Source organism: Heteronotia binoei, chromosome 21 (assembly GCF_032191835.1).
Source record: "Heteronotia binoei isolate CCM8104 ecotype False Entrance Well chromosome 21, APGP_CSIRO_Hbin_v1, whole genome shotgun sequence".
Classification (NCBI taxonomy): Eukaryota; Metazoa; Chordata; class Lepidosauria; order Squamata; family Gekkonidae; genus Heteronotia; species Heteronotia binoei.
The window spans coordinates 130,545,825-130,690,003 of NC_083243.1; positions in this window are offsets into that span (position 1 = coordinate 130,545,825).

Consider the following 144,179-nt stretch of genomic DNA (forward strand, 5'->3'; position numbering starts at 1 on the left):
TTGATATTCTGTATCTCTTAACGATCACAGACCTTATGAATTTTGGCTCAAACTATAAAAATTCTATAGAAGCCTTGTACAGAAACCCTATTGCATCTTTAAAAATTAATGACCATTCTTCTCAACCATTCAAATATAACGAGGGACCAGGCAAGGTTGTCCCTTGTCTCCTCTCCTATTCATAATGGCACTGGAACATCTAGCAAAAGCTATCAGACAGCATCCTGAAATTTCAGGAATTAAGATAGGAGACAAATGTCACAAAGTTGCTATTTATGCAGATGACCTAATGGTCCTTTTTAGCTGCACCTAGACAATCTTTAAAAGCTTTACAAGATTTATCTACCTCTTTATCCTCTATATCTGGAATCTCTTTTAACAGAGATAAATCAGAATTGTATCTCCTATCCAAATTTACCAGCAAACTTACTAAGACCTTACTATGGGTTTTACAAAATGGACAAGAAACTCTTGGAGGTTATAAAGAGTTTACATTCCAACTGATCTTTCCAATTTGCTTCATTATAACTTTGCCACTTTAACAGACTTGATAAATCACCTGAAAAAATCGGACAACCTTAAGTTTTCATGGCCAAATAGATACTTCTTGATAAAAAAATTCATATTTTCAAAATTCCTATTCATTTTCAGAGTCTTATCTATTCTCATCCCTAATTCCTCTATTATTAAATGGCAAAATATTCTCAACAAATGTTTATGGTCCAACAAACCTGCCAGAATAAAGCCCAGGACTTCGATATGTCCTGCTGCCAATTGAGGTTTGGATCACCATCCTCACTCAAGCCACCTATATTATTCAAAATAAAAGCAATGCTGACTGGGAACTAATAGAATCCTCATACCTGACTCCATTCCATAAAGTGGATGCTTTATGGAACTCAAAATGCAAAGCTCAAACAAAGATAGCTGAAAATATCTTTCTGAATTCCTTTTTTACTATTTGGCAGAGAAAGAAAAATAAGTTAGTTACTTTATATACTTCCTTTCTAAATCATACATGGTTTCCTGTAGGCCAGGAACTCCTGGAGGAAACAGGTTGCTATCGCCTGATAGATCTGCTTGCTAAAAATGTTGGGGGGAAAAGCAGACTTAAGCATTCACTGGTTTCAGTATCTGCAAATTAGGCACATGTTTCACTCTCCACTTATTCAGACAATGCATACTCACCCTCTAACTGCCTTTGAATATTTGTTAAGAAACATGAAAGATGACTCTAAAGGCCTACTATCCAAACTATATAAAGTCTTGCTCCAAACCTCTGAAACTAAACCTCTTGGATACTAGAAAAGATAAAATGACGACAGTCATAAACAAATTGATATTTTTCAATGGAATAGAATTTGGAATTCATATGGCAATAAATCCAATACTTTTAATATTAAATTTCAGTTTGTTAAAACTCTAATGAGATGGTACTGGCCTCCTGCTAGATTACACAGATTTGTCCCTAATATTGCACCTACATGCAAAAAAAAAAATGGTGAAACAGCTACTTTTATACACGGTTGGTGAAACTTGCAAATACATTCATAGTTTCTGGCAACAAATCCAAACTCAGATATGACTAATTACAAGATACCACTTGCCCTTGGAACCAGATATTTACTTATTGCATAATTGGAAAGACCTTTTGCTTAGCAAAAGGACTTCTGAATTAATTAATATACTAATTACAGCAGCCAGACTCACAATAGCTGCTAACTGGACTCCTCTTTGCCTTTATTAGAACATTAATTCCACAGATTATGGGAATTGTTTGTACTTAAAAAGGTAGTATGTAATTCATTCGACTTAACTTTAGAACATTATGAAAGATGTGTGGTAACTGGTTTCCTTTAATATCATACTTAACGGAACATGATATTGTACCTAAGAATTTATTTTACAGAAAGCTGATTTATTTTAGATTTATCTTTTGTTACTTTTATTATTTAATTTTAGAGTTTATACTTTTGTATTCAACCTTAGATTGAATTTGTCTATGTAATCTGTAAGGACACATATGGTTGTATCTGCAAACGTTCAATAAAGTTTGTAAAATTGGGAAGAAAAAAAAAGAAATAGCCTCTGACATAGAAGAATGCATGGCTTGGAACCTTCCAACATTTTGTGATTAGCTCTGGGACCCCATAGCTGCCTTTTTTATTTATTTTCATTTATTTCTTTCTGCCATTCTCACTTGGACTCAAGGCAGATTACACATAATGGGTCAATACCAGGATAGACTTCCTCAAGCAGGCCAATAAGGTGGGGCCACAACTGAAAACATATGTATACAAGCAGTTGTTGGTTTTGTTCATTTGCAGATTGGTACCTACAGAAGACCCTGCTTCAATGTTAATCTGTCATGGCAGTGTATAGGGGAAGAGGTGGTTTTGCAGATATGAAGGTTCAAAGACATGAAGGACTTTTTATGTGATAGCTAATATACCTTAAATTAAGCCTGATATCTGATGAGCAGTCAGTTATATAAAGATCACAAGTCAATCCAGACATAAAATCCTATCTTTTGTACCAGATTTAGGTAAAGAATAGGAATGTGGAAGAAAGTATCCGATTCATTGGTTTGATTAGCCATGTTGTTTGAAATGGCTGCTTCTAAACCATAAGGCAGATACTCTGCCAGCAAATATATTAAATGCCTAAACAAAGTTTTAAAGGAAATAGATTTTTTTTACATTGAAATTGATATTTTCTGAGGTTTTTTCTTGAGGTTTTAAAAAATACATTCCTTCACTAAACTTGTTTCATTTGTAAATTATTTCCCTGCTAGACATATTTCAAGGGTGATCATACCAAGTGTCCCACTGTGATCTGTAGCAGTATTGCTACAAATGTTGGCTGAGCATGTGTTCGCTGGATTAATTGCTCAGAATAGTTGACAGATGTTTTTGTAATGGGTGCTAATTGTTTATAGATAGCCATTTGGTTCTATTAAGTATCCAGGGAGATGGACGAAGTGACACTTACCAGCTGCACTGAGATGGAAGGTTCATTTCTGAGTCTGTATAAAACTATTTTCTACACAATGTCATTTGAATTAGTTCATGACATAGACAACCATTTCACAAAGCAAATATTTTTTGCTAATCAAAGGCAGTTCACAACATCTGTAACTTCTGATTAAAACACAGATAGCACCAACAAGGATTGTAGGACTAAATACCAGCAGCAGTTGTAAATTGAACTGTGTTGATTTCTAGGAAGGGAGGGAGGAAGAGAAAAAAAATATCCACTGACACTGAATGCAGAGAACAAGTGGAAAGAAAGAAAGAAAGAAAGAAAGAAAGAAAGAAAGAAAGAAAGAAAGAAAGAAAGAAAGAAAGAAAGAAAGAAAGAAAGAAAGAAAGAAAGAAAGAAAGAAAGAAGGAAAACTAAGAATAGAAGTATAACACAGTAAGAATACTGTAGCAATTTAGACTAACAAAATCTGTGGTAAGGTATGAGCTTTTGTGAGCCACTGCTCACTTTTTCAGATACAGCTAGAATGTGAGTCCATGGCTGATTACAGAATGGCACCTTGGGTCAACTCAGAGACACCTCTGAAGTTGACCCAAAAAACCCCATCCAGATGGCAACATCTGCCGCCCGCCCCTGTCCAGCACTTACCCCATCTTCAAGGACCCTCCAACCACCTCAAAAAGGCAAAATTTGGAAAGTGGTCCCTTTTCACTGGGGCAGCTCCGAGGCGGTGCCCGGCCGTCTGGAAGGCCAGAGGGCGCCTTACAAGCACCCAGGGAGCCCAAGGCCTGCCCCTTCTTCCAGCGCCATCTGGAAGCTCCAAGGCGCTCTTCTTCTGGCCGACTTTCTTCAGGGTGGCTGCAAGCTGCCCTAAACCGGCCTTCTGGTTTCAGCCCCTCTGTCCTAATACCTGGAAGAGTGGAGTGATTTCAGATGCCAAATGACATTAGCAGGCAAATTAGAATAGCAGGTGTGATTGGATTAGGTGTGGTATGCAGAGAGGTTGTATGCATTGAGAAATCAGCATTGGTAATGTGACCAGAAACCTGGTCTCAATTCAAACAAGGTGGATGCATTGTTTTGAAGTTTTTTTTATCAGTTGCAATTCAGCAATCTTTCTTTCTAATCTTCCTGTCAAATTCCTTTGTAAGATAATTGCTACTTGTAGGTCAGCAGATGAATGTCCTAGAAGGTTAAATGTTCCCTCACTTTGCTCTCATATAGATCTTAGCAACACCATCAGTGGACCCAGTAACAGCAGCCATACCATCTCAGGTTCCTACTCTTGCTCTTCCTCTGAGCAATGCCATCATCTGTCAGCAATGCCCTTCCACTCTACATTGGACAAACAGGCCAGTCCCTTTGATAAAGAATTAATGGACATAATTCTGACATCAGAAACCACAATATTCAGAAACCAGTGGGGGAACTTGTGACTAGTGAATTCTAGGGTATATAATCAATGTTCCATTTAAGCTGTGAAGTCTTGTGAGCAAAAATTCTACTTTGTGAGCTACTGGCATTAAAGTTGTGAGTGGCTGCATAAATTAGTTTGCTCTAGGGCCATTTTTTCCTGAGCTGGAGGCTAAAAAATTGTGAGCTAGCTCAAATTCACTCAATTTAGAGGGAACACTGTATATAATTTTATGTTACTACTTGTAATTCTCTTTGATTTCATTATACCACACTCGTTTTCAGAATCATAAAAGGACTAGACCAACATAAGAACTGTGCTCAAATGAGGGAGATGGTTTTAGAGAACATTTTCAATTATATTAAAAAATGTCACTATTGTATAAATTATTTGGTGGTCATATTAAAAGGGGGGGGTCAACATTGTTCGACTATTCTTAATGAAGAAAATCCTATAGTCTTAATTTGACTTCAGTGATGTCAAGACAAATTTAATGAACATTGTAATGTTGTGATACTGTGATTTTCACTATGAGAGCCTAGAATGGCCATATTGCCTTCATTCTTAATTTATCATCAATAGCATTATGACTTAGCCCAATCTAACTGTGATAGTTCCTTCATTATGTGATGGCTAATTGGCTGGGATTGATTATGTGAAAGGTTGGACAGGCTTAGGCTGTCAAGAAGTGAAATGACTTTGCTCAGCGCATCTTTAGGTGTACGAGACATGCTGGTTTAGCACTTAGTCACCATCCTAAACTGTTCAGAGATGATGTCTCTTGTACAACTAAATACAACATTTTATGTGATATATTAAAATGTAGTTGTTTACTTACTTCATCTGCAGTCTATCTTCACTAATATTTGGATACAAAAATACAGTATTTTTTGCACCATAAGACTCACTTTCCCCCCAAAAAAAATGGAGGGAAAAGTGTGTGCGTCTTAAGGAGCGAATACTGCAAAAAATTCACACAAATGCCTCTAAATTCACACAAACGGCTCTAAAAACTAGGTGCGTCTTATGTTCAGGTGCGTCTTATGGAGCGAAAAATACGGTAGTTCATAGTAGTATAATCAAATGCATTACTTCTAAGGAGAAATAGTTCACCCTATAATGCAATACATGAAAAATGACACTCATAAACACATTTGCCTACTGTTTGAATTAGAGGACATTTATGTAGCTACACAAAACTGAAAATGGCTTAATAGCTGCGTAAGCAGGAGATTCTATTTTGCATTTCCTTTAGGTTTGGCCTTGAAATACCAACAGAAGTAATAAAATGTATTCAGATATTAAAAAAGAGAAGTGGCTAACATATAAAGAACTTTTAAAGATCTAAGGAAAAAAGGTGGAATTAAAAACATCTGAAGAAATACAATGTAAGTATAATTGGTTTCAACTGCAACAAATAAAGAGCTTGCTTGAACAGAATATTAAGAACTATGGAATAAGACAAGAACAAACAGAACTGAAGAGAATGCTATTTGGAGAAAGTGAAAAGCTGATTTCAAGGACGTATAAACTATTATTGAAATGATTTACAGAAGATGAAGTAGTTAAATCACAAATGATAAAATGGGCGATAAATATAAATAAGGAAATACAGATGGAGTTATGGGAACACCTATGGAAGAACTCTTTGAAAATTTCTACATGTTATAACATTAAAGAGAATTGCTTCAAAATGTTATACAAAATGTTATACCCCCATTAAATTTTTTTAGATTGTTCTGCAAACCTTGGGAGTTTCCCAAGTTTGCAGAAGTATCTGTTTTAGTCACTATGGCCCTAATCTGCAGATTTAAGCATCCATAGATTAGGCCATACTTGACTATTTGAGTACAAACCAAGTGGAAACCTGCAAGGACTTGTTGGAAGCATCTCATTTCCTCCTCATCTACTATTTTCTCTTTCCTTTACCTAAAAGCTCGCATTGCCTCTCCCCTTTTCCTGCTTTTGTTAAGGTTGCCAATGTCCAGGTGGAACACTACAGAAAAGAACCATGGATAATTAACGAAGAAAAAAAATCTATATCTATTCACAATAGTATATTAATGGAACCTTCCCCTAATCCAGGGGATTACCATAATTTTTTCCCCCAAAAATGCTAGAGCATCCCCCCATGAGGTGCCCTGTGCAATAACATCACTTTCTGTTGACATAATCTTGCAGGGCATGTTGTGGTGTGCCAGTGCTCTTTCGGGGTGGGGCTCCTCTAACCAGCAAGTTACATGGTGGTGGGTTGGAGGTTCCAAAATTGGGGGAAATCCCACCCCCGGTTGAGGCTGAGAACCCTAGAAGAGTAGCAAGGAGCCAGGCCTAGTTGAGTGGTATCAAGTCATTAAGAAGTTGGCAACCCTAGGCCTGGTACAATGGAGATTGGTGCCAGGTCTAGGGTTGCCAACTTCCATGTGATACCTGGAAATCTCCTGGAATTACAACTGAACTTCAGACAACACAGGTCTGTTCCCCTGGAGAAAACTGCTGCTTTGAGGGTGGACTGCATGGAATTATCTCATGGTGAGACCTCTCCCCTCCAAATCCTGCCCTCCTCAAACTCTACCACAAAATCTCCAGGAATTTCCCATCCTGGAAGTGGCAACCCAGTTAGGAATGGCCACAATGAGTCCTACTTCAAAGGTGAAAATAGTCCTGGAAAGAACCCTATCCTGTCACTTTGCCGTTTTACTCACTAAAAACCAGCCTTGAAATGCTGTGGTAGCCTAGCAACAGCCACTGAGAGAATCTGTTACTTAAATTTACAGTTGCTCCAATTTTTTTAAAGATTCCAAATTTTCAGCAAATGTGGGTCTCTTTTCAGATTTGTTGAAAGGCCTGTTTCGCCTTTTCATAGCTCCAGTCACTAGATTTAAATAGCCTAAGATTTCTTTGATTTCAGTATCAGTATATAGATGACAAAATGGGACCCATGAAATTCAAAGGGGAATTCCATCCTCCCATTCCCTTTATTCACTAAGACTCAGCTCTCATGGAAACAATAGCTGCCCTCACCTTGGGCTGTGGTTCCTTACTCCCAGAGGCAAAATCATAGAGAGGTGGATGTTACTTACTCACTCATCCATTCCCCTCCCCACATTGCTTGCCTGCTGCCCTGCCTGCCTGATCTCCATTTCTTAAAGGAAAAAAAGATGGACAAGGTCACCATATACCCCACTTCTCCCCTCCCCATTGCTAAGCTCTTCTCCCTGGCACTCATGCTGGGTACTCATACTGGGATGGCTCTTCCTCCTCTCCCCATTCATTGTGAGTGTAGATTGTTTTGTGCATGCCAAGACAGCATTCCTGTCTTTGGTGGGATTTGAACATTCTCTCTCCATTGCTTGTAATTTTTCAGATATTTCTGCAAATTTGGGGAGGGGGTTCCTCATATATATATATTTTTAAAAAAACTGTTTTTGATCAACATAGCCCCATTCATGGATTTTAGTATCTACAGTTGGCATCCTGTTGACTATTAAATATAGTGATATGTTGCAAAATTATTATTTCTGCCAATCTGAGCCTTCCAGCTCTAGATTAGGCCAGAGTTCTCACTTTCTGAAAAAAGGATACTTCCATTGCTCAGTTCTTTATTTTCATATTTTAATGTTTGTTTGTACAATTCATGTAAAATTTAAGCATGGAAATCTGCATGCGTCTGGTTGTTGTGACAAATAAATTATCATTTACTTTTACTGTTTCTCTAGCTAAATTTAAGAAGACAGCTTTAGGTCATTTTGGTTGAGGACAGGACTTTTTTTGAGCAGGAATGCACAGGAATGCAGTTCTGGCTGGCTTGGCCAAGGCTCTGACTCAAAAAAGGTCTTTGGCAGAGGGAAGCACTAGGCAGCCACATGCTCCCAGTTCTTGTGCTCCATCCTCTCTGCCGCCTCCAGACTCCAACAGGTTTGAAAAAAAAGTGAGAGACATGGCGCCCCCCTTGAGCACCCCCTCCTGGGATAAACTGTGCCTGCCCTCTCTGCCGCATGTGGCTCTCTCTCTCTCTCTCCGGCCATGTTTTGGGAGAATAGAAGGTCTGTCATAGGACTGTGTCAGAACACACATCCATGAAATGCAGCTGATGGCACTGTACTGTTCTATGTCAATATGCGGAAAGTAACCCACTGGAATGGTAAAGCCAGGGGGTGTGGCCTAATATGTAAATGAGTTTGTGCTGGGCTTTTTCTACCAAAATCCCCTTTTGTTGAGGAAATGCATCAAAGGACTTGAGGGGGTGATGTGAAACACAGAATGGAGAATTTATATTCAGGGGCTTGATTTGTAGCTATTTAATTTAGGTCAACAAGGTCAGTTTCAACGTTATGTTGACATGAACCAATATTTGAGCTTAACATTCCTTCTGCCATCTAACTACATCATTCTCACTGAAACTAACAACTGAGAAGGAACTGAGATTATAGAGTTCCTGAAATACAACTGTATATACCAATATCTTTCACCAAGACAGACTATGAATCATATAGAATAGTATGCCTGAAAATACCACATCTTGCTACTAAGCTTTGTCATTTGTCATCACCCATAATTACGTCAGCTTTGGCAACAGCTTATACATTCAGGTTAATGGCATAGCTCTACAGCATACAAACATTAATGGCTAACAATTCACTCCCATACAGAATAACTCCAGTCTAAGCCTATTGAAATCAGTGGAATTAGACTGGGATAACTGTGTAAGATTATTCAGTTAGACTAACACCTTTTCATTTCCTACCCACTAACATTTATTTTTATAGCTGACTTTCACTGATGGCACTTTTATCCACTAGTCAGGCTTGTGAGCCAGGCGGCAGGTCAGGGGCCCTGAGTTGAGGGAGCCTCAAGTGAAAGTCAGAGGCAGAGCCCTCAGAGCCTCCCCCCTCCCATATCTACAGACCTGAATGAAGTTATCCGGAATGATCTCTGAAACAGTCCTTAGGTAGTAGGTCTTTCCTTTTTTAGACACCTCCATAATCTAAACAGCTTCTTACCAATGAAAATGGACCATCTAACAAAACACAAACTCAGGGACCAAACTCTGCAATAACCAAAGATACCAGGTTTGTCCCCATATACACACAATATATTATAGAATTTCATATCACCTATAATATTGTAGTCATCAGCCAGTGTAATATATGCCATCATGTATCAGCATTTCCCTTCTCCTTTCTATACAGGACAAACAAATCAGTTCCTATGTGAAAGAATGAATAGACACTGATATTAAAAATCACAAACCAGTGGAAGAAGATATTGAAGATGAAGAAGATGATATTGGATTTATATCCCGCCCTCCACTCCGAAGAGTCTCAGAGCAGCTCACAATCTCCTTTACCTTCCTCCCCCACAACAGACACCCTGTGAGGTGGGTGAGGCTGAAAGGGCTCTCACAGCAGCTGCCCTTTCAAGGACAACCTCTGCCAGGGCTATGGCTGACCCAAGGCCATGCTAGCAGGTGCAAGTGGAGGAGTGGGGAATCAAACCCGGTTCTCCCAGATAAGAGTCCACACACTTAACCACTACACCAAACTGGAAGAACATTTCACTCTACTGGAACACTCTGTTTTTGACTTGAAAGTCACAATAAAGGAACTTTAAAGGCAGATTTAAAATGAAACAGATAAAAAGGGAATTTATTCAAAAGTTTCACATTACATCTCCACCAGGGTCAAACAGAGACTTAGAATTCTTACCACATTATAACAGTGACCATCTTAACAAAACCTGACTTCCCACCCATTTCAGGAGTTAAATAGTTTGGCACAAGAGTGAATGATCTCTTTGTTTTTCCTGATAAAATTTTACATAATTATATTTCATTCTGTAATTTCTGGATTTCATGACCCCTTGATACCAGCGTTTTTCTTGAAAACTTTAACATATATTGAATACAAGCTGATGTCATCATCAGCACCAAGGGATTCCCCAAGCCTGCGAATATGGTTATACAGATAAATCAATGCATTTTCCAATTTTGCTGCAAAATATGCTGGTTCCCTGTTCTTATTCCAAATTTATCTATCATAAATATTAATTAATTAATATGTCCCTAAAGACTTGATTTTCAATTCCAAAATACAAATAGATAACATCTAGCATAGGCAGGCTCTGAGCAATAAAGAGTAAAAAATTTGCAGATGCATGGTCTGTTTTGGAGAAGGAACTTGGTCAGGCTAAATTGGAAAATGTCCCAGAATTGCCAGAAATGTTGTCTATTTGCCCTATACATTTTACAGGGGAAGAGTTGCCTCACCTTTTATCGGTATGCCCAGTAACATATGCACAGAATGAGAATAGGCAACAGGTTGTTAACTATACTGTTTTGCCCCACTCTGTTTTGAGTGAAATTCAAAAGGCTATCAGAGATATGGGCATGGGGGGAACCAATGTGCAGAGTCTTTTAGAAGGACTCTCTAATGGATACACTGTGATTCCTCAAGATTGGAAAAATATGATGAGGATGATGCTAACTCCTGGACAGTATGTGGTATGTGACAGTGAATATTGTAATTTGGCTGATGTTCAAGGATGTGGCTCACATGGGTCTTATACTGCTGAACAACTATATGGATCTGGACAGTTCAGCACTATTGAAGCACAAGCTGTGCTTTACAGGCCTTTGCCAAAGTACCTATAGAAGGGCGGTCAGCTCATAGTTTTTCAACTGTCAAAAGCCACAAGAGCCCTATTTAGACCTTATCAACTGTCTTCAGGCAGCAATGAGAAGACAGGTTGATAATCCTGATGCAGCAGGAGAATTGATGAAATTGGCCAAGGAAAATGCTAATTTGGATTCAGGAAGAGCCCCGTGGCACAGTGTTAAAGCTGCAGTATTGCAGTCTTGAGCTCTGCTTACAGCCTGAGTTTGATCCTGGCAGAAGCTGGATTCAGGTAGCTGCCTCAAGGTTACTCAGCCTTCCATTATTCTGAGGTTGGTCAAATGAGTACTCAGTTTGCTGGGGAGAAAGTGTAAAAGACACACTTTACTTTGCAGCAGCGCTCAGCACAGCAGGCTGAGATTGCTGCTAGAGCAATGGCTTTTTCAGCTCTATTTACAATGGCTTTTCAACTTAATAGTTGACACCTTATATGCATTGAATTTGATTAATTAACTTCCTGGTGCATGTATCACTCCTCAAATTGACTCTGATTTGTTGGCTGTATTTTTTTTTAACCTTGCAGTTTTTAATTTCTTGCTGTGCATTCCCCAATTTTTGTTTTGCTACTATTCCAAGCCATTCTAATCTTCCTGGTGTGATTGCTCAGGGCAATGCATGCTGATAAGGTTTAAAAAGTGCTACCTCTGTATTTACTGATCACTTTCTCAGCCATAGCAATTTTCACCTAAATGCCAAAGCACTAGACAAACAGTTCTTGCTGCTTTTGATCAGGCTCAGCACATAGTGCTAATAATCATATTCCTGATTATGCTGTTAACCTGTGTGGTTTGCAAACTAACGTAAGTACATAAGAGAAGCTGTGTTGGATCAGGCTAGTGGCCCATCCAGTCCAGCACTCTGTGTCATACCGTGACCAATATATGTGTCAGTTTGGTGTTGTGGTTAAGTGTGTGGACTGTTATCTGGGAGAGCCAGGTTTGATTCCCCACTCCTCCACTTACAACTGCTGGAGTGACCTTGGGCGATCATAACTCTCTCAGAGGTTGTTCTGGTTAAGAGCAGTTTCTGTCAGTGCTCTCTCAACCCCACCCACCTCACAGGGTGTCTGTTGTGAGGGAGGGAGATAAAGGAGATTGTGAGCTGCTCTGAGACTCTTGAGTGGAGGGCGGAATATAGATCCAATGTCTTCTTCTATGCACACACACACGTGTGTGTGTATATATATATATACACCATCAGTGGTTAACTGATGGACCTCTCCTCCATATTTTTATCCAGTCCCCTCTTGGGGCTGGCTATGCTTGTAGCTGCCACCACCTCCTGTGGCAGTGAATTCCACATGTTAATCACCCTTTGCATGAAGAAGTACTTCCTTTTATCTGTTTTAACCCGACTGCTCAGCAATTTCATTGAATGCTCACAAGTTTTTGTATTGTGTGTGTGAGAGAAAAGTATTTCTTTCTCTACTTTCTCCATCCCATGCATAATCTTGTAAACCTCTTATCATGTCACCCCGCAGTCAATGTTTCTCCAAGCTAAAAAGCCCCACGCGTTTTAACCTTTCTTCATAGGAAAAGTGTTCCCTAGCAACTTTGGCAAATGGATGTTAACCATATAGTTTCCTTGAAACCCTGGTACTGTGTCCATGTCTGCATAGACATGTACTCTGGATATCTTTGGGCTACTGTTCACTGTTGTAAAGCCACAAAACATGTCATGGCTCACCTTATTTCTGCCTTTGTGGTAATGGGTCGTCTGCAACTGTTGAAAGTAGATCAAAGTCAACAACAAAGTTTATTAAAAACAGTCATAAGACCAGCATACAAAATAATATAAGATAATACAGTGAGTGATCATTCCTACAACTGAATTCTTCTTCAGTATTGATAGAAAACAGTTAAATCAAGGAGTCATTCCCCTTCACTCCAAAGGAGAACCTGTCTGACTGACTCTTGCAGATTCAGTGACTCCAAACAACTCTGTCAGAAGCCAACTGATTGACTGTCTTACTTTCCAAAAACCAACTGGATGAAAACAAAACAAACAAAAAAAGACCATGCCCTCAGCACTCAGGCGATCATATAGTTCTCCTCACCTGGTGCTGGCCAATCAGAAGAAAGGAGGGAGGGAGGGAGCAGCCTGTTAATCAAGCTCTCAATTCCAGTGACGAGTTAACTCTTCTCATCCTAGCTCTCTGAAATTGCTGCACTAGGAAGTCTGTTGTTAAGGGCAGTCTGTCGCACAGTGTCCCATGTTTTATCATGACATTCAGTTCCAGCCTTTATACCATGTTTGAAATGACACTGGGCTGCAGCCCAGGTGTAGTCATTTCTATCCTGACAGCAATACAAAGAACCTGCCACTAGCTTCAGTCTCTGGGACGATTCTCAGAATTCAAGCACAATTCAGTTTGTATATTTTCCAGCACCATATCTTTAGCAGCTGTTGTTTTAATGCAACTGATCCTTCCTGATGAAAGATGTGGATATGAGCAGCTGCTTAACTATGGTGAAAATTAACCCATCAGTATTAGTGCCAAGTGATTTTGTGTAGTAATAACAATAAATTATTCAGTCCAGTTCCCTATTGCTATGCACCATGATCAAGTGTAATATTATGCATTAGCTTCACTTGATCTATTAGTTCAGTTTAAAGCCATTGGCTATTATGTTCCATAAAAACATTATATAGGATTTGAGGGGACCTTAAAAAAATTATTGAGGGTGGATGTTGCTAGAAGGTCTTTTTTATGTTCTAACTCAAGTTCGCTGATGACAAGCACTATATTTGTACTGCTTTATTTTAATCAGGTTCATAATAATCATAATAATTTCTTTAATTCTGTTTTAAAATACTTAGAGCTAATTTTATACACCATGTTTCAAAGGCTGTGTGATATTGTACAAAATATTGCTACAACATAATAATTTAATTTGACACATGAATTGATTCAAATTTTTAATGACATCCAAAATCAGATTAAAGAATACATCATTTTCCAAATCAGACTACATAAACTTCAAAGGCAGACACGTAAATCATTTTTGCGGAAAGTGTCATCACTGGGTACATTTAAAGTGCTCTAATATTTTTTTTCAAACAGTCTAGAAACCTCATTCCTACAACACATCTGTGAGCTTCCGACAGCCTGTGACTTACTACCACAATCTACCCTTTCCCCCAAAGTCTACAGCTGTGCTAGCGAAAAGGAAGGCTTAACACTTAGAACACATGCTTGTAACAACACCCCAGCCATCAGGAACATTTCAAATACTTCCTCATCCCTTGGATGCTGCAACCTATGATGTACTTATAAGTGGGACACAGGAATTAAGACCAATGGGAAACACTATTTCCATGTTCTCTACTAGGGAGATAGGAATTATAGGGGCTATATTTACCAAGGTTCCAGAAATCCCAGATGGTGTAATGATAGTTGTAATGGAGACAACCTTCACCAGCCCTCTGTATGATTGCTGCTGCCATTACCAGGTGAGCTTGGGTGGGAAACTGAACAACAATTACACAACTAAGATAATATGTAAATTGGGCCTGAGTAACACATTTACAGGATATGGAACAATGTTGGGACTGGAGTGGTTAAGAGAAGAAAGTTAACAGGCAGAAATATAGTTTCTACAGCTACAAGGATAAGTACCTGGTTCACACACTGGTAGCAGAAAAAGCTTAAGCCTGGCAAAGCATGCTACAGTACTCATTTGAAAGTCTATGAGGAGGCAGTAATAGCAAGAAAGTATCATTTTTTCACTACCATTGTGTCAACTGAATCATATCCAGCCCAGTTCTTTAGGGTTTTCAGATATTAACTGACTCCAAAGACAGAGTTCCAAAATGTACAGAAATGAGCTATTATTTGTGTTCTTAATGTGTGTTTGTTTGCTAATACAATTTCCATATCCACTCTAGCTGGTTCTTCCAGGACTGTCAGTTTCCTGCAGGAGGCAGAAGATATCCCTCTCCCTACTACTGTTGCCTACCACTGCTCAGGAAATATTTGGGTGAAATTAAGGGGTGCTCACCACTCCTGGCATGATGTCTGGGAAATACCAACAGTGACATCAGTGCACCAGGTGACAGGGTCATAGCAAGGATTTCAAGTTTGGTGGGGCACACTGGAGGATTTTTTGTTTAGGGAGGCCAGGTGGCCAGGATCTGAAAGGTCTACTCAGGACAGGAGCAGTGTTCCCTCTAAACTGAGTTACTGTGAACTAGCTCACAGTTTTTTAGCCTCCAGCTCACACATTTTTGTCTTAGCTCATGAAGGATGGCCCCAGAGCAAACTATTTTATGCAGTAGCTCACAACTTTAATGCCAGTAGCTCACAAAGCAGAATTTTTACGCACAAGACTCCATAGCTTCAAGGAAGCATTGCTTCAGAGTAAGCTTTCCCTGAAACTGCTGTGCTGTCTGGGTTTCTGCAAAGTCACTAGAACCTCCACAGGGAATCCACTCGCTTTTTCCAATGCCCTGCCCCTTCACTCTGCTGTTCCTGATGGCCCTGCCTAGAGTAATGGGGGAGGGGGGGCTGGGGCCAAGCACATCTTCCTGCCACTGCTTCCCAGCCCAGCAATCCAGGGCTCAGCAGCAGTAGCAGCTTCAGAGCAGTGACAGTGCCACGAGGCCATGTGTGGGCCTTCTGGCCATGGCCAGTGACTTCCCAGCAAACTCTGATCTCCACCCCCTCATGCTGCAACCCCACAACTTGGTTCAGAAGGTGTTTGGGAGTCAGGGTGAGGGAATGGGGCCACTCCCCACTCCTTCCTTGACCAGCTCTTCTGCTTGCCTCCCAGCTGCTGACATCATCGGGGATTTGAGCACAATGCAGCTCACTGCTGCCTGCTCCATTCCTCTGCCCTAGCCAGGCGCCAACACTGCACTCCTCCTTTCATGTTATGTTCCATTTCCCAGCTCTGGGCATCTTCAGAAAGTGAAGGCAAGCACAAGAAAGTGGTGGTGACTCTGGCAAGTGCAAGAAAGCAGTGCTGCCAGACATACATGGTGGGGCCAGCCGCTTTCCACTAGGGTGAAGGTGGAGAAGCCCATACCCTATGGGCTCTACTATAGTTAAGGGCCTGCTAGGTGAAGCTTTTAACATTTCCCAAAACTCTATGGGTAACCTCTGGTGCTATGATGGCACTTGCAATTAGGGTTGCCAGCATCCAGGTGGGGCCTCGAGATCTTCTGGAACTACTCCTGGAGTCTATGGCATAATACCCCTCTGAGGCTTTCCCCTTCCAAAATCCCTCCCTTCCCTATATCTCCAGGCATTTCCCTGTTCCTGTCCCAGACCCAGCAACCCTACTCTGGGTCACACCAAAAGTGGTATCATTGCACTGAGGACATTGACAATCCATTCACAAACAGGAAGCCCCTGCCTCCAGAATTCACCTGGCAACTCTACATCCCCTGTCCCCAAAAACATTGAAAGAAGCAACGATTTAAAAAAAGAATCTTCCACTAGAAAAAGAATACCTTCTTTTGCAGAAATGTCTGGGCTCTTTCAGTTTGGATGGGAAAAGGGCTCTTTTTTGCCTGCTTCACTTTGCCACTTGCCAGGACAAAACTATTTACTACTAATTACATCTGGTCTTAGACTAGTTAGGCCCTGACCAGGGTTGACTGGAGCAATTCAGGCTTTTGCTTAAGATAAGAATGTTTGGGCAAGCATCTGGAGCAGGGCATAGCCAGGATTATTGGGGCTGGGCTCTTGGTGCTGGAAGGCAGTCCTCCCCATGCCAGTTGCTCACCGCCTCACCAGCAGATAGAGGAGCAGCAGCAGGGTGGTGCCCTAACTGTGTCCAGCCCATGTCCTCCTCCATGGACCAGCTGTCTGCAACTGGAGGGTGGGAAGCCCAGCTGTGGTGGAAGTCCAGCAGCTGGGTAGGTAGAAGGAGGAGTGGCAGTAGTCCCTTTCCTCTGGGCCTGTCAGCACCAAGTAGAGTGCACCACCCTTATCCTTCTCCCTCTCTCTCTTGGCTGCAGCTAGAATTGGAAGTGAGGGGGGTGGTAAGTAGTGGGGCAGGACCCTTTTCTTGGTGAAGTAGTGGGGCCAAAACCCTGGGATCTCCACCATAGATATGGGCTTGGTCCAAAGGTATTTCTTGATGGAATAAGTTTTCCCAATCTAGCCTGTCATGAGAGAAATGGGTACATTGGCAAGAAGATTTCAGCTCAGTGAAAGAGAAGCCATCCGTGCCTTCAGAGAGCATCTGAAATACAGAGAAAAAATGTCCAAGGAACTGTTTCGGATTCACCACATTCTCAATACAGTTGTTGTTTCCTCCAGTGAGTGTGAAAGGGGATTTTCCCAGATGAACTTGATTATTACTTGAGAAAGGTCCTGCTTGAAAGTCCAAACCATAACAAATTTATTGTTTATAAGAATTGTTGAACCTCCTCTAACAGTATTTGATCCAAAAAAGTATGTGAAGATATGGCTGCTTCAAGGTCATCTATCAGCTTTGGACACAAAAAGCAAGACCCAAAAAAGAACAGAGGAGACTGGTAACAGGACTAAAATTTGGAAACTCCTAAGTTGAGGTAAGTTGTTATTCTCTCTGTGCACTCTGTTGTAGATCAAAGTATGCTATCTTTCCATGTTTGTAATGATTGGTAAATCTCCTTCATCAGATTGTGGAACCTTCTTTTACAGAGTCTCAAAGAGGTGAGAAGCGTGCAAAGATATTGCTATTTCAAGTTGTGATCATTGGATGCCCAAGCAAAGACCCCAAAGAGGAGAGTTGAAGTTGGTGACATCTCCAAGGTTTGGCACCTCCAGCTCCTTCAAAACTGAGTTAAAGTTTGAAGTCAAAATTTACTATGTTCACTCTTAACTAAAGTGATTTATGCTTTTATTTCTTTTATTCCTCTTGATCACAATGTTGGCATCAGTGTGATTCTCCCTCCTCCCCAGGCAGCAGATTACTTTTTATCCCTGTTGGTGTAAAGACTTCTGTGCTGGGTCATAGACTGCAGAACAAGAAATTCACTCAGTTAAATTTCCATAGTCACTATGCTCCTCTCTCTGTCCCCCAGGTGCTCACTGCAAAAGGTTCCCCCCAATGCCGGTGTGGATTATTTCGACCTAGCAAGTCCACCTGTGGCCACTGTTGAAAGAATATGACCAGATTCAGAGGTGGTAAGTAGTCCTATTCACATTCCATAACCACTACAGCAGTCTGACCCTGTAGCAGCAAGTGAGAAGCCCATTGCTTGTAAACTGCTAATTTCTTTGCAGGCCCAAGCCAGAAGAAGATCTGCAGCAGAAGAAGCCTGACAAGAATGTGAGGAAGAAGCAGCCTTTAACATTTGAGACTTCCTTAACATTTGGGATGCTGTTGCTAAAATTGCCTTTGTACTGAGTGCCCATCCTGAGGGGCACCGAAGATCCTGTCTCATCATCTGTGGTATTATCTGTGATATTAAGTTTTATCATTAATTTTAGAGTTGTTGATTTTATAATAAATATTTGTTATATTGAAACCATTTAACATCTTGACTGTTTACCTTGTGCTTTTAAAACAATTTTTCCCCAGGTAGGCTTGTCAGTCCTGGATTGGGGATTTTTTTTTTTTTTTTTTGCAGTGAAGCCTGTGTGGTGGGCGGTGCCTTATGGCATACTTCTGGTGATGTCAGGGGTGTGTGGAATATGCTAATGAGTTATGCTAATGAGCTCCACTACCTATTTTTCTAGAAAATGACCCCTGCCTAGAGTATTGTGTTCAGGTTTGAGCACCACCATTTAAGAAGGATATGGATAAGCAGGAACATGTCCAGAGGAGGCCAATGAAGATGGTGAGGGATCTGGAAACCAAGTCCTATGAGGACAGGTTGAAGGAGCTGGGTATGTTTAGCCTGGAGAGGAGATTATCGAGAGGTGATATAATCACCATCTTCAAGTACTTGAACAGCTATCATATAGAGGGTACTGCAGAATTGTTTTCTGTGGCCCCAGGAGGTCGGACCAGAACCATTGGGTTGAAATTAAACTGAAAGAGTTTTCTGCTAAATATTAGGAAGAATTCCCTGACAGAGTGGTTCTTCAGTAGAACAGACTTCCTCAGGAGGTATTGGACACTCCTTCTTTGAAGGTTTTCAAACAGAGGCTAGATGGTTATCTCACAGCAATGCCGATTCGGTGAATTTAGGCAGATCAGGAGAGGGAGGGAAGGTAGGGTTGCATCAGTGCTTAGTTTTTGTGGCCCCTTCTTAAATGCCCACTTTTGAATCAGGCAGCAATTGTTCTCCAGGCCAGTTTTGCCAAGGATCCTGGAGACTTCCTTCCTTCCTTCCTTCCTTCCTTCCTTCCTTCCTTCCTGGCTTGGAGCAGAGATCACTAGGTGGATATGTAGGGGGGGAGTTACTTGTGAATTTCCTGCATTGTGCAGGGGGTTGTACTAGATGACCCTGGAGGTCTCTTTCAACTCTATGATTCTATGTTAACACAAGTCAGCATATTAAGATCCTGAAACTTACAAAGGTGTTCCTTTGCTAGCAAGGAGCAAAAACATGTATTTGTGAATTTTAAAATATATTTGGGATCTTAACTCTGTGTATACCAAGGTCCAGACTCAACATTTGACCAAATGAGGTGAAATGAGCTTCTTAAACAGAAAAAAGAGTTTTATTTAATTAACAGAAAAGAATCCAAATTAAGTTATGCAATATTGTAGAGTAAAATGGAGTTTTACAGAAAAGAAAGATGCAAGGATGAAACAACCTGTGATAGGCAGTATAATGTAGGGAAAAGACTAAAAAGGGGGAAAACAAAACATATGAGCTTGATCCTTGGGAATGAAGCAATTCATTATCTCACCTGAAACAATGAAACTGACCAGGTGAGAAAGAAAGTACAACAAAGAAGGCCCATGCAGTGAAGAGGTAAGAGGCCAACCATTAAGTTGGTTGGATGAGTTCAAACTGCCTACAATATATGGGACTGCGGGGTAACTCTGTGCATTCTTTTCCCAAGAGTGAGGAAGGGTAGGGGTGCTGGCATTGGTATGCAGGAGTAATAAACATTCAGTCTTTCTGGAGGTGAGCAAGTTAAAAAGAAGTCTTTGTATTGTAGAGGAAAGTTTTCCTTGTGTGTATTAAATGTATTGAACATATTCCCTTGAGAAGGTTTGGAAGTTAGAACTATGGCTGGGTACTTGTCCTGATTAAGGAAGGGCAGGAATCTTCCTGTCTGATCATTAAGATATGGGAAAACTTGATGGGCTTGGAACATTCCTTATTGTTTTGTAGATCTAGGTTGTTAGTTAAGTTCAAATTATCTGGAAGGAGGCTCTGAGATCCTTTGGAAAATGGATCTTGATTGAAACCCTCTTAGGATGGACTTTTGCATGACTGACAAAGAGTGCAATTGTTTTTAATTTTTTATGTAATGTATCTTAATTATTTAATTATTGTTTATGTGTGCCAAATGGCCAAATTATTCTCTGTGAACACTCTTGCGGGGAGGGCGGAATACAAATCTGAAAAATAAACAAATAAATAATATTAAAAATACAGCCTTTTAAGAACTTCCCACAGAGTTTCCAACAATTCCTATAATCACCCTTTGTCTCTTCTAAGAAGTTCCAGTAAGCAAATGAGGTGTCTCTCCCCCCCCTGCCCCCCAGTTTTTCTCCTGCCAATTCCAGCAGTGGCAGGCAACAGGACCTGGGGCAGGGAATCCCCTACCACCACTATTGTATGCTGTCAAGACTAAGTAGAGGCAGTTTTAGCCACCAGCAGGATTGCTCTTAACACTGCCATGCCTCTGACAATCCATTGGGCAGGGTGCTTAGTCTAATTTTAATAAGGCTCAGATAAGTGGTTGATTAATAAAATCCAAATTAAACCAATGTTGTTTATTTTAGGGTTCAAGGGAGTCAAGTACTAAAACCACAAAGCTGAGGTCATGATGTCCCTATTAACAGGATGTGGTTCGACTCTGATTAATTTAAGCAATATATATTTTGGAAAAGTAGCAAAAATTGTTGAAGCTAAAGCAGATGCTCTCATTACTAACTTACAAAATCTATCCAGAAACATATGGACACTAATACCACAGAATTCAAGGAGGCAGTTGTCAAATATGGTATAAAATAATCATGCCAACAATAGTACCTAATACAAATTAGTTCTATTATCATGAAATAACACAGCCAGACACAAATGGCAAAGTCTCCAGATGGAGCAGTAGAAAGCTGTGATTTGCTATACACAAGTATCAAACTCAAGAGGGCAACTACAGGCAACTAAGCAAGAAGGGCAAGATAAAGGACAAGAACTAAAAATCTGCCAAAGCTCCAGCTGACATGAAAGACATTTTAGAATACATAAAAAACAGTGCTTCCCCTAAAACAGAATTTTAAGTTCAAATCAAGGAGCAAATTTTTTCAGCTTGGCAATGTGAAGACTGATTCACACATGTAAAACATTTCTTCAGAGGGAGGGGGAGTGAAAAATCCAGACAGAGAGAGATCCCCCTTTATGCATGGAAATATCACTTGCTAGAAAATAACTTTGTTACTCTGCTTAATATGTGAAATTTCCTAATACATAATGCTTGATATATCACCAGTATCAGAAATAAATGCATAGTGTCAGAAACAAATTTATACAATGTAATCTGCCCTTGTCAGTTAATCTACATAGCATATAGTATGAGGATCATTAGGACACATATCCTGGAACACAAATCTAGGATAAAAAAATAAAGTTGTGTCTCTGGCTATGTACTTTACAGAAGTCAATCATTCAGCAGATGATTTACTTTTCATTATTTATAAATGTTACTCATCAACTGGATTTATAGATTAAAAAGTGTCATGGCACATAGACTCCATCAAACTTTGGATTTTCCTAGCTTTATTTAAATTGTAACAAACATGGTTACTAGGGGTGTGCATTCGGTTCGGCTGAACCGAATCAACCGCCGAATCACCCCTGATTCGACTGTATACGGAATCGCATACAGCTGAATCCAATTGGGGCCCATTATGCGGGAGCTGAGTATGGCTCCCCGTATACTTCTGTATAGATATTCGGAAGTATACGGAATTCAATGCAAAAGGCGGGAAAGGGGCTTCTGCAGCCTCAGGGGAGCTGCTTGCCTCCTTTCCCACCTTTGGTAGCCTTTTCCCACCTCTCCCATAGCTTCCCTGGGATCAGGGGGGAGGGGGAGCCTCAGCAGCCAATCCAAAGCATGCATTTGCAAAATGCATTGCAAATGCATGCTTTGCAGGGCTGTTGTGTAGCTGATCCCCCAGCCATCAGCAACATGGTTGTTCTTTTGATCTTTTGTTGTCTGGCCAATCACAGAGCAGTGCTATTTTTTGAAACTGCTCTCTGTAGGGCCAGAGAACCTTTTTAAGGAGTCTGCCTGGCTGGACTTTTCCATTGCTGCTGTGTTGGTGTGTGTTGGTGTGTGAGAGAGATTGTGCTATGCCGGCCCTTGGCCTCAGCTGCTGCTGCTCTCTCTCAGCCTTACCTGTCACGGCTGGGGCCGGGTTAGGCAAAGTCCAGAGGCAGTCCGAGGTCTGTAGCCAGTAAGCAGGAGGGTCCGAGGCGCCAAATCCGAATCACTGTAGAAGTATCGCAGGTCTGAGGTCCAGAAGCCGAGGTCAGGGAGTCCAGAAGTCCAAAGCCAAAGTCAGGGAGTCAGGAACCAAAGTCAAGCCGGAGTGGATGCTAGAATGTCAGGGAGATGACTAGTTGCTTCCACAAAGCTTCCTCCCAAAGCCCACAGCTATATAGCCCTCTGCTGGCTGTTGCCCGTTTGGGCTAATTGCTGGCTCAGGGAGGCAGCCAGGATCCTGTTACCACTCAAGCATCCTTGCTCTCAGAAGGGCCAGAATCCTCTCAGAACTCAGGGCTCAGGGAGCGTCTTGCTTGTGAGCGTGCCGCCCTCCTCCGATCCCAGAGGTCCTGCCGGAGGCGGTCACGCACACGAGCCACCCGAGAGGGCGAGGCAGGGGGGCTGGGATCTTCTCCAGCAGGAGGCAGGGGCACTGGTGCAGGTGGCAGGGGCACAGTTTCCTCATCAGACTCAACTTCCTCTGAAGGGTCCCCAGCACCCATGACACTATCCCCCCCCCCAGGGCCCCCCTCCGTCGAGGGACCTGGAAGGTCGGGGTGGTCGTTGTGGAACTGGTGCACCAAGTCCGGGGCATGAAGATTGTCCTCGGGCTCCCAAGACCGGTCTTCTGGGCCGTATCCCTCCCAGTCCACCAGGTACTGGAGGCCTCCACGATGGTACCGGGAGTCCAGGATCTGGCGCACCTCATATTCTTCCTCGTCATCCACCAACACTGGTGGTGGCGGCGGTGGGGAAGGTGTCCGAGCTGGGTCAGGGGGTGCAGCCGGAACAAGGAGGGAGCGATGAAACACGGGGTGAATGCGGAGGTGGGGTGGCAACTGGAGCCTGAAGGCGACGGGGTTTATTTGTTCAACGACGGGGTAGGGTCCAATGAACCGTGCATCCAGCTTGTGAGACCGACCAGGCCGGCGCAGGTAGCGAGTTGAGAGCCACACCTGATCCCCCGGCTGCACTGGAGGGCCTTCTTGCCTCTTTCGGTCCGCAGCCCATTTATATGCCTCCTTGGCTTGCTGTAGCTGCTCTTGGAGCAAGTCTTGGCTGGCACGGAGTTCTTGCAGGTAGGCATCGACGGCGGGGACATTCGTGGGTGGTAGGATCGCTGGGAAGAACCGAGGGTGGTACCCGTAGGTTGCAGCAAACGGGGTCATTTGGGTGGATGAATGGACCGCGTTGTTGTATGCAAACTCCGCTAGGGGCAATAGAGTGGTCCAGTCATCCTGCTGGTAACAGGTGTAACAGCGGAGATATTGCTCTAGCGTGGCATTGGTGCGCTCTGTCTGGCCATCTGTCTGTGGGTGGTAGGCCGAGGACAGGTGCACTCGAGTACCCAGGCTGGAATGGAGGGCTTGCCAGAACCGAGAGGAGAACTGAGGGCCCCGATCGGAGATCAGATGGGCTGGGAGTCCATGCAGACGAAAGATGTGTTGCAGGTAAAGCTGGGCCGTCTCCTGAGCTGTGGGGAGTTTCAGGCACGGAACAAAGTGGGCCATCTTGGTAAATAGGTCGACGACCAACCAGATACAAGTCTGACCCTTGGAGCGTGGAAGTTCCGTGATGAAGTCCATCGAGATGGTATCCCAGGGTCCTGAAGATGTGGGCAAGGGCTGCAGCAACCCTGAGGGTTTGGCTGGGATGTCTTTGGCCCGTCGGCAGACGTCACAGGAGCTGACATAGCGGGCAACATCAGCGCGAACTCGTGGCCACCAGAATTCCCTTGTCAGCAAGTGGGTGGTCTTATGCTGTCCAAAGTGCCCGGCGGGTAACGAGTCGTGGGTCAGGCGTAGCACTTCTGCCCGCAAGGGCCCGGGCGGCACATAGAGGCGTTCGCGGTGTAGCAAGAGGCCGCCTCGAGTCGTGAACTCCCCTGTTGGGTCATCTTGGAGAGCCTGGAGGTGTTGCTGGACCCAGGGATCATTGGCCTGGCTAGCCCGAATGTCCTCCACGAGTGCTGGTGAAGTGGAGGTGGCTGCAAATACTGAGGGCGGCAGGATTGGAGCAGCGGGCGCGGTCTCAGTTGAGGCAGGGGCGTATTCCGGTTTCCGGGAGAGCGCGTCTGCTTTCCGGTTCTGGGTATGGGGGATGTAGGAGATCCGGAAGTCGAAGCGAGAGAAGAATAGGGACCACCGGATCTGGCGCTGGTTGAGACGGCGGGTGGTCTGGAGGTGTTCCAAGTTCCGGTGATCGGTGAGCACTTGAACAGGGTGGCGAGCCCCTTCGAGGTAATGTCGCCAAACCTCAAACGCCGCCTTGATCGCGAGGAACTCCCTCTCCCAGATGGTATAGTTCCTCTCTGCAGCAGTGAGCTGCCGCGAGTAATAGGCGCAGGGCTGTAGTGGCTGGGACGGCTCCTCGCGCTGGGACAGCACTGCTCCCAGGGCCACGTTGGAGGCATCAGCTTCCACCGTAAAGGGAAGCTGGGGGTCGGGGTATCTCAGGAGTGGCCCGGTGGCAAAGCGAGTCTTCAGGGTGGAGAAGGCGTTATCGGCCTCTGGGGACCAGTGGAAGGGTTCTTTGGGGCGGAGTAGTTGAGTCAGGGGTGTGGTCAGGGATGCGTAGGCCGGGATGAATTGCCGATAGTAGTTGGCAAAACCGAGGAACCGCTGCAGGTCTTTGCGATTCTGAGGAGCCTGCCAGGTCAGGACCGCTTCTACTTTTTTCGGGTCCATGAGGATCCCCTGCGGTGACACGATGTGCCCAAGGAACTCGACGGAGCGCAGGTCGAAGTCGCACTTCTCCAGCTTGGCGTAGAGACCATGGGCTCGTAGGCGCTGCAGGACCTGGCGGACGTGCTCGGCGTGCTGGGCAGGATTGCGGGAGTAAATTAGAATGTCATCCAGGTATATGATCGCGAAGCGGTCGAGCAGGTCCCGGAATATGTCATTCATGAACCTCTGGAAGACAGCGGGGGCATTGGTCAGTCCGAAGGGCATTACCAGGTGCTCGTACTGCCCGTATCGGGTCCCAAACGCGGTCTTCCATTCGTCTCCGGGCCGTATGCGCACCAAATTGTACGCTCCACGGAGGTCCAGCTTGGTGTAGATTTGGGCCCCCTTTAGGCGATCCAAGAGTTCAGGGATCAGTGGTAGAGGGTACCGGTCGCGGATGGTGATCTTGTTCAGGGCCCGGTAGTCATTGCACAGCCGGAGCTCCCCACTTTTCTTCTTCACGAAGAGCACTGGAGCAGATAGGGGAGAGGTTGAGGGTCGGATGAATCCGCGTTTCAGGTTCTTGTCCAGGAAGTCTCGCAGAGCTGCCAACTCCGGCTCCGACATTGGGTACAGACGCCCCACCGGGAGTGGTGCCCCAGGTACCAAATCAATGGCACAGTCGTAGGGCCGGTGAGGGGGAAGCTGATCAGCTCCTGTCTCTTCGAAGACATCAGCAAAGTCCACATACTTCTGAGGGAGCTGAGGACCACCACTCGGGATGCCAGCTGCTAGAGTGGTGGGAGGAGTCAGATGGGGGCATGGGTCTCGGAAGTGTAGTTCCTGCTGGGCCCAGTCCACGATGGGGTTGTGCAGCTTCAGCCAGGAAAGGCCTAGAATCAGCGGGAAGCGAGGCATGCGGGCGACATCAAACCGCAGCTGTTCTTGGTGCTGCTGGACGTGGAAGGTGATGGGACAGGTCTCCTGGGTGACGGGGCCAGAACGGAGGAGGCGCCCGTCAATAGCCTCCACCAGCGACGGAATCCCTTTTGTCTGCACAGGGATCTGGTGCTGCTTCACAAAGGCGGCATCTATAAAACAGTGGGCCGCTCCCGAGTCCAGCATGGCATACACGAACAGCCAGCGTTCGTCAGGCAGACGGAGTTTGACTGGTAGCAGGAATGGCCCTGGGGTATCAGCCCGCTGTTCGGAGGACCCAGCTAGTCGCCCCAGGCTGGGGGGTCCACTTACGCCTGGGGCTGCCCTTTTGGCGGCGGTGGCAGCGAAGGTCCAGGTATCCGATGCTTAGCAGGGCAGCCAGAGGCATAGTGGCCTGCCGTGCCGCAGTAGAGGCACAGATTCTGCGTGCGGCGTCTGGTCTTTTCCTCTGGGGTCAGGCGGGGTCGAGCAGCTCCAAGCTGCATAGGCTCATCCTTGGTGCTGGTACTAGCTGGGGACGGGCGAGGAGCCAGGTAGCACGGCGCAGGGAGCTGGCGCCCTCTGGTCTTGGCTTGGCGGCGACTTTCCAGGCGGCCATCGATGCGGAGGCAGAGGGTGATAAGTTCTTGGAGCGTGGGTGGCTGCTCCACCCTGGCCAGTTCATCCAGGACCTCCTCTGCCAACCCCTCAGTAAACTGGTCCATCTGGGCAGCCTCATTCCACGCCAAGTCCTGGGTCAGGAGCTTGAATTCAGTGGCATATTGAGCCACCGAGGAGTTGCCTTGTTTCAGTGCCCTGATCTTCCGGTTGGCTGTGGCTGCTTGGACTGGGTTTGAGAAAGCAGCAGACAGGTGGGCCTCAAACCCCTGGTAATCAGCCAGTAGGGGAGAGGACGCGACCAGTAAGGGTGTGGCCCATCTGGCCGCCTGCCCCTTTAACAGACTGATGACGAAACACACCTTGGTTTTGTCATTGAGGAAGTCCCGTGCTCTCAGTTCAAAGTACAGCCGACACTGTGCTAGGAAGGCAGGAAATTCTTCCACGGCACCCCCAAATCTGTCAGGTGGGGGAACTGGGCACTTGGCTGGAGCACTGGCCGCAGGTTGTTGCTGCAAGTGCACTACTGCCTGTGTTAGCTGCTGTACCTGGGCTTGGAGCACAGCCAGTAGTTCTGTGGTTTCACTTGCTTCAGCATCCATCCTGTGGAGTGGGTGTTTGTCGGTGGAAGCAATCTGTCACGGCTGGGGCCGGGTTAGGCAAAGTCCAGAGGCAGTCCGAGGTCTGTAGCCAGTAAGCAGGAGGGTCCGAGGCGCCAAATCCGAATCACTGTAGAAGTATCGCAGGTCTGAGGTCCAGAAGCCGAGGTCAGGGAGTCCAGAAGTCCAAAGCCAAAGTCAGGGAGTCAGGAACCAAAGTCAAGCCGGAGTGGATGCTAGAATGTCAGGGAGATGACTAGTTGCTTCCACAAAGCTTCCTCCCAAAGCCCACAGCTATATAGCCCTCTGCTGGCTGTTGCCCGTTTGGGCTAATTGCTGGCTCAGGGAGGCAGCCAGGATCCTGTTACCACTCAAGCATCCTTGCTCTCAGAAGGGCCAGAATCCTCTCAGAACTCAGGGCTCAGGGAGCGTCTTGCTTGTGAGCGTGCCGCCCTCCTCCGATCCCAGAGGTCCTGCCGGAGGCGGTCACGCACACGAGCCACCCGAGAGGGCGAGGCAGGGGGGCTGGGATCTTCTCCAGCAGGAGGCAGGGGCACTGGTGCAGGTGGCAGGGGCACAGTTTCCTCATCAGACTCAACTTCCTCTGAAGGGTCCCCAGCACCCATGACATTACCAGACTTGCCTGGAGTAGAGAAGATGTCTAAGGTAAGACAGTCTTGGGGTTCTTGTTTTTATTTTAGTTGGTAAAAGGACTTCTTAAGTCTCAGAGTCCCTTTACTTATCCAGATTTGGATGGTGGGTAGCTTATTTGGGGTTAGGGGGTTCTGCTGGGGGTGGGGGCCTGGGGTGGGGGGGGTTTCAATTTGCCCATATCTTACTTTAGTGAGAGGACTTTTAAAAGTGCAGTGTCCTTTTACTTTTCCTGATTTGAGTGGCTTGGATTTCTTGGGGTTAGGGTGAAGGGGGTTTTTTGGGGGGAGGGGTTGGTAAAGTTCCTGTATTGTTAAAAGTTAAGTTTTTTACTGTTTTAAAAGGATTCTGTGTTTGATTTGTTGCTGCTGTGTTGTGCTGCTGTTGTTCCTTTTCTCTTCTGGTTCTTGGGGGGGGGGCTGTTTGGCCTAATTTTCATTGTTTAAAAGGCCACTTTTTAAACAGTTGAGTTTCTTGGCCTTCTCCTGTTGTCCCTTTTCCTGGTTCTGGTTGGGGGGGGGAGCGGGCACCTGGGTGAGAGACCCAGAACCAGCAGGCTTGCTGTGCTTGGCCAGCTTTCCCCATGTTGTTTGGGGCAAAGCTGGAGAGCTGGCATCTGAAGATTGTGTGTTCTGTGGCAGGGAAGCTGGCACCTGGGTGAGAGACCCAGAACCAGCAGGCTTGCTGTGCTTGACCAGCTCTCCCCATGTTGTTTGGGGCAGGGCTGGAGAGCTGGCATCTGTAGATTCTGTGTTCTGTGGCAGGGAAGCTGGCACCTGGGTGAGAGACCCAGAACCAGCAGCCTTGTTGTGCTTGGCCAGCTCTCCCCGTGTTGTTTGGGGCAGGGCTGGAGAGCTGGCATCTGTAGATTGTGTGTTCTGTGGCAGGGAAGCTGGCACCTGGGTGAGAGACCCAGAACCAGCATGCTTGTTGTGCTTGGCCAGCTCTCCCCGCATTCTTTGGGGCAGGGCTGGAGAGCTGGCATCTGGGTTTGCTGCAGCCAGATCTGCAGAGCAGACCTTGAGCAGATTGTGTTTTGTGTGGCAGGGTTCATAGAGTAGATAGATGTATATAGTGCATTTGGGTCCTATAGAGATTCTCTGGTGTGAAGTTAGGTTTGGCTTTAGGTGCCCCAGGAATTGGACCCCCTGGCCCAATCTTTTTGGCCCTTGGGGGGTTTGTAGGGGAGAGTCCCCTGCAGGTCCCCTACAAATTTGGGGGCTCTCCCTCAAACCTCCTTCCTCTCCAGGTGGCTTCAAATATACCCTATTTGCCATTGATTTCAATGGCCCATAGCGTATAATGAGGCCGTATATTCGGTATAGCTGTGCATCTACCATATATGCGGCTATTCCGACTACGGAATTCAGATATATACAGGATTCCGTATTTTTCCACCCATATATTTCCGAATCCAAGTACTACCGATTTTTTTTTTTTGCACATCCTTAATGGTTACCTCAAAGCAATGTATAATGTCACTTGGCAAGCCCAAAGTTAGATCTGTGACATACAACATAATGCTTAGGCACTTGTCAGTTGGCTACTAAGTGAATTTAGTAATGTCTCTTTAAATATAATACCACAGACTCAGAAGACTGAAAACAATTTGTGTGCTTGTGAGTCTCTCTTTTCAAAAGGGCTCCAGTCAATGCATGAAGGTGTTTCACCAGGCAAGAAGTGGATTAAAGTATGCCCTCCAAATTTAAGGATCCCAATGATGAGTTCATAGAGACAACTGATATTTTGTACCTTGTGGGATTTTGTATGGAAATTGTATTGCAATCTTGATTTGCATTGTACTGTAATATTGATAGGTGACAGCCTTATATTTTTACTGAATGGGATTTATACATTTTGACTGAATCTCCACTGAAGACGTCATAACAAAATGAGAATAATCATTCACCAGGATCTCGTTGGAGTAGTTCAGTTGGCATGGAGTGTCCAGGCACTGATTAAAGTTTTTCAGAATCAAGCTAGAACTGAAGATAATGACAGTATCAGCCCTTTAAATTTGCAGGATTGAAAACATCTTTTTTCAACAGCAAGTTCCTTTTCAAGGACATTTCAAGACTGTTGGTACCAGTTGGATGTTATTTATAGAGATTTATTCTGTCATACTTTGTACATGTTGTATAGCCCTCTAAAAGTTGTATGAGGAGCAGTTACCATATTATGTGGTTTTTTTAAATGCTCTTTATAGAAGATAGTTATGCATTGTAGACTAGAGATAGTCACATTGTTATGTTTAGTAAATATAATTTATTATCACTTTAAAAACATTTCTATAGTCATTAAACAGGGGGAGCTTTATCACAACATTTATCCTTGTAGTTTAAATGACAATAGCAGCCATTGGTAATGGGAGAAGAAACCTAGGTCTCAATGCCTTCCAGGAGGATGCATTGTCTTGAGCTTCATTGCAATTCAGCAGTCTCTTTTTCTAATTTCCCTTTGGAATTCCTTTGTAAGAGAACTGCTACTTTTAGGTCAGCAACTGAATGCCCTGGAAGGAATGCCTAAAGGAAGGGAATTGAAAACAAATCAGCCAGTATCATAATGCCCCTGTATAAATCGATGGTGTGGTCTCATTTGGAATACTGTGTACAATTCTGGTCACTGCACCTCAAAAAGGATATTATAGCATTGGAAAAAGTCCAGAAAAGGGCAACTAGAATGATTGAAGGGTTGGAACACTTTCCCTATGAAGAAAGGTTAAAACGCTTGAGGCTCTTTAGCTTGGAGAAACGTCGACCGCTGGGTGGCATGATAGAGGTTTACAAGATTATGCATGGGATGGAGAATGTAGAGAAAGAAGTACTTTTCTCCCTTTCTCACAATACAAAAACTCGTGGGCATTCAATGAAATTGCTGAGCAGTCAGGTTAAAATGGATAGAAGGAAGTAATTCTTCACCCAAAGGGTGATTAACATGTGGAATTCACTGCCACAGGAGGTGGTGGTGGCTACAAGTATAGCCAGCTATATATATATATAAGCCATTGTGTGACACAGAGTGTTGGACTGAATAGGCCATTGGCCTGATCCAACATGCTTCTCTTATGTTCTTAATGTTCCCCACTTGTTTTGAATGTTGCAGTTTCTAATAGCAGTAGAAAGAGTAAGAGTCCAGTAGTACCTTAAAGACTAACAAAATTTGTGGTAGGATATGAGCTTTCATGAGTTAGTGGTCACTGCTTCAAACTTATTTCCACTTATTCTTTGCATCCTCCTGAACTTAATCCTCCTGGACCAAATTGAGACCTAGGTTTTTGGTCTCATTACAAATGCTGATATTTCCAAGCCAACTATCTTTCTGCCTATCACCCCTAATCTAATCAAGCCTGCAATTGCCATTTGGCATCTGAAATAATCTTTATAAAGTTTTTATCTCTGGTACCACATGTTATATTCTATGGCACACATGGCCCAGCCCAATGAAGTGACATTTATGTTAGCTCCAGCCAGGCCCATAGCCACAGGGGGGCCTGCGGGAGCCCTGACCCGACTTACTGTGCCTACTCATGGCCTCAACCTTCCCTCTCCCCCCCACTGCATGGGAGGGAGGGGGTGGCCCCCACCCTTTCAGCTTTCACCCCCACAACCCCTCAGGAAGTGGCAGCAGGGGGAAGAAGGGCTGTTTAAATCATGCAGGAGGGACAGCAGGAGGAGCTGCCAGCCTCCTAAATGATTTAAAGGAAGGAAGGGAAGAACAGGCACTCTATGTTGCATGCTCTGAGTCCTGGTGATGGTGGTGGGGGTGGCAGTGGCAGTGGCAGCAGGGGAGAGGTGACAACTAAGTGCCCCCGACTATTATTTATGCCCCCCAACATTTGAAATCCTGGCTACGGGCCTGTATCCTGCCCTTGCAACAAATGAGTTTGACATCTTGTTAGCCAAATTGCCCTCAGAAGAAGTATGGGGGAATTAGGTGGGCAAATATGGCAAAATATACAGGGTTGATAACCTGTGTATACAGGAGTCAGTCCTCCAAAGGAGCCCTTTTAAATAATGAGAAGATTTTATACTAAAAGTAGGTTTTTATTAGAAAAATCACTCAAGCATACAAGAAACACAACTATCAGAAATCACATAGATCTAGGAAAATAGGTAGGAAAAATTGACAGGGACATCTGAGGGAAGACAAACAGGGTTATATGTTACCTCTTGATGATGAAAGAAGGTCACACCTCCAGCGAAGACAGGAAGAGAAAGGGGAAGCAAGAGATGATCAGCATCACTTGCAATAATGGGCCCAATACTGATCAGGAATTGATGGTCGCTCCAACAGTAAGGTAGGGGTACGGTCAGAGACACACCTGACTGGCCAAAAATCTGGCCTTTTATAGCCAATTTCATATCCTGAGGCAGGGTCATGTGATAGTTAACACCCACCCAGAGATGGCTCCCAGGTGAGAAGGCAATAGAATTTTATGGAAGATGATTGTTTGCACTCGGCATATTCTAAACAAAGAAACTAGAGTGGTCAACCTAGAGCCGAATTGTTCCCTGGGTAAAACAATGAAAAGTGGATGTGTGGCAGGATGTGGCTGTTGACAGATGATCATCTTAAATGATGCTCTATTGCTTATATTGATGGGTGTCCAGAAGATTCTTTTGTTTAGTGAGATGTTTCAGCAGCTTATAGATTACTGTGATATTGAATGGTTTGCCTTGGATACGGACTGAGATCATTATGTCATTTTTGAGATTGTATCCCATTACTACTTTCCTCACTTTCTTGTTAACTATAAAGGGCACACCATTTCTTCTACGGGACTCTTGCCCACAATAATAGATGCAATGATCCTCTGAGTTAAATTCACCCATTCCTGTCCATTTTAGTTCACTGATTCCCAAGATGTCGATGTTCAGTCTTGCCATCTCTTGTTTGACTACATCCAACTTGCCTTGATTCACAGATCTTACATTCCACGTTCCAATGCAGTATTGTTTTTTGCAGCATTGGACTTTCCTTTCACCATCAGACACATCCACAGCTGAGTGTCCTTTTGTCTTTGGCCTAGCCGTTTCACTCTTTCTGTGGTTACTTGCCCTCCGCTCTTCCCCAGTAGAATATTGGGCACCTTCTAACCTGAGGGGCTCATCTTCCAGTGCCATATCTTTTAGCCTTTTGTTAATGTTCATGGGGTTTTCTTGGCAAGGATACTGGAGTTTGCCATTTCCTTCTCCAGTGGAAATGGAGTCTATGCCCCAACCACTGATGCAGAAGAGGCTGAAATGGACCAGTTCTATGAAGATCTACAACACCTTCTAGAATTAACACCAAAAAAAGATGTCATCCTCATCATAGGGGACTGGAATGCCAAAGTAGGAAGACAAAGACCCTGCTCACACAGCGTGTTGAGTCCGTGTTAAACTGACCTGGTTTTGTTCCAAATATCTTTGTTCTGGATATTATCGATCAGACTGCCATACTGCAATTTGAATCACTCTGCGGTGAAACCATCTTCTTCACATGACAGCACCATGCAGTTATTTTCTTTTGTTTCCTCCACCATTAGGCGCATAAGAGCATAATGCACATGCACACATTATGCATATATATGCATATGCACATGCACATAGGTAAAAACATTATGTGGTTATGCACATATCGCTAAGTAGTTAAAAAAAAATGGCTACCGTAAACCGGATGTCTGAGGCTCCTTTTGCTCTGGGATAGCCTTCAGACATCCAGAAGTTGGTTAATATTGCGGCAGAACTATCCAGACAGAGAAAACTATGAGGTGAAACTGGACAACTCAAAAAACACCACAAAGGAGCAGGTAACAAAATAATACGGTTTGAAGAAGGATTGGAGGGGGGCGACAATTGACTACCGGGAGGCAGATGTTGCTGTCTGATTAGCAGCAACAACTGATTAAACTATGCATCTGAACAGGCCCAAAAGGTCTGATCAGCAGTGACAACTGATTAAACTGCATCTGAACAGGCCCAAAAGGTAACTGGAACAACTGACAAGTTTGGCCTTGGAGAACAAAATGAAGCTGGGCAAAGGCCAATAGAGTTTTGTCAAGAGAACAAACTGGTCATAGCAAACACCCTCTTCCAACAACCTAAAAGATGACTCTATACATGGACATCACCTGATGGGCAACACATAAATCAGATTGACTATATACTCTGTAGTCAAAGATGGAGAAGCTCCTTACAGTCAGCAAAAACCTGGAGCTGACTGCAGCTCAGATCATGAGCTACTCATTGCAAAATTCAGGCTTAAACTGAAGAAAACTGGGAAGCCATTAAACCATTCACCTTGATCACATCCCATTTGAATATACAGAGAAGGTGAAGAATAGGTTTAAGGAACTAGATAGAGTGCCTGAAGAACTATGGACGGAGGTTCATGACATTGTACAGAAGGCAGCAATCTGCACCATCACAAAGAAAAAGAAATGCAATAAATCAAAGTGGCTGTCTGATGAGGCTTTACGAATAGCTGAAGAAAGAAGGAAAGGCAAAGGTGAAAAGAAAAAAATCACCCAATTGAATGCAGATTTTCAGAGAACAGCAAGGAGGTCTTCCTGAAGGAACAATGCAAAGCAGTAGAGAAAAATAATAGAATGGAAAGGACAAGAGATCTCTTCAAGAAAATTGGAGAAATCAAGGGAACGTTTCATGCAAAGATGGCCATGATAAAGAATACAAACGGTAGGGACCTAACAGAAGCAGAAGAGATCAAGAAGAGGTGGCAAGAATACAAAGAAGAATTATACAAGAAGGATCTCAATGTCCTGGACACCATGACAGTGAAATCGCTGACCTTGAGCCAGACATCCTGGAGTGTGAAGTCAAATGGACCTTAGAAAGCATAACTAACAACAAAGCGAGCGGAGATGATGGTATCCCAGTTGAGCTATTCAAAGTCCTAAAAGATGATGCTATTAAAGTGATGCACACATCATGTCAACAAATTTGGAAAATGCAACAATGTAGGGTAAGGATCATATCTGGTAACATTTCCCCTAGAAGAATTTTTGTGTTTGTTGGCGCTGCTAAAACATTAACAGTTCAAGAGGGTTCTCTTGAACAGGAGGGATGAACCTGGGGCTGCTGAATGTGTTTTATTTACAGATAAAGTGTCATGAGCCCTGACGAGGAGGAGCTGGAAGGGTTAACAGACTTGGAAGAGTTGCCAGCCAGTTTCTCAGCTGAACAAACAGCAGCAGGCCCATCAATCACTCTCCAGGCACCAGTATGAACTGCTGACAATCAATATCCTCCAAGCTATTCTCCTCCCATCTCAAGAGTTCGAAGCAGGCTCTGGAATGAATTTTCAGAGTGAAGACATGAGGCACGCCAATGCTTCAGATCTCTCAGCCCTGAGTTCTAGCAGAGTCACTGCCACCCAGGGAGCAGGCTGATTGAGACTCCCATATAGCTCCCACCCAGGATCTGGTAACCTTGTGGAAGCAACAAGTCTATTCTCTGGCTTGCATCCACGCTCCTTCCTGATTCCTGATCCTGATCTGCTTGATTTCCTTGGCACCCTGACCTTTTGGCTTTTGGTTGACTTCTGATTCTGGTTTGTGATTCTGCATTGGTGACTCAAATAGATCCAAGCGGGCAGCCATGTTGGTCTGAAGAAGTTGAACAAAGCAGCAGTCAAGTTGCACCTTTAAGACCAACCAATTTTTATTTAGAACGTAAGCTTTTGTGTGCTCTTAAGGACACTTTATCAGACGAGGAACCCAGCACAGTGAGATTCCTCGTCTGATGAAGTGTGCTTAAGAGCACATGAAAGCTTACGTTCTAAGTAAAAATTGGTTGGTCTTAAAGGTGAAACTTGACTCCTGCTTTGTTCAACTGCTTCAGACCAACACGGCTGCCTGCTTGGATCTATTTGACTGAGAGAGAAACAGACCCCAGGGATGTCTGCTTTTTAGGATTTGGGGATTGAGCACCTCTTTTTTTCCTAACCACTGTTTGATCTTCATGATGTTATGCTGATACCAGGCAGATGTTTATTGATTGGTCATAAATTAGCACCTTCTCCCAAAAAAGTTACAAGTACAAAGAATTTCAGGGAAAATATAAATATTTGTTATCATCCACATTAATTAGCACATCAGGAGACCTCAGAATCAATTTGAAAAGTGTCATGCATGAAAAAAAAAACCAGGAATAAAGGGCATAAGCAGATGAAAAGGTATAAAACAAGTATATTTTAGTCCACTAAATTTGTTGACATAGTTGACCTTAAAAAGGCCAAGCAAAAACATTTTAGACTCTGTGAATATAGATACACCTCAAAAGAACTGAAATCTATTTTCTGAACATAGGCAGATGCAAAGAAAACTTAAAAATTCACATGTGCATGGACCCTAATTAAAGTGAATATTGATTCCAATCTTAAGAAGAGTTAGGTGCATAAATGTGCCTAACTTTTCATAGTATTGCAACTTTAAAGGGGAAAGCTATTCTTTGAGATGTCTGATTCTGTTATACCAAACAATGTAGTTATCAAGAGGGAAAAAAACAAAGACTTCCAGGGTTGGAAAAATGGAGAGCTGACATGCTTCTTACAAGAGGAGCGGACCAGACCCCTTGTTTTGGGCATAAAAGATGACTCCAATGCCTGCTGCCTACTTTTTCCAGAAAGGGAATTGTCTAAGACATGCTTGAAGAATTTTGAGGAGGTTTACTTTGGCAGACGAGGAGCCCCAGTGGGATTCCTTTTCTGCTTTGAAGAACCTCCGGTGAAGAATTGCATTCCATCATCTACAAAGGGTCTTCGGAGTCATTAATTTGACATAAACTCATCCAAATTCCAACTTTCTATGGATTACAATAACATCTGAAAGGGAAGAGATTGGTGCACAGGAAAATAGACGTCCGTTAAGGTAAAGATTCTTATCTACCACTCCGGGACTGAAATAAAATTAAAAGATTAAGGTCTGGGACTAACTGTGAGAGCATAAAGTTAAGAAGAAAAAGAAGGAGAAGGAGAAGAAGAAGAAGAAGGGGGTAAATTTGGAATTTTTGGGACTTAAGATAGCCTGGAAAGTGCAGAAAAATAACTGATGTTTGACATACCTGTGGTTTCGAACACCCCCCCCCCGACATAACAGAATTGCTGTTCTTCAAGATGAAACAGGAAGTGATGTTTTACTATCGTGAGATTTTAAATCATTGAGAACAAGACTTCACGGCCAGAGAGTCAGGAAGTAGAAGTTGGAAGAAGGGGAATCTTCAAGCCTCCAGAGACATCCCTAGAGCCAAAAACCATAGAGAAACACCGGCAGCCATTAAAGAAAGGTCAAAGGTTTTATAGTCTTAAATAAAGAACAAGACTTTAAAAGTTTTTTAAACCAGCAGGAATCATCCTAAAAAGGAGAAACATTTTGGATTATATGAGTAAAATTAAGTTTTAAGCATTATTGAACAAAGGAAAACTTTTTAAAAGGGGGCTTGAAAAAGTTGCGGCCGCCATTTTGGATTTAATATAAACTTTAAAAATTAATATCTTGAGCTAGGAAGCTCAGAGGACAGCTATTTTGGGCTTGTTGGAAAGGGCATGCCCTAATCTATAGAACTCTGTACTTGGTTTGCTGATTGATGAGGTCAACGTAAGAGCCTATTTTATGCAATGGGAGGACAGTGATGTCTGATCAAAAGCCGGTAACACATTTGAGATCAGGCTCATTAAGGGAAGGAAAAATGGCAAAACAAGTTCAAGAGCAACTGGATGCAATGGAGGCAAGATTGGTGAAGGTGATGATGGATTTGATAACTGGAAGAACTTAACTAAAGAAATTACCTTAGTGCTGAAGAAATCAAGAAAGGAATTAAAAAAGAGATTGAGGATCTCAGGAAAGAGTTACAAGCAACAGCGCAGAAGACACAGGAGATTGAAGCTAAAGTTAAAGACCAAGATATTATTAAGAAGAAGCAGGAGAAGGCAACACTACAAGATTGGAGAATAATGGAAAACTTGATTCATTTAAGCGGTGTTCCTGAGAATGAACAAGAGGATTTAAAGAAGTACATTGCAACAATCATTGCTGAGTATATGGGAGAAGACCTTGAGTGAACGGGACATTTATATGACTATGTTTACAGGGTTAACTCTGAATTTGCTAGAAAGCGTAAGCTACCAAGAGACATGGTAGTAAAATTTACTACAAGAGATATGGTGGGAAGGATCTTAAGTCAGCAATTTGAGAAAGCAATGGTGGTGGAGGAAAGCAGAGTAAGAATAATGAAGGAGCTGCCAAGGAAAGTCATAAGTGACAGAAGACAATTTAAGAAATTGGCAGACAAGCTAAGGGTGAAGGGAATAAGATACAGATGGATTCTATCTGAAGGCCTTAGCTTTGAGTATAATAGACTGAGAATCACAATAGTAGATACTCAAGTCATGGAAAGGTTTTTTGCGGACAAGAATTTGGAGATACAGATTAATTGAAGAATCATTATGGATTACAAATTAATTTCTTGGAATGTAAATGGACTAAATTTACCACAAAAAAGAAAAGCAACATTTCATTGGATTAAAAAGCAAAAATGTAATATAATCTGTTTACAGAAAGTACATATTAAACAAATGGATTACAAATTTTTATGGAACAAATCCTTGGGGGAAGAATTCTTTTCATTGGCTAAGGAAAAGAAAAAAAAGGAGTGATTTTTTATATCAAAAAGAATTTGAGCCAAAATTTATTTTTAAGGCCAGTGAAGGCAGATACGTTGCAGTGGAGGTGTTGATGAATGAGAAAAAAAACTTTGTTGCTGGGACTATATGCCCCAAATGGGGCAAAGAATGCTTTTTAAAAAGATATTATGCAACAAGTAGACCAACTGACATATGACCAAATAATGTTAATGGGAGACTTTAATGGAACTATTAAGAACTCTTTGAATAGGTCTGGGGAAAAAAATACAGATGGCATATAAAACAAGAAGCTCTGGAAGATGTATGGAGAAAGTTCAATCCTAATGTACATGACTATACTTATTTTTCAGCAAGGCACAACTCCTTCTCAAGAATTAATATGTTATGGACTACTAAAGATTTGGGACTTATGACAAATAAAATAGAGATTCTTCCAAAAATAGGTGCAGACCATAATCCATTATTGTGGATGGCTAAAGACAGGAAAAAAGTGAGGAGATGGAGATTAAACAAGGATTTACTGCAAAATACAGAAATAGTGGCCTCTCTTGAAAAAGAAACTAAAGCAGTCTTCCAAATAAATGAAAATCAAAACGTTCAATATCAAGCCGTGTGGGATGCGTATAAAGCAGTAATGAGAGGAATTTTAATTACATTGAACAACAAAGATAGAAGGGATAAAGAAAAACAAATGGTGGACTTACAAAAAGTAATTGGCAAAAAAGAAAGAGAATTGAGAAAGGCCAGGAAAGAATTTTTTTTTGCGGGAGATTACAATATTACAGAGTCAAGTGAGACATCTATTGAATAAGGAGGTGGGATGGAACTTAAAAAGTCTGCAGCAGAAATCTTTTGAGGGTGCTAACAAACCTGGGAAATATTTGATGTGGCAAATGAAGAAAAAAAGGGAGAACAAATTTATTAATAAAATTATAGTTGGAGGTAAAGATATCATGGATCAAGCAGGAATTAAAAGGGAATTTTACAAATGCTATGTTAAACTATTTAAAGGCCAACAAGTAGATAAAGAGAAAATAGAAGCGTACCTGTAGAGAATAAAAGTAAAGCCATTAACAGAAACTATGGAAAAAACTTTAAATGAACCAATTGAAAAAGTTGAAGTAGAAGCAGCAATTACTTCATTAAAATTAGGTAAAGCACTGGGTCCTGATGGTTTTTCAGCAAAATTTTATAAAGTACTGGCAGACGTATTAGTACCAAAACTCCAAAAATTGATGAACAATATCAGACAAGATGGGAAAGTGCCAAATACATGGAAGGAAGCAGTTGTTTCATTGATACCAAAGGAAGACAGATGCCACGAGTGTTAAAAATTATAGACCGATTTCATTGCTTAACAATGACTATAAAATCTTTGCTAGGATACTTGCAGAATGACTCAAACAGCACTTAAATATCTTTATTCAAGAGGAGCAAGCAGGCTTCCTCCCCAGAAGGCAAATAAGAGATAACATCAGAACAGTAATAGACATTGTAGAGTATTACGAAAAGCATCCGGAAAAAGAAGTAGCATTGTTTTTTGCTGATGCAGAGAAAGCTTTTGACAATCTTAAGTGGGACTTTATGTTTGCTGTGATGGAGAAATTGAAATTGGGAGGTGATTTTATAAAAACGGTCAAGGCAATCTATACATAACAACAAGCGAAACTTTGTGTGAATGCAGACTTGACCAAGAAAATGATATTTAGCAAAGGAACAAGACAAGGTTGCCCTCTATCTCTGTTGCTATTCATAATGACGTTAGAGATTTTGCTGATGCAAATCAGAGGACAAAGAAATAGAGGGGCTGAAACTGAAAGGTTTTTCTTATAGATATAGGGCATTTGCAGATGATGTGATGTTCATTAATGAAAACTCATTACAAGTGATGCCCTTCCTGGCTTCCGGTTTGGCTGGAAGACAGGCTGCAGCTCCCTAACAAGGGGGATTTTATTTTCACTGTTCAGGGTATTAAAGACCTCTTTGAAGGGGGTCTATGCCCATTAATCCTAGGCAAGGGTTAATCCAAGATGACGTTTCTTTCCTTTAGCTGCTGATATCGATCTGGGGGAGCCAGGGAGCTGTCTCCTTCAGTTCTTGATGTCCGGCATTTATGGGACCTGTCAACCATTATCTGCAGTGATTCTAAAGTCATTAATTTGACTCAAGCCTAGTAGGAGGAGAGTTCAGCCTGTGAAAATTGGATGCTGTAAAATAATAGCCTTGAAAGATATTTGAAGAAAAGACACATTGTTATGGATTCCTGTGGTTTCGGTTTCTTCATGAAGCTCAAAGACTGCGAGACCTAGACACGAGAACAGAGCAAGCTGTACCAGGAAGTGAAAGTAAAAGGGGCTGGCAAATAATACAGAGCCTATAAGGATTACAAAAGCTGTGACATCCGACCTTTGAACCAGGAAGGAATTGAGACCAAGACCAAGAAAGACCAAGAAAGACCTCTCTAGACTTGAACTTTACCATAGAGAAAGAACGATTGCCATTTTAAAAGGGAGAAAAACTGTCAAAATCATTAAAATTCAATATCTTTGCTTAGGAAGATGGGAGGAAAATGAAATTAGTCTCATTTGAAAGAACTTGTTCTAAGCTATTGGACTGGGTGCTAAATTTTATTTGGTGATTTTTTTCAAGGTTTGGTGACTTTTTATATGTCAGTAGAAAGAATAACTCGTGCAAGAGCCCAATCATTTGACAAGATGCAATCCCAATTTGATGCTCTGGAGGCGAAAATGTTAAAAGCGATGGACAAATTGCAAATGGCAATGAAAAAAGATTTTAAAAAAGAAGTTGGAGAACTTAGGAAAGAGATAGAGGGTTTTAAGGAAGAGACTCAAAATAGAGTGAAGGAGGTAGAGGTGAAAGTGGATACACAGGCCTCTGCCTTGTTAAAACCTCAAGAGAAGGTCATAATACATGACTGTAAATTGATGGAAACACAAGTTCGTCTGAGAGGGGTACCTGAAAAGGAAGAGGCAGATTTAAAGGGCTATATGGTGAACATCATCACTGAATACTTAGAAGAAGACCCTGATAAATTTAAGAGTATGCTGGAGGGTGCCTATAGAGTCAACTCAGTATACGCGAAAAATAATGGCCTGCCAAGAGACATTGTCATAAGACTAAGGTCAAAAGAGGTGGCAGAGAGGATTTTGAGTAAAGGGTACCAAAAAGCCTGGGCTATAGAAGGGAGCAGAGTTAAAATAATGAAAGAGCTACCAAGACAAGTGATCAGTGATAGGAAGAAATACAAGAGGCTAACTGACCAGCTGCGTGCAGAGGGCGCAAGATATAGATGGATAATTCTTGGATTTGAACAAAATGGCAAGAGGATTACAATAAGGAGCGAACAAGAGATGCATAGCTTTTTTGAAGAAAACAAAGAATCAACATCATAATGGAGTACAAATTACTATCTTGGAATATAAATGGACTAAATTCACCACAGAAAAGAAGAAGAACATTTCATTGGATTAAAAAACAAAAATGTAATATAATCTGTCTACAGGAAGTTCATATACAATGCAAAGACAGTAAATTTTTGTGGAACAGAAATTTGGGGTTGGAATTTTTTTCATTAGCAGAGCAAAAGAAAAGAGGGATGGTCTTTTACATCAAAGAACAACTTGAGCCAAAATTAATTTTTAAAGATAAAGAAGGAAGATATATTGCTGTCGAGGTGATGGTAGAGGCGAAAAAAACGTTACTATTAGGACTATATGCACCCAATGGAGCGAAAGATAAATTTTTTAAAGACATAAATCGACAAATGGATGAAAAGACATATGATCAGGTATTGATGATGGGCGATTTTAATGGGACAATACAAAATAATCTTGACAGATCAAGTCAAAAGAAAAATGATAAAGAAGGGAAGCTACCCAATTCTTTCTTTGAATTGATTAAACAGGAAAATTTAGAAGACATTTGGAAAAAGTTCAACCCTGAAGTAAGAGACTATACATTTTTCTCAAGATGATGTATAGGTGGTATATGACTCCGAAAAAATTGGCTAAGATGAGCAAGAAAATGTCGGATAGATGTTGGAAATGTAAAAAACATGAAGGTTCTTTCTTCCATATGTGGTGGACATGTGAAAAAGCGAAAGAATACTGGAAGATGATACAACAAGAAATCTCCAAAATTTTGGGCTATGATTTTAAGAAAACTGCAGAGACGTTTTTGCTTGGATTACAATTAGAAAAATTTCCAAAGGAAGACAGGACTCTAATTTGGTACCTGCTATCAGCTGCTAGGACATTATACGCGCAGCTTTGGAAGCAAGAAAAAATACCGGAGAAATGGGACTGGACCATGAAAGTTTTATCGTGGTGTGAAATGGACAAACTAACTAGAACACTAAGAGACTATGATTTAGAGATATTCAAAAGGGAGTGGAGGAAATTTAAAGGATATATGGAGAAAGAGTGGAAAGTAAAAAGACATTGGACAATTTTTTAGTAGTAAGAACATATATATTGAATTTTGATCAGTTAGTAGTACCTTTAGTATTGAATTTTAATTTATAACCTCGGGGAAGTCAACATTGGAGGGAGGGGGGATTGAAATGTCATATGGGCTAATATTGAAATAATTAAGAAATAATTAAGTTGTGTAACCATATGCTATCAATAAATTGTTAAAACACAAGTGATGCCCTTCCTGTTAAGTAAAATCAAAGAGTATGGAGAGTGGTGGGCTTCCATATAAACAAGGAAAAATCAAAAATTCTAAGTAAGAATCTGTCATTGAGCAAACAGAAAGAACTACAGAGTATAACTGGATGTGAAATTACCTCAAAGGTAAAATATTTAGGAGTAGAGATTATGATGAAAAATATTGATTTGTACAAAAACAACTATGAAAAGCTGTGGCGTAAATTTGAAGATATGTTAAAGTGGAATAACTTGAATTTGTCTATGCTGGCTAGGATCTCTGCAATTAAAATGAATGTTCTACCAAGAATTATGTTCCTTTTTCAAACAATTCCAATAGTGAAAGACAACAAACAATTTAATCATTGGCAAAAAAAGATTTCAGAATTTGTATGGGCGAGGAAAAAGTCAAGAATTAAAATTAAAATTCTGACAGATGCGAAAGAAAGGGGTGGTTTCCAGCTGCCTGATTTTAAATTATATCATGATGCAATTTGTTTGGTATGGAAATTAACAGGAAATTATTGGCAGGAAATTATTGGCATTAGAAAGCCATGGGAATGTTTTTGGTTGGCATGCTTATATGTATTATGGGAAGGAGAAGATGGATGGACTTTTCTCACACCATTATATAAGAAGAAATCTGTTGAATACTTGGAAAAAATATACTAAATATGGTGAAGAGAGAAAGTCATTATGGATTATGCCAACTGAAGTCATAAAGTTGTCCTTAGATCCACTGGAAGACAAATGGTTATCATATAAACAACTGCTAAAATTACAGGGAGGTAAGGTGGAATTAAAACTGGCAGAAGAATTGCAGGATAAACTTAATTAGTACCAATTACAACAAATTAAAAGTTTGGTGGAGGAAGATATTAGAAATACAGGAATAAGACAAGAGCAAACAGAACTGGAAAAAGTGCTGTTGGGTGAGAATGAAAAATTGATATCAAAGGTTTATAAGTTATTATTGAAATGGTCTACAGAAGATGAAATAGTGAAAACTCAAATGATAAAATGGGCAATAAATATGAACAAAGAAATACAAATGGAGACATGGGAACACCTATGGAAGAACTCTATGAAATTATCAACGTGTTACAACATAGGAGAACTGTTTCAAAATATTGTATAGATGGTATATGACACCTGAGAAATTGGCAAAAATGAATAATCAAATATCAGATAGGTGTTGGAAATGTAAAAAAACACAAAGGTTCTTTCTACCATATGTGCAATAAAGCAAAAAACTTTTGGCAAATGATTCAACAAGAGATCTCTAAAATCTTGGGTTATGACATCAAGAGAGCACCAGATATCTTTCTGGTGGGATTACAAATGGAAAGTTTTCTGAAGCAAGATAGGACATTGTTGTGGTACTTGCTTTCAGCTGCAAGGACATTATATGTGCAAATTTGGAAGCAAGATAAAATGCCAGAGAAATGGGACTGGATCTTAAAAGTGTTACACTGGAGTGAAATGGATAAACTTACTAGAATCTTAAAAGACTGCAATTCAGAAAAAATTAAGGATGATTGGAAGAAATTTCAAAAATACGCTGAAAAGCAATGGAAAGTCAAGAGACACTTAGTGGTTTTTGACAATATTATCTGAACTTTTAAGGGGAAGATAAAATGGTAACATGGATTTCTGATCTGATATATAACTTAGTAGAAGTTAGACTATGAGATAAATATAGGGTTAATTTTAATAATAATATTGGTTTATTTTATATTAAGGTAAACAGGAAGAGAAGATTCTATAAGCTTGAATTTTACCTTTTTTTCTTTTTAATTATATTAAGCACCAGCGGAGGTCAAGAAACAGAGGGCTAGGGGGAGGTGGAAACTTTGTAATGTATTGATCAGTATTTTGAAATTTATATTTGATAAATGTCTTTCAATATGTTGCGAAAATAATAACATTGGTTTTAAACAAAAAAGAGGGGGAAAAACAAGGGCTATGGTTATCATGGATGAAAGAAATTAGGATATAATGTGGTTAATCATTACATAACAAAGCGTACTATTATCACACTGTGAGCAAAACTACAGCTGCCTTTTTTCTGCACAGGGGATGTGATTTTTCAAAAGGATACTAGGCAATTAGCCAACAGACTCCCATTTGGGTCTTTGAACATGCTCCCTACTATGTTCAGTAGTTATGTTGAAGACATCAAAGAGCATTATGCTTCTTAATAAGATCATTATTAATTGTATGCCCTGGCATGGGCCAAATGAGACTCAAAAGTAGCACCACTGACATTTGGGGATGAATTAACATTGCCTGATCAAACTTTGAAAATTAAAGATCAGTGTAGGGCTCTAGTGTTTATTACTTTGAGCCCTGTGGTGCTATATTGTTTTGAAATAAGAGCTATTCATTATGTACCCTGTAGGTGTCATGTGTCAAAGAATGAGGGATAGAGCACCTTTAATACGATGGCCCTTCAATAAAGCAAGGAGTATTTGTCACGTTTAACAAGAATGTATTATGTGACCTCTATTTTATCTTTATACGGAATGATAGAGAATAATTAGCTACTAAAGAAGAGGCTGCAGTCCCTAAAAGTTGATGAAGGTATAAACCTTAGCATGGTACAACTTCATAGAGTCTACCCTTCAAAGCAGCCATTTTATCCAGGGGAGCTGATCTCTGCCAGCTGATCTCTGCCAGATAAGTTGCAAAAACAGGATATCTCCAGGCTCCACCTGGTAGCTGGCAACCCTAGGAGAAATAAGTCTTTTTAGTCTTTGGGCTCATGAACTCAGGAAGATCTGGGTGTTTGGTGTGATCTCTTTCTTCTTTACAGGCTCTGTGTAATCTTCACAGCACATGCTGAAGTTCCATCAACACTGGATTAAAGGCCTACACCAGAAGACAGTCACTTTTCTGCCAGCTGCCCTTCTCACTGCTCCACAGTCTTTTCTTCTCAGGAAATGCTTTACTACCTCAGGAGAAAATGACTCAGCTTCTTCTCTTTGGGCCAAACAAGACAAGTTGCTTTTTTCTTTTCTTTTAAATAGTTGGGTCTCAGTCTCCTGGTCTCAACTCTGTCTCTCCACAGCTGAATAGCAGCTGCAGGGAATGTAAAAAAATACAGGCTTGGAATTCTGTTTTGAGAGAGGAAAAACTCCTGCCTCTTCCCCCCCTCCAATTTCCCCCACATAGAAAGAGCACTAGAGGGAAAGAGTTATTTTTCTTTTTTTCCATCTCAAGTATTCTGTCCATCTGAAGCAGCAGAAATGAGGAACTAACTCCTCCAGGTAGGGTTTGGGTACAGGGAAATGGCTGCCGGGGGTGGGGGAGGAGTCAGGAACAGCTGCCTTCCAAGTCCAAATGAGGTTTTTTAAATTTTTAATAGACATTCCCCATAACTGGGGAACAGAATGTCTAGATGGCTCATTCACTCACTTGGAGTTCACTTCCCTTCTTGGTCCTTTTGCCAGGCAACCACTCACCCAGCCTCTGTGTAGAAAATACACCTCTCTAGAGCACTGTGTTTCTAGATCCACTATTAGGATTGTCAGGCTCAGCTTGGCAACCAGCAGGAAGGATGGTGGCAGGAAATTGTTTGGCAAGTGATGTGCAGCTCTAGGAATCACCAGAAAATCTATGGTGAAACTAAAGAAAGAAAAAGGGGCAAAAAGCCCTCCCCTTCCTTTGGCAACAATGGTGAAAACTGGAATCTCCTTCTCCCCCCCTCCCAGCACTCCCTCACAGATCTAAGAAAATAAACATTTTAAATATGAATTCCTCTAATGTATAGCTGCCTGCAAGTTTGCTTGTGCACCCATGACCTAGCATGTGTTGGGTGCATAGTGTAGTTATGCCCTTACTCATTCAACAATAAAATATCATCCTTAATGAAGGTTACATAACTAACAAACTTTTGCCTTCTAGTAGTGCAAACATTAGGGCAATGAAAAGAAGAAACATGACCCCTGCTATGGAAAAAAGAGGCTGATCATTTAGACATTACAGCTCTCATGTGATAATAGCAATGTCTATTAGCTTTCATCACTTTAACCTTAGTTCAATCCCTTAACAGTGAAAGAAAGCCAATTTAGATTTAAAGAAATGAACAGATAGGTTATCTATGAATATCCCTACTCTGGATCTTCTTAAGAGCGCAGCTGAGTAAAGAATATAATGAATTCAGACCAAAGACAACTACAGAGAGCAAAATGGAGTCAAAGCTGAACATTTCAGCCCCACTGATTTCAGCAGAGATAAGCTTGCTTTGAAAACCACCACCTCCCATTCTATTCTGGAAGAGTTAGAGGCTCTTAACATTAGCTAGATCATGCCCATAGCTTTCAGTGTTTATAAAATAAATGCCTTTGTTTTAGAAACTATTGTGTAATTCATGTGAATCCATTTACATGGACCTTTGCAAAGATTAGAATTCACTAGCAAGTTCAGTGTTTCAGCTTCAGACAAAACTTCAGTTGATTGGCAGAGTTCATCAGCCCCAGGGACAAAAAAGTCATATTTTCTCTGGTATGAAGTTTGCCTGTTTATAGCAGAGGCAGTTTTTGAAACACCAAATACACAAATATATCACAGATATTATCTAGCCTAGGAGTTCAAGAAGAATATTCAGTATCAAGTTCTGTACACATACACACTGCCTGAAGGTTTTTTCCTAATATCATCTCCAGATAGAAAGAAGAAAGCAAAGAATCTGGGGAAGAGTAAGGGAAGATCACGAACAATGCCAAGGGTTGTCTTTTTAAAAGAAAATATATTGCTCATAAAATGAAGTTGACCAAGCATTGGAGACCAAAGATCTCTATTTACTCACAAAATGGATACCAAAGGCCCAGTTCGTCCCATGTCATCTTAGCATTATGTAAATAAATCTTTCTCTCAGAACTAGCTTAGTGTTATGCGGTGCTTTAAACTTGGAGACTAATAACATGCTGAATACAAGTGAGAAAAGGCCAGCCAAGTCACACTATTCAGCAAGGAAATTTTAATCTAATACAGTTAGAATATGTCCAAGATATAAATGATGAGTCAGTGTCCTGAGTCAAAGTTTTATTTTCTTGCTAAGACCTCTGCAATATAGGAAAACAGCAAATAATTAGAGCTGCACTGCTCTTGTAGCTGCATCAGACAGACTCATTTTGAAGGCAGATGCATGCTTTCATTCATTATTATAGGGGTATTCATTGATTATTCAGGGGTCCCCCTTCATTCCTCCCTTTCAGCCTCTGAAAGCTTATTTAAGTCTGAAAGAGTCTGACCATCATCACACAAATTAATGAAATATTGTTTCCTTTCCTCTGGAGACATGTACAAGATGCTGACATTTTTTTCAAATGGAGTAGGAGCCTTTACAGTATTATTAATGCTGTACCTTATAACAGGAATTAAACATGGCAATAGCATTAAACCTCCTAAGGAAATACCAATTAAGAATAAAATACACTTCCAATCTCCCATAATTTGTCCAAACCATGATGCATCCAAATTTTTCCATGTTTGCACTGGTACATGAGCAATTTTACGAATTTCAGATGCTATATTCTGCACAGCCTCTCCATTATCATCTATATTAAGACAGCAATTTGAAAGATTAAACTTCCCACAGACACCACCTTCTTCAACCAGCAAATAATCCAGAGCCGAACGGTTCTGATATATGGCTGCACGCATCTGGGTCTGCTGTCTAGCCAACAGTTCTAAAGCCATGGCTGTTTGATTCGTAATAATTTCTACCACAGTTTGCAATCTAATAATACAGTTAGGCATATACACAGGCGTTCTGTAACCCCAAGACCCATCTTGCACCCAAGTAGCTGGGCCATAGTATTCAATGATCTGCTATGGGGGCCATTCATCTCCCCACTGCGTACCTTCGATGTCCAAGGAACATTTTGATAACATAATCATCAAACACTGGGGTTCCCAAAGCAGAACCAACATTTAATGGCAAAAGAAAGAAGCTGGGACATATTGTTCCAATAATTCAAGTTCCATGCCATCTCCTGGGCAGGAGTGTATAAGCCCTTTTACCACAGATCCAAAATAACCTTTCAGGAGCCATCCATTGTTGAGTGGAATCTGAAGCAGCATTAGAATATTTATTTATACTGCTAACATTTTCCCATGGCTGAAAATCCTCTATAACAGTACCATTCGCCTCTACCCATTTCAGTTTTTCCTTAGTGGAGCTGACTAACAAAGTTTGGTGGCATGAAGTGTGCCCAACATGCTTTCCATTCATCCACAGCACAGCCTGGGAAATGCATAATTTTTCATTCACCACTGTCTGCAATTCCCAGATCTTTCTCTCTTCTGGCCTTGACTCTGATCTAGGTTTATTCCATGGAGCCAAGTCTAGAGGCAAAACCTCCATGTCAACCCAAGCCCATCTTTCACTCATCAGCAGACCTTCGCACACCCAGCAGTTTGAAATATTTAGGGAGGTGGCTATTTGCTCAGCTAAGGCTATAAAAAGATCACTCCCAGGTTCTGGAATGACAAATTTCCAGTCCTGAGCATCATTAAACACAGTCTTATACACAATTTTCTTATTTTCCTGGACAAGTAGCTTAGGGTTAGGGTTGGGCTTTTTCACCTGGTTAGACTTTAAATCAACCAGCCAGCATATCCACTGTGATGTCGGGCAGCGGAAACTTCCTCTAAAAGCTATTGTCCTGCTTGATCCAGGATATTCTATTTTTGCTTGATAATAAGACACTCCACGTTCTACACAAACTATCTGAGTGTTAGGTTTTATGCAGATTCCATGCACTCCCCTAGATTGAACACGCAACATACGTTTAGAATCCTTTCCTTCCCAGCATCTAGTACATCTCACTACTTGAGTACAGCACATTGGCACACTGGCAAAAATATAGCAAGAAAGCACAGCAATAAGAACTTTTGAAGCATGCATGATTTTTAAGTCCTATGGCAAATGCTTATAGCAAAATAGCACTGTTGTAATAATATTCAGTACAGAAAAATAAGCAATTCAAGAAGTTCAGCAAACTAATACAAAGGAATATCTAACTCTGTATGGCTCCAAAGACTTCCTCAAGCTTCAGCCGTGTGTAGACCAGCCAGGTTCCAGGTGTGGCTGGGGCAAGGCTGCAGCCTCAAAGCTTCGGCTGTGCGTAGACCAGCCAGCTTCCGGATATAGTTGGAGCAAGGCTGCTGCCTCAGAGCTTTGGCCATGCGTAGACCAGCCAGCAACAAGCTATTGACTTTTAACAGTGGCATAAGGCCAAGTAGGGTCTTTATAAAGTTTCAAAGTTAATGGTTTCCCTGGAACTGGCTGTGCTTTCCAGTAATCTGCAGCTCGCTTTAAATGTGACCAATGGATCCACGCTGCTACTCCTTGTACCTTGATGGCTGTAGGGGAACTTAAAAGGACAGTGAATGGGCCCTTCCACCTAGGCTGTAAGGTCTTTGCCCTCCAGCTTTTTACCCGCACACTATCCCCCCACTGGTAAGCATGTACAGGAGAATAACATTGATATGGCAAAATTTCAAACATATACTTATTCACCTCTTTTACAGCTTTGCCCAAGGCTTGCAATTTCTCAAAATTATAAGGCTCCCTAACTGCAAAAGGTCACCTTGAAATCCTTGGACTAGGGCTGGGGAGGTCCTTCCATAAATGATCTCAAAAGGCGACAGATGAAGTCGTTTGTGTGGCAAACAGTGCAACCGAAACAATGCAATTGGCAACATTGTAGTCCATGGCAAATGGGTTTCCTGACAGAGTTTAGACAAGGCATTCTTCAAAGTTCTATTAGCCCTGTCAACTTTTGCTGAACTCTGTGGGCAGTAGGCTGCATGCAATTTCCAGGTACCAAGCAACGTAGATACACCCTGTACAGTTTTCTCTATGAACGATGATCCATTATCGCTCCCGATGATTACAGGTAAACCAAATTTAGGCACAATGTCTTTTAATAAGGCTTTTACAACCTCATTGGCTTTCTCAGTGTGTGTGAGGTAAGCTTCAATCCATCCATACATCGTACAAACAAATACAAGCATGTAATGGTAATGTCCAGCTTTGGGCATCTCAGTGAAATCCACAACTAGGGAGGAGAAAGATGTTGCTCCCACTGGCTGACTCTCAGGGACCCGGCCTTGGATTATTCTTTGCACATGTAACACATTGTGCAGAGGCTTGGACTGTCAGGGAACTCACACGATTAATATATGCCCACTGACTCACAGAGTGTTCTAGTGCAGTCTTTCCATAATGTGTTCCCTCATGCAGATTCTGAATTAATGGCCATGCGACAGCTTCTGGAATATAAATTTTGCCATCGAGGAGAACATACCAGCCATCCCTTCATTTGGTTACTGCCTCTTGAACCCACTGCTCCTCAGCTAGTGAATACCGAGGACTCCGTTCAGTTAAGGAAACTTGAAAAACAAGCAGAATTTCTGTGTTTCCCTGATAAGGCTTTAGTGCTGCCCCCTTAGCTGTTAAATCTGCCTTCCAATTTCCTCTTGCTACCGGACTTAGGGGCTTCTGATGGCCCTGGCAATGGATGACAGCTATGTGCCGGGGTGCCCAGACAGCTTCTAACAATTCCAAAATCTCTTTACCATTTTTAATTTCTTTGCCACTCGCTGTCATGGGTGCTGGGGGCCCTGCAGAAGAAGCCGAGCCTGCAGAAGAAACTGTGCCCCTGCCACCTGCACCAGTGCCCCTGCCTCCTGCTGGAGAAGATCCAAGCCCCCCTGCCTCACCCTCTCAGGTGGCTCATGTGCGTGACCAGCGGCATCATTAGGGCGGGGCCAAGGGGGCCATCGGTCCTCCCCCAGAGCATTCTCATTGGCCCCAGGCACTGACCCATGACCCCCCCCCCAACAGGAAGGGGCTGGCCCTGGGACTAGAACGCTGCTGCTGTGTGTGGGCTGGCCGGGATTCTGAAACCGGGGCTGTGCTGCCGCCGGCTCAGCTAAAAGCGTGTGGGTGAGTGGGGGAAACTTAAATGCTGCAAAACTGGTATCTTGGATTACGGGGGCTGGTCATTTGACCAGAGGGTGGATGAGGGAGGGGCCATGTGAAGTGGGCGGGGTTGTGTGCGGAGGGGGTGACACAGCCCTCCAAAAGGGGTGATGCCCAATGGGGGGGGTGACTTGAATCAGTTACACCCCAGGGTGCAACCCACCCTAGTGAGGCCTCTATGCGTGACCACCTTCGTCAGGACGTCAGGGATCAGAGGACGGCGGCACGCTCACGAGCAAAACGCTCCCTGAGCCCTGAGTTTTGAAAGGATTGTGGCCCTTCTAAGAGTGAGGGTGCTTGAGTCTCAGCAGGATCCTGGCTGCCCTCTGAGTCAGCAATTAGCCCAAATGGGCAACAGACAGCAGAGGGCTATATAGCTGTGGGCTTTGAGAGAAGGCTTTGTGGAAGTAACTAGTTACTTACCTGACGTTCTAGCAGCCACTTCGGCTTCTGACTTCGGCTTCTGGACCCCCTGACTCTGGCATTGACTTCTGGACCCCCTGACTTCGGCTTCTGAACCTCTGACCTACGATACCTGGACTGTGATTCGGTTTTGGCGCTTTGGACCCTCCTTGCTACCCAGCTACAGACCTTGGACTGCCCCTGGACTTCGCCTGGCCTGGCCCCAGCCCGTGACAGATTGCTTCCACCCCCACAAACACCCATTCCACAGGATGTATGCTGAAGCAAGTGGAACCGCAGGACTACTGGCTGCTCTCCAAGCCCAGGTACAGCAGCTGACACAGGCAGTAGTGCACTTGCAGCAACAACCTGCGGCCTGTGCTCCAGCCAAGTGCCCAGTTCCCCCACCTGACAGATTTGGGGGTGCTGTGGAAGAATTTCCTGCTTTCCTGGCGCAGTGTCGGCTGTACTTCGAGCTAAGAGCACGGGACTTTCCCAATGACAAAACAAAGGTGTGTTTCATCATTAGTCTGTTAAAGGGGCAGGTGGCCAAGTGGGCCACACCCCTACTGGTTGAGTCCTCTCCCCTGCTGACTGATTACCAGGGGTTTGAGGCCCACCTGTCTGCTGCCTTCTCAAACCCAGTCCAAGCAGCTACAGCCAACCGGAAAATCAGGGCCCTGAAACAAGGCAAATCCTCAGTGGCTCAGTACGCCACCAAATTCAAGTTCCTGGCCCAAAACTTGGCGTGAAATGAGGCTGCCCAGATAGACCAGTTTACCGACGGGTTGGCGGAGGAAGTCCTGGATGAACAGGCAAGGGTGGAGCAGCCACCCACACTCCAAGGACTTATCACCCTCTGCCTCCGCATCGATGGCCGCCTGGAAAGTTGCCGCCAAGCCAAGACCAGAGGGCGCCAGCTCCCTGCGCCGTGCCACTCGGCTCCTTTTCCATCCCCAGCTAGTACCAGAGACGAGGGTGAGCCTATGCAGCTTGGAGCTGCTCGACCCCGCCTGACTCCAGAAGAAAAGGCCAGACGCCGCACGCAGAATCTGTGCCTCTACTGTGGCACGGTGGCCACTATGCCTCTGGCTGCCCTGCTAAGCGTCGGATACCCGGACCTTCGTTGCCACCGCCGCCAAAATGGCAGCCCCAGGTGTAAGCTGGGTCCAGCCTGGGGCGACTAGCTGGGTCCTCCGAACAGCAGGCTGATACCCCGGGCCCATTCCTGCTACCAGTCAAACTCCGTCTGCCCGATGGACGCTGGCTGTTTGTGTATGCCATGCTGGACTCGGGAGCGGCCCACTGTTTTGTAGATGCCGCCTTTGTAAAGCAGCACCAGATCCCAGTGCAGACAAAAGAGATTCTAACGCTGGTGGAGGCTATTGACGGGCGCCTCCTCCGTTCTGGCCCCGTCACCCAGGAGACCTGTCCCATCACCTTCCACGTCCAGCAGCACCAAGAACAGCTGCAGTTTGATGTCGCCCGCATGCCTCGCTTCCCGCTGATTCTAGGCCTTTCCTGGCTGAAGCTGCACAACCCCATTGTGGACTGGGCCCAGCAGGAACTACGCTTCCAAGACCCATGCCCCCATCTGACTCCTCCCACCACTCTAGCAGCCGGCATCCCGAGTGGTGGTCCTCAGCTCCCTCAGAAGTATGCGGATTTCGCCTATGTCTTTGAAGAGACAGGAGCTGATCAGCTTCCCCCTCACCGGCCCTATGACTGTGCCATTGATTTGGTACCTGGGGCACACTCCCGGTGGGGCGTCTGTACCCAATGTCGGAGCCTGAGCTGGCAGCTCTGCGAGACTTCCTGGACAAGAACCTGAAACGCGGATTCATCTGACCCTCAACCTCTCCCCTGTCTGCCCCAGTCCTCTTTGTGAAGAAGAAAAGTGGGGAGCTCCGGCTGTGCAATGACTACCGGGCCCTGAACAAGATCACCATCCGCGACCGGTACCCTCTACCACTGATCCCTGAACTCTTGGATCGCTTAAAGGGGGCCCAAATCTACACCAAGCTGGACCTCCGTGGAGCGTACAATTTGGTGCACATACGGCCCGGAGATGAGTGGAAGACCGCGTTTGGGACCCGATACGGGCAGTACGAGCACCTCGTGATGCCCTTCGGACTGACCAATGCCCCCGCTGTCTTCCAGAGGTTCATGAATGATGTATTCCGGGACCTGCTCGACTGCTTCACGATCATATACCTAGATGACAGCCTGATTTACTCCTGCAATCCTGCCCAGCACGCCGAGCACGTTCGCCAGGTCCTGCAGTGCCTACGAGCCCACGGTCTCTACGCCAAGCTGGAGAAGTGCGAATTTGACCTGCGTTCTGTCAAGTTCCTTGGTCACATTGTGTCACCACAGGGAATACTCATGGACCCCAGAAAAGTGGAAGCGGTCCTGACCTGGCAGGCTCCTCAGAATCGCAAGGACCTGCAGCGGTTCCTTGGTCTCGCCAACTGCTATCGGCAATTCATTCCGGCCTATGCATCCCTGACCTCGCCCCTGAATCAACTACTCCGCCCAAAGAACCCTTCCACTGGTCCCCAGAGGCCGATAATGCCTTCCCCACCCTGAAGACCCGCTTCGCCACCGGGCCACTCCTGAGATACCCCGACCCCCAGCTTCCCTTTACGGTGGAAGCTGATGTCTCCAACGTGGCCCTAGGAGCAGTGCTGTCCCAGCGTGAGGAGCCGTCCCAGCCACTCCAGCCCTGCGCCTATTACTCGCGCCAGCTCACTGCTGCAGAGAGGAACTATACCATCTGGGAGAGGGAATTGCTCGCGATCAAGGCGGCTTTTGAGGTTTGGAGACATTACCTTGAAGGGGCTCGCCACCCTGTCCAAGTGCTCACCGACCACCGGAACTTGGAGCATCTCCAGACCACCCGCCGTCTCAACCAGCGCCAGATCCGGTGGTCCCTATTCTTCTCCCGCTTCGACTTCAGGATCACCTACATCCCCCATACCCAGAACCGGAAAGCCGATGCGCTCTCGTGGAAACCGGAATACGCCCCTGCTTCAACTGAGACTGCGCCTGCTGCTCCCATCCTGCCGCCCTCAGTGTTTGCAGCCACCTCCACTTCACCAGCACTCGTGGAGGACATTCGTGCTAGCCAGGCCAATGATCCCTGGGTCCAGCAACACCTCCAGGCACTCCAAGATGGCTCAACAGGCGAGTTCACAACTCGAGGTGGCCTCTTGCTACATCGCGAACGCCTCTATGTGCCGCCCGGGCCCTTGCGGGCAGAAGTGCTATGCCTGACCCATGATGCGTTACCCACTGGGCATTTTGAACAGCATAAGACCACCCACTTGCTGACACGGGAATTCTGGTGGCCACGAGTTCGCTCCGATGTTGCCTGTTATGTCAATTCCTGTGACGTCTGCCGACAGGCCAAAGACATCCCAGCCAAACCCCCAGGAGTGTTACAGCCCTTGCCCACACCCTCAGGACCCTGGGATACCATCTCGATGGACTTCATCACAGAACCTCCGCGATCCAAGGGTCAGACTTGTATCTTAGTGGTCGTCGACCTGTTTACAAAGATGGCCCACTTCATTCCGTGCCCGAAACTTCCCACAGCTCAGGAGATGGCCCAGCTCTACCTGCAACACATCTTTCATCTGCATGAACTCCCAGCCCACCTAATCTCAGACCGGGGCCCCCAGTTCTCCTCTCGGTTCTGGCAAGCCCTCACTTTATGCCAAGAAAAATAACTTACCAAGAGATGTTGTCGTAAGATTTATGACAAAGAAAGTGGTGGGAAGAATCATGAATAAAAATTTTAAAAAGCCATTGATAGTGGGGGGGCAGCAGAGTGAGAATCATGAAGGAGCTGCCAAGGCAAGTGATAAATGATAGAAGAACATATAAAAACGTGACAGAAAAATTGAGAGACAATGGAATGATGTTTAGATGGATAATACCTGAAGGTTTGAGTTTTGAACTCCAGGGGAAAAGAATCACAATTACAAATGTACAGGATATATGTAGATTTTTTGAAGAAAATAAAGAATTTGCACCATGATGGATTACAAATTACTGTCTTGGAATGTTAATGGACTAAATTCACCACAAAAAAGAAGGGCAACATTTCATTGGATTAAGAAACAAAATTGTAATATAATTTGTTTGCAAGAAGAGCATATTAAACAAAAGGATTATAAATTTTTATGGAACAAACAATTGGGAGTGGAATTTTTTTCATTGGCTGAACAGAAGGAAAGAAGAGTGGGTTTTTTTATATTAAACAAGAATTGGAGCCAAAATTAGTGTTTAAAGATAAAGATGGAAGATTTGTAGCAGTAGAGACAATATTAAATGGGAAAAAAAAACCTGTTGTTATTGGGATTGTATTGCAGCTTTATCAGCAGCCCTCCAAGCCCACTTCTTCTTCATACACTGCAGAATCACGGAGAGATGAAAAGCAATGCAAAGAACCGTGATAGAAATAACGGAACAATAATTATATAAGTTTAGAAACAATTTATATAGCGAATATCTTCTCATTAAGTGATTCAACACACGTATATAAATATACCATTTTACAGGGTGATAACAATCAATGCCATAACAATGACTAACACATCAAAGCACTGCAATTTTATTATTTTATACATACATAAATAAAGTGTCAGTGCAAAAAGTGCTTGTAAGGCAGATATCGGTGCAATATTTCACCACAAGTCTCTTTTCTTGAGAAACTGGGGAACAGTTTGATGTGTTAGTCATAGTTATGGCATTGATTGTTATCACACTGTAAAATGGTATAATTATGTTTGTGTGTTGAATCACTTAATGAGAAGATATTCGCTATTTAAATTGTTTCTAAACTTATATAATTATCAAAGATTTCAGGTTTTCACAGCTGGTAACACCATTAGGGTTTGTAGAATTTTTCGGGCTCAAGTGCCGTGTTCTACTGGAGAAAGTTTTCCTTCCAGACGTTTCGTTTTCAGCTGCAGAGAACATCCTCAGTGGCGTTGCAGCCGGAGCAGGCGCTCTGACCTTCTTGGCTGCTGTGCATTGAGTGGGGCCAGGGCTGCTGGAGAGCTGCTATTTCTAGGCTGGAGAGGGTGTGATGAAAGGGCAGTTTGTTTGTGGATGTGCCCATTGTTTGGTGGGGCTTCCTGGAAGGGTAGTCATAAGGAAACTGGCTGTTGAATGTGACCATTGTTCTGTGTTAATTGCTGGGAGGGTTGGAAGGGGTTTGAAGATAAGGAAGATGGTTGTTGACTGTGCTGATTGTTCTGTGGAATGTGCTGGTTGTTCTGAGACTTTCTGCAATTTATAGTCTGTAGGGTGTTTTGCAGAGCTGGGTACCAAGATTGGTGGATGAAAATGCCTTCTTCCTGTCTGTTAAAGTTGTGCTGGTGTTTGTAAATCTCAATAGCTCCTCTGTTCAGGCGGGTATGATAATGTGAAACTGTAGAAAGGACTTCAGTTCTTTCAAAGTGGATGACGTGGTCTCCTTGAAGTGCATGTTCAGCTACAGCTGATTTTTCTGGCTGAAACAAGCGACAGTGTCTCTTGTGTTCGGTGAGACGGGTGTTGATACTGCGTTGGGTAGTGCCAATGTAGACTGCACCACAGGAGCAGGGTATTTTGTAGACTCCAGGTTGAAAGTGGATCTCTCATATCTTTGGCTGAGCGTAGCATGTGGCGGATCTGTTGTGTTGGCTTGAAGACTGTGGCAACATTGTGGCGTTTGAGAATTTTGCCAATGAGGTCGGTGACAGATTTTATGTAGGGCAGAAAGGCTGTACCCACATTTGTGTGTGGCTCGGGATTTGGTGTGGATGGTTTCCTGGGATGGAGGGCTCTTCTAATTTCTTGTTGGGAGTATCCATTGGCCTGCAGTGACTGTTTGAGGTGGTGTAGTTCCTGTTGGAGTTGGCTTGGTTCACAGATGCGTGATGGACGGTGGATGAGGGTTTTTACAACTGTACGTTTTTGGCAAGGATGATGATTGGAATTCTTATTTAGATAGCTATCAGTGTGTGTAGGTTTTTATATAATTATTGTTTCATTATTTCTATCGCGGTTCTTTGCATTGCTTTTCATCTCTCCGTGATTCTCCCAGTGTATGTTTCCCACCTGGGGATTGGCAACCATATTTGGCATGTAACAAAACAGCTGCCAACACTAAAGTTACAAAAAGGTGCACTAAAAAAGTAAGATAAATCCCTCTTTTAAAATAGAATAAAAGGAATAAATGTTTATATTCAAAATGGTGAATTTCACAAAAAGAAATTCCCCACCCTATAAAAACACTAAAATGTAGTGGACCGTTCTCTGCTTCAGACAACACCCACAGTATTATTGAACCCTAGCCTAGTGTCATGTTTCTGCTGCTCTCTCAGTCTCAGGGCCAAACTGGACATGACTATGTCTTTGGGTCACACTGCTGCATCCTAAAGTGATTTAAAAATGCTGCAAGCAGCATGACAAGCTGAGATGCTCTTGTTCCCCCCACAATGAAATTCCCCCATGACTGATTTGGCTCTTGAAAAGACATGGCGGGGGGGGGGGGCAATAGTTCCCTTCTGTCATCCTTCATGGCAAAACACATAGTAGAGACAGCTCCCCTGATGAAAACCAAAACCCAAATCCAACTGACCTCCAGACAAAGAAACAGCTCCCCTTTTACGATCCCACATGTGCTCCAGCTGCCTTTAGCCTATCTTGGAACTCAAGCCCTCCAAACCTGGACTTTCCAGTCAAGAACTGCAGGGATCAGGCATTTACAGCACTTACATCACTTAAAAATGGTAACAATGTCAGAGGGATGTGGATGTTATCATCACATATACTTTGGCTCTCAGGAGAAGACATTAACATGCAGCCAAGTGTTACTGGGCTACAAATAGTTATCCCATTAATTGGATAATCTCTGTGATTTGTGGGGAATCACCCATGGACAGGATGAAAGTGAAAAAAGAAGAAAAATATATGCAGAAGCCGCAGAATCAGAAGCCACCATAGGAAACAATTGGACTAAGTGGATTTCTAGAAGCAGAGCATTCACACAAGTCACAGGGGGAAAGAGAAATAGCATGCTAAGGATTCCATTCCCAGCTGGAACATAATTGTACATATACATTTTTCTGAGTGCTGTTATCTGGTCATAAAATGTTTTTTTATTGTATTTTATTGTTTTATTATATGTTGTGCTCTGCCCTGAGCCCTAAGAGGAATGGGCAGAATAGAAATACACTAAAATAATTAAAATAAATAATGTCTTCAGTCTTATGTAACTGCAAACAAGCCTTTATTGAAACACAGGCAAAAGTACTCCATACAAATACTGGAGTTCCTATAACTACGGACAAGTTTCTGAAGGCAAGAGTCATATTATTAGCTACATAAAGTGGATGAAAAAATATACGTCATATGAAATCTCTGTAAAACAAATATTTAGCAGTATTAATAAGTACTATAAAGTTAAAGTCCTGTTAAAACAACCAACAAGGTATAGTGAAGGTATGGAGAGCATGATAATGGTAGCACTGCTCTCACCTTCTTTTTTGGTGTAGTGGTTAAGTGTGCAGACTCTTACCTGGGAGAACTGAGTTTGATTCTGCACTCCTCCACTTACAGCTGCTGGAATGGCCTTGGTCAGCCATAGCTCTCACTAGAGTTGTCCTTGAAAGGGCAGCTTCTGTGAGAGCTCTCTCAGCCCCACCCACCTCACAGGGTGTCTGTTGTGGGAAAAGAAGATAAAGGAGTTTGTAAGCCACTCTGAGACTCTGATTCAGAGAGAAGGCTGGGATCTAAATCTGTGGTCTTCTTCTTCTTCTTTATTCTCTGAAATGAGTAAACAGAATTTGTATTTAAACAGCAGTACATACAGGTTCTTCTCTGCAATCAGGACTCCTTCCCAGAAGCATATCTTCTTGTGAAGTTTTGCCACTGCAATCTAATTGCCTCTACTCTTCAGTTCCTTGCATTCACTCTATCGAAATCATCATCTGAACAGGGTTCGTTTATTACAGACAGGAACCTGCAGTGGCATCTCATTTCCCCCTTTAGCCTCTCCCCCACTTTTTCATCTTTCCCTTCCCTGGCAGCCCCTGTAGCCTCTCCTCTTTTACTGTTTCCTTCTCTCCTCCTCACCCATCAGTCAATCTACCTTCAATTGCTACCCTGCTTCCCAGCATTCCATCCTTCCCTCCCCCAGGCAGTCTCTCCCAAGGAAAAGCCTGGCTGAGTTGTGCAGCAACCAGCAACATTAAGCTGAATTGTGTAAGCAGCGAGTCTCCAGTAATTGCCATCACACCTGTCCCTGGATAGTCCTCCTCCTTCAAGGGAACATGACAAGGGAGGGGAGAGGACCTTTTCCAAGATTGTTCAGGTCTCTAAGTTGCCCTGTTTCTGCCATAGCTCTGCTTTACAGAAATAAGGCTTGTTAAGCTCAGCAATATTGTTGTTGCTGCCTAGCAACCTCCACAGTGGTCTCTTGACAGCCCAGTGGACTTTCTTTTCTTAAAGCTACAGCCATGGTTTCTATTATTTTGGAAACTTTTAATTCCTTTATATTGGTCTATGACCGTAATAAAAAGTTCATTCATTCAATTCCCAGTGTATCCTTTTATAGATTTCCAATATTTATGGAAACTTGGGACTTCAGGTTTGCAAAGAAATCTCCACATCCTTAGTTCCATTTTGTGGATCTACTGATCATATCCTCTGTGGCATGGTTCAGAATTAGCTGTATGTTGGAACTGGCAATCAGCTTTTGCAGAAATATAAATAGTAGCAAGAGAATGAAGGACAATTGTCTCCAATTAGAGAGTAACCCATCATTTCCATTCAAATCCCACTGTCAAATTTAATTTGTTCCCTTTATGTCCCTGAATGAGATCAAGTTCATTCAGGCAGGCTTTGAGTTTAGAATTATAGTTGCACAATGATTGCTATATTAGGGGTAAGATTGAATTTTAAAAGCTGTCTAGATTGATTCAAATGTCCCTATTTTGCTCATGTTTCTCCCTTGTGAAAAATGAACTTGGGTGTTTTTGTGTTGTTTTTGTAGTAGTTTCTCTTCATCATGCTGTTAACATGAAAGTGTCAAGTAAATATATGTCAAGTACGTATACGTGTATAAATGGCATAGTGTATGAATGATGTGAAATGTATATATAAATGCCATATACCTGGAGTACACCAATGGTGTAAAATGGCATTAAATCATCAAATCAATAAAATTATAATCAGTGACAGCACCAGATAATGAGGCAAACAGAAAACAAAATGACCACATATGAAAAAAAATTCTAATTGTTTCTTACAGTGCATAGTCTCCAAATGGATCACTGCCAGAATATTATCTATTTATTCCCCCCCCCCCCCTCTTTCATAACATATGTAAATAGCATTGGTCTACATCATCACATATGCTTGTTGTATGTTGATTTGCTTCCTTCATTGTTCAGTGACAGGTATACATTAGTCTTGTTGCTATCATAGACAGGTTTGTTGATAAAAATTTTTTAACAAGTTAATTTCAAGTTATTTAAAGTGTATTATATCTTCCTTTTTCCTTTCTCTGATCTTATTTTATTTTTAAATACTGTGTTATAATAACTATAATTATTATTACCTTCAGTTTGTATTTTGTCTATTTTGTTTTTAAATGTTGTTTTTGCTCTGTATTCTGTCTATTAAGCTTACGATGTTATCTCTGTTAATCTTCACGGTAAACTTCTTGCGTTATGGATTGTAAGCTACTTTTATGCCTCAATAAAATGTTTAAATGTTAAAAAAAAAAACTTCTATTCTGAAATTCTTGGTTGGAAGAAAATAGTAGGATGTGGGTGACATCTATGCTGCAACACAGTGTTCAGAATAGATTCAAGCCAAAATTATTCAGTTTTGCATGAATGTTTTTTGCCATGCCAAAAATTCCTTCTCTATTCAGTAATCTTTGGCACCTCTTGCAAAAATGTTTGCTTACTCATGTATATGCACTCATTTACTCTCAATAACATCAACATGTAGCCAAGTGTTACTGGGCTACAAATAGTTATCCCACTCACTAGATAATCTCTGTGATTTGTGAGGAATCACCCATGGACAGAATGAAAGTGAAAAAAGAAGAAAAAAATATATTGAAACCACAGTATGAGTAGCCACCATAGGAAATATTGGGCTAACTGGATTTCTAGAAGCAGAGCATTCACACAAGTCACACGGCGTTCTTCTGCTATTTGCATAGAGGCTTTTCTTTTCCCACCCAAATGAATAGCTTTTCAGTTAAACAAAAATAGTAATTGTCATTTGGTGGGATAGATGGAAACAGGGTAGATGCAATTGAGCATCAGTGGGGTACAGTGGTTGAAGGACTAGATTCTAGGATATCTATGTTCAAATCTCCACCTCATCCTAGAGCTCTTGGGAGGGGCCATGGACCGGTCCTTTTTCAGCCTAGACTAATCCACAGGGTTGTTGTGGAACAGAAAGGAGAACAATGTTCTTTGCTCTGAGATCCTTAGACAAAGTACCCCAGTTTTTTATCATGCACCAGGCAGGAACCACACCAAAGTTCTCCTCACTTGCTGCCAAAGACAAAACAGATCAGATAGTGCTGAAAGGGCTTTGAAAAACAGGTGTCCATGGAATGCTCAGTATCACTGGTTTTTCTACTAATTTGTCTCAAGGGGTCCATTGCAACTGGGTTTTTGCTACTTCAAGTATGTGTGAGTTTATATAGTCAAGGAAGTTTTGATCTTTAAAAAATCATGCATGTCTTCTTTCAACTCTTCTTTCAACACTGAAATGCATGCAGGAAACTGACCTTCCATACTTAAAAAGGAAAGGAAAGGAAAATGAAATTTAAAAAGTCAAGGTAGTCTTCAACCTACCCACTATGTGCCAAATCAGTTTTTCCAAGCTAATTTTGCAAAGCATTCTTTTCAAATGGTCTAGCCATCTGTTCTGCTGTCATTTTATTCTTCCATGTTTCCTGAGAGGATGTGATCAATGTAATTATTTTTGGTACTGGACTTTGCACTTCCTATCTTGGGAACGCAGCAACTTTCCAATCTGAGAAGAAAGCATTAATAATGCAATGGTTTGCTAAATTATTGCCACACTAAAGAAATGTGGGTAACTCCATTTTCACTGGAAAGCATGGCTCAAGGTGATGTGATCGTCAGCCAATGCTACTGCTAGCATTAGTACCACCTTCATGTCTAGTCCACCTGCCTCCCTGCACATGTAAAGGAAACATGGTACAGTGTTATGGACCTTTTCAGAAAATGCAAACATGACATTTTAGGAAAGGGGAGGAATATGGCAGCTAAAGACAGCAGCTAAAGTTGTCTTCACAATTGACTAGATGGTGCTGTAAGAAACAGAGATGCTTCAAAATTCCTCCCAGCAGGGATTCACTTTGGAATGTGCTATTTCAATTCAACTTGTTCTTGTTGCAAAGTGGATCTAGGGGTGGCCTTAGCCAATGGGCAAAGAGTGCAACTGCTCCAGGGTTCATGATGGGAAGGGCTCCAACCATCCACTTCCCAAAGGAAGGTGAAAGAACAAACTCCCATTTGCAGCAATGGGTGCTTGTGCCTGCCCCTTGTGGAGCTTGGAGAAGTGACTCTCACCCACCTTGAACAGAATCAGGGACATCCCCCACTTGGCCCTGGTGGGGTGGCAGTTTGGTGGTGATTCTTGGGCCCCTTTCTGGACTTTTGCCTAGGGGCTCATAATTGGTGAGACCACCCCTGAGTGAATCTGCATTGATGTCTCAAACTGGAGTGTGTACTAGGCAACTGTCATTGGATACATTGCTCACTTTCTGTGCCTGTACTGTCAGTGACAGTCATGATCACATAGGGTTGCCAGCCTCCAGGTAAGTGAATAAACACACAACTACAAATGGTTATAGTGACCAACAGTTACTAAGACTACATAGCAATACAATAATGTGATAATGTTGAGAATACACAAATACATAGAGACATAGACAAAACTCTCAAAGAGTGCATTCATGGAAGATAGTATAGCATCAAAGTACAGGGAGTCAGCTTTTAGCTCCTGTTTTGACAAATCTTCAAGCAATGGAAAGCTCAACTCCATTTTCCTTCAAATCAAATAATCCATGAACCACAATTCATACAGCTTCACAGTTAATCAGTATTAGCAACCTCTTCCATATAGCTTAATCTCACAATGTTTCATCACAGGATATATAGGGCGTTTTCGCACTCACCTTCAAGTGGCATGACCACCCTCTTCACGCCGGAGGATCTGCAGGGATTTCGCATAAGAAGCACCGGAGCAGCCAAAAGAGCCGGCGACTTCCGTCGCAAAAGCCGCTCAAACGTTTTCCTGCTTCTTGGCGGTTTCCGTTTGAGCGGGTTTCGCGACGGAACTTTCTGGCTCTTTTGGCTGCTCCGGCGCTTCTTATGCGAAATCCCTGCAGATCCTCCGGCGTGAAGAGGGTGGTCGCGCCACTTGAAGGTGAGTGCGAAAACGCCCATAGTCTCAACTAACTTCAAACAGGCACCAGCTCAGAAATGGCTCACCATGCCAAAGACACACTGAGGTAAATAGCAATTGAAACAAATTGCACCAAATCACAATGCAAACAATATATTCTTATAAAAATAATACAATATCATCATATAGTGCCAAAATTCATATCAAAATCACAATTACAATAACCAAATTTCCAGGAATCTGTGTCAATGTCTCTTTAAACATCCCTTTAAATTTGCATGCTGCAGAGCTCTTTCACTGCAAGCAAATGTAATGTCAATAAAAATGGTTCAAAGTCCACCTCCTGTTCTAGAGCTGTGCACTGAGAAGCTTTTTCACAAATTCCAGATTCAGAAGAGAAGGAGAACTTGTCCTCTCCAGAACTTCAAGACAGTTTCAGTGTTCTTCCTCTGCTCAATCTCTCATCAGTAAACAATTATTCCCGATGGAGCCAACAGAATACATATTTTCTGGTATGGATCAATGCATATCCTTCAAGGTCTCTGCAAGCTGGTTTGCATTATTTTGTATTATTTTGATAAGAATATATTGTTTGCATTGTGATTCAGTGCAACTTGTTCCCCTGGAGAAAATGGCTACTTTGAGGGATAGACTCTATGGCATTGTACCATGCGGAGGCTCCTCCCCTCCTCAAACCTTGCCCTCTCCCAGATCCACTTCCAAAGTCTCCAGGTATTTTCCAATACAGACTTGGCAACCCTATGATCACAAGATGATCTAAGGTTATGGGCAGAAGCCAAAGACACACTGAGGCATTTAAGTAGTAAGCTGCAATTCAAAAATCTCTTTTCCCCTTTTCATTATGTGCTTTTAAACAACTGGAGGAAGATATCTAACTGTCTGAGAAAGCAGTCTCCTTCTGCAAAGGGCACATCAGAATCTGCTGGGACACATCTGAACACTCAGAGAATGATGGTTCCTAATTGCAGCTGGTGAGCAGGCTGTGCTACTCCTCTTATGGATGTTAATTACTTCATTTATATCTCTGCAAGAGCCCCATGGTGCAGAGTGGTAAAGCTGCAGTACTGCAGTTCAAACTCTCTGCTCACGACTTGAGTTTGATCCCGGCAGAAGCTGGGTTCAGGTAGCTGGCTCAAGGTTGACTCAGCCTTCCATCCTTCCAAGGTCAGTAAAATGAGTACCCAGCTTGCTGGGGTGGGGGGGAAGTGCAGATGACTGGGGAAGGCAATGGCAAACCACCCTGTAAAAAGTCTGCTGTGAAAATGCCGTGATGCAACGTCACCCCAGAGTTGGAAATGACTGGTGGTTGCACAGGGGACTGCCTTTACCTTTTTAAATGGCCTATTGCATCTGCTCATCTCGCTTTATCCTGCATTAGATTTATATTCTGACTATCTAAAAACAGTTGGAAGTGTCTCACACCCATACTGAGTCAACTGATTGCTCTTTGGATTGGGTCTTGTTTGAAATTGGCCTCTTTTTGTACCCCCCCCCCACCCTTTACCCTTCTGTTGTCCCTTAAGGACCTGGCAGCTTTACACTCCTGTTAATATGACGAAGTGAGCACCGATTAGATACCTGTTTTATTTTACAGATATTGGATCTCTTCCTAAGATCTACAGACTTCAGGTGTGAAAGCTCTTTTACTTAAGACTGGACAACATGAGGCACGTTGCACGTTATGTAGCAAGTGTTTGGACGCCATTAAGAATAACTCAATTTCCATTGTATAGCATCGCCACTAATGAGCTGAGCACTCATACAGAGCACAAAACTCTCTGCTCATGCAAAGTGGCAAAACTTAATCATATACACAGCTAATTAATTTTTCTTTAAATCTTGCAACAAGTATTATTATATCATGAAATACTACATTAGACTTTTTTATTTTTTTTAAAAAAAACTTTGATTGAAGAGGAAAGTAACAAGCAGAACTAGCATACCAGTCCTGAGGAAAATTGTCCAGGTATAGGGTGCTGGAAAATATTATATTGCCTGTACTGAGTGTGGGCCTTATCCCCCTCCCCTTGGTATGATCTCACCTATAAGACTCACTCATTACACTGTTTTATTTTGTTTAATTATAAAAATCAGGTATTAAGAACATAAGAATATAAGAGAAGCCATGTTGGATCTACAACATGCATAATGTCCGCTACCTTCGCACCAGGCAGGAAAGTCACCATACGGTCAGTACGCGGTTTTGCCACCCAGCTGTCTACTTGCCTAAGGATTGAATCACCAACTACGAAGACCCCCCCCCCTCCCTACCCAGGGATGGTTCTTTGGTGCGAAAGGATACCCGCTCACCAACTGAAGAAGAGGTCCCTTCTGAGGACCTCCTTATCCTCAGCCCAGTGCCCTGTTCCCTCTTGACCCTCATGCTCCCTGGCAGCAACGGGGCTGCCACATTCAGAGTGGGACTCATCTAATACGTCCCCAAGAGTCTTCTCCAAGTGCCTAACTGACTGTCTCTGCTTCTCCAGGTCAGTCACCTCGGCCTCAAGTGTATGAACTCGTTCTCTGAGTACCAGGAGCTCCTTGCATCGAGCACACACCCAAGACTTCTGTCCTGTAATAATAATAATAATAAGTTTTTATTTATACCCCGCCCTCCCCGCCAAGGCAGGCTCAGGGTGGCTTACAGAACATGATATGATATCATGATATCACAATAAAAGATAAAATCAATCAACAATATAAATACAAATATAAATTAATTTTAAAAAGTTAAAACAATACAGTGGTGCTACAGTCTCTATTTATCCGGCAGCGTAATATTCATTCTGGTTACGTCTTAAAGGCTTCTTGGAAGAGGGCATTTTTGCAGGCCCTGTGGAACTGGTTGAGGTCCCGCAGGGCCCGCACCTCCTCCGGCAGCTGATTCCACCATTGGGGGGCTTTTATAGAGAAGGCCAGCTCCCTAGTTGTTTTAAGTTTGGCCTCCTTAGGCCCAGGGATTTCCAAAAGATTTTGTGAACTGGAACGCAGTGCTCTCTGGGGAACATATGGAGAGAGGCGGTCCCTGAGGTAGGCAGGTCCTCGGCCATATAGGGCTTTATAGGTGATAACCAGCACCTTGTAACGAACCCGGTATACAAATGGCAGCCAGTGCAGTTCCCGCAGCCTAGGCCGCATGTAGTCCTACTAGTAGCCTGGCTGCTGCGTTCTGCACTAGCTGCAGTTTCCACGTTCGGTACAGGGGCAGCCCCATGTAGAGGGCATTACAGTAGTCCAATCTCGAGGTGACCATCGCATGGATCACTGTTGACAGGTCGCCTCGCTCCAAGAAGGGGGCCAACTGCCTCGCCCGTCTAAGATGAAAAAAGGCGGATTTGGCAATGGCCGCTATCTGGGCCTTCATTGTCAAGGAGGACTCCAGTAGCACTCCCAAGCTCCTGACTTCACGCACTGGTACCAGTGGCATCCCGTCAAAAGCTGTAAATGTGACACTCAGTGCAAAACACTGGAAAGCCACCCCCCCCCCCCTGATGGCATTCTACCTTCATGATAGCATTTTTAAAATATACAGTCCCCTTTTAAATCCTGTTTGTTTATGTGGCTCTCCTTCTGGAGGGTCTACTTACCTTATTGGGAAAACAAGGAAAATAGGGATCTGGGTTTCTGGTCCTTACACAGCCCCCAGGCTGAAAGCCACAGGCCAAGAGCCCTTTAGCTCTTGCCCTTCGGCTTGTGCCTCTGGCAAGGCACAGCTTAACAATGCAAAGAGGGTGGGGCCTCAGTCTGCCCCAGAAACACAGCCGCTTCTAATCAATCAGCAACAATCACCTACAGCCCACTCAAACCAAACAAACAGCAATTCCCCAGCAACCAGAAACTCAGAATTTTTAGCAATCACACAGTCACACAAACTCAGAAATTCTCAGCAACTCCCCCATCTTTTTAGAAAGCCAAACCTCACCCTTATAGCACTTTTTATCTGCTCTTTCTCTGAGCTCTCTGAAATGTGCTCAGCCTCTGGCAAGGCACAGCAAGGTGCAGGTATTGCTGCATGAAGAACCCCCTGTGTAATCTTTGTTTGTGCTTTCTTAATTGCACAAACAATTTGTTGTCCTTTTAGATAAGAAGGAAATTATTTAGCTAATTGAAACTGCTCAGTTAATAGTTAATATTTTTTGCTCTGCATCTTTTTCTTCCCCACCCCATTTCCTAGACTTTAAAGGTACTGCTAAGCCTGTAATTATTTCCTATTTATGCCGCCTTGCCATTAAAAGAAATTATATTCTATTGATTGTGTTATTTCCTTATATCCCTTTGCATACTGGTGATCCCCATAATGTTTAAAATAATTTTATACACAGTTTTGCTCATTTATAAACTTAATTTTGGAAATATGCTTATGAGACAAAGGAGTATGGTTTGCAGCTACAGATAATGAGCAAACATATGTTTGTGTGTGTGTCTGTGTGCATTTTCTTATTCAAATAAATACCTACATTTGTACAGTTTCTTATTGCTTTGGGGTAGCTTCAGTTCTACCATCTGTAAGAAATCAAGCTGCTTTATCAACAAACATTAAGTTATATTTTTAGAAAACCACAATGAATGAGTCTATGAATAGACTCTGAATTAGCTATAATGGAAGTCTCTCTCTCTCTCCTAATTACACTCCAACAAGAATGCTTGGTTTTACTTTGCATGATTGCTGCAATGCTGTCCTCATTATCTTTTATCTCATAAAATTCTGTCTTGAAAGGAATTCTACAAATGTGTGACTGAATTTATTAGCATCACAGGCTATGCCAACCATACCCTGATCATAGTAATCACGTTCAACAGTTGTGCCAATTCATATAGATATGTATGAAGGGAAGATGAATTGACATAGCTGTATTTCCATGTTTCACACCCCAGAATAACAGGTTGCTGAATTAAAATAAAGGAGTATGTTGTAGTTACCACATTGCTAATACCAGGATTTTAATATCCCTGGCTTTTATGGCAGCAAGAATAGAGGAGTTTACAGCATACCTTCGTCTGGGACTGATAATCTGGAAGACGAGAGCTCAGACCTCCCAGTTTGCTGAAGAACCTGCTGCTCTCTGTGAGCACCTTCTACTGGTGTCTGTTCATACCCTCAAAAACACTGCTCTTTGAAATGCTAAAAAGATTTCCACATTTCCCTTGCCCAGGTGTAGTTGTTCCTAGCTGTGTCCTGATTGGTTCTGTATCTGGATGGGCTTCATAATCAGTCTCCTTAAAAGGCATACTGCAAGATGGCTTACACTTCTTTCCTGTAGAATAACACAATACTCAATTACTTTTCTGTCTTCCAGACCCCTTTTAAAAATGTTGTTTGATGACCCCAGAAAGACTAGATCAGCTACCCAATAGATTCAGAAGCCATGTCAAGGACAGACTGTACCATGAAATTTTGAATACTTGCCCAAGACCTAATTTGGAAAATGACAGCCTTGATGGATCAGTTTCTTAAAGGATTGTCCAATTAAATCCATGGTGAACTGGCCTGGATACAAGGCTATTCTATACTTGTTAAATTGGTCTCATGGAGCCCCCAAATTGATGTTTGTCTGGAAGACCATTGCCATATTCAGAGGGCACCTGCTCATCGTTCTTCACCTTCAGTCACTTGGCCTCTAGCTGTGATGGGCCTTTTACTAGTGCAGCTGTATGACTGATTAGAGAGGGGAAAGCTTAGTAAAAGCAAGCAAACCTTATATCCATGTTAGGAATTGACCCCTTTAACCATATAACTCTCGCTGGGGGTGTGCATGGCAATGTATAGGCACATGTTTTTGAAACCTGAAAGAATTGCTCTCCTGCCACATGACCATTACCACAGGCAAGAAAAGTGTTTTTCAACCCCTTCCGTACAGTGGCTAATGTATATTGAGCACAAGGAGGGTCTCCAGATACAGCACGCCCATAAAGGTGGCAAGCTAAAAGTAGGAAATTATTTTCTTGATGGTTATGCGGTGGTTGGGAGGTGACTCACAGCCTTTGAATTCAATGGGTGCTTTTCCCATGGTTGCCCCACATGCACATGGTTGCTCCACATGCCTAGTCCCAGTGATAGAAACCCGCTGACAGATTCATCCTTTGCTGACTTACACGATAGAACCCTGAGGAAAGAAAGTTACTTGAAAAGTCATGAGTATGCTGTTAGGTCCATATGGGAACACGAGTGGAGGGAGATGGTGACAGCTGACCGGGAGCTTGGAGGCTTTCTGAGTGAGAAGAAATTTCCGTCACCGCTGCTCCCCAGAGATGCTTTCTTTGGGGGCAGAACAAACACCATTTGCCTCTATTATAATGCTGAAGCTGGTGAAAAAATACATTACTATGATTTCACCAGCCTGTACCTCTTTGTCAACAAGACAAAGAAATATCCAGTTGGACACCCCCAAATTATTTATAAGGACTTTGCCCCAGTATTTGAATACTTCGGTGCCACCTCGAGGTCTCTTTTTCCCTGTATTACCCTACAAGGTGGGGGGCAAACTTCTGTTCCCCCTCTGACGCACATGTGCAGAGACTAAGCAACTAGAGCCTTGTATGCATTCTTCACCGGAAAGAGTGCTAGAAGGCGTGTGGTGCACAGTGGAACTGATGAAGGCCCTCGAGAAGGGGTATCAGATCATGTCTATTAGCGAGGTGTGGCATTTTGAGGAAAGCTCTGAAGACCTGTTTTCTGAATACATTAAAGCGCACCTACGCCAAAAACAGGAGTCTTCTGGCTATCTTAGCTGGTGTACAAATGAGGGGAAAAGGGCCAAATACATACAGGATTACCTAGAGAAAGAGGGTGTTCAGTTGCATCCTGAACACATAGCTGTCAATCCTGCAAAGAGGCAGATTGCAAAATTATTTTTAAATTCCTTGTGGGGCAAGTTTGGCTAGCGTTCAAACTTGGCAAATACTTCCATAGTGAGGGATGCTACCAAGCTTCTAGAATTTGCCTTTTCTCCAGCGTATGATGTGTCAGGGTTTGACATAATTGACGATGAAACAGCAAGCATGTCCTGGAAACATGCAAAAGATACCAATTACTTTAGTAAGCAACACAAATGTTCCGATAGCATGTTTTACAACATCCTATGCATGGTTAGAATTGTATGAAATTTTAGACAGGCTGCAGGACCGTGTCATTTACCATGACACGGATTCAGTCATTTTTGTCAGTAGGAAGGGGGATTTTATTCCGGCTCTCAGAGATTATTTAGGAGATCTCACATCCAAGAAGAAGAAGAAGATATTGGATTTATATCCCGCCCTCCACTCCGAAGAGTCTCAGAGCGGCTCACAATCTCCTTTACCTTCCTCCCCCACAACAGACACCCTGTGAGGTGGGTGGGGCTGGAGCGGGCTCTCACAGCAGCTGCCCTTTCAAGGACAACCTCTGCCAGAGCTATGGCTGACCCAAGGCCATGCTAGCAGGTGCAAGTGGAGGAGTGGGGAATCAAACCCGGTTCTCCCAGATGAGAGTCCGCGCACTTAACCACGCGCACTTAATCCAAACTCCCACCAGATGAACATATCACAGAGTTCACATCAACAGGTCCAAAAACCTATGGTTACAAATTGTCGGGTGGAAAGGTGTGCATGAAAGCCAAAGGCATCACCCTCAATGTTTCTAATTGTGAAAAAATTAACTTTAATACCTTGAAGGGCTTGGTCTTAGATTACACTGCCGAGCAGGCATCTAAAGAGATCAGAGTCCAGCAACCCTCCATCATAAGGAAAAAAGAATCAGTGGCTTATTGAGACAGGGCCACTTAAGAAAACCCTCAAAGTCGTTTATGATAAGAGGGTCCTTGTGAACATTGCCATATGATTTTTAAAATGGATGTACGGTGGAAACATCCATTTTCTGCAGTACTCGCAGGGCCTAGCAATTGTGGCAAGAGCGTCTTTGTAAAAAGTATTTTGGACAATGCTCAACATGTGCTTTCTGTATCACCTGATAATGTTGTGTGGTTTTACAGCTGTTGGCAGAATCTGAAAATTATTACGAATTATGAAATCCTCTGTAAATTCACATCTGTAAAGTTTGTTGAAGGGCTGCCTGAAACCCTAAATGATGATCAATTGCTCCCCGCTAATAAAGTAAGTCTGATTATAGTGGATGATTTGATGGACTCTGCTTGTCAAAACGCTGAAATTGAGAGAGCCTTTACCAAACGCTCATACCGTATGGTAAACGCTTTACTTGTAGTCATCATTATTTTTGGAAAATCTCTGCATATCAACTAAATCCACCTGCCACTGGGCATCAAGACTGGAAACCATGGTATTGTTTCTCTTAAAGCGGACACAGGGTTGCTTATACAATGTGTAAGCATCTTGCTCTGAAAGCCAGTTAGTAACATGATCTTGAGTGAGAGCTTTACACTGCTTTTTGGCTGCCTGGAAGAGAGGCCTCACCCCGCCAAAGCTCCCTGCTTCTCCGGGTGTATAATACATGCGCCTTAAGATCTCCTCTTCATCAACTGCCCCCGTCATCGCCCGCTTAACTCAGAAATGATCACACAAGGTTATAAAACTAATGTCTTTATTGTAACAGATATACCTCTTCCTCTTATTATTCATTTTATTCATCTTTTTCTTGTCGCACTTGGTAACTTTGGTACAGAAACATGACACAAACGATAGATTCACGTCAACAGGGTTACCAATGTGAAGATTAATGAAAGCCTGGATAAAATTCTCATCAAGCTGTCAAAATAAAATAAAAAGAACAGCTCAATGAAAAAGTCCATCACCCACCTTCATTATACACCCATTCACAAACACTGCTTTACCTGATTACCTGTGAGTTTGACACCATGTTCTCTTGTTCCATTGATTCATCTAAAACCTCTTCATTTTCACCCCCCTCTGGAGTTTCTTCATCATCTTCAAACTGCTCAGCAGGGTCCTGGTAAATACACCACAGTGGGTTGGGCATTCCTAAGTCTATCTCATCTTCAGGGTGGCTGGAAAGCACCGTCCACACATCATGCTGGCTTCCCCATGCAGGCATCATCGTTTTTTCTGTTCTGCCATTTACCTCTGGAGTTGCAGAGTGCTCAGGCATCTCCGCAGCCTCATTGGAGACCAGGTAAGTACAGCACAAAGGGACAACTCCACCAAAGTACATAGTAGATGCAGAAGGGATGTCAAATACCAGCTGCCTGGCAGGAGTGCCAATGTTGTTAAAGCTAGGCCTCCCCAATGGCGGTGGTGTGGTGAATGCCTAGGACCTGGCAGGAGTTTCCATGTTCTCGGCAAGAGCCTGAGCATGTGTGTTCAAGCACAATGGGCTTCTTTCCTAAAATAACCTGGTGGGGGTGGGCCCCAGTCCATTTGCTATTGGCCAGGGGTGACCAGGCATGTTGTTAGAGGGGTCACATGGACCTACTCAGGCCTTCTCAGTGGTGGCCCCCATTTTCCAGGGTGGGGTGCCACAGGTGGACGTTCAATGATGCTGCAGTGGGTGGTGCTGAAGAAGGGGTCAGGGGAGGGGGCTACATATGTGATTTCTGGCCTGCTCAATTAATATGCAGGGTTGCTACGTCACAGCGGGGTGGACGTAGACGCTGATTGGCCTGGCTATACCACGTGGTATGAGTCAGTAAGGTCATTTCCTGGAGGAGGTGCTAAATTAATTAAATAAGCGGGGTAGCTTCGTCATGGTGGGGCATAGATAGTGATTGGCGGGGCTAGGTCATGTGGGGGTGGGGCTAGACATGACACCTCCTGGTGGGAGGCGCTTAATTAAATATGTGGGGTTGCTATGTCACAGCGGGGTGGACGCAGACACTGATTGGCCTGGCTATGCCATGTGGTGTGAGTCAGTATGGTCATTTCCTGGAGGAGGTGCCTAATTAATTAAATATGCAGGGTAGCTACGTCATGTTGGGGCATGGATGGTGATTGGTAGGGTTAGACCGAACTGTAAGACCGAACTGTTTAGGCAGGCTTTTCTGGTTGACTGAAAATGGGCTGCCACCGGACATCCTACAGAAGCTGGCGGTCATAGTCAGACCCCAATACCGCCAGACTAGACTGAGATAGCGTACTAGTTTTTAACTTGATAAATGTTTTATGGTTTTATATGTTTTATGGAATTGATTGTTTTTATGATACTGTAAGCCGCCCTGAGTCCGCTTGCGGAGAGGGCGGGATATAAATGTAAAGTAATAAATAAATAAATAAATAAATTAGGTCACGTGACTCTGGGGTCATGACCTGGGTGACATTATTGGGGTCATGACCCTGATGATGCAGTTTCTGATGATGTCACCGAATGTGACATCACTGGCCACGTCCCTTCATTAATTATGCATGGGGTTGACACCGTTTCTGGTGACATCACCAGAAGTGATGTCACTAGCCACGCCCCCTTCATTAATAATGTGGGGGGGTCTATTTACTACTAAGGTGATTGCAATTACTTTGAGACTCTTCTTTCTATATAAAGCCTTTGTGAAACAGTATCATATTTCGTGTCCTGGCAAAGGCTATAGAACGGATCCAGATTGACTTTTCTGTGGAGAGATGGCACTTCTGTTAGTGCAGTGTAACGTTTCTGCCTACCCTTGCTGCAATCCACTGATCTCCCTGAAGTACTGCTCCTGGGACAAGGTACTCTCAATAACAACAAGAATGGTAAATGTGAGTCCACAGGGTTGGGGAATCAGCTACAATTGCTCCCTTCTTCTAATTGGGCCCTTACAAGAGAGTCTGAAAGATTTGTGTGGGTTATGTGCTGGAAGTTTATTGTAGATTGGCAAGCACCCAGCAGCACCTAAGGACAGGGGGAAGTACACAAGCCAGCCACTTGTGGCTAAACAGACCCTGGGAGCTGGTATGGGAACTTTTCCCAAGATACACATCACCATTTGAACCTTATCATGACCAGAATAAGAAGGTGGTGGTCAGTATCTCCTGGCACATATTTCTGTGCAGGGAAAGAAAATTGAGATGTAGCAGTTTGCTGGGTCAACAATGGAGCTAGAGTGAGATTGGAAGAATTTAGATGGTTGGAAAAAATTAATAGTTGTGCAGTTCAGTCTGAATTAAGAAGCCCTAGTTTAACCCAGTTCATAAATTCTGATTCTTGATTTTGGGATCTGGGGGCAAAGAGGCAGTCTTGATGTGATTGTATCAAGATTCTTCTTAGATGATGTTTGATGAGGTCTGTTCATTTGTGTGCATTGATAATCACTTGGAAAAAGCTGCCTTGAAACAACTGCATATCCACTTGTCCAGGTTTTTTTTTTCTGTGATGTTTGGCATTCAGTAAAATCTGACACAAAAGTGCTTTTTATACAGTCACTTACATCAAGATTGCTTGAGTACATGGCTCAATTAATTTTGTATTGTGCTTATTTAATATGTATGTGTAATGTAGGGGCGAGATGTGCATGAACTGAATAGAAAAGCAAAATGCGCACACTCCAATTCCAGAAACACTTTGAGAAATTTTCCTAATTAAACAGGAATTTAGAAGTGGAAAAGCAAGAACAGCAAAAATCCATGGAACAATGAAATCATGACATGAGGGAAGTCCGCTCACCCCTGTCTTGTACTACCTGCTTTCCCTAAATGTGTATGTCAGACCCAGTTGTCCAGGTTCCTTAATATCAAGTTCTTCAATAAGATCAGTCTCACCCACCCCATCTTTGACATTTCGACTAGGTCTTTGCTGATTCTGCATCAGGATTTTCTTCTGTTTTAAAGAATTTTATTGGTGACATATGGTAATAAATCTATATTTTACATCTTTTAAAAAAGCTTCTTTTATCTACCCCATATATGACTTTCTACCCACCCCTCCCCCAGTTACTTGACCCCCGCCGGTGTTATTTACTTAAAATGCAAATATTTAAAGGTACCCTTAACTATTTAAAAATTTATATTCTTCTTTTTAAAACTTAATCATTATCTAAGATTGTCCAATGTCTTTTTATTTTCCACTCTTTTTCTACATATCTTCTAAACTTTTCCCATCCATCTTAAAAACTTCTAAATCATAGTTTCTTAATATTCTTGTTAATTTGTCCATTTCACTCCATGCCATAACTTTTACAATCCAATCCCATTTCTTTGGTATTTTTTCTTCCTTCCACAACTGCGCATACAATGTCCTAGTGGCTGAGAGCAAGTACCAGATTAAAGTTCTATCTTCTTTTGGAAATTTTTCCATTTGTAATCCCAACAGAAAAGTCTCTGCAACTTTGCTAAACTCATATCCCAAGATCTTAGAAATCTCTTGCTGAATCATCAGCCAAAACATTTTATCTCTTTCACAAGTCCACCACATATGGTAGAAAGAACCTTCATGCTTTTTGCATTTCCAACATCTGTCTGGCATCTTGTTATTCATCTTTGCCAATTTTTTAGGAGTCATATACCATCTATACATCATCTTAAAACTTTGACATGTTGAAAGTTTCATAGAGTTCTTCCACAAATATTCCCAAATTTCCATCTTTATTTCTTTATTTACATTAATTGCCCATTTAATCATTTGCGATTTCACTACTTCATCTTCTGTAGACCATTGTAGAAGTAATTTATATACTTTTGAAATTAATTTATCATTGTCTCCAAGCAGAACTTTTTCCAATTCTATTTGCTCTTTCCTTATTCCTTCAGTTTTAATATCATTCTCCACCAAGCTCTTTATTTGTTGCATTTGAAACCAATCATATTTATAATTCAACTCTTCAGCAGGTTTCAGTTCTATTTTGCCACTTTGTATTTTTAATAGTTGATTATATGACAACCACTTTTCTTCGCCTATCTACGCCGTTATTTTTATTACTTCAGCTGGCACTATCCATAACAGTTTTCTCTCATCTCCATATTTTTTTGTATTTAATCCATGTATTTAGCAAATTATTTCTTATATAATAGTGAGAGAAAAAACCATCCATCTTCTTTTTTCCATAATACAAATACGCGTGCCGGCCAAATTTATTTCCGTGACCTTCCAACACTAAAAGATTTTGTTTAACAATGTTATCTATTCTTTCATCCACACTAAACAAACTGCTTCCTGATATAATTTTAGATTCGGCAGCTGAAACCCACCTCTTTCTTTTGCATCTGTCAAAATTTTCATTTTAATCCTTGGTTGCTTCCCAGCCCACACAAACTCTGAGATTTTCCTTTGCCATTTATCAAATTGTTTGCCATCCTTCACAATCGGAATAGTTTGAAACAAATACATTATTCTTGGTAAGATATTAATTTTGATTGCAGCTATTCTACCCAACAATGACAAATTAAGCTTATTCCATTTTAACATGTCTTCATCCATTTTACGCCATAACTTTTCATAATTATTTTTAAACAGATCAATATTCTTCATTGTTATCTCCACCGTTAGTCTCTGTAATTCTTGTTGCTTGTTCATCTGCATATTTTTACACAGAATTTTTATTTTTCTCTATTAATACAAAGTCCCGCCAACTCCCCATACTCTTGTATTTTAGCTAGCAGCAAAGGTGTAACTTGTATGGGATTTTCAATTATAAACATTATATCATCAGCAAAAGCTCTATATTTGTAAGTAAATCCTTCTATTCTTAATCCTATTTCTTTTTCTTCTTAGATCTGCATCAATAATATTTCAAGAGTCATTATAAACAACAATGGTGAAAGCGGACAGCCTTGTCTAGTACCTTTGCTAATTTTCATATCTTCTGTAAGATCTGTGTTTATACACAACCTTGCACTTTGTTCAGAATATATTGATTTTATCCTTTATAAAGTTTTCACCCAGCTCAATTTTTTCCATTACTGCAAACATAGAGTCCCAATTTAAATTATCAAATGCTTTATCTGCATCTGCAAAGAATAATGCTACTTCTTTTTCTGGATGTCTTTCATAATATTCTACAATATTTACAACAGTTCTAATATTGTCTCTTATTTGTCTTTTGGGAAGAAACCCTGCTTGATCTTCCTTTATAAAGTTTATCAAATATTGTTTAAGCCTTTCTGTCAAGATTCTTGTAAATATTTTATAGTCATTATTTAATAGCGAAATTGGTCTCTAATTTTTTACATTCATGACATCTCTATCTTCTTTAGGTAACAACAAAATAACAGCTTCTTTCCATGTGTTTGGTACTTTCCCTTTTATTCTTATCGTATTCATAAACTTCTGTAGTTTTGGTATTAACTCATCTTTAAACGTTTTAAAATATTTAGCTGTATAGCCATCAGGCCCAGGTGCTTTTCCATTCTTCATTGCGTTAATTGCTGCTTCAATTTCTACTTTTTCAATTCAAAACATTTTGCATATTTTCAGTTAAGGGCTCTATTTTTATCTTTTGTAAATACTCATCCATCTTCTCTTTCTTTATTTTAACACCTTTAAACAATTTGGCATAGTACTTAAAAATTCTCTTTTTATTCCCTCTTGAGTAACCACTTCTCTTCCATCTACCACAATTCTGTTAATAATTCTATTCTCTCTCTTTTTCTTCAATTGCCAAGCCAAATACTTTCCCGGTTTATTTGCTCCCTCAAAGGATTTCTGCTGAAGTCTTTTCAAACTCTATTCCACTTCTTTATTTAACAAATGTCTCAACTGAGTTTGTAATATTGTAATTTCCCTTAAAATTTTCTTTTTCCCTGGCCTTTTTCTCAACTCCCCTTCCTTTTTCTTTATTTCATTTTGAATGTCCAACAACTGTTTTTCTTTTACTCTCTTATCTTTATTATTCAAAGTAATCAACATTCCTCTCATTACTGCTTTATAGGCATCCCAGACCGTCTGAAAGTCAACATCCTCTTTGTCATTCACTTGGGAAAAAGCTTTAGTTTCATTTTCTAGGTATGTCACTGTTTCTTTATTCTGTAGCAAATCTTCATTCAATCTCCATCTTCTCACCTTCTTGGACAATTTTGTAATCCACATTATTGGGTTATGATCAGCACCAATTTTAGGTAAAATCTGTATTTTCCTTGTTATAAGATCTAAATCTTTAGTTCCTCACAACATGTCAATTCTAGAAAAGTTTTGTGTCTTGCAGAAAAGAAAGTATAGTCCCGAACTTCAGGGTTAAATTTCCTCCATATATCTTCCAGATTTTCTTGTTTAACCAGTTAAAAAAAAAGACTTTGGCAATTTTCCTTCTTTACTATTGTTTTTTTTTCCCTCCCGACCTGTCCAATGAGTTTTTAACTGTTCCATTAAAATCGCCATTATCAAAACTTGGTCATAGGTCAATTCATCAAGCTGTCATATAATGTCATTTAAAAAAGCATCCTTTGCACCATTAGGCGCATACAATCCCAATAACAACATTTTTTTCCATTTAATAGTGTCTCTACTGCTACAAATCTTCCATCTTTATCTTTAAACACTATTTTTGGTTCCAATTCTTGTTTAATATAAAACAACACTCCCCTTTTCTTCTGTTCAGCCAATGAAAAAAATTCCACTCCCAATTGTTTGTTCCATAAAAATTTATAATCCTTTTGTTTGATATGCACTTCTTGGAAACAAATTATATTACAGTTTTGTTTCTTAATCCAATTAAATGTTGCCCTTCTTTTTTGTGGTGAATTTAGTCCATTAACATTCCAAGACAATAATTTGTAATCCATCATGGTGCAAATTCTTTATTTCCTTAAAAAAAATTATGCATATCCTTTGCATTTGTAATTGTGATTCTTTTCCCCTGCAGTTCAAAGCTCAAGCCTTCAGGTGTTATCCATCTAAACCTCATTCTATTGTCTCTCAATTTTTCTGTCAACTTTTTATATGTTCTTCTATCATTTATCACTTGCCTTGGCAGCTCCTTCATGATTCTCACTCTACTGCCTCCCACTATCAATGTCTTTTCAAAGTTTTTACTCATGATCCTTCCCACCATTTCCTTTGTCATATATCTTATGACAACATCTCTTGGTAAGTTATTTTTCTTGGCATAAAGTGAGTTCACTCTATACATATAGTCATACATGTTTTTAGACTCTTCAGGGTCTTCATCTAAAAATTCTGCAATTATTTTTATTATATATTCTTTTAAATCACCATCCTCCTATTCAGGTACTCCTCTCAGTCGTATCTGAGTCTCCATCAATTTGCAGTCATGGATTGTCACTTTTTCTTGCATTTTCAACAAGGTGGAATCATATACTTTCATTCTGCCTTCTACCTCCTGCACTTTCTTAGATGTTTCCTCAGAAAAATAACTCTTGGTAAGTTATTTTTCTTGGCATAAAGTGAGTTCACTCTATACATATAGTCATACATGTTTTTAGACTCTTCATCTAAAAATTCTGCAATTATTTTTATTATATATTCTTTTAAATCACCATCCTCCTATTCAGGTACTCCTCTCAGTCGTATCTGAGTCTCCATCAATTTGCAGTCATGGATTGTCACTTTTTCTTGCATTTTCAACAAGGTGGAATCATATACTTTCATTCTGCCTTCTACCTCCTGCACTTTCTTAGATGTTTCCTCAGTTTCCTTTCTGAGATCTTCCATATCTTTTTTAATCTCTGCAATAATTTCTTTTTTTGATTCATTTATCATTTCTCTCACCCCTTTCATCATTCTGGCCTCTATTGCCTCCAATTGGTCCTGCACTTTTTCCAATGAAGTAGCCCTTGTACGGGGCTGCTTGTGTTCAGACATTAAAAAACAGCAAAAATGTGGACCTCACCAATTTCCAATTCGGCTATCAGATTCAAAAGAGTAGGCCTTGCCCTTTATAACAAGCCCAATTTCACCATCCTCGGAGCTCCCAAGGTCAAGATATTTATTTTTAAAGTTTTTAAATCTTCCAAAATGGCGGTCGCAACTTTTTACTGCTCCTTACAATTTTTTTCCCTTTTGAAAACATCCAAGGTCCACACAAATAATATGACCAATAGTATTTATCTTCTTACCCTCTTCTCAGTTAACTCCAACAATTTTTAATGTCCCAAATTCTTTAAAAACATTGTTTTTATTTTGACCTCCCAGCAATGTCCGCCGATGTTTTTTAATGGTAGTAAATTCCTAGAGTAGGTTTTCCTTCTGCTACTTCCTGCTTTTGTTGCCACAAAGTCTCATTCACACTGCTAAGGAGATCTCATGATACTTGACATACTTCCTGTCTTGCTTGAATGTGCTGCAGGTCTGTGACGATGGTGCTCTCTTTTCAAAACCGCAATTACACTAAACAATAAATTCCTTTCCACTTTTTAGCAGTTTTTAACACTGTCCTTTATATTTATAAAGTCCAAATTTCATCTCTTCCTCCCCTCTTCTTCCAGACTTTCTAGATTTTCCTTTCCCACCTTTTAAATTTATTCCATTAAGCTATAAATAGTTCCGGAATGAAAGATAGTAATTTGTACCTTCTCTTCCAATTATCCAAGTTCCCACCCATCTTGCAAAGCTTTAGATGTTTAGCAATGTCCAAGAAGGTTAGGATCCTGTTGAGCTTATGTCAAATAAATGACTTTGAAAACTTCTGCAGATGATGAAAATGCAACTCTTCCTGGAGACCCCTCAAAGGAGCCCCCCCCCCCCAGGACTCCCTTTTAGCCAAGGTAAATCTCCTCAAAGTTTCCTGTGCATATCTTGGACTAATCTCTAACTGAGAAAAGTAGGCAGTAGGCATTAAATTGCCTTCCACTACCCCGAACAGAAGTTCCAGCCTGCTCCCATTATGAGAAGCAGCTCAGCTCGACATTTTCCTCCCCAGGAAGTTCTGCATCAGCATTTTCTTGACATCTGCTTTTCTGCTTCTATCCTAACTGCTCTTGTCTGTGCACCTGCTTAATTTTATGAATTGCTAACAACTAGGTTTAAAGCACAGAAGTGTTTGTGTGACCTTCTAATTTTACTTTTTTTTAGCCTGTTTTGTGGATTGCCTCCCTGCCTAGCACTCTCTCACCGTGTTAAATAATCCCCCTCCCTTCAAATTCACAACAGAAAAAAGCTGGTAGAAGTAATCCACATCCTTGGCCATGGTATACTTGTTCCATGGTATATTCTTCTGGTTTCTAAAATTGCAGCCTTTGATTCCGTCTATATAGATATTCAATTAGATAATCACATTTATATTTTAAACACCTTCATTTTTGCCTCTTAAGAATGTAAGCAGCATCTAAGGTTGCTTCTTCAACAGGGATAATTTAGCCAGAATTTGTTGTTTAGCACACTGGAGGAACTGTCTATTAATTCTACTATTCTGTAATTCTATGCCTGGAGAATTACTATCATGCAGTTGATAATTGATGAAGTGTAGAGGTTAAAGTTCAGTGCTACCCATTTCCTTTTTCTGAAAAAAAAAGTATTTAACTATACGGATGTTTGTATAGTCAGTTTGGTTCCCCTAACTTATGTAATAATAAGACATCTTTCCCTCCCCAAAACCAGTCATAGAGGAGTTAATAAAAGCTTCTGCTAAAGTCACCCCAAAGTAAAATGCTGTCAAATTAATCCCAGCACAAGCATGAAATACTAAGCAGAACTAGTCTCCCCAGGCATGCACTGATGCCATCAAAAAGCAGGAAACAGAAATCCATTTTAGCCACACATCTCTGTTTTATTCTAACCCATCCAGACCTGCTGTGTTGCCTGCACAGTTTTCCACATGACTGTACATCAGTCAAGGAAGATGGTGTGCTGCTCATGGGGTTACATCTGAAAAATATTTTAAGAGAAGAAAAGTATGACAAAAGTGAACACACACATAAGAGGCTTGAAAGAAAATGTCGGCCAAGGAAAGGAGGTAAAGGAAATGAGGATGACAAACTTATTTGCCAGCATAGCAGAACTTCCAAGGTTCCTCCCCCCCCCCCCCGGAAAAAGAGGTGCCAGAACTTTCAAGAGATAAATGAAGTGTCCCTAAAATTTACATGTTTTAGACATTTTTTTGAGAATGTGAGTGTGAGTGTATCTACACTTGCTTTTCCAATTCAGCCACTCTGAGGTGCTAAGTAGTCTATTGCTCCTTTAAAATAATTATTTCCATTCTTTCATGCCACTGCTTATCCCTGGAAGTCCTTCCTAGAAGTTATACCACCTCCCTCATTTTCTTCAAATTACAACTAAAATTTATCATGAAAACTTTAGCTTAATGCCTTAATCTTCTTCTTGGAACTGAAATCTGGTGATTTGTCTCATTTAAACTTTGCTTTTCCCTCTGTCCCCCCCCCCCCACACACACACACATTTGGCTAACTAGATTTTTATTTTGAACTCCTAGGCATAGGAACAGGAACCTGTATTTTGTTTGCATTATTCCCTAAAGCTACATGTACACCTAGGGCATTATATAAATAATAAACAAAAATTTGTTCTTGCATTATACATGTCCATGACAGAAATTCTAAGAGCCTAATCATATGGCCATTTGAGTCCAGGGTAGCACAGTGTTCTGGTTCCACTAACCTATGTTGGCACAATCATTTGCATGTTGCCACCTTGCACTGATTTAGCCAGGGTCCACTTTTTTAGTGTGCTGCCACAAATACTACAGCTGAAACTGAGTTGAGAAGTATGGGATTATTGTGGCTGCATGTTCCTAAACTCAAGGAAGGTACTCCTGGCTGGTTTTTATTACTGCTGAAAGAACAGGTTTACATGCAAGCTGCGACAGCTGCAGAAGTATGTTCCTATTGTCCATAAGACAAAACCAAAAGTGCCAGCAGTGCCTTTTTTGTTTTTTAAAATTACTTTAATTTAATTTGTAGGCTGTTGTTCAATCAAGAGAGGAGCTAGCAGGCAGCCATAATTCTTGTCTCATAATCTCAATTACAGTACTGTAATGCATTCTGTATGGAATAATGCAGGAGTCATCTCAGTGATGGTCCCAATTTTGTGGCATTTCTTTGAGAGATCTACAATATGCAGGGATTTAGAAAGCAATCTTATTTTTCAAAAATCATTTAAAGATCTTTTAAGTCTGAGGTTGATAACCACAAGTCAGTCTGAATTTGTAACTTTTCAAAATTTCCACAGAGCTGCCCAACACATGCCTGCAACCCCTGGGAGACTCTGGGGGTTAGGCATAATAATAATAATAATAATAATAATAATAATAATAATAATAATAATAATAATAATAATAATAATAATAATAATAATAACAACAACAACAACAACAACAACATTTAATTTATACCCCGCCCTCCCCACCGAAGCAGGCTCAGGGCGGCTCACAACATAATATAAAATATAAAGATTACATAATAAAACAATAATCTACAACATTATATAATTTCCTTAAAATTCCCTTAAAACCATCTAATTAAAACCAACAATTTCATACGATCGTACTCGGTGCTACATTTTCAAAATTTCCAATCTTACTCATATACAGATTTTTTTCATAACGACGGTACAGCTGAATCTGCATTAAGAAAAGGCCAGCTGAAAGAAGGTAGTCTTTCAGGCCCTGCGGAACTGGGCAAGACTCCACAAGGCCTGCACCTCCTCTGGTAATTGATTCCACCAGTGGGAAGCCATGATTGAGAAGGCCCTTTCTCTTGTGGTTTTCAGTTTGGCCTCCTTCAGCCTGGGGAGTATCAGTAGATTTTGTGAACCTAATCTCAGCACCCTCTGGGGTTAGGGTTGCCAATCCTCAGGTGGGGGCAGGGGATCCCCCAGTTTGGAGGCCCTCCCCCCGCTTCAGGGTTGTCAGAAAGCAGGGGGAGGTGAGGGGAATGTCTGCTGGGAACTCTGTTATTTCCTATGGAGATTTATTCCCATAGAAAATAATGGAGAATTGATCTGCGGGTATCTGGGGCTCTGGGGGGCTGTTTTTTGAGGTAGAGGCACCACATTTTCAGTACAGCATCTAGTGCCTCTTCCCAAAATACCCCCCAAGTTTCAAAAAGATTGGACCAGGGGGTCCAATTCTATGAGCCCCCAAAGAAGGTGCCCCTATCCTTCATTATTTCCTATGGAAGGAAGGCATTGAAAAGGTGTGCCGTCCCTTTAAATGTGATGGCCAGACCTCCCTTTGGAGTTCAATTATGCTTGTCACAGCCTTGATCTTGGCTCCACCCCCAAAGTCTCCTGGCTCCACCCCCAAAGTCCCCAGATATTTCTTAAATTGGACTTGGCAACCCTATCTGGGGTACATATGGGAAGAGATGGTCCCTAAGGTAGACAGGTCCTCGGTCATATAGGACTTTAAAGGTGATGACCAGCACCTTGTAGCGGATCCGGAACACAATTGGCAGCCAGTGCAGCTCCCGCAGCCTCAGGGAAAAGGCATTATGTGTACATGTTAACATCACCAGGAAACCAGGCAAAACCCAGGAAGTGATGCCACTGACATTCTAGGCTAGAGATCAGAGTCAGCTTTTTGTTGGAAGTGACATCAAGAGGTCTTTGTTTTCTTCCTGTTTCCCTTCACAGCTTATTTGAGCAGGGATGGGGCCAGGAGGCACCAGCTGGAGAGCAGCAGGGTCTACCCTCCAAAGGAGGCATTTTCTCCAGTGTAAGTGATCTCTGTAGTCTAGAGATCAGTTGTCATTTTGGGAGATCTCTTGAGGTTGGCAACCTAAAAATTTGGTTGCCCAGCTTTTTTAAAAAAATGGAATACAGTATTATAATCTGTGCTTCCTTACTGCTGAGTATATTCAGCCATGGAATGCATTCATTTATCACACACTAACTCTGTTGTCTGCTTTCACACAGGGAGGTATAGACAAGCCTGAAAGGGCTTTAAAAATTACACTATCTACCCCATCATTCCCCACATCTTTAGTAATTGTTGCAATGTGTCTGTGAGCTTTAATATAGTTGGGGATGTCATACAATACCAGACCAAAGGAAGCTAGGCTGTGCTCCACATGGGCTAGGGCCTTCTCGGTGGCAGCACCAGAAATGTGGAATGCTGTCCTGGAGCCCATAAGGGCCCTGAAGGATCTTGCTCAATTCCGCAGAGCCTGAAAAACTGAATTGTTCCAATAGGCCTTCAACACCTAAACCGGGAGAGAACTGCCACCTTATACCGCTGAGGAGCTATGAACATTATAGGATTACTAACATCAAACAAAGAAACCACCATATCAAAATTGTATAGCACCACAAAATGTTTTAAATTGTATTTTATTGGTTTTAAATTGTATTATAGAACTGATTGTTAGCTGCCCTGAGTCCGCTCGTGGAGAGGACGGGATAGAAATTGAAATGAATAAACAAATAAATAATATACAATGGATGTTGTGTCCTGCATCTTGGTCCCTGAATTTCCAATACAGTGCAACTATGCATGCTGAGGTGAGCCGCAGGAAACCGCGGGTCACCTGACTGTAAGGGACTGATGCTGACTGCCAATTAAGATCTGTGGCGTGAACTTTAACAAGGCAGGATTGGACTGGACAGGGGAGTGGGTTGTTCCAGGTGATTGCATATAAGCAGGGACCTGGCCCCGCCATGTTGTCTTGTAATGTGCTCTACAACAAAGTATGTTTTCTGTTGAACGTCTCCGAACCCAGTACATTACAATGGGCTAATGTCCAAGCCTTGTCAAAAGTGCTTGTGCTATTGTTTATTACACATGCTGTAACTATGCACAAGACAATGCTGAGATTTGAACTAACACTGATCATCCAACCAGCTAGATTCACCTTCTCTTAGGGACTATAGTAATCCTTTTTTGCAGGTATTTTTTGTTGTTTGGGGGGGGGGGAAGTGTTGGTTGAGCTATAGGATTTGACCATAAGAGTTAACAGACAATGCTAAAAATAGAATCACTTCTGTTTTGACTCACAAGCTACCATTATGCCTTTGGGGGCTCTTGTGAAATCTACAACTGAACACTGGCAAGCTAGAGCCAACTCCTCCTTCCTGGAAGCAAAGGGAATTGGAGCTGCAGTAAACTGTCCTATATTCTAGCAATCTCAGGTAATCAGTATCCTTAAGGCTCACTGACTTTCAGCTGTTCCTTTTTCTTTCATGGCTCAGCAAGACTGAACCAGGAAATAGCACAACAGTTTGTAGTAAGGCTCTTCCATAGAACACCAGAGCTAGCTTCCATAGCAAACACTAATTATTAGAAGACAGAAAGGAAAATTTCTGATGCTGACATGATTCATTCACTGATTGTAGTAAATATCGTTATTTGAATACAAATGCTTGGATCCTGTAGCTTTGGGCTAGACTTGTGCTTCTGTGCTCTGAGAGCCGGCATGGTTAAGAGTGGCTGTAATGTACTGGGAGACGAGACGTGGTGAAGGCATAGGTCTTTATTGGTTGGTACATCACAGAATACTCTGGGGACACGCGGCCGGGTCCGCTAATATATACATGCATCCCGGAACATCCCCTTGGCTGGCCAGCCCAATCCTGGCCAGTTAAACTTCCCGCCCTTGGTCAGGATTGGCGGTTGCTTTTCCCGCGCTGCGCACGGCGACCCGAGGGTGGCTCGGTCGCACGGCGCTAGCGCTGAGTCCGATACACTACACTCCTCCCCTCCTAGTTTAAACTACATAGTCCTGTAGGTATGCTGGCGCCCTGCGTTCCCGTGTTGATCTCCTCGGGGTTGCTATTGGTGTGGGGCCCGATCCCAACGTGGGTGGCGCCGTTTCTGGCTGTTGCCGGCCCGGGTCTGGTGCTGGCTCCTGTTCTGGTCCCGCGGCTGCGGGGGCCTCGTACGTGGGTAGCTCCTGTATTGGCGGGGCCCCTTCTGGCGGTTCCGTTGCTGGCGGTTCCCTACTCTCTGCCTCTTCTGCCTCCTCGGGTAGGGTGCGGCGGCGCAGCTGGTCGATGTGCCGTCTCAGCACCTGGCCTCCGGCGGTGGTTACCTCGTATGACCGGGAGCCTGTCACCCTCAGAACCCTTCCCGCCAACCACTCGGGGCCGCTTGCGAAGTTTTTCGCATACACTGGGTCGCCCGGGAAGAATCCTCTCACTGCTTCCCGGACCTCGGGGGACCCGCGGACATCCGGCGCCCGGTCCGGGTGTAGCCTATCTAGACGCGTGGTCAGTTTCCTCCCCATGAGCAGTTCTGCGGGGCTGAAACCGGTTACAGGGTTTGGGGTGATCCTGTTGTGGAACAGGAATGCTGAGAGGCGGTGGTCCCAATCCCCATGTACTATACGGCCAAGGGCCTCTTTGGTGGTCCGCACCATGCGCTCCGCCTGGCCGTTGGTGGCTGGATGGAATGGTGCGGACCTTATGTGCCTTATGAGGTACCGGTCGGTGAACTCCCGGAATTCCCGGGAGGTGAATGCCGTGCCGTTGTCCGTCACCAGGGTGTCCGGGATCCCGTGTGTGCAGAGGACCCTTCTGAGCGCCCTGACTGCTGCTGCGGTGGAGGTCGAGGCCACCGGGATTACCTCTAGCCATTTTGTATATGCGTCCACAAGTATAAAGAAGATCTGGCCCTGATACGGCCCCGCGAAATCCACATGGAGGCGGGACCACGGCCGCCCGTTCGACTCCCACCTGTGGACCGGGGCGGACGGCGGATTGGGTCTGGACTCCTGGCATGGTTGGCACCTTCTTACCCACCCCTCTATTTCCTCATCCATGCCCGGCCAACCACACGTAGCTCCGGGCCAGGGCTTTCATTCTCACGATGCCCGGGTGGGTCTCGTGGAGATCTTCCAATACCTGTCTGCGCAGGGGGGGGGGCACCACCACCCTGCTCCCCCAGAGTATGCACCCCTTGTGTGTCGATAGCTCGTCCTTCCTGGACGCGAACGGCCGGAATGCTTCTTCCACCTTGCCCGAGGGCCACCCCCTTCCCACCCAGTCCCTGACCCGTGCGAGGATGCGGTCTCTCCCAGTCGCCCGAGCCACCTCGTCCGCGTGCAGTGGGCGCTCGGGGAGCGACTCCATGAGCATCACCCCGTGTGCCGGGGCGGGATCTGGGTCCGTTGTGGGTAGCGGCAGGCGGCTGAGGGCATCTGCGTGTCCCATTGCTTTACCGGGGCGGTGTATCAGTGTGTAAGTGTATGAATTCAGGAACTGGTTCCACCTTAAGACCCTCTGAGACAGAATCTGGGGGGTCTGACGATCGGGGGCTAGGAGGCCGAGGAGCGGCTTGTGGTCAGTGGCGATGGTGAAACGCCTACCGTAGAGGTAGTCGTTGAACTTATGCACCCCCGCCACGATCGCCAGGGCCTCCTTATCGATCTGGGCGTAGTTCCGCTCGGCAGGGGACAGAGTCCGGGAGTAGTAAGCGATCGGCGCCTCTCTCCCGTCCGGGAGTTGGTGCCCTAAGACCGCTCCTACTCCGTAGGGGGAGGCGTCGCAAGCCAGGATCAGGGGTAGGTTTTCATCGTAGTGATGAAGTACCGCGTTAGAGACCAAGAGGTCTTTCACTGCCTGGAACGCCGCGGCTTGGCGTTTACCCCAGACCCACGGGGCCTGTTTATCTAACAAGCGGTGCAACGGTTCTGCCACGGCGGCTTTGTGTGGCAGGAATGCATGATAAAAGTTCAATAATCCTAAAAAACTTTGTAGTTCTGCCTTGCATTTGGGGGCAGGGGCCTGGACTATGGCCCTGGTCTTGTCCGCCGTCGGATGAATTCCAGCCGCGTCCACGGCGAACCCCAGGAACTCCACTCGCGGAACACCCAACAAACATTTCTCCTTTTTGACTCTCAGCCCCGCCGCTTGGAACCGTCTGAGGACCTCTCGCAGGCGGCAGCTGAACTCTCCTTCGGTGGGGGCGGCGATTAAAACGTCGTCAAAGAAGGGTTGAACTCCGGGGATCCCTTTCAAGAGAGAGTCCATTATGCTCTGGAATATCCCCGGAGCTACACTGACCCCGAACTGCAGCCATTTAACCCTGAACGCGCCCCTGTGGGTCACGATCGTCTGCGCCTCCGCTGTCTTAGCGTTGACCGGCAGTTGCTGGTATGCTTGTGCTAAGTCCAGCTTTCCAAAAACCCTCGCCCCGGCTAGTGCTGCTAGGACGTGGCTAACCACCGGGACTGGGTAGGGGTTGTCTTGCAGCGCCTTATTGATCGTGCACTTGTAGTCAGCGCAGATCCTAACCTCCCCGTTGGGTTTGACTGGCGTTACTATGGGGGTCTCCCATTCCGCATACGTTACAGGTTCTAGGACGCCCTGGGCTGTTAGGCGGTCCAGTTCTGCCTCTATTTTAGGCTTAAGGGCGAACGGGACGCGCCTCGCTTTAAGCCTTATGGGCCTGACCATTGGGTCTATCGGTAAGGTGATGGGCGGACCCTTGTAGCTCCCCAAGGACCCGTCGAAGACCTCGGGGAACTCCCGGCAGACCCCGTCGAAATTGCTGGCCTGCAAGTGGTCCACTCCCACCAGCTGGATTCCCAGTGGATTGAACCACGCCAACCCGAGAAGTGTGGTCAGTTGGCGCTTGACCACTAGGATGTCTAGGGGCCCCCTAAAACCCCCTCTTTCTACATGCACCCGGGCCCACCCCACGATGTGTACTGGGTTCTTCTGAAAGTCCCTCAGTACGAAGTCCGCTGGCCTTGTTTGGATGCGGCGGCGGGGACATAGTTTCTTGAGGGTTTCCTCCGAAATGATAGAGATGGAGGAACCCGAGTCTACTTCCATGATGCAGGGGGCGCCCTCGATTAGGACCGACATTTTGACCTTGTCTGGGGCCGCGAGGGGCAAGTTCAATACCTGCAGACTGGTGGATGCCGTCGTGTGTGTGTCCAGGGAGTCGTGATGCGCTGCCGGTTGGCGGCGGCTGTTCTTGGCCCGGCAAGCCCGGGCGATGTGGCCTGTCTTTCCGCAGCTGCGGCAGTCCAGGTTGCGGTACGGGCAGTCCCGTCGCTCGTGGGGGTCGCCGCAGCTGGCGCACCTGGAACCGGTGGTGGCGGTGGCCCTCTCCGTCGCTCGTTGTCTCGCGGGGGCCCGTGTGTCCGTTCTCTGAGGCCGCCGGAGCTGAAACGCTTCCTCCTCTGCTCGGTCTTCCAGCTCCGTTTCTCCTTGGTGGACTGCTTCGCCGCGTGGCTGGCCGAACGCCTTGGTGGCCCTCTCGAACGCCGTCGCCTCGTTGAAGGCTTGTTGTAGCGTGAGCTCCTCCTTAGCGAAGAGCTTCTGCTGCAGTCGTTCGTCTCGGAGGCCCCAAACGAAACGGTCCCTCAGGGCTTCGTCCCTTTTGTCAAAATTGCAGTTCCCGGCGATCTGCCGAAGGGCCGCCAGGTAGACTGCCGCTGTCTCCCCCGACTTTTGGTCCCTCTTGTGGAAGAGGAATCGGCGGGCGACGATGGACGGTTGGGGCGAAAAGTGGCCCGTGAGGAGTCTCACGACTTCCCGGTAGGTCCTCTCGGTCAGCTTAGCTGGAGCGGAGAGGCCTCGTGCGATCTCGAAAGTTTCTTCTCCACAGACGCTCAGCAGGACGTCTCTCTTCCTGTCGTCATCTTCGATCAGGTTCGCCCGCAGGTAGCACTCGACCCTTTCTGTGTAGGTCTCCCATCTCTCGGGGTGCTCCGTGTTGAATTCCGCAAGATGGCCCGTCGTTACCGTAGTGTTCGCCATGGTGGCGGCGGGCTGTGCGATCCTGCGGTCTCACGCCTTCCTCGCCTCCGGCCCGGTCAGGGACCTATCTAGATCCCATCCTCGTCGCCAGTGTAATGTACTGGGAGACGAGACGTGGTGAAGGCATAGGTCTTTATTGGTTGGTACATCACAGAATACTCTGGGGACACGCGGCCGGGTCCGCTAATATATACATGCATCCCGGAACATCCCCTTGGCTGGCCAGCCCAATCCTGGCCAGTTAAACTTCCCGCCCTTGGTCAGGATTGGCGGTTGCTTTTCCCGCGCTGCGCACGGCGACCCGAGGGTGGCTCGGTCGCGCGGCGCTAGCGCTGAGTCCGATACACTACAGTGGCAGACTCCAATTTGTAAAACTGGATTTGATTTCCCATTACTCCATGTGAAGCCTGCTAGGTGACCTTGTCCTCCTTTTTGAATAACAAGCATTCCAAATTAGTCATTTCACATTTGACATAAATCTCTCTTAACTTCAGCTCCAAACAATGCCTTATTTGTAAATAACTTCATCATGGAATTTTACTATTCATTTTATTTTCCAAAGCTAATTTTTCTATAAATTTGCCCTTATCCCAAAAATGAGCAGTACATGAGAAAACTGCTCTTTTCAAATTTTGAAAAGGATAGACATCATATCCTGGAGCAAACTATGGTTAATCAGTATAACAGACTAAAAAAGATGGAGTCGGAGCTAGTCTTGAAATATTATTTCGCCATAATTGTAAAGATGCACTCAACAAAAACCCCTGCTGATTTAATATTGTTTTAGTCAAACATGGATTCCACAAGCAGTCATACAAGAACTTTGTTGAAAGAGGATACATTTCTATTTCTGCCCAACCAGGAGGAAACTCGGAGGTTGCTGCTTTCAACAAGGAGCCTATATTAGCTGCTTTGTAATATGCAAATAAATTAGGTATTACAAGACCCCCATTAGCCATTGTTCTAAGAACTGTATTTGAATTAATGCTTGCCTTTTTATAACCCCCCCCCCAAAAAAAATTCAGATCACTTTGCCATTTTTTAAAAACAGCTTTCATTATGAAAATTGGAATTGTTCTAAATAGATGCAGATATTTTGGCAGAATAAATGTCTTTAAAATATGAATTCTATCCACCCATTGTAATGTGATTTGTCCCAATATGTATTTAATAATATATCACCTGCGACTCCTTGAGCGCTTTCATCAGCGCTGCCTTCGCACCATCCTCAACATCCACTGGAGTGACTTTGTGACCAACACTGAAGTCCTCAAGAGGGCGGAAGTTACAAGCATCGAAACACTGCTGTTGAAGACGCAGCTGCGCTGGGCAGGGCATATTTCTAGGATGGAAAACCATCGCCTTCCCAAGATTGCTCTGTATGGCGAACTTTCCACCGGCCATCGAAATAGAGGGGCACCAAAGAAGAGGTACAAGGACTCCTTGAAGAAATCCCTTGGCACCTGTCGCATCAACCATCACCAGTGGTCTGACATAGCCTCAGATCGCAAAGCATAGAGGCACACCATCCACCAGGCTGTCTCTTCCTTTGAGAACGCACGCATAGCTGGTCTTGAGGACAAAAGGAGATTGAGGAAGAATTGCACTGCTACAGCACCAACCCCAAATCAGACTTTTCCTTGCAGCCACTGTGGCCGGATCTGCCTGTCCCGCATTGGTCTTGTCGGCCACCGGCAGGCCTGCAGCAGACGTGGACTACTGCACCCTTCTTAAATCTTCGTTCACGAAGTCAAGCCGAGAGAGAGAGAGAGGGGTATTTAATGGCAAGTTAAAATCCCCTCCAATCAATGTTTCACCTTCCTGAAACTGACACAACAACTCCATAGTGTCTCTTATAAATTGTAACTGATTTGAATAGGGAGCATAAATGGAACCAATTGTTACTAAGAAATCATCAAGTTTACCTTTTACAAAAATATATCTACCATCAACATCTTTTAGTTCTGCAATAAAATCTTATTGACTTGGCCAATAAGATTGCTATACCTCTAGCATTTGAACTTCCTGTAGAAGAGAACTGTTTATTATACCATTTAGTTTTCAATAAAGGTATAGTTTCATCCCTATGATGCGTTTCTTGTAAAAGTAAAATATGTGGTTTGGATTTTAACACCTGGTTTGTAACCCTTCTTTTCTTTATAGGATTATTTAATCCTCAGACATTCCAAGACCAAACCAAAGTCATTGTGGGTTCAAAAAAATTCCTATCTCAATATGCAAATAAATAAATAAAACTTAAACTTATTACCCCCTCTATAAACAATGCCACCCCACCTAAGTACTAATCCACCTACACTACTCAATTTGAAAAAAATATCCAACTTCAAAATCAAAAGCCTCAGATGGAACGGAGACTGGTTTCAGCTGCATGCCTTTGTCAATCACACATCTCTTAGCATTTTACTGCTTAGCAGCTCCTCCTAAAACATCATATTTTAATCAATGGTGACTCCAGTCTAATTATTTCTGCTATTGAACTTGCATCAAAGTTTCTCAGCTAGACTTTTTTTCTCCAGCGACTGACGCTCTGGGAGGACTACTTTACAAGTTTGTTCTTGATAACTGTGAAACTGATGTCCTAGGATTCATATGAGGACTATTGTGTAAAATTGATTTTTACTACTTACATTGTGGTTTTTGTTATCAGTGGAATTTGTATAACCTATTAACATTACTGTACCTTTAAAAAAACACTGATAAAGCATGAAGTTTTCCTGAATGTATATGTGCTACACAGATTACTTCATTTTTGTACTGTTGTACAGAAGGCAGCAATCAGCACCATCCCAAAGAAAAAGAAATGCAAGAAAGCAAAGTAACTATCTGATAAGGCTTTACAAATAGATGAGGAAAGAAGGAAAGTGAAAGGCAAAGGTGAAAAGGAAAAATTCATCCAACTGAATGCAGATTTCCAGAGATCAGCAAGGAGAGATAAGGAGGCCTTCCTGAAGGATGCAAAGCAGTAGAGGAAGATAATAGAATGGGAAGGACAATAGATCTTTTCAAGAAAATTGGAGAAATCAAGGGAACGTTTCATGCAAAGATGGCCATGATAAAGGACAAATATGGTAGAGACCTAACAGAAGCAGAAGAGATCAGGAAGAGACGGCAAGAATACACAGAAGAATTATACAAGAAGGATCTCAATGTCCTTGACAATCATGACAGTGGAATTACTAACCATGAGCCAGACATACTGGAGTGTGAAGCCAAATGGGCCTTAGAAAGCATTACTAACAACAAAGCGAGCGGAGATGATGGTATTCCTGTTGAGCTATTCAAAGTCCTAAAAGATAATGCTGTTAAAATGATGCACATATTATGTCAACACATTTGGAAAATGCAACAGTGGCCACAGGATTGGAAAAAATCAGTTTATATTCTAATCCCAAAGAAATGTAATGCCAAAGAATGTTCAAATATCACACCATTGCATTCATCTTACATGCTAGCAAGATCATGTTAAGATCCTACAAGCTATGCTTCAACAGTATGTAGATCGGGAACAAATAGAAGTTCAAGCTGGGTTTTGAAGAGGTATAGGAACTAGGGATCAAATTGCCAACATTTGCTGGATTATGGAGAAAGCATTGACTATACTAAAGCCTTTGTGTGGATCACAACAAACTGTGGCAAGTCCTTAAAGAGATGGGAGTACCAGACCACCTCACATGTCTCCTGAGAAACCTGTATAAGGGTCAAGAAGCAACAGTCAGAATGGGATATGGAACTGATTGGCTGAGAATAGGAAAAGGAGTTCGACAAGGATGCAAATTGTCACCCTGCTTATTTAATTTATATGCAGAGTACATCATGCAGAATGCTGGCCTGGATGAAGCTGATGCCAGAATTAAGATTGCTGGGAAAAACATCAACAACCTCAGATATGCAGATGACACCACTCTAATGGCAGAAAGTGAGGAGGACCTAAAGAACTTCTTGTTGAGGGTGGAAGAGGAGAGCACAAAAGTAGGCTTGAAACATCAAACAAACTAAGATCATGGTATCTGGCCCCATTACCCCATGGCAAATAGAAGGGAAAGACATGGAAGTAGTGACAGACTTCACATTTCTGGGATCCAAGATCACTGCAGATGGTGACTGTAGCCATGAAATTAAAAGATGTTTGCTCCTTGGGAGGACAGCTATGGCGAACCTGGGTAGTATAATACAAACCCTGCCAACAAAAGTCCGTATAGTCAAAGCGATGGTATTCCCAGTAGTAATGTATGGCTCTGAGAGCTGGACCATAGGGAAGGCCAAGCGCAGAAGAATAGATGCTTTTGAGCTGTGGTGCTGGAGAAGAATCTTAAGAGTCCCTTGGACTGCAAGAAGATCAAATCAGTCAGTCCTATGGGAAATCAACCCAGACTGTTCCTTGGATGGTTAGATGCTGAAGCTGAAGCTCAAATACTTTGGCCACCAAATGAGAAGGGCGAACTCCCTGGAGAAAATCCTGATGCTGGGAAAGACAGAAGGCAAAAGAAGAAGGGGACAGCAAAAGATGAGATGGCTGGACAGTGTTACTAATGTAACAAACATTAATTTGAGCAGACTTTAGAGGATGGTGGAAGACAGGAGGGCCTGGTGTGACTTTGTCCTTGGGGTCGGAAAGAGTCGGACTCGACTGTGCGACTGAACAACAACATCACTCATGCCCATACCTAGAATGAAGAAAGTTTAAAATAACTATCAAGTGTTATTATTCTGATTTCCCAAATAAACCAGTTCATAGTTAAATAAATAAATAAACCTTATATCTAATACAATTAATTATAATTTATTAATCTTAAATGTTCATTCCAAATACACACTTTCATATACTATTAAAATCCTATAATACCGAAACACCAATCATCCTGCACATTTAACTGAATTTTCCTTACAGAGCAACAAATTTCATAGACTTATTAATTATTATTAATTACTTGATTATCCAATATTAATTAATTTAATAAATAACTAATTATTATACATAACCTTTGTTCTTAATTTCATTAAAGCTTTTCCCTCACTTATTTTAAAATAGCACCATGGTGATTTTTTTAGGCAAAAGTCTACAGTAAAACTTCAGTCTGTGCTACTGTTGCTGTTTCTAGGTTGACGTCCCAAGTAGAGCATTTCTTCTTCCTCCTCCAATAGAGATAAATTTGATGATGCTAGAAGATGCCTTCCAGAGTCTATATCTGCAGCTTGAAGGATAATTCCATCCCTGTAAACGAGCATATCTGATGTTTGAGACCATCTAAAACGAATCCATGCATTATACAGCTTCTTGGCAATACTTTTAAAAGGCGCCTCTTATCTAGGGATTCTGCAGACAAGTCTAGTAACACTTGGACTTTTTTCCCATTACAGATCAATTGTCCCTTTTGTTTTGCATGTTGAAGTACATGATTTCTAACTTTTGGATACATCTCCAGGGTAATTCCTTCTTCCCTGAGTTAAGGAACCAATCCTATAGGCATCAAGTATGACTGGTGCCACTCCCTCCTCCAGATCTAAAGATTTTGCTAACCACTATGATATAGAAGTAGCAAGATCTGGACTTCCGGGATTAGGAAAATGGCGAGTTGACCTGTCTCTGAGACTGAAGCCTCTGTTCGGGGTAGGAAAAGTCTATTTCTGGCCTTCTACCTACATCTCTCAGCTAGAGATTTGTCTAAGATACGCACAAAAACTCAGAGGGGGTTTACCTTGGCTGACAGAGAGCTCCATTGGGGGTTCTTTTGAGGCTTTGAGGGGCCCCTGGAGAAGAGTGGCATTTTCATCATCTACAGAGGCTTTCAGAGCCATTCAATTGGCATAAGCTTGGCAAGATCCTAATCTTCTTTGGGACTGGTGAACATCTGATAGTTGGAAAGACTGATGTTAAGCTGGATATCAGCAAAGAGGTACCGATTACAATCTTTCACTCCGGAATGCAAATAAAATAATTTTGGAAGGTGGGAAGGAGTGATTTAGAGAGAGGGGAAGAAGAAGAAAAGAAAGATTGAATTTTGGACTTTGTTAAAAGAAGGATGTTGCTAAAAACTGGAAAAAAGTTATTGTTTGGATTACTTGCGGTCATCATCACAGCTTTGCATTCCCTACAAGCAAAACAAGAAGTACGTCAAACATCATGAGATTTGGATATCATTGAGAACGGGACTTGGTGCCTAGCAAAGTAGGAAGTAATAAGGGAAAAGAGACTAACAAATATCGTGAGATTTGGATACCATTGAAAACGTAATTTTGTTCCTAGCAAAGAAGGAAGTAATAAGAGAAGAGAGATAAACAAGAAGAAGGCCTACACTAGGATTTTTTACTATAAAGAAATTGCGTTCTCCATTTAAAAAAAATAAAACTTTTTAAATTAATATTTGAGCCTAGGAAGATCAAAGAACAGCAAAATTAGGCTCATTTAAAAGGGCAAGTATTAAGCTATTGAATCTGATATTGGTTCCAGTTTCTGGGCGATGAATGAAGGTGGCTGCCGCCGAAGCTCCAAAAATGCTAAGTTGTTTTATTAACCTTTTAAACAGTTTTATTAACCTTTTAACCCTTTTTTCTGTTCCTTTAGGCTGTTAATTGTTTGAAGCAGCCTAACAGCAACATAGTTAACTCTTCCTGGCTGACTTTTATCTCTTTATCAAAGATTTCAGGTTTTCACGGCTGGTAGCATCATTAGGGTTTGTAGAATCTTTCGGGATCAAGTGCCGTGTTCTACTGGAGAAAGTTTTCCTTCCAGACGTTTCGTTTTCAGCTGCAGAGAACATCCTCAGTGGCATTGCAGCTGGAGCAGGCGCTCAGACCTTCTTGGCTGCTGTGCATTGAGTGTTTTATAAATAGCTGGTTGCTAGGTATTTACTGGCTCATTTCCCAGCTGGTGTTTTTAGAGGAATAGCATGTAATTGCTTGCAACTTGAGAAGCTGCTAAATTTTGCCCTGTGTTTGGTGATGTATCCCTGCGGTTTATTATCAGCCTGAGCCAAGGAAATAAAGCAGTTACTTTTTGCTATTACATTTTGAGACTAATATGGGTGTGTCTAAGCGTAGAAGAGACCAAGAGAAACCTTCATTACCTCCTCCTAAGCAAAAGAGAATTGGAGAACAAAATGGATAGGTCTGGACAAAAAAGTAACAACAAGGAAGGAAAACTGCCAAAATCTTTTTTTTTGAACTGGTTAAACAAGAAAATTTGGAAGATATCTGGAGAAAATTCAACCCGGAAGTAAGAGACTATACTTTTTTTTCAGCGAGACATAACACTTATTCCTGAATTGGTATGTTATGGGGTACTAAAGATTTGGGCCTCATAACTAAAAAAGTAGAGATTTTACCAAAGATAAGTGCTGATCATAACCCAATATTATGGATTACAAAATTGCAAAAAAAAACCAAGAAGATGGAGATTAAATGAAGATTTGCTACAGAATAAAGAAATAGTGACATCTCTAGAAAACGAAACTAAAGCTTTCTTCCAAATAAATGATAAAGAAGATATAGAATTTCAGATGGTATGGGATGCTTATAAAGCAGTAATGAGAGGAATACTGATTACTTTGAATAATAAAGACAAGAGGGCAAAAGGAAAACAGATGCTGGACATTCAAAATGAAATAAAGAAAAAAGAAGGGGAACTGAGAAAAAGGCCAGGGAAAAAGAAAATTATAAGGGAGATTACTATATTACAAACTCAAATGAGACATTTGCTGAACAAAGAAATTGAATGGAATTTGAAAAAATTGCAACAGAAATCTTTTGGGGGTGCAAATAAGCTTGGAAAGTATTTAGCTTGGCAATTGAAGAAAAAGAGAGAAAGTAAAACTATTAGTAAAATTGTGACTGGTGGAAGAAAGATAGTAGATCAAGAAGGAATAAAAAGAGATTTTTTTATGTATTATGCCAACTTATTTAAGGGTGTGAAAATAAAAAAGAAAAGATTGAAGAGTACTTGCAAAATGTTAAAATAGCACCCTTAGCGGAAAATATGAAGAAAATTTTGAATGATCCAATTGAAAAAATTGAAATTGGAGCAGCAATTAATGCAATGAAAATTGGTAAGGCGCCTGGGCCAGATAGATATACGGCTAAATTTTTAAAAATTTTTAAAGAAGAATTAGAACTAAAATTACAAAAATTGATGAATATGATAAGAATAAAAGGAAAAATACCAAATACCTGGAAAGAAGCTGTAATTTCGTTGCTACCTAAAGAAGATAGAGATGTCACGAATGTACGGAACTATAGACCAATTTCATTATTAAATGTTGATTACAAGATATACACAAGAATCCTTGCAGAACACCTTAAACAATATTTGATGAACTTTATAAAGGAAGATCAAGCAGGATTTCTCCCTAAAAGACAAATAAGAGATAATATAAGAACAGTTGTTAATATTGTAGAATATTATGAAAAACATCCAGAAAAGGAAGTTGCATTATTCTTTGCAGATGCTGAAAAAGCTTTTGATAATTTGAACTGGGACTTTATGTTTGCAGTTATGGAAAAGATAGAACTTGGAGAGCACTTTATAAGAATGATAAAAGCAATATATACAGAACAGAGGGCAAAGTTGTGTATAAATGCAGACCTTACAGATAATATGATGATTAGTAAAGGTACAAGACAAGGTTGTCCGCTTTCACCATTGTTGTTTATTATGACTCTCGAAATTTTACTGATTCAAATACAAGATGATAAAGAAATAGAAGGGCTAAAAATCAGAGGATCTATTTACAAATGTAGAGCATTTGCTGATGACATAATGTTTATAACTGAAAATTCTGTACAAGTAACACCTTTGTTGTTAACTAAGATACAAGAATATGGTGAATTGGTGGGATTTTATGTTAATAAAGAAAAGTAAAAACTTTTATGTAAAAATATACATGCAAACAAACAAAAGAAATTGAAGATTGACGGGATGTGAAGTTGCTTCCAAAGTAAAATATTTGGGCTTGGAGATAACAATGAAGAATATTGATTTGTTTAAAAATAACTATGAAAAGCTATGGTATAAGATGGATGAAGATTTGATGAAATGGAATAAACTTAATTTATTAGGCTAGACTGATATTAGGGCTCCCGAAGTGGGAGTACATACAGCCGGGGCTACGCGAGCTGCACTGGTTGCCAGTTATCTACTGGGTTCGTTACAAAGTGCTGGTTATTACCTTTAAAGCCCTATATGGGCGAGGACCTGCCTACCTGAGGGACCATCTCTCCCCATACGAACCCCAGAGAGCACTGAGGTCAGCAGGGAAGAACCAGCTGACTATCCCTGGACCAAAGGAGGCCAAACTTCAAAACACCCATATACGGGCCTTCTCCATTGCAGCTCCACACCTATGGAACCAGCTCCCGGAAGAAGTGCGAGCTGCAGTGCCTTGACCAGTTCCACAGGGCCTTCAAGACCACCCTTTTCAGGATGGCCTTTGCTGGCTGAAAGACCGCTGTTGGGTGACTTTCGCTATTATCATCTATAAATGGAATTAGCACCTGAAAATCTGTATAGTACTTGGTTAACTGGAATGTTTTAAAGCTAATGCGATTTTAAACTCTGTATAATTTTATGAAAATGTTGTTAGCCGCCCTGAGCCCGCTTCGGAGGAGAGGGCGGTATATAAATAATTTTTTATTATTATTATTATTTGACATTGTTGGGTAAAATAGCTGCAATTAAGATGAACATTTTGCCAAGAATAATGTATATGTTTCAAACTATTCTGATTGTGAAAGATATTAAACAATTCAATAAATGGCAAAGGAAGATTTCAGAATTTGTCTGGGCTGGGAAGAAACCAAGGATTAAAATGAAAATTTTAACTGATGCTAAAGAGAGAGGAGGATTCCAGCTACCAGATTTAAGAATATATAATGATGCAGTTTGCTTAGTATGGATAAAAGATTGGGTGATGCTGTCAAATAAAAAACTTTTAGTGTTGGAAGGTCATGGAAATAAATTCGGCTGGCATGCTTACATGTACTACGGGAAGAAAAAAAATGGATGTTTTTTCCTTTCACCATTATATAAGAAATAATCTGTTAAATACATGGATGAAGTATAAGAAGTATGGTGATGAGATAAAGCCATTATGGATAGTGCCAGAAGAAGTGATAAAAATAACAGCTAAGACCGATGAAGAAAGAGGGTGGTCATACAATCAACTATTAAAAATACAAAGTGGTAAAATAGAATTGAAATCCGCGGAGGAGTTGAATAACAAATATGATTGGTTTCAAATGCAACAAATAAAGAGCCTGGTGGAAAATGATATTAAAGCTGAAGGAATAAGACGAGAGCAAACAGAAATGGAGAAAGTTCTGCTTGGAGATAATGAAAAATTAATTTCGAAAATATATGTACTCTTAAAATGGTCTACGGAAGATGAAGTAGTAAAATCTCAAATGATTAAATGGGCAATCAATGTAAATAAAGAAATACAGATGGATACATGGGAATATCTTTGGAAGAACTCTATGAAACTTTCAACATGTCAGAGTATTAAAGAGAACTGTTTTAAAATGATGTACAGATGGTATATGACCCCTAAAAAGTTGGCAAAGATGAACAATAAGATGCCAGATAGATGTTGGAAATGTAAAAAAACATGGTTCTTTCTACCATATGTGGTGGACTTGTGAAAGAGCAAAAAAGTATTGGCAGATGATTCAACAAGAAATTTCTAAGATCTTGGGATATGAATTTAAGAAAGTAGCAGAAACATTTCTGTTGGGATTACAAATAGAAACATTTCTAAAAGAAGATAGAACTTTGATTTGGTACTTGCTTTCAGCGGCTAGGACATTGTATGCACAGCTATGGAAGCAAGAAAATATACCAGAAAAATGGGATTGGATTACAAAAGTAATAATATGGCGTGAGATGGATAAACTAACATGAATCTTAAGAGACTATGATTTGGAAGTTTACAGAAAGGAGTGGAAAAAGTTTATAGGTTATGTAGAAAAACAATGGAAAATAAAAGGACATTGGACAATTTTTTAATAATGATTAAGTATTAGAAAAAAGAAGAACATGAATCTAGGCTTATATGGTTCATATGGTTTAAGGGTACCTTTAAGTGTTAACATTTTAAGTTTATAACATCGGCGGGAGTCAAGTAACGGGGAGAGGGGGATTTAGAAAATAGCATATGGGGAAGATAAAAAAAGTTATTAATGGATAATGTTACCATATGTTATTAATAAAATTCTTTAAACAAGAAGTAGCAAGATCTGAAGACTCCACCACATCTTCATCAATACTTCTAATTTTCAGGTTTCTTTGATGCCACAAATGATCAAGATTAGTAATTTTATTTTGCAGTGCCCTCCCACGCTCCTGAAGTTGTTTAACAGATACTTCTAATGTTTCTCCTAAGGCAAACGCCATTTCAGCTGTTTCCTTTGTATCTTTTAGTTCAGAAGTCAAGTCAAATATTTTAACATAAAAGGAGTCTAACATTGTAGCCATCAGTTCCTGTAAAGATTTTGTTAAGTCTTGTTTTACTGATTCATAGTCAATTTCATTACCATTTAAGCTTGAGTAATTTACAGATGTCTTTTCTGGAGGGGGTGAGGGTTCCGTAGCAGCAGAATCTGGCAGTTTTATAGTTGAAAAGTACGATTTTACTGTAGCTGAGCCCTTTGGAGTAATCTTAGGTTTGGTTCTGGTGTTTTTACCCATCTTTTCTTTAATACTGCTGTCAGATCTCCACGATTTAAAAAGGGGAAGTGATCGGGAGTTCAGAGCACTAAGAAGCTGTAACCACCATCTGCACGAGCCTCTCTGCTTTGTCTCGTCTCTCTGGATTTTTGCATCCCAGTTTCTCAGTTCCCTTTTGTTTCTCCCTTTTGTTTCTTCTTTACTCTATAAGATTTGGAGGTTTTCACTCTCCTAAGACACATTGGGGGGAAATCTCAGATGCAAGAAGGTCATGTATCATGGCTGACTGAAACAGAGTGAAATATGTAACCTTTGCCTCTGAATTCAGAAAAGTAGTATGTATCTAGTGGCATAATTTTTTCCATCCCCAGGTTGGCCTTGGGTGAGTGGCTGTTACCTTTGGATGGGTACCTTTAATTTGCTTCTACACCTTTTGAGAAAAGAATCCAGTAGGGTTGCCAATCCCCAGTTGGGGCAGGGGTCCCCCAATTTGGAGCCCCTCCCTCTGCTTCAAGGCTATCAGAAAGTCATGGGATGGCCACTGGGCACTTCATGATACTCTATGAAGACTGGTCCCCATAGAGTATAATGGAGAATCAATCTGTTGGTGTCTGGGGCTTCGGGGGGCTTTTTTTTTTTGAGGTGGAGGTACCAAATTTTCAACGTAGCTGAACCCCAAGTTTAAAACAGGTTAGGCCATGGTGTCCAATTCTGTGAGCTTCCAAAGAAGATGCCCCCATCTTCCATTATTTCCAGTGGAAGGAAGTTACTTAAAAGTAATGCAGACCCTTTAAATGTGACAGTTAGAATTCACTTCGGCATTCGATCATGCTTCTTTCCACTCCTCTCCTGGAGCCGCACTCCCCTCATCTAGAGTCTCCTGGTAAATCCCCTGCCAGCTTGTTGGCCTCACCTGGCAACCCTAGTCCAGTGTTTGTCTGCGATAGGATGCAAGTCTTAATGGAACTTCTCCGCAGCTGAGAACGAAACGTCTGGAAGGAAAACTTTCTCCAGTAGAACGCGGCACTTGATCCCGAAAGATTCTACAAACCCTAATGATGTTACCAGCCGTGAAAACCTGAAATCCTTAATGGAACTGTCTGAAAAAAGGGCTGTTTTAACTTTCCCATGCATCCTGACTAGCCATTTTGCCAGCAAAGCATCTCCTGCCCTTCCTCTATTTCACATGACAGTGTAGGATTAAGCTGTCCATTTTAGGAGACAGCAGAAGTTTGCGGGCCTTTCTCAAATTATTTAGAAGTTGGGCATCTCTTTATATGCAAGTACAAGCAGGACCTTTAAATAAGCTTGGTTTGTGGTGAACTGTTTATGCCCTAACTTAGGATGGGTAGAGTAGGGTGGCCAGACCGTCCCGGGCACCAGGGAATGTCCCGGTTCTGGCCCCCTATTCCCGCCTCCCGGGCTGGCTATACCGGGACCATTAGAGGCGCGTGCACAGGGCCCCTGCACACGCGCAGGGATGCTCCCTCCCTCCCTCACCGCCTTCCCCGCCCGCCCGCGGGGCCCGGCGGCGGTGGCGGAGGCCGGGGAGGCGGCAGAGATGCCGGCGCTGGTCACTGGAGGCCCTCCAGAGACTCTGGAGGGCCTCCAGCGACCAGCGCCGACCAGCGGAGGCCGCAGAGAGGCCGGTGCTGGTCCCTGGAGGCCCTCCAGAGACCAGCGGAGGCCCTCCCCGGCCTCAGCAGCCGCCGCCGGCTCCGCCAGCAGCACCAGCCGCTGGGAGGAGAGGCCGCCACCCCGCCCTGGATGAAGGTAAGCAGGGAGGGAGGGGGGCGAAAGCGGGGGGGGCGGCTGGCGGGAGGGGGCGGCCTTCCTTCCTTCCTTCCCTCCCTCCCTCCCTTCCCTCCTCCCTTCCTTCCCCCCTTCCTCCCTCCTTCCCTCCCTCCCTTCCTTCCCTCCCTCCCTCCTCCCTCCCTTCCTTCCCTCCCTCCTTCCTTCCTCCCTCCTCCCTTCCTTCCCTCCCTCCCTCCTCCCTTCCTTCCCTCCCTCCCTCCTTCCTTCCTCCCTCCTTCCTTCCTTTCTTCCTTCCTTCCTCCCTCCCTCCCTCCCTCCTTCCTTCCCTCCCTCCCTCCTTCCTTCCTTTCTTCCTTCCCTCTTTCCCTCCCTCCCTCCTCCCTTCCTTCCCTCCCTCCCTCCTTCCTTCCTTTCTTCCTTCCTTCCTCCCTCCTTCCCTCCTTCCTTCCCTCCCTCCTTCCTTCCTTCCTTTCTTCCTTCCTTCCCTCCTTCCCTCCCTCCTTCCCTTCCTTCCTTCCTTCCTTCCCTCCCTCCCTCCCTCCTTCCTTCCTTCCTTCCTTCCTTCCTTCCTTCCCTCTCTCCTTCCTTCCTCCCTCCTTCCTTCCTCCCTCCTTCCTTCCTTCCTTCCTTCCCTCCTTCCCTCCCTCCCTCCTCCCTTCCTTCCCTCCCTCCCTCCTTCCTCCCTCCCTCCTTCCTTCTTTCCCTCCCTCCTCCCTCCCTCCCTCCCTGTTTTGGTGGTTTGGTATATGGTTACTTTTACATTTATTGGCATTTGCATTTATTGGCAATAGCTTGTGTAATACAGCATTTTGACTTTTTTTGCCATATAGATAGGGTAATCATTTTCCTATACTACTTGTGCTTTGCGTATTTTTCAAGTGCTTGTGTATTTATGTACATTGTTTTCATTGACTAAGGGAGGTATCTGGTGTTTTCTGGTTGCTGACCTAGCCAGACAGGACAGGAGACCAGCAGAGAATATCTCCCCTGTTTCCCTTCCTTCCTTCCTTCCTTCCTTCCTTCCTTCCTTCCTTCCTTCCTTCCTTCCTTCCTTCCTTCCTTCCTTCCTTCCTTCCTTCCTTCCTTCCTTCCTTCCTTCCTTCCTTCCTTCCGTGGCTCTCAAATATCCGATGTTCATGTCTTGCGGCTCTCAAACATCTGACCTTTATTCTGTGTTGCTCTTTTGTTAAGCAACTCTGGCCACCCCTGGAGTAGACAATACTGACTTTGGTGGACCCAAGCACTGATTCAGTGTAAGGGAGCTTTGTGTTTGTGTCTTCTGGTGCAATTTTGTTCTCAAATCCTGTATTTACTTCATCAGTATATGGGATAAGGCACTTTCTCAACTGTGCTGCATAATGCAGCCTATTTATTTTGTCCTGTTTGCTCTGTTGGCTCTATCTGCGCCACCTCCATCACTTTCGGGGTGTGGATCCCCCAGTGGGGTGGTCTCCCGACTCCCTCCGCCGGCTGTTTCTGATAGCCCTGCGCCCCCTCTTTCATTTGATATGTGTCCCGTGCGGGTGCCACCCTCCCGCCGGGAGATGCCGCAAAATGAGCCCCCTTGAGGCTTATGGTGGCAGGGCTTGGGGGAAGCGAGCTAGACTGCTGTTCTTTTGAGGGGTTATAGAGTGTTTCGAGCCCGTCCCTGTGGCATTGGTCCCATCGTTGTGGGGCCCAGGGGGCCGGTGCAGCGGCACGCTGAAGCAGCCTGTCGGTCACTTCCGGGTTCCTGTCCTGCATCTCGACCTGTGTTATTAGTGACAGGCTGCTTCGGCGTGCCGCTGCGCCGGCCCCCTGGGTCCCACAACGATGGGACCAATGCCACAGGGACGGGCTCGAAACACTCTATAACCCCTCAAAAGAACAGCAGTCTAGCTCGCTTCCCCCAAGCCCTGCCGCCATAAGCCTCAAGGGGGCTCATTTTGCGGCATCTCCCGGCGGGAGGGTGGCACCCGCACGGGACACATATCAAATGAAAGAGGGGGCGCAGGGCTATCAGAAACAGCTGGCGGAGGGAGTCGGGAGACCACCCCACTGGGGGATCCACACCCCGAAAGTGATGAAGGTGGCGCAGATAGAGCCAACAGAGCAAACAGGACAAAATAAATAGGCTGCATTATGCAGCACAGTCTCTCTGGAATCTCACTGGAATCTGACTGGCTTCTCAGCATGGAACCCGTTCTCTCTAGTCTTCTCACTTTGAAAAAAGTAAAAAAAGAGTTTCATTTAACTTTACTTCCCCCTTTCCCTCTCTATAAATAATCTTGGTGTTTCTGGCGGTGATATTTGGGGGATTTTTGGGGACGTCACAGGAAGTGCTGTGAAGTCACTTCCTGTTTCCGGCAGTGGCATTTGGGGGAAATGATGTCATTTGGGGGAAATGATGTCACAGGAAGTGATGTCACTTCCTGTTTCCGGTGGTAGCATGACGTCACCTGAAGTGACGTCGCCGGAAGTGACGTCACTTCCTGTTTCCGGCGGCGCACGCGCACCCCTACCTTTCCCCCCCAAAGGTGTCCCTGGCTGGCCTTCAGACATTATGGCCACCCGTACAGTCAGTGTAGGTTTCATGATTAAGGAGTGTTTGATTGACAAGTCTGATGTTTTTATGGATATGCAGAAGTGACAAAACCAGACACTGTGGCCTGGCTGGATCTAGGGCCTATGGAGGGAACACTTTTGGTGTTAGGAATCAGGGTCAGAACCTGCTTGCTGATGGGTTTTAGGGGATAGCATTTATGTTCAGCATCTGTCCACTCACTTCTACATGATATAAGTGTAGAGCGACACATGGAACCAATGCCAGGCTGCCCAGAGGCTGATGAATGCTTTAGGTAACCTCTTAAGAAACCTGCACTAAAGGAATGGGAATGATTTAAATAGGTGCAATTCAACTGTAAAGTAATCAATGAAACCTAGTTTAACTCACATTTGTTATCTGGTATTTTTCTTTTGATATGTAGGACCAAATTCCCATAAAATGTAAGTACCACAGAATTCCTCCAGGACAGCAAAAAGGCAAGGAAAGCACACATGACTTATGAGACTGGTCTCTCTCTCTCTCTCTCTCACTCACTCACTCACCTCTTTATACAACAGACATCATTCAATCAATCCACTGGAAAAAAATCTAAAGAGGAAGTTAACAAAGCTCAAAATAAGCATAAAAGAATGTTCTGTGAGGCACCACAAGCAGTATTCTTACATGAGGGTTCTTAACTTTCTATTTTATATAATATATGGAAAGCATATATTACTTTTCTCATAAAACTCACAAGATGAACAGGTCCAATGAATAGTACAGCATTAGGGCTGCAAGCTTTAAAGGATTCACAGTGCAATCCTTTGTAGAGTGATACACTTCTGAGTCCATTGACTTCAAGGAGATGTAACTCTTCTTATAATTGCATTGTTAATCAAGAGACTCATCACTGAATATTTTAATTCTGAGTTAATATTCACAAATTGATCAGTGGGGCTGAGAATGAGCAAAGAAGCAGCCAAGGACAGAAACACCATCTGCTACTCCCTCTGAAAATTTTGAGAAGAAACTTAAAGAGGGTTATCTTTCCATTTTGTAACCTGACCTAAGAGGGTGAAGCACCTATTTATGGACTTCCTATTAATAACCACAAGTTACTGAGTCTCCTCCAGTACTCAGCTGAAATCAATAGCTGAAATCAAAAGACCTGCTTTGGTTTGTGCTATATCAGTTGAATTGTATGGAATAGAAAAACTTCAGCTGTCCATTTTCACACCTTAAGCCTCTGTTAAAAGGACATTTTTCTGCAGGTCTGTTGACAACTTTAGTGTGAGTCTAGGGCTTTGTTGGGTTCACACAGCTAGCCTCAAGGTTCTTTACAACTGACTAATATGAACACATTTTAAATATCTGACTCATTCACAAAAGTTGAAGGTCTTAAGCTTGTGTATTTCAAAACTATTTTCTTTTGTGGCAGGCCCTAGGAAATATGCTGCTTTGCAGAATGCTGAAGTTGATGACACAGATTGGCCAAGTTGATAGTGATGTATGTGTGTTAAGTGTCATCAAGTAATTTCCAACTTACATAATAGACCCTGGCTGTGGTCAGGCAACAGGTTTTGTGCAGTCTGGCTGCATCTCTAATTACACCATTTAATTTTGTAACAGGAACTTTTGATCAGACATCCCACCCTGAACTGACTTCATTGATCATTCAGATTATTGCTGCATGTCAACCACAGAGTGGTTGGATGGGTGACCTCCTTTTTTACATTTGTCTTTCACAAATACACATAAGTGCATACCTGAACAACTGGCTCCTTTTCAACAGCTCTGCAATTCCACCTCCAAGTACTGTGGCCCCTTTCAGCTTCCTTCACTGTGCCTCTCTTCCTTGGAGTACATGGCGGGGAGTGTAAGCATCATGCAGATTTACATGAAAGTAGCCCCATTGGCTTCAGTACATTTCCTCTTGTGCCAGCCATAGGATGCTCTCAAACAGCAACTTTGAAGCAAAAAAAAAAGAGGGGGGAGGCTAACTAGGGACTAGGGGTGTGCAAAAAAAATAATTCGGAATTAATCGGCTTTGGAAATATACCAGGCCAAGATATTTGGAATACCGTATATTTCCGAATGCCGGTATTTGGAATAGCCGTATATACTGGAGATATACGGCTATTTCCAAATATACGGCCCCATTATACCCTATGGGCCATTGAAATCAATGGCAAAATAAGGTATATTGGAAACCGCCTGAAGGAGAGGGGGTTTGAGGGAGAGCCCCCAAATTTGCAGGGGACCTGCAGAGGACTCTCCTCTACGAACCAGCAAAGTCCCAAAAAGATTGGGCCAGGGAGTCCCATTCCAGGGGCACCCAAAGAGGGTGTCCCTATCCCACCATTATACCCTATGGATCATTGAACTTAATAGCAACATAGGGCATAATCAGAGGCTACTGGGGGGCAGGGGGTTTGAGGGAGAGCCTCCAAAATTGCATGGAACCCACAGGTATTTGGAATAGCCAGTATATACTGGAGACTCTCCCCTACAAAACCCCCAAGTCCCAAAAAGATTGGGCCAGGGGGTCCCTGTCTTTGGGCTCCCCAAAAGGCCCATTGCCACCAATGCTGGGGAAGCCCAATTAGCCACTTCCTCCACTATAATTGCTGTGGGGAAAGTGGCTCTGGCCAGAGGGGGGTTTGAGAGAGAGGCGCCAAAACTGCAGGGCAGCTTCAGAGGACCCCCCCACATGCAATCCCCCTGGCCCAAAAAGACTGCACCCATCTGTGGGCACCCCAAAAGGAACACTGTTCCCAATGGTGAAAAAAACCAATTAGAGCCACTTCCTAACCCACTGTAATTATCTTGGGAAAAGTGACTCTGGGGAGCAGAAGGTTTTGAGGAGAGCCCCCCAAACCACTGTGCAACTTCAGGGCACTGTCCCACACAAAACCCACAAGGCAAAAAAAAAAATTGAACCAGGGGGTCCAATCTCTGGGGGACTCAAAGCCAAACCTAACTTCACATCAGAGCATCTCTATAGGACCCAAATGCACTACATCCATCTATCTACTCTATGAACCCGGCTGGCCTGAAACCAATATAAACCCAGTTGCCAATGTCACTGCCACACAAAACACAATCTGCTCAAGGTCTGCTTTGCAGACCCGGTTGCAGCAAACTCAGATGCCAGCTCTCCAGCCCTGCCCCAAACAACGTGGGGAGAGCTGGCCAAGCACAACAGGCATGCTGGTCTTGGTCTCTCACCCAGATGCCAGCTTCCCTGCCACAGAATATGCAATCGACAGATGCCAGCTCTCCAGCCCTGCCCCAAACAACACAACTCTCAAACAAGAGAAGCGGTGGACCACACCTAGCTCCACATCATTCTGTATCTGACACAAAGCAAGAAGCATTTAGACTTACCTTGAGTGATTGATGGTTGGCTGGTCCAGGCTCTTTTGCGTTACCCAGGATGGACACGATGAGGTGAGCCAGAGTTGCACCTCAAATGAGGAAGATCACTGGAAAGGCTTCAGATTGTGTGAGAGGAAGGGAACCATTCCTTCTCTCTCAGCTCAGCAGCAACACACCAGCTATCACTGTCCCATTAGAGGGACCTCAGCATTGGTATGGCTGCTGGCTGCCTGTCATTATCACTGGCACCTCCCACTTTCTTCCACCTGCAACTGAAAAAAAAACTGGGTTATCCTGGCTGGGCCTGTGGTTGCTGTTGGTTACAGTTGGGGGCTGCAATGGCCCTTACAATATTATTAGGCATGTATGGATGGGAACCGGGGAAATTTGGATTGCTTTGCAGATTTTAAATCAGCATTCACTTTTGGTTTGGGGATGGATGAGGGGTGGGGGTAGGGGTGCACTGCCAATCAATTTGTGAGTGAGTTTTTGGGCTGTCTTTGGACTCTAGTCTATGTTTAGTGGGAGAGTGTTTTATAAGCACGGGCCAAGAGAGGACGCAGGCACAAGTAGGTGCTCACTTCATTCACTCTCAAAGTCTAAGTTTGGGGAGCCGAACAGAGGCAAGTTGACCTTCAGGAAGACCAACTGCTCAACGTCAAGGGTTGCAGGCGATTGCAATGTGGGCAGACAATGTAGCCCATATGCAAAAAGATGCGCTCGCTCAGCACGCTCATCAGTGGGCATGAGATGAACCCCTTGGCCACGGAGGAGAGAGCCGGCCAGACCACCTCCTTTATGACCCATAGTCCAAAGGAGACTTTTCCTGCAACTCGTTGGGCTCTGAAAGATAGTCCCTTACCATCGCAGCACCTGTCTCTGCTCTCAGGGGCCTACCACTCCCAGAGGGGCCAATGAGCCACTCAATGAGTGTCATCTCGGCACTCTCCTTAGCGTGAGTCTGGTGGGAAACACTGCCTAGCAGGGGAGGTTTTGATGAACAGCAGTGGAAGTGGCAGATGAGCTGCTTTTACCCCCTTCTTCCTCAGCTACTGGCACTGGGCCTGCCCTGACTCTGTAGCGCTCAACCTTCAGGGAGAGCTTGTCGGGCCACTTGGCGATTGTGCCCTTAAGGCATGGGTCTAACATGGTCGCCATCATGTAGACCTTTTCCTGGGTGAAAGTCTGAAAACGGGCCTCAAGCCCTTCCTGCAGCCTAACAAACAGGGTGCGCACCACTGGAAGAACGTCTGCATGGCCTTGAGTTGGCACTAGAAAAGAGGCCAGGTCCTCATGGGCCATGTGGACCACGGGGACGACCAGTGCGATGCTCGCCGTATCAGACAAGAGCATTTCTGTGTGGATCTTGAAGGGCCCAAGAACCTCCACCGTCTGATGAAAGACCACCCAATCCTCTTGGGTGCAATGGTTCTCATCCCAAAAGACCCTCGTCTCAGAGACAAAGGCATCCAGGGCTGCTCCCTGCTCCACCATGCGCTCCAGCATTGCACAGGTGGAGTTCCAGCGTGTGCTGACGTCACCGATCAGGCGGTGTCCTGGCATGCCTGTCAGAGTCTGTTTCTCACGTAGCGGATACGAGTCCGTATTGCTGCGTGGGAAGTGACCCGTGATGTGCCGATACTTCTGGAGCAGAAGTTGGTACTCATGGGTTGCGGCCAGATACCGACGATCCTGGCTTTTTGTCTGGCCCAACGTGTCCTTAACCATGAGGTGGAGAAGGTGGGTCAAGCAAGGAAGGTATTTTAGGCCCTGACACTGGACAGCCGCCTTGATGTTGGAGCCACCATCAGTTACCATGAAGCCCGTGGCAATGTTCCTGCCTACCCAGCCCTCTAATTGCCGTGATTGCTTCGGCGTGCAGCAAGGCCCAGCGATAGCCAGCCTGGAGGCCCTGACCCTGCCTGCTGCTACTGCCACCCCCACCCTGCAGCTCATTGGATTGCCACCAATGCGGTCAGAGAGAGATACCCCTCGAATACATGTTGGGAGCTCCAGATATCCAGAACAGTCCCCCCGGCAGCACGGGACAAATGCTCCTTTGCCACAGATCTGGTCACCCTGAAAACAGATGGCACAATGGTCCTGCTAATCGTAGTTCTAGCAGGAACTTTGTACCAGGGCACCAGGTACTCGAGCAACCCTAGCACCCCAAGGATTCTTGGCCACTGAAAATGGAAGCCCATGGGTGACTGACCTGGCAAGTTTCCAGGCGATCACCCTCCTGCCATACCTGATTCCCCCTCTTGGCACACAGGTGCCATCCCCACCAAACATCTCAGGCAGAGATGCCTGGCATCCCTGCCCTGTCACGGAACTCTCCTGGAGAGCTCTGGAGGTAGTCATGGTGGGATGGACCTCCTGGCTGGGTGGTGTTGGCCACTTGGGCACCCCAGCACAAGCCTGCTTCTCCCCCTTAAGAAACACCACCTCGTGATGCTTCCACAGGTGGTTCCACATGCCCCTCGGAGTCAGGTGGGCAGGGTCCCGCCCACAACTGATCTGGGCCCTGCACAGCTGGCACTGCACAAAGTGTGGATCCTCTGTAAGTTGGAAATGCTTCCAGACTTCAGAGGTGTATGGATGCCCAAGATGACCAGCAGCTTGGGTGTCCGAAGCCACCTCCTGTGTCTCCGGGTGGCAGGAAAGGCTGGCCACCGGGGAGAAGTGGGCGGAGATGGAGGCACCTTGTGTGTTTCCATTTCTTCCTCCTCCACCCCATGCAGCCTCCCCTCCTGGCTATCTCCTGAAAGACTGCTGGTGCCCGAAGGAACCAAAGAAGGGAGTTGGTCCTCCTTAACCAGCTTCTGCACAACACTGTGGAGGGAGAGAGGAGCCCCAGCAGCCAATCCAAAGTATGCATTTGCAAAATGCAGTGCAAATGCATGCTTTGAAGGGCTGTTGTGTAGCTGATGGCTGGACTAATCCCTCAGCCATCAGAAACTCTGTTGTTCTTTTGTTTACTTGGGTATCCAAGGGAGGCTATGGGAGAGGTGGGAGAAGGCTTCCAAAGGCGGGAAAGGAGGCAAGCAGCTTCCCTGAGTCTGCAGAAGCTCCTTTCCCGCCTTTTACATTGAGTTCCGTATACTTCTGAATATTGATTTGGAAGTATACGGGGAGCCATATATGGCTCCCATATAATGCCGTCTAATTGGATTCGGAAATGTATGGCGCCGTATACTTCCAAATCAGGGAGTATTCGGTGGTCTATTCGGTTTGGCCGAACCTAATGCACACCCCTTCTAGGGACCAGTGATCTCTCTAAGCTGAGTTAGCATGAGTTAGCATGAGCTAGCTCTCAGATTTTTAGCCTCCAGCTCACACATTTTTTGTCTTAGCTCAGGAAGGATGACCCTAGAGCACACTAATTTATGTAGTTCACAACTTTAGTAACAGTAACTCACAAAGTAGATTTTTTGCTCACAAGATTGCCGCTTAGAGGGAACTTTGCTAGGGACTATTTCCATTGCTTTCCAACCCCAAGAAACAATACTGGAAATAAATACATGCTGAAATCCAGAAAATTTTGAATATAACGTTTGCCATGCAACCAGAGACTATGCTGCTGGGAATTCTACCCATGACTATTGAAAGAGAAACTCATGAACATTTCTGATGGTAACTGGAAAAAAAGCACAAAGGAAAAATGCCCAAAGAAAAAACCCCACTGACATAAATGCTCACAGGAAAAAAGCTCCCATGGAAACATGCCCACATGGAAAGAAGCCCACACGAAAAAAAGCCTACATGGAAAAAAGGCCATAGTGAAAGTAGCCCACATAGAAAAAAGCCCCCATGGAAAAAAGCCCCATGGAAAAATATGTAAAGCACCATAGGTTTTTATAATTGTGGATAACCATTAAAAATATTTTTGTTGTTATTTTTGGATTAAAGTATGTCATATTCACATGCAACAAAAAGTAACCATTTTGTTATCAATGAACTTTATTAAGAAGGAAAAACAATAATAACAGAAATTAAACTCTACATAGAATATAATTAAATAAAATTAAATAACTTTATTAATTTACAATGTCAAACTTTTTAATGTTAATACATTGTGGTACTCCCAGTGACCATGACAAAAGCCTATCTAACCCTAATAGTAAAAGCAACAATTATTTAACAACAACAATAATAACTCAGATATAATTCTTCATTGCAAGTTAGCCTATCTCTTTAAGTAACTAAGTTTATCTTCCACCTGCTCATATTTCTGCACAGAAGTGGCAACCACGTCATGTAGTGCCTCGTATTTCCTCTTTTTCACCTCTAAGTGACCTGCCTGTGCATTAGGGGGAAAAACTAAACCATAGACAAATGATCACCAGTGTTCCCTCTAAGCTAAGTTAGTTTGAGCTAGCTCACAGTTTTTTAGCTTCCAGTTCACACATTTTTGTCTTAGCTTAGGAAAAATGGCCCCAGAGCCAACTAATTTATGCAATAGCTCACAACCTGGCCCCAGAGCAAACTAATTTATGCAGTAGCTCAAAACTTTAATGCCAGTAGCTCACAAAGAAGAATTTTTGCTCACAAGACCCCATAGCTTAGAGGAAGTATTGATGATCACATGCTTCATTGCCTAAGTAATTATTGCAGCAAAGACATCATATTAAGTAAACCAAAGGTACCGCCAGACCATGGCCCCAGACAAAAGAGGCAGCACAGGAGAGGCAGCCTCAGAGCAAGGCAGAGCAGCCCCACTGCCCCTTTCCCCTGCCTGGGACCTGGGCAGATGAAAGAGGCAGCGCAGGCTCACTCTGAGGCTGCCTCACCTTGCAGGGGAAGCGAAAGGGCAGCGCTGCAGTGACTCTCCCGTCCCCCACATTTAAAGATCTCTGCTGATCAGCTCACACCTCATTTACAGACCACCATAGGGGGTAGGGATGGGGAGGCAGCCTGGGATGGCAAGAACCTCAGTGCTGCCCCCAAAGTCCCTGGGAAAATTGTCTTCCAGGAAACCAGTCCCTGGTGCCAAAAAGGTTGGGAACCACTGAAGTAAACCATGTGGAGCACACATTTGTCAAAATACATTCTAAAGAAGTACAAAAAAGATACCTGATTGCTTTGAAGACCTTTCTGCAGACATACTGGGTTTTATTTTTTCCTCAAAACCTATGGGTGAGAAACAGAATTTGAAAAAAACATGTTTTACTAAATCAAACCCATGCTACTTCTAAATAAATTCCTCCCGATATCTAATCCTCCCCCCTCAGCACGGTGAACTTACCTAATTAAAAAGTCTTGCTTTCTTCAGGATCTGGATAGTAAATGGCCTGGGTCGCACCAGGCTAATCCTTTTATATCTCTGGTCCCCAATTGTAGAGACTGATGTGATCCAGCAGGGTTCTTCTTATGTTAATTATGACACCTTTCCCTTCAGGTTCCCCCCTGCCTCCTTCTCCTGCTTTTCTTTCTTAAATAGCAGAGGTAGTTAAGGCCTCATAGATCTAAGAAGCTAAGCAGGACTTACTCTGGCAAGTATCTGGAAGGAAGAAATCAATAAACATAGTTGGAATTAATAAAAAAAATGGTATGATGGAGAATTGATCCATGGGTATCTCGGTCTCTGCGGGGGGGTGCTGGTTTTTTAGGTAGATGCACCAAATCTGCAGCATAGTATTCAGTGCCAGTCCCCAAAATACCCTCCAAGTTTCAAAAGGATTGGACCAGAAGGTCCAATTCTTTGAGCCCCAAAAGAAGGTGCCTCTATCCTTCATTATTTCCTATGGAGGAAAGGCACTTTAAAGGAGTGTGGTCCCTTTAGATGTGAAGACCAGAACTCCTATAGCAGCGCCTGCCTCACGGCCTCACCGGATCTCTTTATTTCAGTCTCTTTGGGGTATTTTACTTGTTTATTTGATGGGACCACAGCAGCTTTGTTTGTTCTTCCCACAAAATATAGGCTCTTGAGAACTTTAACTCAAACCACAGATTTATTATAACACAAAGTTCTTAACTTGGGGATATGGGAGATATTTACACAGGCTAATACGTTGCTCAGTTGTTTCAGGCTTTACAATCACTTTTACTTTTCTTGGAGTCTCTCACAGTTCACAGTTTCCCTTTAACTCACTCTCCACCTCTAGCCAAGGTCTGGCCTCTTGGGATTGATGTGTCAAGTCTCACCCCTCGACTGGAGTCTCTCCTCTCAGCCCTCTTGGTGTCTCAGACCCACATCCACTCCCTCAACCTCCTCACTAGATCTTCAGAGTTGTCTCTAGGTGTTTGTGACCGTTCAGGTCTTAACTGACTCACACACACACAGCCCTCTTGGCTGATTTTGTCGAGCTTGCAGTCTCTGGAAGACTTCCCCGTCTCTGCCTCAAGGTCCTTCACAGGATCAGCTGCCCTCTCAGCCCTTCTGGTAGGCTCAAACTGACCCTCTCAGTCTCTGTCAGGTCCCCACTGACAGACTTCTCTGACAGGCACCTTCTCTGTCAGAAGCCAACTTGACTGAACCCTGCCTCAGCAGTTTCTCTCACTCAACTACCCCTTTCCCTCCCTGAGAGCTCCGAGCACTTTGCCCCCACCCTCAGGTCACCTGACGCAGCCCTGTGCGTCTTCAGTTTATGGTTAACCCATTGCTTTCCGTCACAACTCCCTTTGGAGTTCAGTTGTGCTTGTCACAACCTTGCTTCTGGCTCCACCTCCAAAGTTCCCAGATATTTCTTGAATTGGACTTCAACAACAAAATATTATTAATGGTTATCCAAAATTATAAAAACCTATGGTGCTTTACATATTTTTCCATGTGGGCTTTTTTCTATGTGGGCTACTTTCACCATGGGCTTTTTTCCATGTGGGTTTATTTCCATATGGGCATGTTTCCATGGGGGCTTTTTTCCCCGTGAGCATATATGTCAGTGGGTTTTATTCTTTTGGCATTTTTCCTTTGCGCTTTTTTTTTCTAGAGCCATTTCTGATATATGTTAACAGCATTATGAGTAGTATTTGCAACTAAATGGAAAACTGAAGTTTGCCCAGATCTTGAAGATTTGAAAGATAAGATGGAGGAATATGCTGTTTTGGCAAAACTGATGAACCATATAAATAATAGACCAAGTTGTGAATTTGAGAACAAATTGAGACCTTTTATACTTATTAGGGATAGAGCTGTAAGAGTGATACAATATTATGTTTTGATTATTCAGTTAACTAATGGTTACCAATTCATCTTAGTTATATAATAAAAGTGCCACTGTATGATGACTTTCAACTCTTGTAAGTAATTTAATATCTATTATTTTCCTATTACTACAAATCATTTTAAATGGCCATGCAGTTATTTTAAATTTATATAAAATGTTGAGAGGATCTGCTTACATATTCTTTATAGGGTTTTTTTAGATTGGAAAGAGTGAAAATATTCAATAGGGAAATAGTGTTATTGGGAATGTTTTAATGTTATAGTGATTTATTTAGATTCACTAATTCATTCATTTTATTTTATCTTCAGTATTTGTTAAAAAGTGTCTTACCTTTATTCCTTTCTCCCTTTCATACCTTTCTTTTTTTCTATGCCCCCATATAAAAAATTGATTTTTTTTTTCTCTCTCTCTCGGCTTGGCTTCGCGAACGAAGATTTAAGAAGGGTGCAATAGTCCACGTTTGCTGCAGGCTCGCTGGTGGCTGACAAGACCAATGTGGGACAGGCAGGTCCGGCCACAGCGGCTGCAGGGAAAAGTCTGATTTAGGGTTGGTCCTGTAGCAGTGCGATTCTTCCTCAATCTCCTTTTGTCCTCAAGACCAGCTATGCGTGCGTTCTCAAAGGAAGAGACAGCCTGGTGGATGGTGTGCCTCCATGCTTTGCGATCTGAGGCTAGGTCAGACCACTGGTGATGGTTGATGTGACAGGTGCTAAGGGATTTCTTCAAGGAGTCCTTGTACCTCTTCTTTGGTGCCCCTCTATTTCGATGACCGGTGGAGAGTTCGCCATACAGGGCAATCTTGGGAAGGCGGTGGTTTTCCATCCTAGAAATATGCCCTGCCCAGCGCAGCTGCGTCTTCAACAGCAGTGCCTCGATGCTGGTAACCTCCGCCCGCTTGAGGACTTCAGTGTTAGTCACAAAGTCACTCCAGTGGATATTGAGGATGGTGCGAAGGCAGCGCTGATGAAAGCGCTCAAGGAGTCGCAGGTGATGACGGTATAAAACCCACGATTCGGAGCCGTAGATGAGGGTTGTCATCACAACCGCTTTGTAAACATTGATCTTTGTGCCTTTTTTCAGATGCTTGTTGCTCCACACTCTTTTGTGCAGTCGGCCAAATGCACGGTTTGCCTTTGCCAGCCTGTTGTCAAATATTTTATTTAAAAAGAGAGAGTCTAGATACTGACAAAACAGCTGTGCACAGAGTTGCAGAGAATACATTCCTCAAGTTATGGGTTCAACTATGGCTTCAGCATAGTGACCCGGCAATCATAATGGGGAACTGAAAGGGTGAGGGGTAGCAGAGGTGAGCTGAATTGCCTGGAGTTATTTAATCTCTGGAAAGGCCAACTAATGAACATAATTAAAAAGCCATTTAATGCTTAACATACATTAAAACCAAAGAAAATGGGGGGGGGGGTGTCAGACTAGGAATTTGCCATAGTTGTCTCTTGGCTTTTAAAAAGCTGCCTCAGAAACACTGCAGCAATCACACTGTGCCCAACACAGGTTTGGGCTGTGCATGCGCTTAGAGAAGCATTCACACCGATCCTGCAGGTGCACGGCACACCCCAGCCTTTCAGATGACTGGAAACATGATGGGGAGCTATGGCAAGAAGTTTTAGTCCATTCCCAGCCTGTCCTACGATGATGTGGAACATACCCGGCTATGAACAATCTTTTCTATTATTTAAAACACCATAACTTTGCACAGTACAATGAGGTAAGGATGGGCAGACTGCAAGGACAGATGTGTGCATGTAATTGTGCCCATTAAATGTGGGTGTGGGTGTGGTTATGGCAGGGCAAAACTGACTGATTGCATTCAATGTCTCTGCAGTATGTTGACACGGGGCTTAGTTGTTTTCCTAAGGAACTGACCAACTAGATTTAACATAAGAGAAGCCATGTTGGATCAGGCCAATGGCCCATCCAGTCCAACACTCTATCACACAGTGGCCAAAAAATTATATATATATATATATACACACACACACACATATATATACACACTGTGGCTAATAGCCACTGATGGACCTCTGCTCCATATTTTTATCTAACCCCCTCTTGAAGCTGGCTATGCTTGTAGCTGCCACCACCTCCTGTGGCAGTGAATTCCACATGTTAATCACCCTTTGGGTGAAGAAGTACTTCCTTTTATCCATTTTAACCTGACTGCTCAGCAATTTCATCGAATGCCCACGAGTTCTTGTATTGTGAGAAAGGGAGAAAAGTACTTCTTTCTCCACTTTCTCCATCCCATGCATAATCTTGTAAACCTCTATCATGTCACCCCACAGTCGACGTTTCTCCAAGCTAAAGAGACCCAAGCATTTTAACCTTTCTTCATAGGCAAAGTGTTCCAACTCTTTAATCATTCTAGTTGCCTTTTTCTGCACTTTTTCCAGTGCTATAATATCCTTTTTGAGGTGCGGTGACCAGAATTGAACACAGTATTCCAAATGAGACTGCACCATCGATTTATACAGGGGCATTATGATACTGGCTGATTTGTTTTCAATTCCCTTCCTAATAATTCCCAGCATGGCGATGGCCTTTTTTATTGTAATCACACACTATCTTGACATTTTCAGTGAGTTATCTACTATGACCCCAAGATCTCTCTCTTGGTCAGTCTCTGCCAGTTCACACCCCGTCAACTTGTATTTGTAGCTGGGATTCTTGGCCCCAATGTGCATTACTTTGCACTTGGTCACATTGAACCTCATCTGCCATGTTGATGCCCACTCACCCAGCCTCAACAGATCCCTTTGGAGTGCTTAACAATCCTCTCTGGTTCTCACCACCCTGAACAATTTAGTGTCATCTGCAAACTTGGCTACTTCACTGCTTACTCCCAACTCCAAATCATTTATGAACAAGTTAAAGAGCATGGGACCAGTACTGAGCCCTGCGGTACCGCACTGCTTACCGTCCTTCACTGTGAAGACTGCCCATTTATACTCACTCTCTGCTTCATATTAATTAGCCAGTTTTTGATCCACAAGAGGACCTGTCCTTTTATTCCATGACTCTCGAGCTTACTAAGGAGCCTTTGATGAGGAATTTATCAAAAGCTTTCTGGAATTCAAGGTAAACAACATCTATTGGGTCTCCTTTGTCCACATGTTTGTTCACCCCCTCAAAGAAATGTAACAGGTTAGTGAGGCAAGATCTTCCCTTACAGAACCCATGCTGAGTCTTCCTCAATAACTCGTATTCATCAATGTTCCTACTCATTCTGTCGTTGATAATGGTTTCTACCAACTTTCCCGATATTGAAGTCAGACTGACTGGCCTGTAATGTAATAAATTGAGCCAACATTTGATCTAAGTAGCATGAGCATGCAAAAGCAACAAAACAGTAGTATGTCAAAATGTGAGTGTGTCTGTCAATGACTCTATTGCTATAAACCTGGGCCAAAAGGAAGGAATTTCTATCTCAGTTTTCCCATCCAACTAACTCACCTGAAAACATGCAACATACATGTATTTTTCTCCTAATGACAAACTATATGTATGTTGCATGTTTTCAGATGGGTTAGTTGGATTGGAAAACTGAGATAGAAATTCCTTCCTTTTGGCCCAGGTTTATAGCAATAGATTCATTGACAGACACTCTCACATTTTGACATACTACTGTTTTGTTGCTTTTGCATGCTCATGCTACTCAGATCAAAGGTTTGCTCAATTTGTTAATTTGTTAAGTGCCGAGCCTTTTGCATTGCAAAAGTAAACCGCTAAAAACCAGTTTACGTTAGCGACGCAAAAGCCGCGGCTCTTCCTGGTTCTGCGGAACAGTTGGTGTGAAATCCGCGCAGACGCTGCGTGGTGGAGACGGACGTCGCTCTGGGGTAAGCTCTGTGCGAAAACGCCCTAAGACTTTTTCTTACTAAAGGGGGATCCCACATCCTATATGCTCTGAAAGTCTTTCAAACTAAGGTGGTGTCTCAGCATATGTACAGATCGCAGCTCTGTTTATATAACTATCTCAAACAGGAAACAATCCAGTTTAAATTTTTCAGATCCCTTTTTAGAGTTCTCTGGTGTGTACCCAATGCTTTACTAAGATTGGAGGCAGAATGAGCAACCTAAGAGTACCACAGAAAAAAGTAGAAACACCAACATTACTGTGGAATATTAACATGATGCATTCGCCACACAAAGTTTATATAATGTTGAAAATATTTTTAAATTCCTCAAATGTAATACCAAAGTGGAAAAGTACAATAAAGATATAACAAACTCTTGAGCAATTCATTAATTCGAATAAACATCACAGCACAGACTTCTCAAACTTTAAAGATTATTTAGTGCCAATGCACCTGCTCTTACGGGGGGATTTGTATTCCAAGTCCCCTACAAGGTGCTGGTTATTACCTTTAAAGCCCTATATGGCCGAGGACCTGCCTACCTTAGGGACCGCCTCTCTCCATATGTTCCCCAGAGAGCACTGAGATCCAGCTCCCAAAGTCTTCTAAAAATCCCTAGACCAAAGGAGGCCACACTGAAAGTAACGAGGGAGCAGGCCTTCTCAGTAATGGCTCCCCACTGGTGGAATCAGCTACGGAGGAAGTGTGAGCCCTGCGGGACATTAACCAATTCCGCAGGGCCTGCAAAACTACCCTCTTCCAACAAGCTTATAGGGAACTCTGAATGTGACAACTAGCCATCTGGATAGACATCCCACTGAATATAGCACCTTTAAATTATTATGGTTTTATAATTTTTATGTAACTTTTAAACTGTATTTTAACTGTATCTTTTATTTATTTTATTTAATGATTTATATCCCGCCCTTCCCACAAGTGGCTCAGGGCGGCTCACAACAAATAATTAGACATAATTTAAACAAGCATATAAAATATTAAGATTTAAAACATTCAAAAAATTAAAACCTAAAACATTAAACAGTATAACAATATGTATAACAAAGCTACGTGGTAAGCTACCTAATATTTCCCGTATAAGATTAGATGTAGACTAGGTGAAAGCTAGCCAGAAGAGGGTTGTCTTACAGGCCCTGCGGAACTGAATAAGGTCCCGCAGCACCCTCACCTCCTCCGGCAGCTGATTCCACCATGTAGGGGCCATAACAGAGAAGGCCCTGTCCCTAGTTGATTTTAGGCGGGCTTCTTTTGGCCCGGGGATGGCGAGAAGATTTTGGGTTCCCGACCTCAGTACTCTCTGGGGAACATGTGGGGAGAGACGGTCCTTCAGATAGGCAGGTCCCAGGCCATATAGGGCTTTAAAGGTAATAACCAGCACCTTGTACCGAACTCGGTATATTATTGGAAACCAGTGCAGAGCCCGAAGACCCGGCCGAATGTGCCCCCACTTTGGGAGGCCCAATAACAGCCGGGCCGCAGCGTTCTGCACCAGCTGCAACTTCCGAGTTCGACACAAGGGCAGCCCCATGTAGAGGGCATTGCAGTAGTCCAACCTCGAGGTGACCGTAGCATGGATCACTGTTCCAGATTTCAGTCCAGTTAAAAAAATCAGGGATATCATACCAGGTTCTGTATGTTCAACATGGGGACCACAAGAAGATAGAGTTTTTCATCTGTTGAGTTTGAACTCACTGGGACTTATTTCGGAATTAACAAGCTTTCGCTCATGCTGTAATTTTGGCATGTCAAATTCTTCTATTGAAATAAACAGGACTCAAGTGGGCCTAACTTGGGTTTGATCCTGGAAAAAAATCAATGACAAAATATCCCTTCTCTGTACATAAATGACAAATCTACAGAGTCTCAAGTGAAAACAACTATTTCAAGAAGTGTTTCAACTTTGAGAGTCTGCCCATCTATCCAACAACAGGCAAAATATAATATTTACTAAGTTGCACCAAAGGCCACTATGAATGCAGATATAATGGATGGTTTAATCCACTAGGAAAGCCTTTTTTTTCCAGCATGTTTTACTTCTCTTGGCCTGTTTTTCCAGTACTCTGATGGTCTGCAAACATTCAATTATACCCTGCAGCTATTTCCAGAGAAATAAACAAGGTCAGTCTTCATTGGCAGAAACTTGAAATCATACAGATTGCTTTTGGCATTCATTATTTCCAATCTACTGTTGGAGTGCAAATAAAACTCCAACCAGAAAGGAACCAAAGAGCATGGGATTTTGTGAAGTAAGAATCAGAAAATTCCACAATGGCAGGGGTTAAAAAAAGAAACAGAATGAAATCCTTCCAAGCATGTAAAGCAGACAGCATTGGCTCTTCTAGTTAAAACAGCTGAGGAGCTCTAATGAGTCAAGAATGCTCCTATACTTGCAGCCTCGAAAATAGAGCCAATATTATATGCTTCAATGCAGAGTACTATTTTGGTCCATTTGGTCATCATATATGTAAAACATTTGAATCAAATATTATTATTCTTACAGCCCAATGAATAATTCATCAAAAGCATTCATGTTTCCTGCATGGCTCTCAACTATTCAGTCTAGATTTCATTGTTAAATAGTCTGTTTCTGAATTTTGTCCCTCCATTCACACAATATTCACCTGAATAAATAGTTCATAGCATATACTGGCATGTATCCAACCATGCATTTCCTCTGAGGGAACAGCTTTTCTATTTTTGCCAATTTGCCTGCTACTGCAAATCCCTACTTCACACCCTGTGTTGTTTATGAACATCCACTTATCCCAGGAACAAAATTTCAAGGGCCTCTGTTGGTTGGAGGAGGAGGAGAAGGAAAATGGAAAAGCCCTACTCTGAAAAGTCAAGTCCATTGAGAGCTGGATACACACTGGGCTTCAGTAAAGGCTTCAACATATGAAAATCAACTAATATGTGTTGATTTTAAGGCATCTTTTAAATATTTGGGGATATTTCTTTTCTTTCATTTCTCTCATTTCTCATATTGACTAAATATTTAATGTTGTGTTTCACACAAACATTATTTCAAACATATTGTGCATACACATTCAAAGTTAAATATTCCAGGCCAAAAGCATTATTACTTATTCACATGTACTTCAAATTGAGTTAAGGGGAAATTACTACCATAGAACTATGCATATGACTAAATAGTAATAACCAGGAGCGGAATTCTAGCAGGAGCTCCTTTGCATATTAGGCCATACATCCCTGATATTAGGCTCCTTTTTGTAAGTTCTTGGAGGATTGGCTACATCACAGGTGTGTGGCCTAATATGCAAATGAGCTCCTGCTAGAATTCCACCCCTGGTGATAGAAAAGGACCTGTACCTTCATGCTCCACTGACATGCAAAGCATGAAACTAGATTTTCACCCAGAAGAGCTGGCTTCTCAGACTGAAACCTGGCTGGAGAAAGAAAACATTTCTGGTGTTGGCCTGTGGGGGCAACAGCAGTGGGGGGAACTGTTGAGAATGTCCATTTACATTTCTGTTTTTGGCACCTTGAATGGCACCATTCTCTCTTCTATACAAAAAACTTACGTTGCCAAATCTCACTATTCCTAGCCTTTCCATTTAAAAAAAATACTGCACAAGTTTTAAGCATGTTTGTATTTTAAGATAAAAATAATATCTTTAATTGTGTTTGTGTCCTTTATGAAGTTTAAATCTTCGCTGCCACACATTACACTTTATGATACACATGGCCCGGCCCCACAAAGTCCCATTTGTGTCAGATCTGGCCCTTCTAACAAATGAGTTTGACACCCCTGCTTTAGATCATTTCCATTATATCTGGAGGGATGGAGAGGGTTCTAATCAATAGTTTACAGCAGTAAAGCAGATTGGAACACTCATGTCCCCATCATAAGAAGTACACAAAAAGTGCCTTGCCCCAATGCATTGTGAGAGAATGACTCACTCCTGTTTTCAAGGAGATAGAGAAAAACCATATAAACATGCCCTCAGTTTATCGACTGTCAAACACAGAACTGATTTGTGCGAATATCAGTAGAAACTGACACAAAGTACAAAGACAATCAGTCATATATGTGCAGAGCAATTTATTTAAATGACTATTAAGCCTGAATACCATCTCAATAAGGCTAAAGGCCCCTGAAATCTGAAATATGCAAATAATATTATATCATGCTGTGCACTGGGAATAACGTGTTTTGACATGTTGCTGCTTTTAATCAATCAATTTACATTTTATGCTTATATTTCCTCAATAAGGTGTCAAGATATTCTGCTGTTCCAATAGCCATGTTATATAATCTAGGCAATCAGGTGTCCTTTTATCTCCCAGCACAAATAGGATAGAAGCTGATTTTGAAGTCAGTTGCTAGGGATTATGAATCTTAAGAAATATTATTGAGCATCAACACAGTGGCACCTTGAATACCACTGGATGGCTCACATAAGTTAATTTGGATTTAGAAAAACTATGTGTTAAACATAGAACAGCTGTCATTGCTAGAAAATAATACATATGCAAAAATCTGGACTTACAGCAGTGAGTAAGAAAAGTAGGCAAAGGGACCAGGCATACAGAGGACAGGAAACATCATGGAACTACATTCTCCAAGTAAAGGCCAGGCAATCTTATATATACAAGAAAAGTGATACTATTGCAGGGCCTTTTTTGTAGAAAAAGCCCAGCAGGAACTCATTTTCATATTAGGCCACACCCCCTGACATCCCTATTAGCATAGGGCATTTATGTAGAAAAAGCTCATTTGCATGTAGAAAAAGCTCATTTGCATGTAGAAAAAGCTCATTTGCATATTAGCCCACACCGTCTGATGTCAAGCCAGCCGGAACTGTGTTCCTGTACATTCCTGCTAAAAAAAATCCCCCTGCACTATTGTACATTTTACAAAATTATGTTCCAGAGAACAAAGCTTTCTTTCTACTTTTTGTTTCTATCACTTTGAAGTGATACTTGAGATCAAATAGCACACTATGATACACAGTCTCTCATTCTTTCATCTTTGCATGAATGATATATGAAAATCTCGCTTACTTTTTATGTTTCTAAAAATATGAAGTCCTTTTTTAAGCTAGATTGTGGATCAGACTGCCTGGTTCATACCTTTCATATACACTCAAGGTAAGGAAAGGGATCTAAAACAAAATAACAGATACCTTCTGTTCAAAGGATTTCAGATGCCAGCCTTTGTAGAAAGGCTGTATCATATAACTATAGGGTTTTGGGTGAGGAGGGAGCATGAGTTTTCACACATTCCCATTATGTCTAAATGTAATAAGAATGGCCATTTGCACTCTCTCTCCACCTCAAAAAAGGAGTTATCCTATAAATGTCAATATAACCTTTCTACATTTATAGGATTGGTGTTCATGGGGGAAGCCAGAAGGCATAAGTATTCAAGTGTTCATGAATTTATACCACACATAGCCCACCATTTTGAAAGGAAAGCCCACACAGCCCACCATTTTGACAGGAAAGGTAAGCACATTTCAATTTTGCCTATTTAAATTAATGAGAGGTACATAACTTGCATTGCATTGTTCACTGTTCCCTGTACATACAACTTGAAAACCTTTCTGAACAAGCAAAATATTTCTTCATAACAAGTTACATGACACATTTTGTCAAAGGTCGACATTTCCATGGGTGCAAGGATTTTCACCCATCAAGCAAGATTTTCTCATATTTGTTTGTTTGACGTCATTTCTACCTTGTATTTTCTCTCAATAGAGATCCAAAGCCACTTACATACTTCTCTCTTCCATTTTGTCCATATGTGGTAGATTTGGCTGAGTGTATATAACTGATTCAAGGCCACCAAGCAAACTTCCATGATAAAGTGGGGATTTTAATCCCAGTCTTCCAGATTCCAGTTCAACACTAGTAGAAAATTACTCAGGAAATCCTCATGCCAATATAAAGAAAGCATTTATTCCCATTGCTTCTCCGGTAATAATGCTGTATCAAATATGGGAAGCACCTTTCAAGACTTCAGCCCTTCCAACTAGGTTTACCTCTGTTTTGTCAGGATTTGTATATTTGTTCCTGCTTTTGGTACAATGTCTGTTTTACACTTTATTTTGTTCTCCTATATCAGTAAATAGGTTTAATCCTTCCATTAGGTTTCCTTGGCCTTTGTTTTGTTTCCATAGAACTGTAGCCCTACTAGACACACAATGTTTGTGTATACAGAGGCACTGTACATAGAGTAGGGTTGCAGATCCAACTCAGGAAATATCTGGGGACCTTGCGGATGGAGCCAGGAGACTTTACCATTCCTTAAAAATAAATAAATGAAAATATAGCAGTGCAGTTCCCCTGAATATACTTGTCATTTTCTCCTCCTCTTTTTTGTATCCCAATGGTTCCACAGCAGCTGCACTTTGTCAAGAAACTGACTTTCTATTTTTGTGTATATAAGTGTTTGTATTGGTCTATGTCATTCTTTGTAAGTTGTAAAGGGATTTGTACTAGTGATTAAGCTATGTTAGCAGGCAACTACCAATTTGACACCTGTATAATTAGTCACACCTGTATATTCTGTAGCCATTTGACAGCGAAATCTTTTAGATCTAACTCTGACAGTATGTCATGAGGAATCAGAGTTGGATGACAGCTCTTAATTAGATCAGAGTCAGGACTGGCTAGTAAATCAGCCAATTAGCTAACAGCTAAGATAAAGGATCATCAGAGAGCACAGGATACCTGGAAGATGGGACATCAAGATGTCTATCTGTGTTGTGCGCCTGACTGAGAGACTGTTGTGTAAGTAAGGCTTAGGGCTAGTAGCCAAGGAATGCTGAATGGTTTAGTGTAGGAGAAATTGACTGGTTGCCATAGTCTTTTGTTTTAGTTTGTTCCTCTGTGTACACTGGTATATTTATATTTGTTTTATGTCCCTTTTATGTTTCCCTTTCCCTTTGTAAATAAAATTTTTAATATATTTTTCTATAATTTTGGCTTTGTATTTTGTAGACCTGTGACCAGGGATTCCACTAGATCACAAGAACCCAAAAGAAAATTGTTTTATAGTTTATAAAGTTATTTTTAGTTATCTTCTCCCCTCCTCCTGGCATGTCTGAAGGGGTGTGGCCCAAACCCCCTGGACCTGGGTGAGTGTACCTTGACTCACTTCCACTAAATTGAAAGTGAATTCACACACACTCACAAAGCAGCCAAAATAAATACAGTTTACATGCCCACACTTTTGTGATCTCCCTGGGGCAATGGTATAGTTTTCCTCACTGGAGTTGCTAAATGTAACAATCTGCTGTATTTCAACCAATTTATGGAGAGAGAGGTCTAGGGGTGGAGTTTTCCTCTATCTCATACTCAGGTTCTAGTTGATCCCTTTTACTACACAATTTCTGAAAGGAATGCAAAACTAACAGAGGGATTAGGCTCTCTGGCTTCCTCTCTTTTACACATGACTCTTCCTGCTCACCCCACCCCGCAGCTGCTTCAGACTCTCTGAGATTTAAAGACACACAAATATACCTTCCAAAATAGAGGCAGTTGCAAGTTTCTGAACCTACCTGAGATCTAAAGACATATTGTGGCTGTTGGGGCAGGCCTTCCCCCTGCTGGCTGGTTGTGAGGAGGAGTCTGCAAAACCAGGGGATCTCCCACCTGTACCTGGGGACTGGCAAGCCTAGCATTGAGGGAAGTGCAAGTGAGCATTCTGACCCTACTCCACACTGAATACTAAGCATTTTGGCCCTGCTCGACTTACATGTGTTTGCCTCATGTAGTCACAGAACCCATACATGTCCAAACTATGGGTGTGGTCAGACAGGCAGGTTGCCATAGCAGTATTTTGGCTTTAAGCTGCTTGAGTTTGAGGCAGTTTATGTCCATCAGACAGCATCCCATAAGTCAGCATCATAGTGTTGTGGGCCTGTGATTGGTCATCCATATTACTAGCATAGTGCAACCATGGGCCTGTGGCTGGGTTGGGGTTTTTTCCCAAATTCCCACTGTGCATGCGTAGAAGTAGACAAGGGCACACATACACTTGGCTGCATTCTATGGAGTTACTGAAGCATACATCAAAGCGGGGTGGGGGGGGGGAAAGGATGGGCCAAAAATTGAGTGGAATGATCACACTGCTCATCCATTTCCATGGCGTGCCCAGCCAATCAAACACCTGGAAACCCACCATAGAAGTACTTCACTTCACTGAGCCATCAGAATTTGCCAGTGGGTATTTAACTGGCATAGGAATTGTGTTAGCATGAGGTAAGGACAAGTGAGGCATGGGAGCCAGAGGTGCCCATTTGATCATGCCCATTTAATTCAGAGGGGAGGGGTGGTTATGTCACACCCAACTGCTCATGTGATTGCACCCTGTATGTCAGGGGTGGCCAACTGTAGCTCTCCAGATGTTATTTGCCTACAACTCTCATCAGCCCCAGCCATTGCTCGGGCTGGGGCTGATGGGAGTTGTAGGCAAAAAAACATCTGGAGAGCTACCGTTGGTCATCCCTGCTTAATGTGGTTGGATCCATTCCTGTGAGCAGGAATAATGCTCTTCAGTTTTCTATTAATGAGACTGGATCCTACAAGCAATACCATACATGCTCAGGTGCTGCATCCTATGTTACGTGATATAGGTGAGGATGTGGCCAGAGCAGGGACAGGACTATACTAGCTCCTACTCACTCTCTTCTTCATATGTTGACCCACTACATTCAGTTCAGTAGTCACTATGTCTGGAACAAAGTAGCCCAGTGAATAAATTTCTTAGCCATTAATTGGTGACACCAGGAATATTCATAGCAATAAATCCTTGAGGTGCCATCCTCAACAGTTGGCAGTAGCAAATTCTGTAATGCAGCATCCCCCCCCCCTCAGATGTTACAATATTGGGAATTTATCCCATGACATGAGTTCAGCCTGAGCTAACATTTACCTGTAAAATTGCTGCAAATTTACAAGCAAAAGCAATATCAAACTGACTCCATTAGCCAGTCCACAGACATCTGCATTTCTGTTATGCTTTCCTTGCTGAATAGAAATTTTCACCTATTTCCTATTGCACTTGAAGTGTACTTAGAATTAAGCAAACAGAAGAGAACACTAGTAAATGTGATTCTCCTCTTTGGGCCAAACTAGGCATGACATTAGTAGCCATGCTTAAAACACTTAAAACTACCCCAATCATGTAGAAAAGATTCCATTTAAAACCTTTCCCCTTCACATCTTCCTGCAATTTATCTCCTTGTAATCCCTTTCCTCATGTGCTTTTCTCTCAGTTGAGTACACCCCTGCTGCAGAGATCAGTTAAGAAGACACCTGCCTAAGTAGGCAGGCTGTGGAAGGAAGGTAAGCCTTAGGTAGAATATGGTTCTGCACTCCTCTCCTTTGTACTTGCTTGCTGTTGAAAGCAAATCTCACCAGCTCCCTCTCTCTTTGTGGCTGTGGCAGGTACATTTTCAAGCATATAGCTCTGCCCTCATTAGGACTAGCCTGGCTGCAGTTCAAAGAGAAAAAAATTAAGCAGCAGATCACAGCAGTAGTTTAAATTATTCCATATACAGACAAAGGCATATCAGTCTTCAGATGAAGCAACCTAGGAAGACATTGGCAGTGATCATATTGTATGACCCAAGAGCATAGAGCTAAGACATGGAAAAGCAAAAAGCATTCTGCTCCCCTGAATGCCCAACAACTGAAGTCCACAGATCTGGAATTTAGACCCCAAAATTATGCACCTGTGCATATACCGATTAAATGGTGCTATGACACAGTTTACACCAGACATCTGGCACATTTTTAACAGTTCATAGGAAAGAGCAGCCCATACTCAGTCCCAAGAGATGCAGAGTAAAGACTGAAGCAACTGAAATGAAAACAAGCTGTTAACTACATTCTCAGCAGGACTACTGTGTCTGACTGGCATAGAGCCAATTCCTAGTCCCTTAAAAGCACGGCATCTGTAATTCATGAACATAGTGGGGGAAAATGATCAAGTGAAAATAAACTATAGCCTCTGTAAACATGTGGGAATTTGACAATGATCACCATAACTATATTGTATGTTGAGAATTTCCTATGTAACATGATATGGGTAGTGGTAAGTTGAAGGTCTGAATATTAAAAACATACCTAGGAAGACTGATTTCTGCAGTTTTTATATATGAGAGATCTGTTTCAACTATATTTTAATATTATTAGGAGCGATAAGAGTTCTGCTTAGATCCTCTGTGATTTGATGTTGTACAAAAGTATTTATCATTCCACCATCTATCTGTTTTGGTCAATATATATTATCCTGCCATGCAGCCAAAAGACTCATGGTAGTTAACATAAGGTTTATATCTATATGTATGGCTTGTGTGTGTGCGCGCGAATGCATTCAATAAAAGAAACAGGCATCAAGGCCACAAAAATCAGAGGATAAACAAATGCAGTAGCAACAGTCCCCGTCTTCTTTTTCAAGAGAAAACAAAGAGTTGGTTTTTATATTCCACTTTTCTCTGTCTTAAGGAGTCTCATAGTAGCTTACAATAATCTTTCCCTTCCTCTCCCCACAACAGGCACCTTGTGAGGTAGGTGGGGCTGAGAGAGTTCTGAGGGAACTGTGATAGACCCAAGCTATCACATAGGCATCATGAGGAGGACTGGACAATCAAAACTGGTTCTCCAGATTAAATTCCACCAACTTTAACTACTACACCATGATGACTCTGGTAGGTATTTATTGAGGAACAGCTTTCTACAACAAGCTAATGCATCACAATACACAGTGAACAGTAAGAGATGTTAGAGACCAGATCTTTCATCTCTTTAAAAATCTATTAATAGCAACTTGGGGAATGGGTGAGTGGTATTTCGGCACCGCCCAGCCGGGCGGCCAATCGGCCGCCTTAGGATGGGTGCCGTCCTTTGCCTCCCCTGAAGGAGAGGGAGACTTGGTTTGCCCTGACTGCCCGGGGTGTGTGGCAGCCTTAAGTAGGCTGGCCCGTCTCCTCCATGTGCAGTCGTTTCAGGGCTTGTCGGCCCGCCCGTTATGCAGTGTAGGCACAGGCTGGTCGCCGATTTTGGGGCCAGGTAGGAATTTTTCGCTTCCAAGCAAATTGGCTGGCTTGGGAGTGTTTTCGCCTACCTTACACTGTAAATGGGGTGCTGGCAATTGGCTACGGCGGTGCTGCTTTTAGTTGGTCACTGGCGGTTTTACCGTTGGGAACATGTTCTTTTGGGGGCATTTGGTGAGCTCACATGGCAATGCACCTTTGGGGGTGCAAGGTGCCCCTGGGGGACCTAAGCTTCACGGCACAAGGTTGGCTCCAGGGAGCCTGGTGATCCAGTCTCTAGGGAGTGGTCCACAGCCCAGGCTGCACGGCACGGGGGAGGGTGGACCTCAGTGAGCTGGATCTAGTGCCTGGCCAGCCGGGTTTGAGCCGTTGGGTCGGCTCACTCCCAGGGCCTGTGGCTCGCCCAGTTTCAGGTTGGGAAGGTGGTCTGCGTTTAAGTGACCCCTGGCTCAACCTGGCCCCATGTTTATTCCCATTGCCATTAATTTAAATAAAGTGGCCCTTTATCCCACATAGTTGTCAGTCTCTTTATTCCGAATGGGGGGGCAATGGATGTGCACTGTGGTGTTTAGTGTAAATTACCGTGAAAGCCTCAAATTTGCCTTAAAGACACAAGTTTTCATATGTTTTTTTCTATTACTGTACATGACAGCTGTAGGAGGGAATTATTTATATTGAATAAAAAGCAGGGGGGGAAAGATTTGGACCTCTCTTCCCCCAGCATTGTGGTCCTGAGGTTTGCGTGCAGGCTTGTATACATAGGCTCAGATTAGTGCAAAAATTTCACTGGTCGAGAAGCTCCAGTGTGAAAAGTATAATGTACTGTGCATCACTCTCATCTTGTGACATCTCAGCTGATACCCTTTCCTTGAAGGAGTCTCTCTTGAGTGAGCCCAGTACTAGGTGGCAAAATATTTCCTTTTCTGAGCCCTATCTTTCACAAGTGTGGTGAGGAAAAGGGATATAAAATTATTGTAGCAAGTTTGGGGGGCTTTTGGGGGGAGGTTTAGGTAAGAAACATCAAAAGTAACCCTTATGAGAACATTGATTTACTTCGCTCAGTTTAGTATAGATGCATAGGAGTAGGTGGAGTTGATCTTGGTACAGTTCATATTTTGAATTCAGTTCCTGATTGTTGTGCATGTGCCCTCACAGAATGATCTCAGAATTATATGGATAATTTGAGCCCACATGTTGTGATTCTTAATATCAATGTAAAGAGATAAGAGCGCCAAAATTTCATCTACTTGTGTCTTAACAATCTATATTTAAATGCAACGTAATGCCATGATACAATTATCGCTATCACAACATATCAATATTTATTTTATTTTATTTTTCAAATTTATATTATCTCCTCCCCGCAAGCAGGCTTAGAGCAGATCACAAACAGTAATTAGGCCATTCAGCGAACATAAGCAATTAATAAATAATAAAATAATAAAAAAAAATTAAAATGATTGCACCCTTTGTTGTGCACACTATCTCAGAAACTGTCACTGCTGGACTAATAATGTGTTTAATCTGGGCTACAAAGAAGTAGTGTCTTCAACAGGGGAAGCCAACTTTTTTATTGGATGCCTGCTGCCTCAGGTTTTACAGTTCCATTTTACAGGTCCTGCGGGATGGTAAAGGGACTTGTAGGGCCCTGATCTCACTTGGGAGCATATTCCACCGGGCCAGGGCCTGAGCAAAGAAAGTCCTGGTTCTGGTTTGGTCAAAGTGGATGTTCCTAGGGCCCGGGACAGCCAGCATATCTTACTCAGCAGAGTGCAAGGCTGTCTGGGGCACATATGAAGAAAAACAGTTCCTCAAGTATGTTGGCCCCAAGCCACACAGGGTCAATTCCAATGCCTTGAAGTAGATGTAGTACTCAATCAGTAGCCAGTGGAAGCGTGGCATTGCGGTGAGAAAAATGGATGACTAGAGTGATAGATCTGCCCGAAACTGGCCGAAAACACCGCAAAAAAGCATATTCCCAGCCTTGGATGGGAAAGAAAGCAAAGGAAGGAAAGCTCAAGAAGAATGGAAAAGCTGAGCCAAAAAAATCGTGGGCAGTAAGCTTTTACTTTACAAAAAAAACATTCCTTACCAGGAGAGGAGGGAGGGAGCCACGGCGATTCCAAAATGGCAACCGTAACTGTAGAGAGGGGAGAAATGGACGTGTAAGAAGTATCCCGGTAAAAAAAAAGTCGATTTTAATGAGATGGAATATAATCTCTTAACAAAAATAAAATCAATCAATCAAAATTTGTCATACCCCCACAAGTCTCTTGTCAAGCTTTGGTAGCATTTCTAAGCATGACTTTATTAAGGGACACACACACTCACAAACAGCCAAAATAAACAGTTTGCAAGTCCACACTTTTTTGACCTCACTGGAGCATTTTATTCATGGGAGTTGCTGAATGTAACGGTATGCAACCAACTTCTTCGGACTAACACAGGAAAATGAAAGTAAGAGAGCAGTCTAGGGGTGAACTATTTACTATCCATTCTACTATACAAACAACTTCTGAAACAAATGCAAAACAGAGGGACTCTGCTCACTTTATTTCTCACAAGCTTCACATACTCATTGGAAAAAGCCTACTCACCCCTCCCATACTCATCCTGCTGAGATTTCAAGTCACACACACTTTCCAAAACACAAGCAGTTTGCAAGCTTCTTTTAAACCTGCTGAGATTTAAAGGCGCATGGTGGCTGTTGGGGTGAGACTTCCTTATCGGTCAGCTGTCTCAGAAAACAAGCAAACTGCAGGCAAAGAATTCAGAATAATCCTCCCAATAAAATAAAAATTATCAGGGATCAGAAACTAGAAGTCTTTTCTTGTGTCTGATATTGCCTTTCCAATATGTTAAAGGGAAAGTTAAATAACTTTTCGGGTTGGCATCTGATTAGACACTCCTACTTTATAGCCAATCTGAAAAAAGAGAACAAGCAGGGATGCCATCCTCCAGGTGGAATCCCCTGGAATGATGGCTCATCTCCAGACTACAGAGATCAGCTCCCCCTGCAGGATACTTTAGAGGGTGAACTCTGTGGCATTGTACCCCAGAGAAGTCTGTCTTCCCCAGGCTAAATCCCCAAGTATCAGCGATTTCCCAACCTGGATCTGGCAACCCTAGCACAGTGGTGGGTCCAGATGCACATCCTGTTGTTACTGATTGTATTTGGGTCAAACCTCAATAGCTTTTTTTTGTGGGGGGGAGAAGGGGGAGCCCAGTGCAAAAGCAGTTTTTTCAGCTAAATTGTTAAAGCCATTAAATTGACTGAGAATATTTTAAAACAACACCTTTTCCCCTATTTTTTTCAACACCATCAAAACAAATATCTAGCTCTAGTCAGTTGACAATGTTAGTTGTCAGTATCAGGCACAGTGCAACAAGCAAACAAAGAACTGGGGCAATCAGTATTCTTTGTTCAGTTGACTCACACTTTCTGCAAATCAGGGTCATAATTCAGTAATGTGTCTCACTGATACTGGCATAGCCTTAGGACACCAGCTGAGCTCTCTCAGCTAAGAAATGGAGGTGTCTCCTTATATTTGGGACCTGACAGCGGAGCAACAGCACTGGATGCCATACTGACAACATTCAGTAATCATGGAGTAGCATGCCAATGGCATCCCTATGCTTCCCACACACAGCCAATGCCCACTCAGGGACCATTGCTCAGCTTCATGAAGGATTGTGCTGTGTACTGTAAGAGATCTGTAACTATCATACTCCAGCAATCCCTACAGGTGCTGGTTTGAATACCCCTCTACCATTAATTGCACTTTTAACAGGCAGACACACAAGGAAAGAGTAGACAGTCTAAGCATGTCAGCTAGCTACCTACAGAACTCACTGGAAAGTGGAAAACCCTAGTGAACATTCAGCCATTATGTGATTCAGGTTCCACTGGAAAGTCTATGCTCTTAGGACAAGATGGAGCTTTTTGCAAAATAAGGAGTACAGAAGTATCAGGAAAACCAGCAAGGGAGTAGTTAAATGCACAGTTGCAACAGAGATCTCTACCATCTTACCAGAAGCTCATTATGATAGGGCAGAACTGTCAGAAATGGGAGGCATTTGAATGCCACGAGGATGAAGGTGGGAAGAAATCTCCTGCTCTGTTTGTATAAGAATCAGAGTGAAGGCTAGTGAGCTCCTAGCATCCAGAAATTTTAAAAATCAAATAGTGATGTCTGTGCAAAAATCAGCAACAAAGCAGATTCGAATGAACATAAGAACATAAGAGAAGCCATGTTGGATCAGGCCAACGGCCCATCAAGTCCAACACTCTGTGTCACACAGTGGCAAAAAATTTTATATACACACATACACTGTGGCTAATAGCCACTGATGGACCTGTGCTCCATATTTTTATCTAAACCCTTCTTGAAGGTGGCTATACTTGTGGCCGCCACCACCTCCTGTGGCAGTGAATTCCACATGTTAATCACCCTTTGGGTGAAGAAGTACTTCCTTTTATCCGTTTTAACCTGTCTGCTCAGCAATTTCATCGAATGCCCACGAGTTCTTGTATTGTGAGAAAGGGAGAAAAGTACTTCTTTCTCTACTTTCTCCATCCCATGCATTATCTTGTAAACCTCTATCATGTCACCCCGCAGTCGACGTTTCTCCAAGCTAAAGAGTCCCAAGCGTTTCAACCTTTCTTCATAGGGAAAGTGCTCCAGCCCTTTAATCATTCTAGTTGCCCTTCTCTGGACTTTCTCCAATGCTATAATATCCTTTTTGAGGTGCGGCGACCAGAACTGCACACAGTACTCCAAATGAGACCGCACCATCGATTTATACAGGGGCATTATGATACTGGCTGATTTGTTTTCAATTCCCTTCCTAATAATTCCCAGCATGGCGTTGGCCTTTTTTATTTTAAACGCACACTGTCTTGACATTTTCAGTGAGTTATCTACCACGACCCCAAGATCTCTCTCTTGGTCAGTCTCTGCCAGTTCACACCCCATCAACTTGTATTTGTAGCTGGGATTCTTGGCCCCAATGTGCATTACTTTGCACTTGGCCACATTGAACCGCATCTGCCACGTTGACGCCCACTCACCCAGCCTCAACAGATCCCTTTGGAGTTCCTCACAATCCTCTCTGGTTCTCACCACCCTGAACAATTTAGTGTCATCTGCAAACTTGGCCACTTCACTGCTCACTCCCAACTCTAAATCATTTATGAACAAGTTAAAGAGCATGGGACCCAGTACCGAGCCCTGCGGCACCCCACTGCTTACCGTCCTTCACTGCGAAGACTGCCCATTTATACTCACTCTCTGCTTCCTATTACTCAGCCAGTTTTTGATCCACAAGAGGACCTGTCCTTTTACTCCATGACTCTCAAGCTTTCTAAGGAGCCTTTGATGAGGAACTTTATCAAAAGCTTTCTGGAAGTCAAGGTAAACAACATCTATTGGGTCTCCTTTGTCCACATGTTTGTTCACCCCCTCAAAGAAATGTAACAGGTTAGTGAGGCAAGATCTTCCCTTGCAGAACCCATGCTGAGTCTTCCTCAATAACCCGTGTTCATCAATGGGCCTACTCATTCTGCCCTTGATAATGGTTTCTACCAACTTTCCCGGTATTGAAGTCAGACTGACTGGCCTGTAATTTCCCGGGTCTCCTCTGGAACCTTTTTAAAAGATGGGGGTGACATTTGCTACCTTCCAGTCCTCAGGAACGGAGGCAGATTTCAATGAAAAAATACAGATTTTTGTTAGAAGAATGAGGGCTGGGTCACTTGAAGAAGCAAAAATGGCCAAATGGCAGGAGACAATGGATGCTATGGAAACAAGATTGGTAAAGATAATAGTCAAAATTTGAAATAAAGAAATTAAAAAAGACATTGAGTCCAGAGCAGAAGAGGTTAAAAAGGAAATTAAAAAAGAAATTAAAAAAGAAATTGAAGATCTTAGAAAAGATTCTCAAGCAGCAATAAAGAAAGTTCAAGAGGCGGAAGAAAAGGTGAAAGACCAAGGTACACAGTGGATTCCACTATTCAAAAAATGCAGGAGAAAGCACTACTACTTGACTGTAAATTAATGGAAAATCAGATAAGGTTGAGAGGGGTACCTGAACTTATTGAGACTGATTTAAGGACATATATAATAAAAAATATTGCTGAATTTCTAGATGAAGACCAGATGAAACTAATAATCTCTATGACTACATCTATAGGTTAAATTCAGAATATGCCAGAAGAAAGAAACTATCAAGAGATGTGGTAGTAAGATTTGTGACAATAGATATGGTGGGAAAGATTCTAAGTAAACAATTTGAGAGCACATTGGAGGTGGATGGCAGTAGTGTAAGAATCATGAAAGAATTGCCAAGGAAGTCATCAGCGACAGGAGTCTCTATAAAAAGTTGACAGAAAAGCTGAGAGAAAATGAAATAAGATACAGATGGATACTCCCAGAAGGTTTAAGTTTTAAATATAAATGATGGAGATTTACCATCACAAATACCCAGGAAATGACCAAGTTTTTTGGAGAAAATAAGGAATTTGGGGGAACAGATCAAGAATAAAAACCATTATGGATTACAAATTAATATCTTGGAATATAAATGGACTAAATTCACCACAAAAAAAGAAGGGCAACTTTTCATTGGATTGGGAAACAAAAATGTAACATAATTTGCCTGCAAGAAGTACATATCAAACTAACGGATTATAACTTTTTGTGGAATAAACAATTTGGGATGGAATTTTGTTCACTGGCCAAGGAGAAAAAAAGGGTGTGTGTGTGTGTTTTTAATATCAAACAAGAAGTAGACACAAACTTAATTTTTAAAAATGATAATGGTAGATATATTGCGGTGGAAGTGATGTTGAACTTCAAAAGAACTTAGTTGTTGGGAGTATATGCCCCAAATGGAGCAAAAGATTCTTTTAAAGAAGATATTATGCAACAATTAGACCAAGTGATGTATGAACAAATTATGATAATGGGAGACTTTAATGGGACAGTTAAAATATATTGGACAAGTCTGGAAAAAAATAATGAAGGAAAATTACCAAATTCATTTTTTGAGCTGGTAAAACAAGCGAGTCTAGAAGACATTTGGAGGGAACTAAACCCAAAAGAACAGGACTATACCTACTTTTCAGCAAGGCATAACTCTTTGTCGAGAATTGATATGATATGAACTACAAAAGATCTTGGACTATTAATGAAGAAAATAGAGATACTTCCTAAAATAGGGGCAGACCACAATCCAATAATGTGGTCTGCAAAATCAGCGAAAAAGACTCCAAGATGGCAGATAAATGAGGATTTGCTACAAAAACAGGAGATTGTGGTGTCTCTGAAAAGGAAACTAAATGCTTCTTCCAAATAAATGAAAATGAGGACACTCAATTTCAAATTGTGTGGGATGCCTACAAAGCGGTAATGAGGGGCATTTTAATTACATTGAATAATAAAGATAAAAGAGCCAAAAATAAGCAAATGATGGACATTCAGAAAGAAATTGGAAAAAAGGAGGAGCTTAAAAAGCGACCTGGGAAAAAGAAAATTATAAGGGAGATTACAATATTACAAAGCCAACTGAGACATTTGTTGAATAAAGAGGTGGAATGGAATTTAAAAAGACTCCAACAGAAATCTTTTGAAGGAGTGAATAAACCTGGAAAATATCTGGCTTGGCAAATGAAAAAAAGAAGGGAGAATAAAATAATTAACAAAATTGTGTCAGGAGGAAAGGACATTGTTGATCATGAAGGAATTAAAAGGGGATTTTATAAATACTATGCCAAGCTATTTAAAAGTCAAAGCGTGGATAGAAAATAATTGATGCGTATCTACAGAAAATTAAGGTAAATCCCTTAAGAGAAACCATGGAGAAGGTGTTGAATAAACCAATTGAAAGAGGAGAAATAGAGGAGGTGATTAACTCAATGAAGTTAGGAAAAGCACCGGGTCCAGATGGCTTTACAGCAAAATTTTATAAAGCTCTCGCAGAGGCGTTATAACCAAAACTTCAGAAACGGATGAACATTATAAGAACAGATGGGAAAATTCCCAACACATGGAAAGAAGCAGTAATTTTGTTAATACCTAAAGAAGACAGAGACACTACAAATGTAAAAAACTAGACCAATTTCATTACTTAACAATGACTATAAAATATATGCAAGAATTCTGGCAGAATTCCTTAAACAGCATTTGAGCAGTTTTATTAAAGAAGAACAAGCAGGATTTCTTCCCAGAAGACAAATTAGAGATAATATCAGAACAGTTATAGACATTATTGAATATTATGAGAAACAGCCTGAAAAAGAAGTAGCATTATTCTTTGCAGACGCAGAGAAAGCATTTGATAATGTGCATTGGGACTTTATGTTTGCAGTGATGGAGAAACTGAGACTGGGAGAAGATTTTATAACAATGATAAAGGCGATATATTTTGAACAACAAGCAAGGCTCTGTATTAATGCAGATTTAACGGAAAAAAAATGATAATAAGTAAAGGAACAAGAGAAAGTTGCTCTCTATCTCCACTGATATTTATAATGACTTTAGAGGTTTTGCTAATGCAAATTCAAGAAGATAAAGAGATAGAGGGACTGAAAGTGAAAGGTTTTTTGTTATAAGTACAGAGCATTTGCGGATGATGTAATGTTTATTAATGAAAATCCCACTCATGTAACACCATTGTTGCTTTGTAAGATACAAGAATATGGAGAATTGGCAGGCTTTTATATAAATGAAGAAAAATAAAAAAAAATTGTGCAAAAAATATGTTAAAGAGCAAACAGGAAGAACTACAGAGGTTAACAGAGTGTGAAGTTACCTCTAAAGTAAAATATTTAGGTGTGGAAATAACAACAAAAAATATTGATTTGTACAAAAATAATTATGAGAAACTCTGGCATAAGATAGATGGAGATTTGATAAAATGGAATAAATTGAATTTGTCTATGCTGGGCAGAATTTCTGCAATTAATGTCTTACCAAGAATTATGTTCCTGTTTCAAACAATTCCAATAGTGAAAGACAACAAACAATTTAATAAATGGCAAAGAAAACTCTCAGAATTTGTATGGGCCGGGAAAAAACCAAGAATCAAAATGAAAATCCTGACAGATGTGAAAGAAAGGCGGATTTTAACTACCTAATTTAAAGCTGTATCATGATGCAGTATGCCTGGTGTGGATTAAGGAATGGATGACATTACTAAATAGAAAATTACTAGCATTAGAAGGTCATGGAAATGTTTTTTGGATGGCATGCTTACATGTACTATGGGAAAAATAAGATGGACGGCTTCTTCTCACATCATTATATAAGAAGTAATTTGTTAAATACGTGGTCAAAATATAAAAGATATGGAGATGAGAGGAGACCGCTTTGGATTGTGCCAACAGAAGTAATAAAATTGTATTCAGATATTAAAGAAGAGAAGTGGTTATCATATAAACAGCTTTTAAAAATTAAAGGAGGAAAGGTGGAACTAAAATTGGCTGAGGAAATACAGTATAAATATAATTGGTTTCAACTGAAACAAAGAGTTTGCTTGAACAGGACATCAAGAAATATGGAATAAGACAAGAACAAACAGAATTGGAGAGAATGCTGTTTGGGGAGAATGAAAAACTGATTTCAAGGACATATAAACTATTACTGAAATGGTCTATGGAAGATGAAGTAGTTAAATCACAAATGATAAAATGGGCGATAAACATAAATAAAGAAATACAGAAAAAACATGTAGATATTTTCTTTAATAGATAAAGTTTTACCTTTTTAACAATTTAAATAAAATACACTGCCGGGGGTCACCAAAAAGGGGGAAGGGATGGAGAAAATGTAATGTATATGTATTAATTTTTAATAACAAATGATAATGTGCTATTACAATATATTACAGTATAATAAATTGTTTTAAACCAGAAATTTTTAAAATCTTGTAAAATGTTCCTGAAAACCCTTAAACAGAAGTTGTGATAAAAATAGCCTAAAATGGCACTAAAATTATCTCAGTCACATTTTTAGCAACTGCCAGGTCTGTTTAGTACATATTTATGTCTCCTTTCTTCCATAAAGCACATGGAAACAT